Source organism: Polypterus senegalus, chromosome 9, assembly GCF_016835505.1.
Source record: "Polypterus senegalus isolate Bchr_013 chromosome 9, ASM1683550v1, whole genome shotgun sequence".
NCBI lineage: Eukaryota > Metazoa > Chordata > Cladistia > Polypteriformes > Polypteridae > Polypterus > Polypterus senegalus.
In genome coordinates this window covers 118,868,711-119,012,889 of record NC_053162.1, presented here as the reverse complement: position 1 = coordinate 119,012,889, position 144,179 = coordinate 118,868,711, and the positions used below count along the sequence as shown (strand labels likewise).

At 37.6% G+C, this 144,179-nt stretch overlaps 1 protein-coding gene across 1 annotated transcript; it reads right to left on the bottom strand.

Annotated features, from left to right (window-relative positions):
* Positions 1 to 28,552: 28,552 nt before the first annotated feature.
* On the bottom strand, positions 28,553 to 100,122 carry LOC120534903 (killer cell lectin-like receptor subfamily B member 1B allele B). Its single transcript, XM_039762409.1, has 6 exons — positions 100,003 to 100,122; positions 60,813 to 60,923; positions 52,955 to 53,170; positions 44,666 to 44,817; positions 36,372 to 36,487; positions 28,553 to 28,679 (listed from the first exon to the last, which is right to left on the bottom strand). Exons 1-6 carry the CDS (start codon positions 100,097 to 100,099, stop codon positions 28,553 to 28,555), a joined length of 819 nt encoding a protein of 272 aa, XP_039618343.1. The 5' UTR covers positions 100,100 to 100,122.
* Positions 100,123 to 144,179: the final 44,057 nt, after the last annotated feature.

The window sequence follows — 144,179 nt, the reverse complement described above, 5'->3', positions numbered from 1 at the left end:
TTTTATGTCTGGTGTCCACAGTACTACTTAATGATAAAATAAATCACAGTAGTTTAGTAAGTTTACTTTCAGTTTTAAATTAGCTGCAAAGATAAATGCAAATATTCTAAGACCAACCTTGAGTATTTCTATTTATTTCATGGTTCATGGTTGATAGTTGTTGAAAAATATGAAGGAACAATGCACCACCACGAACCACTAAAGCACAATAGACCTTTTCAGTGCTGAGTTTTCTCTCAATCCATTCTCTCTCTCTCTTGATTTTACTATTGTTCTATTTATGCTTTGTTTTTTTTTTTTTGTTTTTTTTGCATGTTTGATTTCACTCTAACATCTCATGTTTCTTACAACTAATCCAATCAGCTGAGAGGATTATAAAATACAGCAGTTACCACAGTCTTGTTTCTGTAGTATTAGCTACCTTTGACTGCTCTGGGCTTTTGCACCACTTTTGTCTTTGAAATTTGGAAGATTGTTTTATTTTACTCTTGATTATTCGAGTCATTTGTATTTTTATTGTATAGTGTGTGTTATGGTTTGCTTTCATTATAATTTTGTGTACAGCTTTGTTTTCCATTTTCTTGTACTTTTTAGTTCATTTAAGTCTTTTAAATGCTGCTTAAACTTAAACATATTTATTTAAATATGTTAAATATTTAAGGACTTGCACAACAACATTTTGTTTTTCACAAAATACCAGCATTTTGAATAGTTTTATTGTAGCAGCTGCTATTGCATTGTCACAGGTAATGTCTGGGGTCATGCTGCATGTGTCATTATGGGTTAAGGGTGTAAGGTTCAGTTCCATACACTTCCAGTATTACAAGTTATGACAGAAGCCTTGATTGATTGCTACTAGTGCATTATTGTTTATTATTTTTCCTGCTTTAAGACCATTTTCTCTAATTATTATATCATCAGGCGTATCATTCCATGATCTGCTTCTCGCAACTGAAAGAGGGCCCCGTGGCAGATGTTTGCCGAATTGCAGACCAACCACCCAAACATTAAGGTCGGGACTCAGACTACGAATGTAATGAATGTAATTACTCCGATCTACAGGCTGTCAAATAAATAAACTACACACCGTAGCGCAGCGTAAAGGGACTTCGTCTTTGACACTGACGTCCGAGGTTCAATTCCTGCAAGGGGAGCAGTGAGTGTGTGCGCCTGATGAGCCCCAAATAAGGGCAAAATATGTGTTGCATACTCTTTGCATTATTTGACAGTAAACTATGCAATATATATATATATATATATATATATATATATATATATAAACACTGTATATATATCTAATAAATAAAGCAGAGTCGATGTATGTGTGTATGTATGTTTGTTTGTCCCCCATACAAATCTGCACCAGGTGTCCGATCGCCACCAAACAGGGCATGGGGATCCTTTGTGACCAGGAGAAGGTCATGGGGTATATTTGGTTCGTAATAATGTTCGTGGTGAACCGCTGGGCACCTTTTCACCGACACAACGTTCGGCACACATCTCCTTACTTAAGATGGCTGCATGTTGCAACAGAAGTTCACCGCAGCGCCATCTAGTGGCAGCTTTGGTCTCTGTGCGTCGCTCTTTACCCATGTTGCTTTAAATTGCCAAGAGATGGCGGAGATGTCCAAGTATGAGAAGGCCGGCCATAGACATAGAATTACTAAACACTGCATGACCAGCACCATCGTATGTCAACATCGCCCCACATTGCGAGTAGTACTGCTGTGGGGTGAAGTAATGGATAAAGATGCCTCACGCATGTGCTGCTTGGGATTGTACAAACCGCTGTACGCTCCAAACCAGATCCCAGGGGCTTACATTTCATAGGTGAGGCTGAATAATTGTTTTGGTTATATTTGGCCATTAGAAAAATCCATTTTATAATTTTAGCACTCAAAGTCACTTTACAATAAAATTAAACGACATTAGTAAAATTAAAACAAGAGAATGATAAATCAAACATCAATAATTAGCAAACAAACAAACAAACAGATAACTGCCAGTAACAGTGCAAAATTCACAACTGGTATGCCAGTTTGAAAAGAAAAGTTTTGAGGGCAGTTTTAAAATGTGTTATTGAATCAAGCTGACACATACAGTGGGGCAAAAAAGTATTTATTCAGCCACCAATTGTGCAAGTTCTCCCACTTAAAAAGATGAGAGAGGCCTGTAATTTTCATCATAGGTATACCTCAACTATGAGGGACAAAATGAGAGAAAAAAAAGATTTTTAAAGAATTTATTTGCAAATTATGGTGGAAAATAAGTATTTGGTCACCTACAAACAAGCAGGATTTCTGGCTCTCACAGACTTGTAACTTCTTCTGTAAAAGGCTCCTCTGTCCTCCACTCGTTGCCTGTATTATTGGCACCTGTTTGAACTCGTTATCAATATAAAAGACACCTGTCCACAACCTCAAACAGTCACACTCCAAACTCCACCATGGCCAAGACCAAAGAGCTGTCAAAGGACACCAGAAACAAAATTGTAGAACTGCACCAGGCTGGGAAGACTGAATCTGCAATAGGTAAGCAGCTTGGTGTGAAGAAATCAACAGTGGGAGCAGTTATTAGAAAATGGAAGACATACAAGACCACTGATAATCTCCCTCGATCTGAGGCTCCACGGAAGATCTCACCCCGTGGAGTCAAAATGATCACAAGAACGGTGAGTAAAAATCCCACAACCACACGGCGAGTGAGGAGTGCAAGTCTGTAGGAGATCAGCAAGGTTGTGGAGAGCTTTAAATGTTCAGAACAGTATTTAGTATTGTATTCTGTGGTTAAAAGGGAGCCAGTGCAGTTGAGAGAGAATTGGTGTAATATGTTTAATGGATTTAGAACAGCAGGTTATTATCCTGGCAGCAGAATTTTGAAGAAGTTGTAAGCGATGGATACGTTTTTGTGGGAGATAGAATAGCATTACAGTAATCTATACGTGAGGTGACTAGGACATTAACCAATACTACAGTACTGTGTTGCGTAAGAACAGGACGATGTCTAGAAATATTTCAGAGATGGAAAAAGGCAGTCTGAGATGTTACTTATGTGGGAGGAATTATTTAATAATAATAAAAATAATAATAATTATTATATTTATTATTATATATTAATTGCCATTATTAGTGTATAAATTGATAAATAATTACATTTAAACGATTCACCAAAATCTGTTGTATGTAAACTATACCGTTTTAAACGTTATTGTTTTTTAATTAGAAAACCCGGTTTCCACGTCTACCTGTATTAGTTTATATGACACTTTTACCACTAGCAATAGGGTGGACGCGCTGACGTATCTTATCGACTGGGCAACACAGTGAATGCGGCGTCTATCTAAATATGTCTATGATCTGTTCGCTTTCCGACATATTACAAATAAGGTACATTCATCTCACTGTGGTGTGTATTCTGTACGTAATACCATGTAACACATTATAATTCTCCTGCTTTTCGCGAATATACCCATACCACTGAAAAAAAGACGTACAATTCCATGGTCCACTTCAGATGCCACAGAAAAGTCTATTTCAAGGGCACCTCAAACGCCACTGCAGACACAATCCAAACTGGTGGAACTTATAATAAAATGTGAATCAGAAAACTTTGTTCTATTTCAATGTTCTATTTCTTTAAATTTGGAAATTCACCGGTTATAGATTCCTGGGCCACGCCGGGTACTCCTACTAGTATATATATATAATATATATAGTCACGCACGTGCGAGTAGGAGGACAAAGGTTATTCCACGCCACGTGCACTAAACCTTCTCCTGTTGTCTCTGCAGACCAGCTACGGGCAAACCTATCTTAGTCAACATTAAAGATATCACTTCTGTTTCTGGCCCCTATGATGACTTCAGAAGAAGGTCTCTTCCAGTTACCCTACGTAATTTCTGGGTCAATCATTTAAAACCGCCATCTTTTCAAACTTTAGGCAGTTCATGTCTGGACTCCAAACCAGTAACTTGTCTGGAAAATATAACCCATTGCAGCCAGGGATAATATATGCGTGGCTACCCCAAACCTTTTTAAGTGTGTCGGGTTTGATAATTTTAAATTAGTAAATATATATATATATATATATAGTGGCAGTAGGGGGGCGCTTGTGCTCCCTTGAACCCTCAGGTACCACGCTAGACACCAGGTAAAAGTCCCAGTCTCTTATTTCATTTGTAACAATGTGCACAAAGCACTCTCCACACTCCTCACACAAATCACAAACAATACTCTTCCTCCTCGCCCAGACACTTCGCCCTCCTACCTCCCAGCTCAGCTCAGTGTCTGGACTGGCCCATAGTCCTTTTATACACCCTAACCAGGAGGTGTTCCTGCCCAATCAGACCACAGTTCCTTATTCCTTCCGGGTCAGGGTAAACAGTCCTTTTCTTCACCCCAGGAGCACGTTGTTCCTTCCTGTCACGTGACCGTGACATACTCCCGGGTTATAGGGCACACAAGAGCCCACAAGCCCCCCTACAGTGACTCCCGGTGGCCCCAAGGTATCCAGCAGGGCTGTGTATAAATACTACATAGTCCATGAGGCCCTGCTGGAACTCGGGGCACGATCCTGCTGTCGGGAGAGCTCCTCCTGGCGGCCTGGGGGTGAGGGCCGGAGCACGAAACCGGCAGTCCTCCACAATTCCCCCTCCTCAGCGACGACAACTGGGCTGGACCCTGGCTGCATTTTCCATGTCTCCCAGCGATCCTTGGGGGAACGGTGTATCCTTTATCCGCCCGCTCCCCTGTCCTCCAGGAACAGTTTCGCCACTCATGGCCTGGCCGACGGCAGTTGTAACACCGACGATGTCCTCCTGGTTGTCTCCCTCTGCGACACCAGAAACACCTCGGGAATTCCGTCAGCATCACCTCCGCACCTCAGCAACTGGCTACCTGCATGTTCTTGTGTGCACTGAATAAGTGACTAATACACAGTCTGACTAAGAGAATCAGACTGAAAAAAAGCAAACATTTAGAAATCCCATACTTTTACAGCTGATCGGACGCTGTTCGCTTTCAAATTGCATTTCTCTCTATGCTGTGGTTTCTATTACACACCTGAAAGAAAGAGACAATATATGTGAAAACATCATCGCACAAATTCAATATTATTTGAAAACGAACAGCGTTAATTATTTGGCACGGACATGCTCAAAAAATACATGTGTAATACCACAAAAAGTGCATGCAGACATGTCCGTGCCAAATAAATAACATTCGACGTTTTGAAGAATTAATTTTATGACACGGTTTACCTTTATTTATTTACTTACTTCCTAAAGCCTAAAGTCACAAGTAGTGTGCAGAGGGCATGCGCAAAAACTGTGTGTAATGCCACGAAAAGTGCCTGCTGACACTTTAGTATGCAAGCAATGGTATGTGCATTCTTGCTCCGATGTAGAAGGGAGCTGAGTTTACCTCTGTTACAGCGCGTCTATGTGAAAACAGCAGTATCAGATGTGGGGGTGGGGTGTGTTTGGGCTCGTGAATGCGGCCGAGATAATAAAACTGACTAAAAAAAAACAAAAACAAAGCTAACCTTTACGAGTATCATAAATTACACTGGCTGTTACAGACTGAAATCAAATGTATGTTTTTATTCCAAAATAGTAAGACTAAGAGCAGTTTACTTCTCAAAACGGAGAGGTGCAGGATCAAACTCGCGACCTTTTGATTCCCAGTCGGCAGCTGAGTCAATTGCGCCACGGAGGAAGTCATAATAAACAATTGTCAAAGTCGCATGTTAAGGCGGCTTTTAGTTTCTGCAGTTATATTTTTAAATAAAAGCGCAATTGTTGTGTTAGATTTGTATCTTCTGTGAAAATATTTCTTTTGATATTTGGACTTCAGGCTTCATACATTATATAGTTTATGCCTACATTTTGTCATCTACTTCTAGAATATAAAAAACATTTCTGTTTTAACAATGTGTTTACACAGATTACTGTAGAAACGGAACAGACATGAAATGCGTGTGTTCCAAACAACGATCTATTATTTTGACTCTAAAACTCCACTTCACTCCCAGAAAATCAATCAAGGCATGAGCTGGGAGAAGTTTGTGCATGTTCTAAGTCAGTGGGGGGATGGAATAGCCGGCTGCTTGCAGCCTGATTTTTATCAGCACATTTAGATGACAAAAGACACTGGTGGAGAGGTGAGAACGGTTTTAAGAAGCAATTTAAGGTGGGACGGATTTATGAGTTTTTTTGTATGCTCTGGTAATTCTAGTGTTAATTGCATTAAATTAACTCTTTTATGATCGCCCCACAATTTCATTTTAAGTCACATATGACCAACAAAATCTTAGTACAAAAAATAAATGTATTTTTACTTATTAGATAATTTTTGAATAAAATCATGGCACTTAAAAAACGTTTGTTTATATATTATATATATATATTATAAAAAAAATCCTGGAAAGAAACAGTAGGGCGGCGAGACATGATCTTCATGTTAAGATCACGGAAGACACTTAAAAGACCAGCGAGACTAAAGAGATTGGCCACAGAGCATCTTGCAGTGACCTTAAACATGAGACTTTGTGCCAAGAGGTTGACCCAGGACCGTCTTGCAATGACGTAGAACACGAGATTCTTGCAAGACACACCCTACTTACAACCAAATAAGAGCACAGGCAGCAACACACTCAGTCGTGTTTTGGCTTTGAGCACACACAGATCAAGGGCTCTTAGCGCATATAAAGCATATAAGGACAATACGTTCTAAATGAAACGTAGACAACGAAGTGAAGAAGAAAGTAGAGTGGAGAAAGACTCAAAAGCGTTGGAGAGATAAAAAAGAAAAAGAATAATCTAGGTGCAAATTCAGAAAATAAGGGAAGAAATTATCAGCCCGGAACAAGTGGAATTGAAAAAAAAGCACGTCCAATCCGAACATTGGCGCTATACACATGTAGAGCAGGTTAGAGATTATGAAAGCAGTGGAACTCGAAAGGCTCCAAAAATTTAAAAACAGTTGGCACGATAAACATGCTCATACACACACTCAAAAAAGGGAAAGTAATCACCACGGACCAGGTGTCATTGAAACAAAAGCAGGATAAAGCAAGGTCAGAAATAAAAGACAGAGTAGACAACAAAGTAAAACGTCATAAAGAGGTTAAAAAACAAGGGGGCCAAACACATGCAGAGCAGGCTAGAGATAATGAAAACTAGAATTCAAAAGACTCAAAAAAAAATTAGACGCGAAACACATACACAGCAAGATACATAATATGAAAGCAGAAAAAAATATGACAGTGTCAAAACAAAGACAGTAAACATTGCATTAGTGCAAAGAAAGAGAAATTATTACTCGGACAAATAACGAAAAGGCGAATAGAGATTAAATATATGGACATAGGTGATATGTAAGAAGTATGTAAATATTGTAAGGCTTTGAAGTTTAAGTCAAGAGAATTTCAAAAACGGAGTTTACCTCACTTTCATTTATTGGTTACTTTGCAAAAAATTTTATTAACTGCTGATGATGTATATCGTTTTGTCTGTGCTGAAATTCCAAACAGAGAAACCTATCCTGAATTATGGTACAAAGTCTTTAAACACATGTCTCACTGACCTCTTTTAAAAGATTCAGCACATTGCGACTCGAAAGATTCTGAAAGTTCTGAAATAAAAGTGAAACTAATGAAATAGCAACAATTCAAAGAAAAAAAATCTTAAAAGTGTGTATCCGGAAAAACAAAAATGGGGGTTGGCAAGCGAAGTGAGCAGTGAGCAAAGCCCCCTAGTGTGTGTGTATATATATATATATATATATATATATATATACTGTGTGTATATATATACAAACCGGATTCCAAAAAAGTTGGGACACTAAACAAATTGTGAATAAAAACTGAATGCAATGATGTGGAGATGGCAAATGTCAATATTTTATTTGTAATAGAACGTAGATGACAGATCAAACATTTAATCAGAGTAAATGTATCATTTTAAAGGAAAAATATGTTGATTCAAAATTTCACGGTGTCAACAAATCCCAAAAAAGTTGGGACAAGTAGCAAGAAGAGGCTGGAAAAACTAAATTTGAGCATAACGAAGAGCTGGAAGACCAATAAACACTAATTAGGTCAATTGGCAACATGATTGGGTATAAAAAGAGCTTCTCAGAGTGGCAGTGTCTCTCAGAAGCCAAGATGGGTAGAGGATCACCAATTCCCACAATGTTGCGCAGAAAGATAGTGGAGCAATATCAGAAAGGTGTTACCTAGCGAAAAATTGCAAAGACTTTGCATCTATCATCATCAACTGTGCATAACATCATCCGAAGATTCAGAGAATCTGGAACAATCTCTGTGCGTAAGGGTCAAGGCGGTAAAACCATACTGGATGCCCGTGATCTCCGGGCCCTTAAACGACACTGCACCACAAACAGGAATGCTACTGTAAAGGAAATCACAGAATGGGCTCAGGAATACTTCCAGAAACCATTGTCAGTGAACACAATCCACCGTGCCATCCGCCGTTGCCAGCTGAAACTCTACAGTGCAAAGAAGAAGCCATTTCTAAGCAAGATCCACAAGCTCAGGCGTTGTCACTGGGCCAGGGATCATTTAAAATGGAGTGTGGCAAAATGGAAGACTGTTCTGTGGTCAGACGAGTCACGATTCAAAGTTCTTTTTGGAAATCTGGGACACCATGTCATCCGGACCAAAGAGGACAAGGACAACCCAAGTTGTTATCAACGCTCAGTTCAGAAGCCTGCATCTCTGATGGTATGGGGTTGCATGAGTGCATGTGGCATGGGCAGCTTGCATGTCTGGAAAGGCACCATCAATGCAGAAAAATATATTCAGGTTCTAGAACAACATATGCTCCCATCCAGACGTCATCTCTTTCAGGGAAGACCCTGCATTTTTCAACAAGATAATGCCAGACCACATTCTGCATCAATCACAACATCATGGCTGCGTAGGAAAAGGATCCGGGTACGGAAATGGCCAGTCTGCAGTCCAGATCTTTCACCTATAGAGAACATTTGGCGTATCATAAAGAGGAAGGTGCGACAAAGAAGGCCCAAGACGATTGAACAGTTAGAGGCCTGTATTAGACAAGAATGGGAGAGCAGTCCTATTTCTAAACTTGAGAAACTTGTCTCCTCAGTCCCCAGACGTCTGTTGAGTGTTGTAAGAAGAAGGGAGATGCCACACAGTGGTGAAAATGGCCTTGTCCCAACTTTTTTGGGATTTGTTGACACCATGAAATTCTGAATCAACATATTTTTCCCTTAAAATGATACATTTTCTCAGTTTAAACTTTTGTTCCGTGATTCAAGTTCTATTCTGAATAAAATATTAGAAGTTGGCACCTCCACATCATTGCATTCAGTTTTTATTCACGATTTGTATAGTGTCCCAACTTTTTTGGAATCCAGTTTGTGTATATATATATATATATATATATATATATATATATATATTTATCCTCCCTAATGCCACACAATCCTTGGCACATTATAAAAAACTTGATTTGGGTGGGTAATTTGACAGAAATGAAATTAGCGACAGAATGGAATCGAACCTACTATCTTAAAGTGAAACATAACATTCATTCATGTTCATTTCTCAGTCTAGAAAATTCTATCGACGGTGTAACGAGTGAAGCACTAAAAATGTATCTTAGTTTATTGGTGAACTGAACCTTCAATCTTTCTTAGAAAAGCCCAAAACTTTATCCAGTGAGCCAATGTCACCAAATCACTGTAAAGAGTATCTCACCAAATTTCTATATAAATGATGAAAAACTGGTAAAATGTTTAAAAAAGTTTGTTTGTGTACATTGGTCTTGAACTTTTGACCATTTGATTGAACGTCCAACACACTAACCACTTGACCAATGCTGCTCAATTGTCATATTGAAATAATTTGACAATTAATCAAAATTATTATTTTTTTAATTAATTTGTCTACATTGGTCTTGAAACTTTAACCATTTGAGGAAAAGTCCAAAACGCTAACCACTTGGCCAACACCACTAATTTTACATATTTTTATGTGTTGGCTAAAGCACAATACATATATGTGTAATTGTTAAAAGTATACTATAAAGAAATGAGAAATTTTTAAATTCAACGTAATCAACATACAGATTCCTGGTCAAAACTTATAAAATATTGTATTGTCACTAGAGATCATTAGCATGCAAAGTTGGAAGGAAATCAGTTTGGTAATAATGAGTAAAAAATTGATTACAAAATTTGACCCCGACAAACAGAGACGGAAAGTTGAATACATCATATAAAAACGTCACACTTAAAGTCACTTACAGACTTTCAGTAATTGTGATGAAGATAATTAAATTTAAAATTACTATGAACCTCAGTGAAGAACTACCTCATCATATTATTTGCTTGAGTAAATGTCTACCAACAAGAAAAGTTACCAGTTGCTCAGTAATCAATTGCTCAGTTGCTCCTTTATTTCCATATCCTCACTAACAGCGGTTCAGCATACTCAATAAACTTAGAAAGCTGGAGTGTGGCACTTCAATCTATTTGTACTGTGGTTGTGCTCTTTTATATAATCCTTCTTTTTTCATTTCCTCTGTTATTTTTTTATTGTGCGTGTACATGACATGCCACAAAAAGTGTGTTAAGCTGAGCATTGATTGGCACTGTGACATGTGTCAAAACACAGGTGGACATGACTCTTTAAAAATCTTGGGCTATGATGAAAAATGTAATGTAGCATAATTATTTTGCTTTGGATTTATTGATATGTGTATAAAATACAGTGAAACTCTTACTTGCATGCTTCACCAACACACACCATGCTACCACTTGCTGTGAGTCTCACTCCCTCACTATACTCACTCACTATATAAAATATAACAACACAGAATATAATAGGTGAGAAGGAGCTCCTGCCACAAACACTCTACCCTGTAAAGTCAGGAATTCAGCTACTTTAAGAAAACTCATATGTAAAAACGTCTAGAATAGCATTACCAAGTTTTTAACAAAAAATAGAGAAATAGGTACACACCTTGTACTAATTTCAGTTTGTTTAGAAGACAGCACAGAGTTGAAGGAATGAGCAGTCCAGAGTGGAAGTAGGACGCCATGAGAGAACAGTACAATGCTGGAAGGTGGTATGTTCACAACAAACAATTCAGGAAAACGTGACAATTAATACTTAGTTTTCTTTATTTGAAGCTGAAATGCAAGAATAAATGTATATGTGGTTCCATTTAGGGAAATAATTAATCATTTGAGTGTGTTTCTGTTATCAAACCACTGTGTCTGTATGTTGTTCACTATGTCTGCAAGCATTACATGTAAAAAAATAAGATATGAGTGCACATGTCACCAGAAAATAATGATTTGAATATGTATGTACATCTGGAGCTAGTGCATGTTTTGAATTAAGTACAGTAACAATAATTTGATGACCAGCATGGCAATAATGACTTTATAAACCTATGATATATATTATTACATAAAAACTAATAAGATAATGAAGAATATTATTAACAAAAGACCGCAATACTGCTGATACTTTTGCTAATCCATATGAGTAGATACTCACAATGTCCTAATAAAGTGGTAAATGCAGTTTTCCATTCACTCCCCCTTCCTGATTCTGATAAGATTACAGGCAGTGTATTGAGGTAGTGAAGGTGGTGTTATTGGTGAATTGATTTAATAAATGTGAGATAAATGGATAAAGACAGTTGTTGTTAATAGTAATTTAATGTTTTTTTCTTGGTAATCAATGCATTGACTTAAAGGGCTTATCCTTCTTATCTACAAAAAAGGAACCAGATTCCAGAGGATATTTGGAAGACCTGATAAAGCCATTGGACTGCTATTCTTGGATATATATATCGCAATTACTTTACTATCTGGATTTGATGATGCATTTAGTTTGCTTTTCAGGAGTGTTTAAGTAGTAGCTTGATTGTGGAAGGAAGCCATGGACATCAAACTCAGTTTTATTGGGGACCAAAAATAACACTATATGTACCCAATGCAGGCCAGAATATTTCAAGAAACATCCCCGCCACATTTTTTTTACAATCAAGACACCCAGGTACATCTCTGTTCATCACAATCATATACTTTGCCTCACATCTGCCTTGAAACTTTTCTCTTTATCAGCTTTTGTTTTCTTGGACACTGCAGTAAGTTAGGAATGATATCAGCTGCAATGGAACCAAAATCACATTGAGTGGAAAAAAGTCTGTTAGATTCAGGGTCAGTTCTAGCATTTTTGCTGCCCTAGGCAAAGCTGTAAACGCCCCCATCTCTTCCTCTCCCCAATAATGCCAAATAAAACTAGCTGTTTATTACAGATAAATTAGGTAATTAAGTAATTTAATACATTTGACTTATCATTTTAGCAAATGAGCATATTTTATTTACAAAACTTGCATATATAAATATAACAATATATTATGATGGGTAGGTTAACTTATTGATGGTAACTCCATTTTACAAACAGAAAACCAAGTGTAAGGAGTAAAAAATAATGTTTAATTAAAAAGGAAAACTCATCAAGCCTACATTGTAAGATCAGAGATTTTGTATAATTTTCACTATTTTCATAAACTGTTCATATTATTATTATTATTGTAATAACAATAATAACATAAACTAGACACACACACACACACGTTAAATATGAAATTAAAAAATGCAAAGGTTGGAAAGTTTATGCTGACTAGTTTCTGTCATGGAGTATTTTCATTCTTCATATTTTAAGGATTTATAACAGGTACAAAAGCGATGGCAGTCCACTATGCTTAAAAATTAAAGGAGAAATGGAAAGAAAAATCTATGCACTGTATGTATCCACACAATGAGGAAATAAGGGTGAAAGGGAAGGTAAAGGGCACAGTAATAAAACATAAATAAAACTACAAACTTTTACCTGGAGAAACTAAAGAAAGAAGAACCTTCAGCCAAAGAGTGTGTCTGTGATGCCTAGTACGTTGCACCTTGGGATTTGGAAGACCACATGTAAAGGGTGTCCTGGTCAGCACTTAAAGCTGAGAGAAAGTGGCAGTTACTAGAGCAAAGTACATGTGTTTATACTGGCATTATTTTTTGCATCACTATCAATGGGACCTAACCTTGTTAAAAAATGGATATACTGTAAATGCTGCTGTGATGGAACACACAGACCACTTTTGGAGCTGGTAAGAAACAATTGTGATCACATTTAACACAATTGGAAACGCAAATACATTTTCTACCCATATATAACATTCAAGTAAAGGAAAGGACAAAAAAGAATTAAATAGTGCCGCAGCAGTTGTCAAGTAAGCAGCAGAAGGACGAGTAGCCAGCATTGACTTCTGTGCAGCTCAAAAATATGAATGCAGTGTATGTGTGGAATCAGGCTGGCATTTCCTTCTTGAGACAGTCACATCTTTGCATGTTGTTATTGTCATTTTTTTTTTGTAGCAGTGTAATGTCTCACCTCCTATTCACTTTTCTTGATGGGTCATTATGAGCAGACCATCTTCATTCTAACTTCAGGTAGTGGCTGTGGTGTGTTGTGCTATACATAAATGCAATGACCACTAGAGAGTGTCAGTTTGAATTATGAATAGAATCTATATGTGACACACATACTAAAGGTGTTTTTTGAGAAAACTAACAGTCATCATGATTCTGTATGTAGCATCTTTTGAATGGGTCTTAAGTTTTACACCCATGGTATAAGCATAATAATGATTTAGAAGTAATCTGATAGTTTTACTTTATTAAAGTTATCGGAGTAACCTGAAAATTGTACGGGAATGTTGAATGTAGAATGACCCAAACATCCATCATCCAAACTGTTATATCCAAACACAGGTCATGGGGGTCTGCTGGAGCCATTCCCAACCAACACATGGCGCAAGGCAGGAAAAAAAAACCTGGGCAGGGCGCCAGCCCACCACTGGGCACATACACACTAGGGACAATTTAGAATCGCCAATGCACCTAACCTGCATGTCTTTGGACTATGGGAGGAAACACACACAGACATGGGGAGAACCCAGGAAGCAAACCCGGGTCTCCTAACTGCGAGGTAGCAGCGCTACCCACTGCAGGACAAAAATGAAAAACAAAATATAGCAGCTGCTTCTGAATCAATGAACACGTGAGTCCTAAATTATTCTATAAACAGGTAGGAATACATAATGAGTTTCATTTATGTGGTGGAAGACATACTGACCTGTAGAACCCCTTATCCAGCTGAACTTATTAGTTTAGCTACAACTCTGGGATAATTAACTTGGGTGTGCCCATTGTGGAAGAATAATTTTAGGGTAACACAGCATTCATCTTTTAGAGATAGCATAAAGGGTTAGTAAACAAGATAAAGATCAAGTGAACAACAAAATGTACACTGAAATATAAGAATTAGAAATCAGCAGAATGGACAGTTGTTATATACACAGAAATTTCAAGGGTGGAGGCTCATCTTTAATTTTATATAAATCATTTGGGTGTAAACCAATGATCCAACCAGAGTAAAATGTATGCATTGATTGACGGTGTATATAAATTCAGCAGTTTATAAAATGAACCTCTATCCTTTGTTTCTCTGAACATTCTGATCATGCTTTAACAGACTGCTTTTGAAGAATGCTCCCTCCAAGGCATTTTGCTGAGGAGTCATTAAAAGAGACAATGAACAGCTTTTCTCCTGCCTGATTACTGAATTGTCCTGTTAGAGGATGTTTCTTTCTTTAATAAGATGTTTAAATAAGATGTTAAATTTTGACCACACTATTACCACCACAATAAAAACACAAGCCTTCTTGAAGATATATCTTTAATGCTTACACAGGTTTAAAACAAACTTTTCAAGATTCATTACTGTTTTTGGAGCCTTTAGATTCTGCTGATGCTGAGGGCGTTGGTAAAATTATCATTATATCTCATTATATCTCTACCTTCCTTTCTTCTACTAGAAATAATTGCTCAGGAGTTCAAGGATCCCAGCTCCACTATCAACAGAGTTGACTGTCTACGAAGGTAGCATCTGCTGCCAATCTTAACCTTCTTAAAAAGCCCCTGGGATGCCATTACCTGATTCCAAATGACAGTACACCCAACTTACTCCTTTTACCAAGCATGCCTTTTTGTAGCCGGTTCTACACGTTTTTACCCCAGAAGAAAGCCTAGATATCTGTGCCCACACTTGCACAAATTGCCATAGATCTTCCAACTACTGATACTTGCCAGCAAGTAATCACTTTCATGTTTCTAGTGCCCTTTCCTCATAATAAAATGACTTTTCATATTTTTCCTCCACAACTCAGAACCTTGTGCCAGGATGCCTCAAAATGTCCTAAAATGGGTCAAGTCTAGTAGAGCTCCCTCACTCACACCCGTAGCTCCACCATGACTGTGTGCACTCGTGCATTTGCCTCACTGCTTCTCACTCTACTGGGGTTATCATGACATCCTCTTCTAATGCTCAAGGTAAGTGTCGCACTATAAACTATTTCCACCAACCTATGAATCTAGAAAAAGCTACAAACACACTGCACACATGGCTAAACACCGCTGCCACAGAAAGACTTACCCCAGGCCTGCTCTGACTCTTATTCTAGAATAATGGATGGCTACAAAAATAATCCTCATACACTCTTCAGAACAATGTAGCTAGTCTAATACATGGGAATTCTGAACTGCAATGTAAAATACCTGCAGAAATTAGTATTGCAGATTTAATGAGCTTGTTTAATGATAAAATTGATATAAGATCTAAGATTTCAGTTCACAAACTAAATGTTGCAGTGTCAAACCTATCACTTTTTGCACATACCACTTATTAACAAAACAGTGTAGAGGGTTAAAGACGTAAAACAGATGCATTAAATGCATTAAAAATGAGGAAGAGATTAAATTAGGCTAGCACCTCAGCCCTAATGTATCTTTCCACCCCACCATCCAAATAACAATATAGCTATGCCAGAAAAATACTGAAATAAACTGAAATTATTACAAACCACCAAAATATATGCAGCTATTAACAAACACATCAATAAGACATGGTGTTGTAATGTGACATTTTACATATAACTTGATAAATATTTTGTATGTCTTTATTTGTAACTTAAGCAAAGCAATGTAATATTAGTGTTACATTATTGATAATAACAGCAATGATTTGATGGTTTAAGAACCCCTTCCCCCTTTTTCGACTGAGTCTCTTTGTAATTTTACAATAGGGTTGGTGGTAGGTGCCTAAAACCAGTTTGGCAAGTGTTTCTCTGCTAAAGTCTTTCAACCCCCATAGGAAAGCCAGGCTGCCTAACTGCCAAGCTTTACCTTAACATATGGTTTTGGGGGATGGCAGATGTTAAGATGTTCTATTCCCCCATTGGTCTGAAGTATGGCTGTTTGAAACTGGCTTGTATCAGAAGTCTTTAAGTATCATGACGTCCTATTGGCTCTAGGAGCCGGACAGAATGTCTATAAATTTGTTCACTCCCTTACTCACTCTCTATCTTACTAATATCTGATGAAGGAGCATCTGTCTCTCTCTTACCAAACTGATTCATGAACTGAAAGGACAACACAATGGAGAGCACAGCTCAACAGCCATATTGAAACAGGCATTTGTGGTCAGCTTTCTTCAGAACCGTGAAGAATATAAAAATATTCAAAGTATATTTAAATATTGGCAACTACACAACCTGATAAATGGTGATGTGTAGTTTCAGGCGGCACACAGACTTGTTAGTTACTTAAAAATGTAGAGACATTTTTAAGTAACTAACAAGTTCTAAGACAAACCCATGAAATCTCACCCAGACAATATATACAGTCCTGACATCTTCACTGAAAATTATGAAAAATTTATATTTTTTTGATGTTAATGATATAACTGATTGCCCTTTGGAAAACTTGTGATAATAATTAACAAAACAGTCCTTCTGTGGTAAACCTGATCCATAAAGAGCACCGTATACAGATATGGAACAATCATTCATCACCAGCCTCCTATCTTTGTTGGTATTGCTTATTTTATGGCTGGAAATCTAAGTTTACCTTTAGCAGTTGATGTTTGTAAGATAGTTAGAAATTCAAAAATCCCATTACATCCTGTAATTTCCATGTATATATTTACAGTAGGGCGGTGCAATAGCACAGTGGTAGTGCTGCTGCCTCGCAGTAAGGAGACCTGGGTTCACTTCCTGGGTCCTTTCTGCGTGGAGTTTGCATGTTCTTCCTGTGTCTGTGTGGGTTTTCTCTGGGTGCTCCGGTTTCCTCCGACAGTCCAAAGACATGCAGGTTAGGTGCATTGGCGATCCTAAATTGCCCCTAGTGGGCGTGGGTGTGTGTGTATGTGCCCTGTGATGGGCTGGCACCCTGCCCATGTTTGTTCCTGCCTTGCACCCTGTGTTGGCTGGGATTTGTTTCAGCAGATCCCCGTGACCCTGTGTTAGGATATAGCAGGTTGATGGATGGATGGATGGATAGTCTTATGCAAGATTAGATTTAATCTAGCTTCTGACTTGTCACTGATAGTAGCCACTAAAAATTGGAAAAATGAATTTTAAATGCATTTTAAAATTACCGATGAACTGCAACACATGTAAACCCAGCTGCCGGCTCGTCTTGACTGCAGTTCAAACAGATTGTGAATTTGAATGGAGTTGCAAAGTGGACCCGAAGGCTTCCTTATGTCTGCGACACCAGAAAACACAAGAGACACAAAGTAAAAGTGGGGTGTAATTAAATACTCCTGTAATCAGCTACTTTTGCTATTATTGCAAATGCCTCAGCAACTCAGTTTCACTGTAATGCATTTTTGTTTTTTAGAAGATGGAGAGGGCAAGGTGAAAAGGTTTTAGTACTGGTCTACCATCCATTGTAACAGGAAATGTTCGCTGTCAAAGAAGATGGATGAAATGTCTGCTTTTACAGTGGGTCATGGTACATACAAGTACAGTTGCATTTTGTGTTTTATGGAGAGCTATCTTAAACCCAATGTGCCTGACACTGTTTTAATGCTAATCATTTCATGCTATTCAAACAGTCAGAGACCCAGTATGGTGTGGAAAAAGGACAGGTGGGGGGATGTTCATCTATGTGATTGAGGAAAGGTGTAAAAGGGAGCATATTACTGTTAAAACTACAGTTTGTAATTCAGACGGTGAAATTCTGGCTGTTGGAATTCATATGTATTATTTGCCCAGGGAGATAAATTATATCATTCCTATCAATGTTTAAATTCCTCTCTCAGCAGTTTGGGACTCAGCAACAGAAATGATTTACTCAGTCACCAACACTTTAATAATGACTCTTTCTGATGCTGCACTTAAAGTCATACGAAAACGTTTGGGAACCCCTCTCAGCCTGCATAATAATTTACTCTGCTTTCAACAAAAAATATAACAGTGGTATGTCTTTTACAGTATTTCCTAGGAACATCTGAGTACTGGGGTGTTTTCTGAACAAAGATTTTTAGTAAAGCTGTATTTAGTTCAAAAATCTAAATTAAAAATGTGAAAAACTGGCTGCGCAAAAATTTGAGTACCCTTGTAATTTTGCTGATTTGAATGCACGTAACTGCTCAGTACTGATTACTTGCAACACCAAATTGATTAGATTAGCTCGTTAAGCCTTGAACTTCATAGACAGGTGTGTCCAATCATGAGAAAATGTATTTAAGGTGGTCAATTGCAAGTTGTGCTTCCCTTTGACTCTCCTCTGAAAAGTGACAGCATGGGATCTTTAAAGCAACTCTAAAAAGCTCTGAAAACAAAGATTGTTCAGTATCATGGTTTAGGGGAAGGCTACAAAAAGCTATCTCAGAAGTTTAAACTGTCAGTTTCAACTGTAAGGAATGTAATCAGGAAATGAAAGGCCACAGGCACAGTTGCTGTTAAACCCAGATCTGGTAGGCCAAAAAAAATACAGGAGTGGTATATGCACAGGATTGTGAGAATGGTTACGGACAACACACAGATCACCTCCAAAGACCTGCAAGAACATCTTGCTGCAGATGGTGTATCTGAAAATCGTTCTACAATTCACTGCAATTTGCACAAAGAACATCTGTATGGTAGGGTGATGAGAAAGAAGCCCTTTCTGTACTCATGTCACAAACAGAGTTGCTTGTTGTATGCAAATGCTCATTTAGACAAGCCAGATTCATTTTGGAACAAAGTTCTTTGGACTGATAAGACAAAAATTGAGTTATTTGGTCATAACAAAAAGTGCTTTGCATAGCAGAAGAAGAACACTGCATTCCAAGAAAAACACTTGCTACCTACTGTGAAATTTGGTGGAATTTCCATAATGCTGTGTGGCTAGTTCAGGGACTGGGGCCCTTGTTAAAGTCAAGGGTCCGATGAATTCAACCCAATATCTACAAATTCTTCAGGATAATGTTCAAACGTCAGTCACAAAGTTGAGTTACGCAGGGGTTGGATATTCCAACAAGACAATGACCCAGAACACTGTTCGAAATCTACAAAGGAATTAATGCAGAGGGAGAAGTACAATGTTCTGGAATGGCCGTCACAGCCACCTGACTTGAGTATCATCGAAAATCTATGGGATGATTTGAAGCAGGCTGTCCATGCTTGGCAGCCATCAAATTTAACTGAACTGGAGATTTTGTATGGAAGAATGGTCAAAAATACCTCCATCCAGAATCCAGACACTCATCAAAGGCTATAGGAGGCATCTAGGGGCTGTTATATTTGCAAAAGGAGGCTCAACTAAGTATTGATGTAATATCTCTGTTGGGGTGCCCAAATTTGTCTAATTTTGTTATGATGCATATTGCATATTTTCTGTTAATCCAATAAACTTGTCACAATGTCACTGCTGAAATACTACTGTTTCCATAAGGCATGTCATATATTAAAAGGAGGTTGCTACTTTAAAAGCTCAGCCAATGATAAACAAAAATCCAAATTAAGAGGGGTTCCCAAACTTTTTCATATGACTGTATGTGGTGACCTCTACTGTGTGACTTTGAAAAGAGAAAGTTTGGGAGCATGCACTGATAGTATGTTGCTTCACCTACTACATGATGAACCACCTACATTGGAACCCGAGTGCGGCAGGTGATACCTCAGCACCACACTGGAACAGTGTGAAGCTTTTTACAGCTGCCAATCCTGCCACTAACTCCCAGGTTTTGCCTGTAAGTTGGAGGACCTGTTTACAGGGCTGGATGCAGATTAACGTCTTACCCAGGACAAAGTTATCGCTGGTTAAGGGCCATGCTGAATGGTCCAACAGAGCAGAGTCACTTCTGGCTTTTACGGGATCCGAACCAGCAACCTTCTGATTGCCAGTGCAGGTCCCTAGCCTCAGAGCCACCACTCTTAAAAGAAACAATGACAAAAGGAATTATTCCATTTGCTCTATTCAAATCTTTTATAAATAGATGCTCACAATATAGTCTAAACACACACCAGAATGAATAAAAAGGAAGAAAATTAAAAAGAAAGAAAAATGTTTGACTTGGCTGTCCCAGTCACAATGAGGCATTATGCAGGTGTACTGTTGTTGGTATAAAGGAGCCCCAGTAGCATTTCTTGAGACACAAGCTAAATAATGAGTTGGCTAAAAGACTTAAATGTTAATGTGTCAGACAGAGGATGTGCATCTTATTCATAATGTTGTCATTCTCACCTTTGTTACTACCTGCAGGGGGTCCTCGGTGCATTCCTTAACTGAGCATGCCCTTTTAATTAGCTTTGTTGATTCAGTGGGCCTTTCTGCTCAGCATTCCACACCCCAGCATAGAAAATTGCACATTGCCAACATCGACGGTTAGTGTGAAGGACGACACTACTCATGTTAAAGAAACAGTCTGAGAAAAAAGCCTGCTCTTACCTTTCTTATATACTTACTCTGGGTACTAAGACCAGTTCAACCTGTGATTGACGTGGATTCCCAAGTAGTTGTAGGAGTGCACCACCTGTACATGTAGTTCCTGAATAATGACCAACCATAGAGACTCTGGTGCCTTGAAAATCAGTAATCGGTTCCTTAGTATTTCTGATGTTAAGTTGCAGCAACTTCTTTCTGTACCAAGAAACACATTTCTCCAGCTGATTCCTATACTCTTTCTCATTCCCCTTATCAATATACCCCTCAAGTGCAGAATTATCAGTTTCTTCAAGTGACATTACTTGGTGTTATATTTATAGTCTCAGATGCACAGAGTAAAGAGAAAAGGAAACAGGGCTGTTCCTTGTGGTGCTGCAGTGTTGCTCACATCACTAACAGAAACACAGTCCTTTAGTCTCACACAATGTCGTCTGCACAACAGACAGTCCATTATCCTGGACACCATAGACTCATCCACCTGCATATCTCTGAGTTTACCACTCAACAGAGATGGATGGGCAGTATTGAAGGCACTGGAGAAATTAAAAACATAATCCTCACATTATTGCTAGCTTTGTTTAGGTGAGAATAATCCTTGCAAAGCAGATGGATAAATGCACCCTCCGCTCCAATCTTTGTCCAATAGGCAAACTGCAGTGGGACTAGGTGGTCTACCACAAGGGTGTAGGCATGTGCCACTACTCTGTAGTCATTAGGTGAAGAGGCATCTGCCTTATTTGGAACAAACACAATGCAGGATGTTTTCTACAGCAGCAGCACATTCTGGAGCCTTAGGGACAGACTGAACAGGTGTCAGAGGATACCACAAAGTTGGTCAGCACAGGCCTTAAGAACTCGAGGGCTGACTCCATCTGGCCCCACAGCTTTTCCTGTGTGTAGCTTCAGCAGTTGTCACCTCAATTGTTTTTTTTAATTATGGATAGATCATATTGATGATCAGAAGGCCGTTCTATTTGATTTGTAAAGAGTTGTTAAAGTAGTAGGAATGGAGTGGGGAGACTGGCCATTGGAAGAAGGTGGCAGTGGGAGGGACACTCTATTAAAAATTCTTTCATGGTGTTAACTGTGTCCACATCCCCCTTTAGTACCTGTGCCCTGGTTTTCTTGAGACCAGTAATTATACCCAGACAACCTTCACATTAGTTTGAGTGAGTCTGTTTTCTGTTTCAGCTTTGTAAGTTCACTCAGATATTTTTTAGTGCTCACAATGCATCCTTCATAGCCTCTTTGTCACCAAATTGGAATGCTCTCTTATTCTTATTTAGGAGACCTTTTAGCTCCTTAGTAATCCAGGGCTTATTGTTTCGAAAGAAAAGTACTGTTCTTGTGGGTATCACAGTGTCAACATAAAAGTTAATCTAGTCTGTGATGCACTGACTGAGTTCTTCATTATCATCCATATGTGACTCGCAGATCATTTCCTAGTCTGTCATTTGGAAGCAGTCATTCAGAGCCATTTCAGCCTACAGGCTCCACTTCCTCACTACTCCAGTGGTAACAGGTTTCCATCTAATAACAGGCTTGCTGCTGGGAATAAGATGAATCCAGTTGTGGTCAGATCTGCCTAAAGGTGCCAGGAATTTACATGTAAAGGAACACATGCAGAATGAGATGCAGAATATAGTAAGATTGTAAGAAACATGCATTATTTTTTATTTGTTTAGTTTTGTCCATTAAAAGGTAATATTGGTGTTTTTCAAGTTATTTCTTTACAATCAGGGTATATATTAATTTTCCACATATAGTTGCATTCTAAAGTGAAGTATACTTAATACATTTTTAAAAATAACTAGCCAGGGCTGGCATTTTATAATGGACCTGGGATACTATTGTGAAGAAAAGATTTAAAACATGCTGAATGTGATTGTTTCTCAAGCCAAAAATGTATATCGTTGAGTATAGTGATGTCTTCAGATTGCAAGATATTATCTCACGTGGAACGCCAAAGTCTTATACAGTTTGGAGGTGACCACCACAAAGAGATTCCGGTATACTGAAGGAAGTGTACTGGATAGTTAAGAGGTTCAAGAGTGAGTGAGAAAATGATAACCTTTTATTCTGGGATAGTACATGTGAAGACTTGGAAACATTGTGAGGTATTTTATTTTTTAAATAGACAAAACTGAGTGGATTTTGTGGGATATTTTGGGTTAAATTTTTTTCCTGTTATTTGTATACTGTATGTGTTGGAAACGGGGGTGGATGTTTTTGGAATCAGAACTCTGAGTATGTGTGATTTGTATATAATTGATTTATTACATTTTGATTATCTGAACTGTTTCTCTGGCTCATTTTTTGCATTAACAAATGTTATTATTTTATGTAATCTTCCGGCACTTCAGGAAGAGGTCTGAAGGCAGTTTGGGGTTGATGTGCAATCGGGTTAGGGCACCTTCAGGGTGTGGCTAACTTCTGTGGTAGAGAGCACTCTATCCCGTGAGGATGCTATCAGGACCCACATAAATGAAATGCATGAACAAAGGAAAATGTGGAAGACATAAGAATAGAACTAGAGTGAGATATCGTGCAGTGTTTGGAAAGGTGAGATCAGCTATGGAAGGAGCACATCTGTGGTAACATATGCAATAGTTTTTGGTCATTTGGTACTGTTCAAGCACATTCAGCCCTGCAGGAGGGGTCATGTATTTGTCCTAGCGTCATGCCCCCCTCTGCGCCAATAAATCAAACAGAGTTTCCTAAGCTTGGTGAGTCCTATACTACAGAGGACACAACCAACTTCATAGAGCTAGCCGAAGTGTTTCTGTCTGTCACTCCCCTGTGCATGGAAGAACTGTTCGGGGTGATTAACTCAGTGCTAAAGTGACCCACAAAAAGCTGGTGGCAGACAGACAATCGGGGATTGGGACAGCTTTAAAACAGCATTCCTTGAAGCATTTTTGCCGGAGGATTACCAGACAGAATTGGAGAATAAACTCCTGTCCTTGGTGCAACAGCCCAGTCAATCCATCTGGGACTTTGCTTATGACTATCAGGCTCAGCGTTTGAAGTGACAGCCAGAGATACAGGGAGAAAAGATACTGTGCCACTTGCTGAATTCGAGGAATCCCTGCCTAGTGGAGTGGTGACTACTGTTGAGGGGCTGGTAAAGGTGGGCTCATTTGTGAAGTGGGACTGGACTTCCTCCAAGGATTTACAAAGTACATTCTAGTAAAAGAGAGACTCTATCTTCCAAATCCACTAAAATAAGGAGCAGCTAGGCAGATGCTGGACTCGCTGTTTTTCCTCCTCAACACCCCTATTGGTCATTCTTTACAGGTAAGGGGTTGGATACTGGATGCTGTGGTGGGCACAGGAAGCCAATAAATCTTGATAGAGAAGAGCTGGTGGAATAAATTCGCCCAGCCACATGAAAAGCTGCAGTTGGCCTTGGGTGTCATTTCATTTTAGCGGATGGAGCAAAGTTCAGTGGGAGCTCCAGCTACATCCATCAACCTGGAAGACAGAGATCTATGTCAAGGAAGATGTGTGCCTGACCATTCCAGTCCTCTTGGGGCTGGATTCAGCCACAGCTGTCAATATGGTTGTATATTTTCAACCTCAGAGGTATGTGGTGCATGGGGGTGGGATGCATTCCTTTTTGTCAATGGCCCATGAAGAGCTTTGAGGGGCTTATCTGGGGTTTTACACAGAAATTAAGGACCAGCAAGTATTCTGGAGCAATCTGAGGTGGTAAGATCTTTGCTATGAATGGAAAGCCTGGGGCAGACCTCTGTAATACTTCACAACATCCAGATTGTTGATGAAACGCCTGTCAGACATCCCACATACTGTGCTGGAGGAATTATTGAGCCTTTGGTGTCTTCTTGGGATAGTAAAAAAAAAACACCTGGCAAATCTTTCCAGTTTTATGTGGACTTCAGAGGGGTGAATGCAAAAACCCACTTGTTGCTTATCTGATGCCTCAGGTGCATGATATACTGGATTCCTTGCATGGTGCTACCATTTTCAGCAACTTTGGATATGCATAACAGATATTGGCAGGTAAAAATGGGAGAAAACAGCAAGCACAAGACCGCAGTTATGACGCTTGAAGGGCTTATTCCAATTCCAGGTCACGCCCTACGGCCTGAAAAATACTAGGGCCACTTTCCAGTGCTTTAAGGAACAAGTTCAGAGGGGTTTGATACGAGAACTCTGTTTTGTGAATATAAAAGATATAATTGTTTACTCCCCCACTCTGGAAAAGCACCTAAAGGATTTGTACACCATCTTCCAGAGGCTCCAACAGGCTTGGCTTACACTAATTGTAAATGAATATCGCCTTGATCAACCTCACATCTATTTCTTGGGCCACATCAGAAAAGGAGTTGAAGTGGACCCAGAAAAGACCAGTGCTATACAGGACTAACCCAGAACTTTGCCTATGTCTACCTCAAGCATCTGCAATGGTTACTTGGATTGATGAGGTGGTATCACAAGTTAATTCCACACCTAGCTGCCCCTCTTAACCATCTAAAGAAAAAAGATGTGCCCTGGAAATGGTCAACTGAATGTCAGGCTGTGGACAACCAAATTAAGGTGGCTCTTCAATCTCCACCTACCCTGGCTCAACCAGACCATATGCTGCCCTTCAAGTCCAAACTGATGCCTTGGTGCTGTTCTGTCTCAGAAGAACGATGGCCTGGAGAGAGTGATTGCTTTTGCATCACAAAGTATGTATGAGGCACAAGTAAACTATTCCACATCTGAGAAAAAGATTTTTGGCGTTTCACCTTCAAGGTGTTCTACTAGAAAGAATTTGGCAACATGATCACCAACTCACGGATCCATGAGTCATCTGGTATGATATGTATTGCTATGGTCCAAAGGCAGTGGACTCATTTGCACCTGAGCTAAAGCACAACATGTGTGTTGGGTGTGTGAAAAGTGTAGAGAGGACTCTAGTAAACAAGGGCCTGACCGCCATTAACTGCAGGGTTCACTATATCGATCTGTGCCAGCAACATTTGGGGGGTCTAAACTCTAGCTTGTGGTCCCTGACGAGCATGTCCCTGTGTTCCTCCAAAATTATCATAATAGTCTTTTTGGTAGACACCTTGGTACGCTGAAAACACTGTTAAAAGTATTGGAAGTGGAATAGTGGCCTTCTGTGCAGAAGGACGTGTGGAACCATGTGAAGAGATGTCAGACATGCTAGATGATGAAAACCCCACCTGGAAAATCAACCGGAGAGTTAAAGTCAACCATGGTGTCTGAACCAGGAGAGATGTTGGGAGTTGATTTGATGGGACCCTTACCTTCTACTTCCACCAAGAAGACAGTCTTGATGGTCGTTGTAGATTATTTTTCAAAGTGGGTGGAGCTGTTTGCCCTAACAGACACCAAAGTTCAGAATAGCTGCACAAACCCTGAAAAAAGGAAATATTTACCCACTCTGGGGTGACAAAGTATGTAGGAGTGAACTAATGGAAAGCTGTGTATTGCCTGGGGTATAAAGTAGAAACTGACCCCAGCCTATCATCCACAGACTAATCTGACAGAGAAAGTAAACCAGACCTTAAAGACTATGCTGGCCTCCTATGTGGGTGACCGCCATCAAGACTGGGACAAGTGGATCCCAGCGCTGCGATTTGCCATCAATACGGTGAGGCATGAGGCTACTTACGTGAAACCTGCCTTGGTAATGTTTGGGCGACAGTTAAAGGGCCACTTGATCATGTAATAACAACAGCTCCCTTACCTGACACTCCCCAATACCATACAATCACCACCCTGGATTGAATGTTCAGAAGAGACAGGTGAGGATAACAGCCAGACATGGCAGATACTACAATGCCCGCTATAGTACATTGCACTACTCAGTGGATGATCTGGTCTAGATTAGGGCTCACCATCTCTTTGATGCAACTAAAAGGTATTCCTCCAAGCTTGCACCTAACATGACAGGACCAGCTTTAATTTTAAAGCAAATCAGGTCAAACAGTTACTACATAAAAAAAGGGTAAGGAAAAAGATATAGAAATAGATACAGTAAATGTGGTCAGCCCTACTTTGACCACAAAGTAGCCCTACCTTGTTAAGGCTACTAAGCAAAGCCCTACTTTGGACCCCCTTTGAGAGAGGCTGGGATTGAGGAGTTATGTAGCACTGCCACATAATTTTAATCCTTTGTCATTCTATTGCGTTATTGTCAATGTGAACCCTGTCTCAGCCTGAGAATATATAGAATACAGTGTAAGATGGGAGGATTGAATATATGTCAATAGGGAGGGCCTTTGTGAGGTATGAGTGAACATTGTGGGATATTTTGGGTTCTTGATTTTTCATGTTATTTGTATACTGTGTGTGTTGGAAAAGGGTGTGGGCAGTTTCAGAATCGGAAAATATTTGTTAAAATTTTTGTGATTTGTATGTAGTTGATTTATTATATTTTGATTCCCTGCACCATTTCTTTGGGTCATTTTTTTGTGTAACTTAATTTTATTGTTTGATATAATCTTTCGGCACTGCAGGAAAGGGTCCAAAGGCAGTTTGGGGTTGACATGCAGTCTAGAATTAACACATCACTATTAATTTGGTGTGCTTCAATCCACTCTATCGCACACCCTGCCTTTTTCATTTTCTGAGCATTTTTTTATTGATTTGTCAGAAAGTGGAAGGTGCAGGTGGCCTGGCTGTCCAGGAGCTGGCTTTTATTAAGAGTACAATGCAGTGTGATCAATTCATTTCAAATGTATCGCTATGTGTACTTATATGCTTTTTTTTCAACACACTGCCCCTCATTGACCCCATGAAGCAAGCAAGAAACATATCCTTAGCTTAAGAAAATACTACCAGGAATCTATGATGAAATACATTTTTTCCAGTGCTTTGTTGTTACAAAGATGCCTCAGAAATGCAAAAGTCATGTTTTCTTACATCTAAACATTTGCTACTTCAAAATTTCTTCACAATGAGACCCCAAAACCAATTCATTCCATTAAGAAATGCAAGATAGGGATACATTTTTAAATTTTATAAAAAATGTTTATTTTAGAATGCATTTTCACATGCAAACTAATATATACAATGAAAAAGAAATAACTTTGACTTGAAAGATACAGACCTTATTCTTTAATTGCCAAAAACAGCAGTGAATAAAAACACTTTTTATGATTTACGATATTCTTCATTTTTAAATGTAAGATCTGAATAATTCATAAAGATGTCTACAGTTATTTTTTTAAAGAAAAGTTAAAGGTTGTTGCACCGATGTAGAAGGCAAACTATATTTGAATAATTTTATATACAAGTTTAAATTCCTGCCAACATTATTTTCTGCTGTTTGTGATGTCATACTAATATAGTAACTACAGTCATTTTATTTTAAAAAAATCTACTATTTTAAAAATGTATCTAAGTGTGTGGCTCCAGACATAATAAATCTAAATGTACATGCTTCATGGAGGAATATAAAAATTGAAGTACTGTATATTTGTAAAAGACAAAAGGATTTTTATTTTCTCTAAAAACTAGTTTACTTAACAGATTATTTGGACATAACTTTTTTCACATAAGAGTCAGTCAACTGTGGAAATAGCTCTATACAATAAAATTACAAAAGAAAGTACAAATCAAATCAATTACATTGTTAAACTGAAATACTCTGTTGGTTATTCTTTTAAAAAGACACAATTTGCTTTTAAGTAATCCAACTTTTAGTAATCCTGAATTACTTTTGTATTTTCTGTTAGAAACAGCTACACAGGCACAGCCTCTCTCTCGCAGATCCACATTCGTTTACTGGTTGGCATTCCTGTATCAATGCGTTTCTTTGTTATGACAGCATGTCTATTGCCTAAGGTAGGAATATCTTTAAATGCAGAACTGAAAAAGAGAAAAAAGGAAAAAGGTGTTATTTGGCAATGCTGAATATTAAAATACAGAGGTAAACATAAAACATGTAAGTCATATGTACTTCATATCAAAATAAAGTATACTTATATAACTTATATGCTGTGGAATCCAAGCATGTTCAGAATGGCAGGCAAATACAATTTTCACATGTACCATGTACTGTAAAACATACCTCAAGTACAGCCAAGTGTATCCACTCTTTGCTTGCATACACTGCAAGAGCAGAGCATTGAAGAAAAGACGGCATTACTCAATTAGTTTCTCTTAGGTGTAGTATAATGCCTAATTTAATGCAAAACCCTGTATGTTTTCACACAAACAGATGGTATGTATAGTATAGTTCATTATTCAGTTTTGGTAAAATTAGTATTTTTGATTAACTTTTCAGATCTGAATGTTTTAGTAGCGTATAAAAGCACTATTTTATTGTATTCCTCTTCAAGAGACATAAGAAATAAGGATAAAACAATAAAGTAATTTTTTTATATCTGTTGAAGGCAGTACAGAAGCATTATGTTTAGTGCTGATATTCTACAATTCAAATAATCTGATTCAGTAGTTAGTTGATGGATTTCCTCAGTGTATACTAATTTCCCTGCACATTTCAAAGATGTCCATAGGCTGATGATAGATTTACTAGAAACACTTTATTGTCATTGCATGAGTGTAGGTGTAGGAGTCAGTGTTGGTGTGTGTGTGCTGTGTGATGGATTGGCATTCCTTACTGGTCAAGCTTTTTTTTGTACACGATGCCTCTGGAATAAGTTCTGACCCGTTAATGGAAGAAATAGGGTTCACAAAATGAACAAATGGGTGTTTAATAAGATGTAAAATGTCAGAATTACAAAATTTGCAATTGATTAAATGTCTTTAAAACCATACATAATTTTACTATTGAGGATAATGGCTTTTTATGATATCTACAATACATGAATATAAATAAAATTGGGACTACTGTGCATCCAGAGGGCATCTTTTGATGTTATTTGGCTTTCTTTATTGTTATTTAGGTATCTTGCAATCTAAGGGCCTCGACTTACCTTTCAGATTTCATCCTATCTGTTTATCCATTTGCAAATTCACCAATCATGCAAAAATAGCTGAACCGATTTTCACAAAATTTTGCATGTAGGTTGCCATTGAAATATAGGCTATATTGTGTTTCAATACTTTTATCATGTAACAGGGGCAAATCAAAAGCTTCATATAATTTCAAAATGGTAGATCTTAATGAAATTGTACGTGAACAACTTACAATCCATGCTACATGGAGTCTTGAATATTTCTTCGGGAAGGGTGGTTTTAATAGGGCCAATAAAAAAAAATGAAGATCACTCCTAAACAGCTAAATCAAAGTCCATGAAATTTTGCCTGCATATTTTCTTTATACAACTTAAACTTATATCATTATGAAGTTATGTGGCAGATACAATTTTTATGGCACCACTCAGCTGTCATGGGGAAGATGGAGAATAACAAATTAATTATTATTTTTTTCTCTTTTATAGTTTTCTTCATTCCTTAATACTCCATTCACAATGACTAATTCAAGACATGAAAAATACTACTGACAGAAACTCAAAATAGGCAGAGCTAAAAACAGCTATATGGATTCAATGATAAATGCTACTTCATTTCAAATGTGCTAAGAACGAGCCCCCCGACCCCTCAACCTGTTTCAATAAGCTGTCTGGGCATAAATGTTCCATCTCAGGATTCACATTCACATTTCATAACTATTTTTGCATTTCTTTTTTACTTGAGTGTTTTTAGTTTATTGTTGTGTATTCTTGTCTATTGTTGGACGACTCGCACAAAAAGATTTTCATTGTACTAAGAACGTATGAACGTATATAAAGTTTTATACTATAGTAGACAATTGCATTATAATCAATCAAATTATTTTCCTAACACATTACTGACAGATATTTACAGTATTACATATTTTGTGAAAAATATGCTTGCAACCTTGGAAACGAATGAAAACACCATTGCTTGGATCAGACACACCTTAGTCCTCACAGGAGCATCTTTGTTTCTAAACACTTTGGAGAAGTTTTTCTCTGCACATTTTCTCAATGCAATACCCTCTGATTTCTTCACTGCTACTTCCATGGGCATTAACAAGTAAGAGGAAGTCCTTGACCATCTCAATCTTCTCTCTGTCTATCACTGCTGGTCCAGTTGTGAGGATATTTGTCTTTAAGATGTTTTCCATACTAAATATGGATCTCTTACAGTTAGTTGGAAAAGCAATTGTTCTCCAGATTTCTTGGCATAGATGAGTAAGTGCTTCCAGGGCTACATCCGTTTGTTGGAGCATTTCAGTTGGTATTCCATTGATTCCTGGAATCTTGTTTTTCGGCAAAATCTTCAGTGTGGCTTGAACCTTATCTTTCAGTGCCATCGGCTCGTAATCATATTCCATCTCCTGAAATGGTTGAACTTCAGCCAATTCTTTTTGATATAATGACTCCAAATATTATTTCCATCTTCTTTTGATACCTTCTACATCATTTATTATTTCACTCATGGAATCCTTTACTATTGCAACTCAAGGTTTGAATTTCTTCTTCAGTTCTTTCAGCTTGAGAAATGATGAGTGTGTTCTTCCTTTCTGGTCTTCTAATTACAAATCTTTATACATTTCATGTAATATCTTGCTTTACCTTCACTTTGAAATCCTTTGTTCAGATTTTTAACTTTATATTTTCTTCCTTCTATTTTAGCCTCTTTACGTTCAGAAGGAATTTTTAAGATCTCCTCTGACATCCAGTTTGCTATTTTCTTTCTTTCCTTTCTTTTTAATGACTTTTTGCTTTCTTCGTGTATGATGTCCTTGATGTCATTCCATAACTTTTCTGGTCTATGATTGTTTGTGCACAACACATCAAATCTATTTTTAAGGTTATCTCTGAATTCAGGTGGTATATGCTCAAGATCATACTTTGACTCTCATGGATTTGTTTTATTTTTCTTCAATTTTAAATTGAACTTGCATATGAGCAATTGATGGTCTATTCCACAATAGCCACCTGGCCTTGTTCTGACTTTTGATATTGAGGTTCTCCATAGTTTCTTTCCACACATGTAATCAATCTGATTTTTTTGCCCCCCACCTACTGAAATCCATGTCTTTAGTCACTGTTTATGCTATTGAAAAAAGGAGTTTGCATTGAATAAATTGTTCGTTTTACAAAATTCTATCATGTAATATCTGGCATCATTTCTTTCTGCAACTACTGATTCTTTCTACTTTGCCTCCAACTTTTGCATTCCAATCACTAGTAATTATCAATACATCCTGACTGCAAGTTTGATCAATTTCCATCTGGAGATCTTGATAGAAATCTTCAATTTCCTCATCTTTGGCTTTACTGGTTGGTGCATAGATTTATTATTAGTCATGTTAACTGGTCTTCCTTGTAGACGTATGGATATAATCTTGTCATCGACTGCCTTCAGGATTGATCTTGAGATGTTCTTTTTGATGATAAATGCTACACAATTCCTCTTCAATTCCCCAGTCCCAGCATAGCAGATCATATGATTATCAGATTCAAAATGCGCAAAACCAGTCTATCTCAGCTCACTTATGCCTAGAATGTCAATCTTTGTGTTCCATTTCATGTTTGACAGCTGCCAGTTTACTCAAATATATGCTTTTTACATTCCGAGTTCCAGTTATTACATCATGTTTGCAGCTGTTTCTTTCATTTTGAGTCATGTCACATCAGGAAATGATGGTCCTAAAGTATCAGGTTATACTCCACTCCTGTCATTATGGTTGACTCTACTTTGAGAAGGCAGCTCTTTCCAAGTTGTGCCTTGAGTGCCTTCCAACCTAAGGTTGTTTCTGCCACTATATCAGACATTATCTCACCATTGCTCATAGGGTTTTCAGTGTCTTATGTTTCGGAAGTGGATTGCCACATCTTTCTTCCTAGTCTGGAAACTCCACTGGAACCTATCCACCATTGGTGACTCTGATGGTATTTACAATACCGATGACATAGCTTTCAATATCATATAAGCCACCACATTACGACAAACTGCAAATAAAAAAACAAGTTTTGAATATTTTTTTGTATAAAATTACCAAGTTTCAATCTAATCTGTCAAGACATTTTTGAGATTTTGATGTATTTAGTTTTTCTAAATATTGCTATATCAAAATCTAATCTACTGTATTTGCAGATACCTACTGACTTGGATGTACCAGTCTGACAAATTTTAGCTTTTTAATTAAATGAGAAATAGTGTTTTTGTTGGTGAGTTAGTAAGTGAATAAATAAGTCTGTCAACTGCGGTATATCCATCCATTATCCAACCAGCCATATCCTAACTACAGGGTCACGGGAGTCTGCTGAAGCCAATCCCAGCCAACAAAGGGCACAAGGCAGGAAACAAACCCTGAGCAGGGCACCAGCCCACCGCAGAGTTGAAAACATCAATTTACAATATCCCGTAGAATATCTACAACCGTTAACACTGTCCGGTCTTCCACCTGCTGAATTACTGTTGAAAGAAGGATGTATAGTAATGTTATTGCGTAATTTATTCATGATTGAAGGGCTATGCAATAGTACAAGATTAGCTGTATTCAAAATTGGTTGAACAATTCTGACATGTAAAATTTTAATAGGCGACATGAAAGGTAATGTAGTATATCTTCCGTGGAAAACATTAGACACCAAAGGAGATCTTGATATACCATTCGTTTTAAAATGTTTACAGTTAGAATAGCTTTTGCTATGACAATTAACAAATAACAGGGACAAACATTTGAAAAAGTTGGTTTCTTTATTAGAGAGAAACAAACGATATTCACTCACGGGCAGTTTATACATTGTGTTGTCATGATGTAATTCCAAACATGGAAACAAAATTCAAAGCGATATTGACAAACAGTTAATTACAAATATTGTTTTTACTGAAGTTTTATAGTAAAAGTGTAAGTTTAAAAAGTATTTGCATGTTAATTTCTAAGCCAAACAGAATTAAAACGTATAATGCAATTTATACCTCTAAGGCAACATGAAACAATTTTCTTTCAATATATTACATTTTACTATTTTTTTACTATGGGTAATTACTCACTGTAATGTACAATAGTTAGGTCTATTATGCATATGTAACAATCTGTTTAAATTGTACATCTGTTTTTCCATACGCGAGTGGCAGAGCCGTGAAGTGGCTAGCACATAGCACCTGCACGGGGATTGGCAAGAAAAGAGAGTGGGGGGCAGAACCCCCCTAGTTCTGCTATAAAAGAATACAAAGAATACCTTTAGTTACACACAGCCAAATACATGTGATATGGAGGAGATGCGAACTTCATACAGACAATGACCAGGTTAGCAGTCAAACCTGAACTCCTGAAACCTTGTAATTCTACTACTACTACTACTACTAATAATAATAATAATAAAAATAATACATTTAATTTATATATCACCTTTCTAAAGGTCAAACCTCTTCACAATAGTTAAAGAATACAATAGAAATAAAGGCAAAAATAACATTAATAACACAGGATACAAACTAATCTAAAACATGTATGTACAAATCACGTGTGCATTGGAGGCACCTAAAGAGCTTAAGAGAAGGTCATTCCAGGTCAGACCAGTGGGTGGCAGAGTTCACTAATCCTTTTTTTATCTCCCTGCAGAAGAAATGCAGGAAATTCTGCCTGGCTCTCATGATGTCACTTCAGGTTAAGCCCCAGAAGACGTCACTTCAGATTACACATCAGAAGACATCATTTCCAGAGCAGCAGATGTAATTTCCACATCCCAACAAGTCATAGCCCGATGACCTAATTTCCAGTTCTGGTCCCAAGATCCCTTCTTTTCTATTTTTCAAATATATATCCGCCATGTTTCCTAACCTATTCAGTTCTGTCATGGAGTCTTGTCTGTAAAGACCATTTTATCAAACTTTTTCTTGTATCAGCAACCAATTCTCAATTATATGGGAGGCTACCCCAAACCTTTTTATTGTGTCAAGGCTTGATTATTACCACAATATTTAAAAGTCAAGTTCTGAATTAGGTTAAGAAAGAAGTAGAAAAAAATGTATAACACCGATTTGGTACACTTACATGTAGGGATATAAATGTAGACGTTGCAATTACCCACAGAAGTTCTTAAGCTTTACTGCTGATGTGCCATTTGTAATATAAGACAAGGAAAGTTCGCTGCACACAGATCAAATGTGCCAATGTCATTATTTCAGTAGAGCAGTAGTAGTTTATCTCTCTAGAAACGCGTTTTTGTATATTTTGGAACTATTAGTCTTTTTGAACTTTTAAGCCAGCTTCCCATTTTGTTGCCTGCTAGTCACTAAATAAGTATTTAGCAGTTGGAGTAAGCTCAATTGAGATGCTGTTATAAAATGAAGCTTCCTCGAAGCTGAAATGACTGAGGCATCCAAAACAAAAAATAGAACAGGCCAGAATCTTACCTGGTCGACCCAGCAGTAGTTCACCAAATTTTAGCCAGACTTCTAAAGTACCTGCTGGCTTTTGCTGGAGCAAGTTGGAGAAAATCCTGACCCGCATTTTAAGGAGCATTTTGGAGTTCTCACACCCTTTTTTCAGGTCTAGTACTCCTAATCACAACAACTTTCTAAGTTAAAATTTACTAAGAATAAACCAAGCTAAAGAGTAGAGGGTTGAAAAGTATGACCAATAGACTATTCTGGTGGTGTGTTTCAGCCAGGGTTTTTTTTCCTGGGTTTTATTTATTTTTTTGTTTTGTTATTTTTTCATAGTTTTGTTCATATTTTTTTCATTTCTATAGTGTTTGTCTATGATTTAGTAATTATGTCCCTTTAAAGGTGCCTCCATTGCTTGTGTTTTGTGTTTGGTACCCCAAGAGGCGTGGTCAACCTGACATCACTGTTACTACTTTTGTAAATAAACTCTTAATTTAAACAGATACTTTATTTGAACTTGTTTCTGTAAGCTAGAGTGTGATGGTTCTTTCCATTTTGAGACATTTATGAGTTATATTTTGGGTAATTTCTTTATATTTTTTACTTTTAAAGCCAGCTTCACTTTTTGGGCTTGTGTAGGCCACAGGTAGTAGTTGGAGATTGGCTTAGTCATTATGAGCCTCTTCTGGTCTGGTCAGTAAGGGTCCTGGCCTGTTTTATGTGTCTTTTGGAGGCCTCGCACACCATTTTGTCACATAATAAACAGTAATAACTGTAAAGTCTTGCTTATCCAACCTTCACATTCTAGCTAGTATTTAAGATATTCAATTAAATATACATGAACACTTCAACCATTTTCCAAACTCATCTTTCCTAAGCAGCATCATACAGAGCAAGTCTGTCCTTGCAGCAAAGAACACAACACCTTGATTCCCTAACATAAGGACAATTCAATGTTACAAAACACCATATGTTTGACATGAGGGAGATAAATGTAGTATTCTTTGACAGAAATGCTTATAAGCATAAATAAAATATGTAAATTTACTACAAAAGACATCCCATTGTAGGATCAAACTGGGGATGAAGAGCTGTATAACAGTATTACCAACTTAATCATTCTATTGTTTTAGTTAACCATAATAACATAATTACCTCATAAATAAATATAATGTTTAGATAAACATAAAACATAATAAGTATGAGCCAGAAGAAAATTCTTACTTCTGAGTATCCAGTGGTGTGCCATCAAACCATCTCCAAACATCATAAGTATATTGTTGCCACAATCCAATCCAGTAAGTGTATTCTGCCTCTACCATTTTGTTTCTGAGAAACTCCTACAGACACATATCCAGACAGGATAAATTGATTTGAACAAAGGTGTACAGTTTATAAAATTTTAATTAAACCCTATCAGTATAAATCTTAGGCCAATTAAAAAATTCTAAACAATATTTAGATTTTAATAGACTTTTATTTCTCCACAAGTAATACATTCTGCAAAAATTTTGTATTTTCATTTTAAAATGCTAAAATATGACAAAAACTGTACTGCTATATAAAAGTATTAATATTTAAACAATTTGGTACAAGTGTAGAGTTTACATGTTTTCCCCATGTTTGTGTGGGTTTCCTCTAGGTGCTCCACTTTCCTTCCACAATCCATGCAGGTGAGGCGAACTGACAATGCTAAATTGGCCATAGCATGTGGTTGGGGTGTGTGTGTGTTTGTGTTTGCCCTGTGATGGACTGGCACCCTGTCCATGGTTTGTTTATGCCTTGCTCCTATATGTTAGCTGTGATAGGCTCCAGAATCCCACATGACCCTGTTCAGGATTTACCATTTTGGAAGATGATTGACCGACTTGTATAATAAGCATTTCACTGCATACACCTGAAAAAAACCTTAACCAATTTGTTGTATATGATCTTATTTATACTGATGAAAAATCTTTGATATGCAGTCTTCTTAAGGGGACTATCTTGATATACTTGATATACTGTGGCAAATTAAATTTAACAAGTTGAGGAGGTGCTTCCATTTTAGAAGTGCTAATCGAGGTGATAGTCTTGCTGAATGAAGTCCTCATTAAGAGTGTGATTCTGAAAGTTGAAATCCCACTACCAAAAGTTGACACCTTTAGAAGATTAGTCAATTCATTCACAGTGTAAGCTAAACCTGGACACATCACTTACTATATAATTATAACTATAGAAAATTATATTACCATCTGCCATTATGGTTTACAGCTTACTCAATTATAAAATGACATGCATATAAATATGGAGGACTATTTCGAACAAAATTAAATAAATAAATAAATGCTCAAATAAATAAAAGTATTGTGAAATGTGAGCATAAATAAATAAATGTATCATGAAATGAAGCCTTAATAAATAAATGTATCATGAAATGAGAGCATAAATAAATAAATGTGTCACGAAATATGTTTTTCGTTGCTTATTTATTTATTTCATTTTGTCCGTAACATTCCTGCAAACCATCATGAAATACGACTTTAAATAAAACTGTAACACACCCTCTAGTTACTGATTGGTGAATCGATAGCACAAGAATTAATTAGAAAAATGCTTACTACTGCCGATGAAATTGATTCTGCCGAAGATATTACGTATTTCAGAGAGAGAATTGAAGATTTATCGGAAGAAATTACAATGTTGGTGGCCCTTTTAGACTCCGATATAGACAAAACTATTTTTGAAGTTATCGAAGAACAGGTGGAACGGACTCTACTACACTCCATTTCAGGTGATGCAGTACCCTGCTCTGGACGTCCATCCTTTGACATTCCAGCTGAGTCAATAGAACACCTTCTGTTATGCGGTTTAAAAGTACAACAGATTGCAGATCTATAAGATGTATCGGAGAAGACGATCACAAGGCGAATGAGCCAGTCTGATATACGGTAAGCTGCAACGGCTGTATTAGTTTAGGTACTTTGACATGGAATGCCCAAAGCAGCTCCAACTAATATTTTGAACTGAACAACGGATCACTGATCAGAACTGTAGAGTTGTTTGAAAAAGTAGCTGCGAATATGCACCTGACTTTATACTTGTAAAACAAGGGTCAAATACTCAGTTCAAAATATTATTTGGAGCAGGCCCGGTCTTAGGTATTATGGGACCCTAGGCGAAAGGGGGTTCCAGGGGCCTCCGGAGGGGGCTGGAAGCTCTGCGAAATGCGTGAAAATTAGACCAAGGAGACGTTTTCTTGTAAAGTAACGAGGTCATCACCCTGTGTCCCTTTTTCGCCCGGAGTAGTTAGCTGCTACAATTTAGCCAGTTTGAACTGTTTCCATTGGGCACCACGGGGCGGTACTATATGTAGCTAAGCCCAGCTTAGTGTTTTTTTTAATTTTTTTGTCCTTTTTTATTTTTTGGGATATTTGAAACTTTTGGAATGTTTGAGAAGTTATAATTTTCTGGGTTAATACTTAATTCTTATTTTATTTTACTGAAGTAATTATGAGTCTCGGGATATATTTCAAACTTTCTGTTTCTGGAACACTTTATGACGAATGAAGCAACAATAAGATTCGTATTTACGCTTCGAGGACATACTGACAGACAGGGGTTTTGTTCATTCTTGCAACTCAGATTGCGGTTCTGCATTCCCGCTCCCATGCCACCTGCTGCCACTGATGAGGTGGAAGGATTCTTGAGATCTTGACTTCTTTGACGAATGATGATGAGGGCTGATTCACTGATGTGAACGTTTGACCCATAGAGATCTTCACTCAAACCGCTCCGCTTTTATAGACAGCCACCCACACGGACACGCCCACGCGGACACGCCCCCGCTGGCCCACGTGATTTAAACATGCGAGGGGAGGGGCAGGCCGGGGGCCTGGCTGCCGTCGATCCAGGGCCCCCTGGACGCCAGGGCCCTAGGCGGTCGCCTATTTCGTCTATGCCTAAGGCCGGGGCCTGGTTGGAGCTGCTTTGGGCATTCCATGTCAAAGTACCTAAACTAATACAGCCGTTGCAGCTTACCGTATATCCAACTAGCTCATTCGCCTTGTGATCGTCTTCTCCGATACACCATATAGATCTGCAATCTGTCATACTTTTAAACTGCATAACAGAAGGTGTTCTATTGACTCAGCTGGAATGTCAAAGGATGGACGTCCAGAGCAGGCTACTGCATCACCTGAACTGGAGTGTAGTAGAGTCCGTTCCACCTGTTCTTCGATAATTTCAAGAATAGTTTCATCTATATCGGAATCTAAAAGGGCCGCCAACATTGTAATTTCTTCCGATAAATCTTCAACTCTCTCTCTGAAATATGTAATATCTTCGGCAGAATCCATTTCATCGGAAATAGTAAGCATTTTTCTAATTAATTCTTGTGCTATCGATCCACCAATCAGTAACTAGAGGGCGTGTTAGAGCCCACCCTCTCAACTTTGATTAGTGAAAGTGACACTTTTATTTCAAGTCGTATTTCATGACGGTTTGCAGGAATGTTACGGACAAAATAAAATAAATAAATAAGCAACAAAAAACATTTCGTGACACATTTATTTATTTATGCTCTCATTTCATGACATATTTATTTATTTAGGCTCTCATTTCATGACACATTTATTTATTTATGCTCACATTTCACAGTACTTTTATTTATTTACGCATTTATTTATTTACTAGCAGAATACCCGCGCTTCGCAGCAGAGAAGTAGTGTGTTAAAGAAGGTATGAAAAAGAAAAGGAAAAATTTTAAAAATAACGTAACATGATTGTTAATGTAATTGTTTTGTCTTTGATATGAGTGTTGTTCTCATATCTATATATATATATCTATATCTATATATATATATATATATCTATATCTATACATATATATATACACATACATATCTTCATTTCTATATACATATCTACATATCTATATACATATCTACATATACACATACAGTGGTGTGAAAAACTATTTGCCCCCTTCCTGATTTCTTATTCTTTTGCATGTTTGTCACACAAAATGTTTCTGATCATCAGACACATTAAACCATTAGTCAAATATAACACAAGTAAACACAAAATGCAGTTTTTAAATGATGTTTTTTTATTATTTTGGGAGAAAAAAAAATCAAACCTACATGGCCCTGTGCGAAAAAGTAATTGCCCCTGAACCTAATAACTGGTTGGGCCACCCTTAGCAGCAATAACTGCAATCAAGCGTTTGCGATAACTTGCAATGAGTCTTTTACAGCTCTGGAGGAATTTTGGCCCACTCATCTTTGCAGAATTGTTGTAATTCAGCTTTATTTGAGGGTTTTCTAGCATGAACCGCCTTTTTAAGGTCATGCCATAGCATCTCAATTGGATTCAGGTCAGGACTTTGACTAGGCCACTCCAAAGTCTTCATTTTGTTTTTCTTCAGCCATTCAGAGGTGGATTTGCTGGTGTGTTTTGGGTCATTGTCCTGTTGCAGCACCCAAGATCGCTTCAGCTTGAGTTGACGAACAGATGGCCGGATATTCTCCTTCAGGATTTTTTGCTAGACAGTAGAATTCATGGTTCCATCTATCACAGCAAGCCTTCTAGGTCCTGAAGCAGCAAAACAACCCCAGATCATCACACTACCACCACCATATTTTACTGTTGTTATGATGTTCTTTTTCTGAAATGCTGTGTTCCTTTTACGCCAGATGTAATGGGACATTTGCCTTCCAAAAAGTTGAACTTTTGTCTCATCAGTCCACAAGGTATTTTCCCAAAAGTCTTGGCAATCATTGAGATGTTTCTTAGCAAAATTGAGACGAGCCCTAATGTTCTTTTGCTTAACAGTGGTTTGCGTCTTGGAAATCTGCCATGCAGGCCGTTTTTGCCCAGTCTCTTTCTTATGGTGGAGTCGTGAACACTGACCTTAATTGACGCAAGTGAGGCCTGCAGTTCTTTAGACGTTGTCCTGGGGTCTTTTGTGACCTCTCGGATGAGTTGTCTCTGCGCTCTTGGGGTAATTTTGGTCGGTCGGCCACTCCTGGGAAGGTTCACCACTGTTCCATGTTTTTGCCATTTGTGGCTAATGGCTCTCACTGTGGTTCGCTGGAGTCCCAAAGCTTTAGAAATGGCTTTATAACCTTTACCAGACTGATAGATCTCAATTACTTCTGTTCTCATTTGTTCCTGAATTTCTTTGGATCTTGGCATGATGTCTAGCTTTTGAGGTGCTTTTGGTCTACTTCTCTGTGTCAGGCAGCTCCTATTTAAGGAATTTCTTGATTGAAACAGGTGTGGCAGTAATCAGGCCTGGGGGTGGCTACGGAATTGAACTCAGGTGTGATACACCACAGTTAGGTTATTTTTTAACAAGGGGGCAATTACTTTTTCACACAGGGCCATGTAGGTTTGGATTTTTTCTCCCTAAATAATAAAAACCATCATTTAAAAACTGCATTTTGTGTTGACTAATGGTTAAATGTGTTTGATGATCAGAAACATTTTGTGTGACAAACATGCAAAAGAATAAGAAATCAGGAGGGGGCAAATAGTTTTTCACACCACTGTATATATATATATATATATATATATACATATCTATCTACATCATATATAGCTTTGGTCACTGAGTGCAAGGGAAAAATAATAAAATATAGTCTATAAGTTATTAAACAGTAAAACATTAACGTTTTAAGAAGTATAGGTACATTGAGCACTACTGGAGTGGTTGCGGGTAAACTACATTTTAAAGACTGTGTAACACAACAAGTAAGTAGTACTAACAGCAGCTAAAATGTATATGGATCATCTCTCGGTAGTAGATCCCTTTTGAAAGGCACTACACGACGGCTGTGGTATAGAAATTACATTTTCTATGTGAATGTCCAAATTTCTGCCTCTGGCAATGTGCCTTACCGGCATTACCAGCAATTAAAGAAAATTAGTTTTGTGTCCTCTGCAGTGTTAAGAGAGAAAGGCTTTGGTTTGGGATAAAAGGAAAAAAGGTGTAAAAAAGGAAAGTTGCCTTTTTCTTTTATATAGTATAGAGAGATGTGTTTGCTGACGATATGATCGCCTTTTGGGGACAGTTGTGGTGGGTCTTGTGTAGACTGGTGAGACGTCCCTGCCATTAATCGGCTGTGATGGCACTGTCAGTCCTCCACTCCTGTGCGTGTCTTCATAATCCGATCTGACAACCTCATAATCGTATACGTGCAAAAGAAAGTTCGAATCGCCTTAATATTAGTTTGCCGCGGTGTAGAAAAGGGGTCCCGTGTTTGCACTTGCCTGGGCTATAGCTCAGGGGGAGGATGAAAAAAATCAAAAGTGCTCACTTTGACTTAAGGCAGAAGCACAGTCAGCGTCTCAAAGGCCGGCACAGCTATGCGTGCGCGCCGGCTGCTCGACTTTTGCTGGGCAGCTAGACCCCAGTTTTTGCAGACACGTTCACGATATCAAAAGTCTCAGCGCTCTTTGGAGGTCATTCATAAATATATATATATATATATATATATATATATATATATATATATATATGTCACGCACGCGGGAGTAGGAGACCGCGGACGGATTCGAAAGCATCTGGGAAAACATTCGCCGGCAGGGAATGGCGGGGTATTAACTTTCTCCCTCTGCTTCCTTGTAGGAAAAAAGACCTCCCTCCTCCGTAGCCGGGTTTGACCGCAGTGCGGCACTTCCGCCCTTCCTCCGCCATCTTGCCCTGACGTCATCCTTCCCATCCTCCCTCACGGACCTTCCCAGCATTCCTCCACTTCCGGCTCCTCCCCAATAAAATGGCCGCGACGCCAGGACTCGGCGTCGCATTATGAACTGCTAAGAGTTTATGATTTTGACCTGTGTTTTTTTTGTTGTAGAATATACGGGGCCGGAAACCCCAACACTTCATGCTGTCTCTGTTCGTCCTTTTACAATATATATATATATATAGCAAAATACCCGCGCCTCGCAGCGGAGAAGTAGTGTGTTAAAGAAGTAATGAAAAAGAAAAGGAAACATTTTAATAATAACGTAACATGAATGACATTGTCATGAGTGTTGCTGTCATATATATGCCTGCCTAAATAAGTCACCCTTGCTTCGCTCTTACTTTTTTACCGTTCATTTAATCATGGCTAGTGGCGGAAAAATTATTAAATGGAAGGAGGATTACACTGAGTATGGCTTTACCAAAACAATTATTGATGGCGAATCGATTATTCATAAAGCTTAAATTGGTGATCTGTTTTTCTGAGTTAACCTCATATTTTTTCATACTTCATCTCAAACCAAGGGGGTGCAAGGGTAAAATGAATCGGGATGCACTGATCAATGTAATCGGTGTACCAGGATATCATGCATTGACAAAAGTTCCCCTTTGCTTGTAATGCAAAGTGTGATTAAATGCATTATTTTTTAACACGTTATGGAGCACATGCATCGAAGCTTCTCAGCTGTGCTTGTGCTAAGAAAAGGAAAGATTTTAAAAATAAAGTAACACGATTGTCAATGTAACCTTTTGTAAGTAGTGCCTGGAGAATTCAGTGTGGAGAAACTCTAGAGACAGCGTGTGTATTAACTTGTGGATTTTTCTGGGAGTATTTGGTGGCAGTGTGACGAAGTTGCTTCGAAATACGGCATTAGCCGCGGAGCTCAGCTCAGACCGAAATGAGGTAAATGGGAGGGGAGATGATGACGTGACTCCCCCACACGCCTTAAGTGTCAATCCCCCACAAACACAGTCTCTCGGAATTTGCATAAGCACACTCCTTCACCTGCAATTTTAACTTAGTTACAAAGTGATCAAAACTCTCGTTTATATCCTGCATCCTCTCATTAAACTTGCATCCTGCATTACCCGTGGGCATGAGAAACGCCAGCGGCAGCCTGTCTATGAACTTAATTTAAAGTTTAGGTTTACACCTTGCTTTCTTTCCGAAGTAGCAGCACTCATGAATATGGTAGTTTATGTCACTCGCTCGCTTCTTGGGGGCTTTTTGGAGGTCTTCCTGGTTTTCTACACACTGCGTTGACAGTCAGTTCACTTGATTACGTGGAAGGCATGATGATGTCACACGAAACTCCGCCCCCACGGCTTTCGAGCTCAACTCCATTACAGTAAATGGAGAAAAATACCTTCCAGTTATGACCATTACACGTAGAATTTCGAAATGAAACCTGCTCAACTTTTGTAAGTAACCTGTAAGGAATGAGCCTGCCAAATTTCAGCCTTCTACCTACACGGGAAGTTGGAGAATTAGTGATGAGTCAGTCAGTGAGTAAGTGAGTGAGTGAGTGAGTGAGTCAGTGAGGGCTTTGCCTTTTATTAGTATAGATTTAATTTTGTCCGAAATATTCCTCCGTATATAAAATGTTACTTTAACTGAAATAAAACATATTTTGTTCAAGTGAAATGAATCCAGCAATATGAGCGGTTTATTTAAGTACATGAAACCCTCTGTTGCACCCAGTGGTGGCAACAAGATTGCTCAATAAGAAATGGTTTAAAAGTTTTAAACACATATGCTCTACATTGTACTGTATTTCTATCTTACCAGTTCATCGTTGTCCTCAATTTTAACAAGGTGAGCCAGAAATGAGTTGCAGAATTGTATGCTGTTAAGCCATGTTTTATTTTCCTTAGAAATGAAATAACACTTATTCAAATGTTGTAGCCACTCAACAGGACAGACAGTGCAATTTGTACCTGTAACAGATATGTAATTGAAAGGAACAAAAATTTTAATCGTCCATCAATTTACTTCCAGAACTACTTATTCATCATCAAATCAGTATAGTCTATTTAAACTTGTGGGATAGAGCCTATCCTGGTAACATCAAACTAAACCCAGATGACATTCCACTCAGTACATTGCAGGAAGCAGTACTCATGGACATGATAAGAGTACCCAGTTAACATAAATTGGACATCTTTGAGATATATAAAGAAAATTAGAATATATTGATAATAATAATCAATAAGATACATAGAGAGCAAATGCACACTTCTCAAACTGATGCAGTATTTAAATCTAGACTCCTTGAGATGTGAGATAACAATGTTAAGTATTACACCATTCTACCCAATGCTATTTTATTTTTTTTTTTCAGAATATAATAGTTTCTCTTTTCAAGGCAGTATATCCTAATAAAACCATTATTCAATGTATACACTATATGTAAAAACAGTGAACATATACTATATATAGTGGCCATTGGGCTACACTTTCTGTTTTTACAGCTGATTCAATTACAGACAAAACACGTAGACAGTTTGACAGTGTGGGATCAGGTGCAGTTCCATGCAGGTCTCATATCTCGTGATAACAGAATCTTTAAAGTCAATGGATTTACTATGCTTCCTGGTCACTACCTGGTCAAACATTCACAATGCACAATTGGGCTGACAGAGATGCATGTTAATTATTTTAATTTCCAGGAACATAGCCAAACAAGCAAAGAAGTTTATTGTGGCTGCAATGATCCTTTGAATGTCCCTAATACTGTTCTTTGAAGAACAGGAATAAAGGGTGGTTAAAAAGATATTCCTCAGTTTTTGTCAGTGTGCCTGAAACATGACTATATATATATATATATATATATATATATATATATATATATATATATATATATATATATATATATATATATATAAAGATCAGCAAAACTGTACAACATTTTCATGCAACGCTCATTTTTCAACCGCATATCATATAGTATACATCTATATATAATTTTATTTATCTTCATTGAGATAATACAAAAATGATACTCTCATATCAATATAACCAATTTAATGTGCATACATCCAACAAAATACCTTATACACATCCACTTTGCTAAGAGCAATAGCAGTTCAGTTGTGTGTTAGCAGTCAACAAATAAAGCCTATGTAAAACTACATAAACATTAAATTGCCAGCAAAATCATGACTGGTGATCATACAGGAGAAGGAGTATTCCTTCCCCGTATTAAGTTAGATACTGGTGATACATCAGTAGATTACCATTCATCTGGCATAGACGATAATTTCCAATAGTTTTAGCATTTAGAATAATTATAAATAAAATAAATAAAGGCAGAGGTTTGACCATGTGGAGGGGAGGGCGGGCTCCAATAGTATATATTTTGTAACATTTCTAAACTCTTTTGGGACTCCCCCCAGCGGCATGACACGGCAAAAAACGTCCCAAAGCACTATCACCACGTCTGTGGAAGACGCAGGCTCCCAGCACTGTAGCAGCTCACAGCAAAAGCAAATCTGAGTTGATCATGTTCACACTATAAGCCTGTCATCGATGGGTGATGCAAGGAACAATATAAACTTATTACTTGGCCACGACCCTGCCTGATTGCTGTGTCTGTGTATATTAGAGTGGTAGATCCCGCTACAATAAATAACAGTGCTGTTCCTGTTTTTAAGTGGAATAAAGTTGGTTTTGCTAAAGTACAGAGCCTTAGCTTCGTGTTTTGGGGTGCAAAATAGGGACTCACATGTCACATGGTACAAAGTGGGGACCTTGCACCAATGGATGCCCAAGAAGTACAGCAAAATCCAGAGGAAGATGAGGCTCTGGCAGCTGCTCCTGCCTTGGTGCGGCCACAAGATGTGCTGCTGAAGATGGCTCCCTCAGATGACCTAGAGTGTTTCCTATTCTTCTTTGTATGGCAACATTAATGCGCCAGGACAGTGGAGCCTGGGCAGCTATTTTGGCCCCATTTTTAACTGGAGAAGCCCTTCAAGCTGTACGGAATCTCCCTCTCAAAAGGCTTGATGATTATGACTACCTTAAGCAACAGATCCTCCTCGACATGGCTGTATGCCCGGTGGTCAAGGGCTGCCGTTTCCACTGTGGCATATTGATCCGGATCGCCTTGTACGAGGACAGATTCAAGGCTTTGTGGACCTGATTCAAAGCTGACTCCATGGAGACCGTTTTAAGCATATTGTCGAGAAGCTCGCTATTGATGCAGTCCTGTCAGAGATAGATGAGAGCCTTTGTGATGAAATGCTACGGAATGACGTCCACTTGCTGCTGGATCTGACCCGCAGATTAGAGGGTTCACAAGCCACCTAGAAACAACGGGGCTACTTAGGCTTGACCCCAATTTCGAGCCAGTCAGCAGGGTTGGCAGCATCACGGGTAGAAGACAACAGAGTGTGAACACAATGGTGTGGACTAAATGCAGCTGTTTTCGCTGTGATCAACTGGAACATCTGGTGTAGAAGTTTCATCTCCCACCAGCACAAACTATGGCTTTCGTTCTGGCTCAGGTATGTGGTTCAAAAGTTTCCCCCAAGGTGTTAAAGGAGGACAATTTTAAGGTCGGACGGGAACTCTCAGCACTGCCGGACTCAGGTAGCGACCTCTGTGTAGTCCGCCATGACTTGCTCCAGTGGACCCCCTTATAAGACCACATATAAAGTGAACATCTGCTGTGTCCATGGGGACATTAAAACATACAAGACTATATTACTCCCTCTGAAATTTAAAGGGAAGAACTTTAAGGTTTGGACTGCCATATCAGACACCTCAAGCTGGCCACTCCTAGTAGGAAAAAGGAATGTCCTCTTCCCATGGGTCTTGCCCACCTGCAGAGCACCTACACCCGTAGTGGATAGAGAGGGGCTCACCGCAGACAATGTCAGTCAGGGAAAAGGGCTTGAAATTGAACCAGAGTTGTTCAACGAGCTCGGGGATGAATCCTCAAGTGAATACCCAAGACAGTGGGCAAACGTTTTCACACCATTGCATGCATCAACAGCCTCCCAAGACTGGACACTCAATACAGACCCGGACGAAAATAAAATAGCAGTGAGAGGTTAGTGCGATGCTGCATCAGACACAGTAGCAGTTGGAGGTGAGCATGATTCTGCATCAAACACGGAGGAAGCAGAGACTGTCATCCAGGCAGAGTTTGCTTGCCTACAGTCAGCCAATAAAAATTTTGCATTCAGATAAGCCCACGTCGCAAATGACCCTTACTCTCTGAAGAGAGTGGACCCGAAATTTTAAAACACCACATTTTTTACTTAAGAATGATTTTTTGTATCGGGTGATTTCTGATTGTATGGGTGACGGATGTATCGATCAATTGGTAGTACCAAGTGAGCATATGGAGAAGGGTTTAAAAATTGCTCATAGTCATGTTTTGGGGGGCCACCTCGGCATGGAAAAAATGAGGGAACATATTTCAAAATGCTTTTATTAAGTGAATATGGACTAGGATGTAGAGCAATTTTGTAAGGCCTGTCCCGACTGTCAAATAGTTTCCACTCAAAGACCCACCAAGGCACCCCTTGTATGATGCCTATTTTAGACGTCCCCTTTGAGAAGGTGGGATTAGATACTGTTGGCTCGCTTCCCAGAAGTAAAAGTGACTTTCAGTATATGCTCGTGTTAATCAATTGCGCCACAAGATACCGAGAAGGAGCAGTGTTGCAATAAGTGGATGCCCAAACTATTGCAAAAGCATTCTTGGATATTTTCACACATATTGGTATCCCTTGCGAGATTCTCACCAATCAGTGCACACACTTTGTCTTGCTTCATGAAGCAGCTATGTGAAAATTTCGGAATTAAGCTACACTCCACAGTTTATCATTTGCAGACAAATGGCCTGACTGAACGATTTAATAAAACCTTAAAACAGATGATTTAGAGGGTAGCCCATAACAATCCAACTTCCTGGGATACTTTAGTACGTTTCCTCCTGTTTGCTGTCTGGGAAGCACCGCAAGTAACAATTGGGATGAGCCCTTTTGAACTATTATTTGGCTGGTGAACACATGGGGTGTTGGGTCATTTCTTGGGAAGAATGGATGGGGACTCGCGAGACAACCCCTGGGGGCAGGTTTGTTGACTGAGTCGTTTCGCTACAAGAGCAGATTGCCAGAATGTCCTCTATTGCAGTGGAAAATCGGCAGTGCAAGCAGGAGGCACAGAAATGTAATTACAACAGGCCGAGCAAACTCCACGAGTTTAAAAATGGGGACTACATGCTGGTGTTGATCCCGTCCAATCCACATTAATTTTTTGGGCAAAATGGCAAGGGCCAGCAGTGAGAGAAGGTTGCCGGTTCGAATCCCATAAATGCCAATAGGAACTCTTTTCTGTTGGGCCCTTGAGCAAGGCCCTTAACCTGCAATTGCTGAGCACTTTGAGTAGTGAGAAAAGCGATATAAAAATGCAAAGAATTATTATAGAAGAGCATGTGTCCCCAGTGAATTATAAAATCAGAATTCTCAGGCAGCGGAAACCCCTACAAAGTTTGCATATTAATCTTTTAAAGGAGTGGCACGACCATCATGAAGTCCTGGGGCCTCATGTATAAACGGTGCGTATGCACAGAAATGTTGCGTAAGAACTTTTCCACATTCAAGTCGCGATGTATAAAACCTACACTTGGCATAAAGCCACCCATTTTTCCACGGTACCTCATACCTTGTCATACGCAAGTTCTCCGCTCGGTTTTGCAGACTGGCGGTACCCAGTGTCAAAGCAATGCTACTGTTCCTGTGATTACACCTTATTTTCCTGACGCGGCTTTATAAATACACTGAAACTAACCGCATATTGTTTATTAGTGGAATGGATCTGATTGTAATTAACTTGTAACAATATAATGGTCCAGGGAATAGCCATAGTATTCCAAATACCATAACTGCTTTAGCATTGTTACTCTCACTGCACCTTCTTCTTCTTTCAGCTGCTCCCATTAGGGGATACCACAGCGAATCATCTTTTTCCATATTACTCTCACTGCACCAGTCGGAGTATTCATATCACTGTATCTGAGTGTGAATCACAGCAGCAGCTGATCGGAAAGGGAATTATCGGTATACAGCTTCAAGCACACACTGTCTCAGCCACGGCAAAACGTTTCATGAGCACGAGGCGGCTATGCAGTGTCCGCAACGGACGTGGTCATCCACCGTGCATAAGCTACCTTACTGACAGTGGCGGGCGAAGGAGCCACCGATTCTTCCTCTGCCCAGGGCCTCCACAAGCCTAGAGCCTCCCCGAGTATTGCAGAAATAAATTATTTTGTCGAAGGTTGCAAACAATCACTACGCCGTGAAACCCATGTTTAATAAGGTGCTTTAACTCCTATCATCATGAAAATGATATCACGTATACATCTCAGTATTTTAGTTATTCAGAGAGCTGTAATATCAAGAATGTAATGGATTCTGTGTCCAGTTGGAGAAAGAGAGCCGATTTAAGAAGCAAATAGTGATTCACACACATAGAGCACATTGAAGATCACATACAAAACAAAGCATTTAACGTGCTACTTTAATTACGATGTGATTTCAGAAACTGGTTAATTAAACGATTTAAAGATGAAGTTTATGATGTTCTACTTTAATGACAAAATAAACTACATGATTAAAGTGGAAATTTCAAGATTGAAGTTGACATTTCGTGCTTTTTCCCCACTGTGTGCCTTTTTTTTCTCTGTACCCTAATAAGCTTTCATATGACACTCAGACAGTGGGCTACAACTCGCCTTTTCACGACGACTTTGATATGTGACTTCTTTTTTATTTCTGGCACTGTATGATTTTGTGAACGTGAGCTTTCAAGTTACTCCAACACGCTATGTCACTCGATCAACTTCCTTTTATTGATTATACTACGGTTTAATTATACGAATAGTATACCTACACTTGATATTCACTGAAATTCTTATATTTTTCCCAGTGCTTTTCCCATTGACATTCCCAAGGGCGATTTATGTTGATTTGCATATGCAAAGAGGATGGGAGGAGTTGGGGCATTACATAAAGCGCGTGCACGAGCGTTACTTTTCACGCTGATAAGGATTTATGTAGCGGAAGAACGTGGAAGTTGAAGTACGCACAGATTCCTGCATCTGGATTTTTCTGTGCGTAAGCACATTTTGGCTTTTGTGTTTGTGCCATGTTATAGTGCAAGTTCTATGCACGGCGTTATACATGAGGCCCCAGGTCACGGCTGTAGCAGTCCCCCAGACTGAGGTCGCTATTGGGGATGATTTAACTGACACCCAGGAAGCGGAATTGTTATTGCTGATAGAAGGGAACTCAGACATCTTTTCGGCAACACCTGGCCAGCCAACAACTGCAGTACACAATATTGGCACTCCACCTGGTGTTACCGAATAGGTGCTCCTGTATCACCTACCAGAGTCAACAAGTAAAGTGATACAAGAGGACGTCCAACAGATGCTCCAATTAGGCTTTATTTGGCCTAGCAAAACCAACTGGCGAAGTCCAATTCTACTTGTCTCAAAGTCCTAGGGTTCGGTTATATATTTATTTTAGGCGTTTGATGCATACCGATGCCATGTGTTGACGAGCTGTTGGAAAAGCTTAAGCAGGCTTCATATATCTCCACCCTTGACCTCACGAATGGGGTTATTGGCAGGTCCCCTTGCAGGAGTCTAGTTGTGAGAAGACTGCGTTTGCTAATCTGGACGGGTTGTTTGAATTTACGGCAGTCCCTTTTGGTCTCCATGTTGCAATGGTGACCTTTCAGCGAATGATGGATCAGATCCTGTGTCTTCATTCTGTGTTCATGGGTGCCTATCTTGATGATGTGGTCATTTTCAGTAATGACTGGGAATCTCATCTTGTCCACCTTTGGGTGGTGCTTGACAGTTTACGGCTAGCAGGGTTGATGGCCAATCCTAAGAAGTGCAAGTTGGGTATGTCGAAGACCCATTATCTGGGATATTCCATTGGGAAGGGTTTGCTCAAGCCTCAAATGGACAAGGTTCGAGAGGTGCTTGCATATCAACTCCCGAAACTCAAAAACAGGTTCGTGCCTTCCTTGGGTTCGAGGGGTATTACAGGGGGTTCATTCCCAATTTTGCACATCGGGCCGGCCCCCTCAGTGACCTGACAAAGGGCAGAAAGAATCGTACTGTTGTCTGGACCAACGCCTGTGAAAGATCTTTCGCAGACCTAAAAGCTGCTTTATTATCATTCCCAGTTCTGCTTAATCCGGACTTTTTCGAAGTAATTTATTCTGCAAATGGATGCTTACGCTTTTGGTTTAGGAACGTTGCTCTTACAATGTTTGGGAATAGTACCGCATCACATTTCTCAGCAGGAAGCTACTACCCAGGGAGCATAATTATTTAACTTTGGAAAAAGAGTGCTTGGTGATTGAATGGGTGGTGGAGGCCCTCAGTTACTATATCTGGGAACAACAGTTTACCCTGGTGACTGACTACACCCTGCTGCAATGGGTGTACAAACAAAAGGATATGAATGCCCGGCTTACTCGGTGGTCTATTAGCTTGCAACCTTTTGCTTTTGATGTTCGCCACCATCTCAGGGCTGCACACACCAATGCTGACATTCTCTCCCGCCTAGCCGAGTCGAGCCGAGGGGGGAGATGTAAGGTTTCTAAACTCTTTGAGGACTCCCCCCAACTAGATGACATACTGAAGAGCGTACCGAAACACGATATACACTAGCCATCCCCCACGGCTTCACAAGGAGGGCCCTACCTGGCTCCCTATTCCTGACGTCACGCTTCCCCCTCTCCAAGGCCTGCAGTCTCTGTCTTGGATTAGCGTAAATATAACGCTCCTGCAAGCGAACTACGATAGCGTGATGACAGAAGTCACAAAATCAACCAGAATGTTCAAGCAAATTCTAGAAAAAAGCCTGATCAGCGTCTGTTAAGTAGTTCTCTCATTTGCTAGCTAAGCAAAAATGGTTTTAAGTAACTAATTTTATCCCAGTTTACAATAAACTTCAGAAAAAAATGTATTTGAATAATTCTTCTAAAATCCAAATATCCTTTTTCATAACTATTGAGTATTTCTTTAATATGTGAGTTGCTTACCTGCAATTTTCCCTTCACTGATACAGATGTTTTTAAGATGTTCCATGAAGACTAACAATTCCACCTGTTTGTCACACGGATAACTCGGACATGTTTTACTGAAGTTGTGAAACAGATTGTTGTCATTGCTGGTAACCTCATCAGTTTTTTTGCTATTATTGCAGACGCCATCTTGACTTGCTTGAGGTATGTTTTTGTGCACTGTATTCCAAACAACTGAGCAAAAACAAAATAGACTCATGTAAGAATTAATTAAAAAAGTATGTTTATTGCATAGATATTGCTGATAACTTGAATATTAATCATACACTGATCTAGTCTGCAGAGGTAATATCTTTAGCAAGTGTTAAAAACAATTTCCTATTAGAACATTTCTCACAATGAAGAGGCACAAATACCGTAGATCCCGTTATATAAGCTGAGAATTTCGCCCTAGATTTTTGGCTTGGAGTTTGGGGGTCGGTTTATACAACGAGTATTGTTTCAGATTCAAGATTTCCAGCGCAGTGCCGGTTTTGCCGATGAATACGGAAGTAAATAATGACGAAACCACAGAGCCATCTTTCAGATGAAGAAGTAACTTTGCATGCCGGTACTTTAAGTTAAATAAAGAATTTATTCAAAAAAGTGTTTTAGTTGTTGATTTTATTAATAAAATTTATAATAAATTATCGGGAAGTTTAAAATGAAATTTTTTGTTTTGATTTACGATCAACATCTTGCGTTACGAAACAGATGCAGTCACGTGTATCCGCTTGCGATTGTAAACAAACAACCGAGAGCGTTAGTAGCGTCAGTCGGAGCCCAGATACATGTGTTTGTGGATGTAATTTCCGTCATTGCAGTGATTTACCTATATATATAATTCATTAAGACCATGCAAGCAAGACACATAATTGCTGAGGAAGGAAGAGAAGGTAAAAGTAAGCGATCGCAATCGAAACGAAGATGGACATTGTGTGGAAATATCTCCTCCCTTACTGCAGCCCAAAGATGTCAAATTAAATGGTGAGTACAGTATGAAATTGTTTCTAGAATAGAATGCCTTTTATTGTCACTATACGCATCTACAATGAGATTAAAAGCAGCTCCTTCAGTGCAGAAAAAAGTTCTGTATAGGGTTTGTATGGTTGTTTTTTAGCTTTAGCATAACGCCGGATCTGCGGCCCCGCTTCTGCTTTCTTTCCCTCCTCCGTCTGTGTTGTCTCCTAGACCCAACAACAATCCACGGAGAGCCCGCTGGTCTCGCTATGTTGTCTGGGATGTTGTGCGTGTTATGAAAAACACTCGAAACAGATGTCTGGCTCTGGACACCGATGTCTATAAGGTTCTGAATGTTGTAGCGGATGTTCGCCAAACCGATCGTGCACAAACAAGGACAAACAAGTACAAAACAACAAAAAGTGCACTGAAAAGGAGAGCCCTGAGCCGCTGCGACCATGTGTGCCGCCATGCTCCTAGCTTAATCGAAGTAGGCTTGGCACTTTTTATAACTTTTTGGTTAGTACATTAGAAAAATGATTGGTGTTTTGGTAAATTATGCACATTATATTATATATCAAAAATTCCGGCAGTCTCAAATTCTCGCCGATAAACATTATAAATATACCTGAAGAGACACTTTTAAAGAAATTTAGAAAGTTTTGCTTGGAGAAGGGGGTCGGCTTAAATACCGGTCATCGGCAAATACATGTAATTTAGTAGGTAGAGAAGGGGTTCGGCTAATATAGCGGGTTGGCCTGTATTCCAGGATCTATGGTACTGGAATTCCCTGGATTTTTCCATCTTCCTATCTGGATGCCAAAGAAAGAAGAGGTAAAGTTAGTTCAAAAAGTATTAAACAAATTTTCCAAACTTCAGTGTTCCCCTGAGAGAGCTTTTTTTTTTATTATAAATATCCCTGTCCTGCGAGGAAGTATAAAGAACTACTGACACTACTGTACGTCCTGCATATATTACAATTTAAGTTTAACTTTGGTGACTCACTAATAATAGGCAAGGATTCATAGACTTTGACTCTGGATATATTTACATATTAAAGTGACACTTTATTTATAATGTCAAAGCTTTAAACAGTAGGCTTTTAATATTGTACATTTTATATTTATTCATGGTTATAGTAAACAAAAAAATTGTATTCTGAAAAATAATGAGATGTAAAAGGTTTTTAAATGTTATGCTATCGATAATAATTGTTCTTTAAAATCATATTTTCTACGTGTTTGCTTTTGATACAAAAATAACCTGCAAAGAAAATAAAGCATGAAGAACAAATAGATCTATTCAAATGTTACAGGAAAGGAGAGAGAAAGATACTGGGAAAACAGTGTGTGTTTAACAACCTGATATAAGGGTGAGGGGTGTGTTGGACTGTTTGGGGATCAAAATGGACTATTCAAGGGCATTCTTTTCATTACTCTCTAGCCAATCTAATATTGTTTTACCCTCATACTTGGGATCATTGTCTTTCTGAAAGGTGAATGTTCTCTAAAGCTTTTTGTATTACAGCAAATTGAAGCAGCCTACCTTGCAATATTTTTTGTACTTTATCCTGACTATTTTCCTTTAACTGTATCAAAGTGCCAACATTTTACTGACAAGAAACATTCTTGCAAATAGGCTGAACGGTCTGAGGTTAATTCAAATATGCCCAAATTATCTAAATAAATTGCATCAATCACATTTTCAGTTTACCCTAAAGTTGTTACACCTGCCATGTTGATTCTTGGGATACTTTGGACAGCTCAATACTAGACCAATGCAGTGTTCTCCCTAGCGTCTTTTAGCCGGTCGTTCCGCCCGGCTAATTTAGTTGAGCGCCTGGTTGTCATCTCGCATGACATTGTGAGGTGACAGCCGCAGATCTACAGGCACAGGCAGATCTAATGATCTGCAGAGATGGCAAGGGACGAGCGGGCGGGTGGGCACATATTGCTAAAGCTAATAGCTTGGACGAGGCGGAGCAGAGTTCACAGGCAAAGAGTATGGGGAGGTGGGGTTTTGAGAGCGGCCTGTACATGGTAATAGTGGGGGTGTAGCAGCTTAATACAACAGCAAGGAGTATGGAGAGGTGGGCGGGCGAGAGGGGGCTGTACATGCTAATAGCGGGAGCGGAGCAGCAGTTCACAAGCAAAGGATGTGGAGGTTGGCGGGCAAGAGGAGGGCTGATAAAATAAAAAAAAGTCTAGTTGAACCAGCCTGTCAGATATCAGAAAAAAGGTGTCAGGAAGTGATATCTCTGTTCTCATCGTCAGCACAGTCTGTATAGTGCGGCTGAGCATACAGCACCTTTCTTGTTGTATAGTACATAGCAAACCAATATATATATAGGGTGGGCCATTTATATGGATACACCTTAATAAAATGGGAATGGTTGGTGATATTAACTTCCTGTTTGTGGCACATTAGTATATGTGAGGGGGAAAACTTTTCTAGATGGGTGGTGACCATGGTGGCCATTTGAAGTCGGCCATTTTGGATCCAACTTATGTTTTTTCAATAGGAAGAGGGTCATGTGACACATCAAACTTATTGGGAATTTCACAAGAAAAACAATGGTGTGCTTGGTTTTAACGTAACTGTATTCTTTCATGAGTTATTTTTACAAGTTTCTCTTTGTTTACAGCCATTGACATGTCGCAGAGGTTAACACGTGAGGAGCGGATAGAAATTGTGTTGATGTCTGGTGAACGCAGTAACTGGGTCATTGCAGCAGATTTCAATGCAAGACACCCTACGAGACCACCCATCTCCCATGCTACAGTTAGCAAACTGCTTGCTAAGTTTCGTGAAACTGGTTCAGTGTTGGATTTGCCAAAATGTGGACGCATGAAAACTGTCACTAATGAAGAAACATCAGTGGCTGTCCTAGCTTCATTCAGCAAGAGCCCACAGCGTAGCACTCGCCGCATGTCACTGGAGAGTGGCATTAGTCGAACATCCCTTCGGCGGATATTAGCTACTCACAAATGGCACCCTTACAAACTCCAGCTACTGCAGCATCTCAACGAGGATGACCCAGATCGGGCACTGAATTTGCAGAATGGGCAAAACAAAATTGGAACAGGACCCTCAGTTTACGCAGAAGATTTTGTTCAGTGATGAGGCAAACTTTTATGTGAATGGTGAAGTTAACAAACAAAACCACCGCTATTGGTCTGACCCTAACCCACATTGGATAGATCCCTCCAAGACTGTTGGAACAAAAAATTGATGGTATGGTGTGGTATATGGGGTACAAAGATAGTGGGGCCATTCTTCATCAATGGAAACCTCAAGGCCACTGGATATGCGAAATTGCTACATGATGATGTGTTTCCCTCTTTATGCACTGAAGCTGGCACGTTCCCTGAGTTTTTCCAGCAAGATGGTGCACCACCACATTATGGGTGTCAGGTCCGAGCATTCCTAGATGAACAGTTTCTTGGAAAGTGGATTGGTCGTGGGCCAGTTGAATGGCCCCAAGGTCTCCGATCTGACCCCTTAGACTTTTATCTTTGGGGTCATCTGAAGGCGATTGTCTATGCTGTGAAGATACGAGATGTGCAGCACCTGAAACTACGGATACTGGAAGCCTGTGCTAGCATTTCTCCTGCGGTGTTGCTATCAGTGTGTGAAGAGTGGGAGAAGAGGGTTGCATTGACAATCCAACACAATGGGTAGCACATTGAACACATTTTAAAAGTGGTCAGAAACTTGTAAATAACTCATGAAAGAATAAAGTTACGTTAAAACCAAGCACACCATTGTTTTTCTTGTGAAATTCCCAATAAGTTTGATGTGTCACATGACCCTCTTCCTATTGAAAAAAAAAGTTGGATCCAAAATGGCCGACTTCAAATGGCCACCATGGTCACCACCCATCTTGAAAAGTTTTCCCCCTCACATATACTAATGTGCCACAAACAGGAAGTTAATATCACCAACCATTCCCATTTTATTAAGGTGTATCCATATAAATGGCCCACCCTATATATATATATTGGTTTGCTATGTACTGTACAACAAGAAAGGTGCTGTATACTCAGCCGCACTATACAGACTGTGCTGACAATGAGAACAGAGATATCACTTCCTGACGCCTTTTTTCTGATATCTGACAGGCTGGTTCAACTAGACTTTTTTTTATTTTATCAGCCCTCCTCTTGCCCGCCAACCTCCACATCCTCTTTGCTTGTGAACTGCTGCTCCGCTCCCGCTATTAGCATGTACATCCCCCTCTCGCCCGCCCACCTCTCCATACTCCCATTTTATTAAGGTGTATCCATATAAATGGCACACCCTGGATATATATATATATATACAGTTGTTTAAGCATTAGATGTGTTCTGTGTGCAAAAATCCTTGTAGCACTCACTGTGATTCCTGTTAAAGTGACCCCATATGCCGTTCTTATATTTGCTGATATTTGGACCTGCGTCCATATTGCAAAAAGTGTGCAGAAACCCTTGCAGCACACACTGTGTCCTGAGCAAAAGTTTTGCCACTGAATTGCTGAGGGTTTTGTACGAAAGCGTATTAGGGACACGTTGAAGAAAAAAAATACGGACAAAGTGAAGATAAAAAACTATATGTCGAGAATAAAGTGGAGATGTTGACTTTATTCTCGACATTTCCACTTTAATCTTGACGCTTATGACGAGAATAAAGTCAACATGTTGCTACATAACTTATGACAGGGTTTGAGAATTTAAACATTCATTTTAAGATGAAGTTTAGTTTAGTTTACGATGTTCTACTTTAATGACAAACTACGAGAATAAAGTCAACATGTCGAATTTAATCTCGAGATATACAGCGAGAATAAAGTAGAAATGTCGAGAATGCGTACCTGCCGTAGTGCAAGTGTGAATTGAATATCCAACAGGCTCTCCCTTTCCCACTCAAGTTTTATTCATAGGTACTTTAAATTTTTTTCAAACGTGTTACCAACATGAGCAAAAGAAGTGTTCAGAAAACAACTGCTCAGTTATTTCAGAAAAGAGACGTCACAAACTAATGAAGGTGCGGCGTCAACTCCTCATGTGGCAATTTCAGACAAAGACATTGCAGGGGCTGGTCCATCAGGAGAAGTCTCTTCCACACACACTCTGCCAATTGATAAATCTAAATACCGCTTATCCAGCATAAACAAACAATGGTTTAAAGATTTTGATTGGCTAATGGTCAAAGAAAACGTTATGTGGTGCTCATTGTGCATGAAATATTCAAACAAACACCCCCCAAGAAGGGGTTACTTTGGGTAAATGTGCTATGCACAAGAATTCGAAAAGAAAGCTTGCTGTACTATGAAAAAAGTAAAAAGCACATTGAGTCTTCTGCAGACCTTTTAGGAAAGCGTGTACTAGAGCAAACTGGAATCGATCAAATTGAAAGATTTGTATCTGTGTTAAATAACTTACAGAGAGATGCCTTTGTGGGAGTTTTAAGATCCATGCATTGTTTGGCAAAAAATGAGTTGCCACATACAATGTTGTTTGAAAAGCTGTTGGAACACTGTAAATAAATAGGTTGTTCCTTTTTACAACATCTCAGTATTGGTAAAAATGCACATTACACCTCTGAAACAATAATGCAAGAGCTGCTGGATGTCTTAGCATCAGAAATAAAATCTAACATACTGAAAAATATATACACAGAAACATTTTTTCAGTATTTTGTGTGATGAAACCACAGACATCTCAAATGTAAAACAATTAATTATTTACATTAAATGTTTGCCAGGTCACTAAAGAGGTCAGAATTAGTTTCCGCAATATGATTGATGGCTAAGCAGAGACTATAACCAACACACTGAGTGAGACTAGGCTTGAAAACTGCTAATCTGGTTGGACTAGGGTCAGATGAAGCAGTTGTTATGATTGGGAAACAGAAAGGTGTGGCAAAACTGCTTAGAGATAAAACATCTGGACTCTTGGTCAGCTGTCACTGTGTAAATCACCGATTGGCCCTTGCAAGTGCCTAAGCAGCAGCTGCTGTACCTTATTTAACAAAACTGAACATCTTAAGGCAGATGATCTATTTCTTCCAAAATTCTTCAATTAGGATGCCTGGTTTAACAGAAATTCAAAATATTCTTGTGACTCTTGGTTTATGTCATAACAATTATTATTTAAGAATATTTCTTAGGGTTGCAGTATCCTGAATTAGATACTTCTTAAATTTAATTAAAATATTCTGCCACAAGAGTCAAACCTTAAAAAAGGAAGTCATATTGAGCTTTGGAAAATAATTAATAATAATTAACTGATAAAAATTGTGCACATTTTATTTTCCCCACCACCAAATTTCCCTGTCCCTTCCCAACCGGCTACTTTTTCTTGCCACCCGGCTTGAAAAAATGTCTGGGGAGAACACTGCCAATGATATCCCCCATCTGCTCTTGTCCGGTGATTTATGCAAAAACAGCTGCGTTGTTTCATGCTGTGATTTTTTACAAAGCTCCTACATGAAACAGTACTTTTTGCTATTATAAGATAGTAAAAATGTGACCGTTCTCCTTTAATTTCTATACTATGATATACCTTTACATTTCTCAACTTTTCAATTTCATTCAAAATGACTTACAGATCAAATATGTAATGTAATCTCCAACAGCAGTTTAAGCATCTAAGTTGTAAGTAAGATTTAATATTAGTTATGTAATGCCATTTGTTGCTAAACAAAATTAAAACATATTACTATTTAGAGGTGTAGTGACTTTTCCCAAATTATGGGAAACAAGACATGCTTCAAGTACTGTAATAATCGGTGATATATTTAGAGAACAGAAAAAGATCATTTTAAACATTTCATAACAGGGGTGTTTGAGTTATGTTTTATGTTAATATGTTGTATGTAAATCAAAAATAAATCTTACCTATTATGATCAGGATGATAACTAAAAGTAATAAAAAAATCATCATGGTACATACAAGAGTAGAACATCTGGAGGAGGACTTTGTTATTTTTGGTGAAGCTGAAGAATTACCTAAAATTGCAATAATTAAAAGTAAGTTAAAAAATTAATAAAATTAAACTGAAAATTAAACATAATGCAAAAAAGTTATTACTCACAGAAAACATACATTTGGTATATTAGCATAAGCCTGCCTTTGAGCTTCATCTTCAAGTTCTGTTCTCAATCATACTCTTTAGCTTTCCTTTTCTCTTTTTTTCACACATGAACTGCTTTACGGGTATATAGTGTTTTGAAATTTGTTCCCTTAAATATTGTGCTGTTGATGAGTTACATCAGTGGTTTGTTTAATCTATATCTGTCTCCCCTGGGAGCTGATGGCCTACTTACTAAGGACAGCATCTTACTTAAAAGTCCCTCCTCCAGAAACCAAGGTGATTTCTCTTTTAATCTGTAAGCTCATGCACAATCTCAGATCTGACTGTATATTTATTATGCCCGCACCTCTCATAGTACTCAAGACATTGTAATGATAGATAGAGGTTACATTTTCCTATTAAACTATTGTCTTAATAAATTTGATAAATATTAAAAGGACATAAAGAAGCCAAGAGTAAAATAGATGTCCACATTCAGAAGATGACATAGAGCCTGTTCTTACTCTCCTCTGCTTGGATCAGCCCTTGCTTGCTAGCTGACTATTTTTTGGGCATAATTTTAATCCAGTTAATTTCTGTGTTGTTGTAATATCATTTCAAGATCCTTTGGACATGCTTTTTTTCATCCAAACAATCATTACAATTCCCCATTGATTACGAAGCACGTCCAGGATTCTTCCTTTTAGCATAATACTCTTTGTTCCTGTTAAATTAGATTTTCCTTACATGAATAAACATCTAGAAAAAAAGACCAGAGTTTATATATGTTGAGCCAGTGAACTGTTGTCTTGTGTAAAAGCAATGCACTTTGCTTTTTGAATGTTGGTCTCGTCCATTATGGGAGATGGACGTCTGAAGCGGAACTCTGTTAGCGGCGGTGTTATTTTTTCTCTATTTTTTAACATCCCGAGGTATCCTGTATTTACTCAACCCCAGGAGGTTGAATTACAGTATATGCAAGCATATATAAACATGAGTTGCAGAAAAAGAGCTCAGAAAGAAACGGAAAAGACAGCTAAAGCCTCATCCAAACCTAAACAGGCATCAAGTTCAAGGTCAAGGTATGGCCTGCCAGAGACAGACCTGGAACAGATAGGCAAAAGCACAGATTTCCTGGGACCTGACGCTGCTGCATCCTCTCCAGCCAAGAGCAAAAGTGGCAGCAAATGTGCAATCGAGTTGGTCCAAGAGATCTCGTTGATTCCAGAAGATTCTTTGAAACTGAAAATGGCCTTACCATCTGCGTTGTCAACTACTCCCTGCAAGTTTGTAACATCGATTCCAACTGGACCTGCCACTTTACCCGCGGAGCATGGAGAAGAACAAAACGATCTGTCTGAATTGAAGGTAATGATTGCTACAATAGCCATCGATCAAGACATAAAGGAACTCAATAATGATATAAAGAAAGATATAAAGAAAGAAATGATATAAGGAAAAAAATAAAGGATATACACAAGACAAACGAGAAGTTGTTTCAGGATATTAAAGACCAGGAAAAATGTTTATGTAATCGCTTTGAGGCAACCTTTGAGGTATGCTAGAAAAAACTGAAACAAAATACAGGAAAATGCGTCTAAGTTTGAGAATAAACTTAGAGCACTTGGAAGATGTTAGGCAAACGTTCACGACTCGCATTGAAATAGCTGAACAACTGGAATCTACCACTGACAGAAAAGCAAATTCTGAATGTAAAGTACTAGGAGACAGACTAGCAGCACTGGAAGATGGATGCAGAAGGAATAATATTAGAATTAAAGGTCTCCATGAGAATTTTGAAAGTCCAAACCCATTGAAATTCGTAGCTGAACTGTTCTCTAAAATAATCGGAGACTTCAAATCAGACACAGCTTACAGCATACATGGATAAAATACCTCAAAACCTAGGACTTTACTTTTGATAAATTACAATTTAAATTGAATATATATTTGAAAATAACCACATTCTTATTTTCCCTGATTTCTCACCCTCAACAGCTGCTAAACATGCTGTATGTGTAAAAAGTTGTTTTTAGGGGACTGTTTAACATCATACCTTTGGTTTATTGTATTAGGGCTTACTATGCTTATCCAGGGCTACTGTTCAACATCATCCCCTGGGTTTACTCTCTCAAGACTGTTTAAGATTATATTTTATGCTTGCAGCATTTGGACTGTATTGTCAATAGATATCTCTATTTTAATCCTTACACGCCACTGCTGGGGGGCTTGTTTTGTTTTGGACGTGCTCTGTCTCTGACTGGGACTTTGTGAAGTGCAGTCTAGCCTCACGTAGGGAGGTAAAATGGGGGGGCAGGGGGACTAGTGGGGGAGAGAAAGAGAGCAAGCTATTCCTAATCTATCCCTTTAATCCTTATGCCAATGAAACAATAGGCTTCATGGTAATAATTCTTGGGAAAATTGGAATTTAAGGTCAAAGCTGTCTTATCTTAAACTAGCAAAATTCCTCTCGCTTCGCAGCGGAGAAGTAGTGTGTTAAAGAAGTTATGAAGAAGAAAAGGAAACATTTTAAAAATAACATAACATAATTATCAATGTAATTGTTTTATCACTATTATGAGTGTTGCTGTCATCAAGGATTTGATTATCATTATTTCTTTCAATCAGGTTCATATTTGGAGTACGTGTTGTGTTAAAGTTACTTTCCGCGTTTGTCAACTGTTGTAAAGATACAACAGGTTTCATTGATAACATTGTGTCCACATTGAAACTTTCATATACATCGAACAGTCATTCCCGGTTGTCCAAAGGTGTAAAATATTTCCCCATTTCTATACACATGAAAACAACAAGAATTCCGTGGCAGCAATCAGTTTACATGCAGAACCATAGGTTGAGAGTTTAAGCATTTTACTGCTGTAGTGGTCCTGTGTAGTATAATAGTCTCCTGTACCATCATCAGTCCACACCTTGAACCTGTCCCAGTCATTCAATACATAAGACACAATGGCTCTGCGGATATAAAGGCTGAGACTGATATGGCTATGCAATAACTAACAGAGAGAATGGAAGAGGTAGGCACAATCTCGGGACATGGAAACCAGTGGGTACAGGTCAGTGAAATTATGATTGACAGTGATCACCAGAATAGACATGTTATTCGGGCTAAACTTGCACCCATTGAGAAAGTATGAAAGAAGGCGAAGAACGGTGGAGCAGGAAATGAAAAGCAGAGGTCAGCACCAGGAAGATGTGCGTGAGGAAGTAAGGAAACCCAACAATGTCAGCCTTGAAGCAGTGGAGTAAATGAAAAGGCAGGAGTCTCCAGCAGGAAGACATGAAGCAAGGCCAACAATAACAAGCTTCTAGCGGTGGAGTAAAGAAGAAGGGAGCAGTGAGCACGACGAATAGCTGAGGAAAGTAAGTAACCAAGTGAGGAGGCACATGAGCGTGGCATGTCGTTCATTTACATAGGCAGGGAGCCAACCACATAGTAGGTGCGCATACAGCGGCCGTACGGAAAAAGGAAAGGGGACTGGGGCGGCCCTTGTGCATCTCTGCTGTGAAATAAATTGTCTGTTAATGGAAATAAGGAATGAAACTGCCAAAAATAGAGGTCAGTTCCAAAAGTTCCTTACAGCATAATGGTGAGAACTGCCAAAAAGATGTTATTTTCAAGACTTCTTTACAGGGCACGGCACGAAATGAAACATACTTAACGTTTGTAAGTACAGTGTAAAGGATGAGCATGGGAAACTTGAGCTTCCTACGTATATTGGAAGTAGCAGAAATAGTAAGGGGTTCTCCTATCTATATACAGTATACAGTTTAAGGGTTACACCCATTTCCCCCCTTAGCTGTTGCAATAGGACAAGAAACATACCTAACTTTTGTAAGTACACTGCAAGGAATGAACACGTGAAATTTCAGCTTGCCACCTATATGGAAAGTGGGAGAATTAGTGATGAGTCAGTGAGGGCTTTGCCTTTTATATATACAGACTAGCAAAATACCCGCGCTTCGCAGTGGAGAAGTAATGTGTTAAGGAAGTTATGAAAAAGAAAAGGAAACATTTTAAAAATAACGTAACATGATTGTCAATGTAATTGTTTTGTGTTATGAGTGTTGTTGTCATCAAGGATTTGATTATCATTATTTCTTTCAATCAGGTTCGTATTTGGAGGATGAGTTGTGTTCAGGTTACATTCCGTGTTTGTCTAGTCTATCCCTGACCATCTCACCTTTGTTGTCAACCATTGTAAAGATAACAGGTTTCATTCATCGAAGTGATCACCACCGAAATCGATACTCGTGAATCTAAGATGTTTAACAGGCATTCCCGGTATTAAGTTGAGGATTTGCCTGCGAATATTTAGCGGCAGCGTGTCTATGAACGTAATTTAAACTTAAGCTTTACACCTTGCTTTCCTATTGATATGTCTACAAAGGCTTGTTCAGCATCAGAGGTTGTTCCTGTACTACTGCATTAATAAACAGCTCGTCTTCCTCTTTATCTGAGACATCACACACTGCATGCACGGGTTTACCTTTGCCAGTCCTGCAAACTTTAGCGAAGTGCTTCAATTTACCACATTTTTTACACTCTTCCTTTTGCGGAACATTGACTTTTTCCACCGTGTGTTTTGTTTCCGCAGTAGGTGAACTTATGAATATGTGTGTATGTGTCAGTCGCTTCATATTCTATTGCTGCCTTCTCAATTGTGTAATGCATTTTTTGTTCAATGCTCTTTGGAGCTCTCGCTTGTTCTCTACGTACTGCGTTCACAGTCAGTTCATGTGAGCCGCTCAGAGTACATGCATTGAAGGTTTTCAGTTGTGCTTGTGCTATCTTGTGCGATCTTGTGATATCCACGGCTTTATTTAATGTTAGCTAAGTACCCGGCACTTAAAAGTTTCTCTCGCACTTTCGCTGAGATTGTGCCAAACACTAGTCTATCCCTGACCATCTCATCTTTGTTTGCATAAGCACAGTCCTTCACCCCCGAATATTTAGCGGCAGCGTGTCTATTGGATTGCGCTGATGGATGGCCTTATATGGGCAGGCAGTCAATTACGTAGGAGGCGTGCTGATGGAGGACACAACTCCGCCTCACACGGCAACCGAGCTGCAGGCTATGGCCATATATATGTACGTAAGTAGGTTCCTGTTATGACTGTTACGTGTAGAATTTCGAAATGACACCTGCCTAACTTTTGTAAGTAAGCTGTAAGGAACGAGCCTGCCAAATTTCAGCCTTCTACCTACACGGGAAGTTGGAGAATTAATGATGAGTCAGTCAGTCAGTGAGGGCTTTGCCTTTTATTAGTATAGATTATAAGAATACAAGATGACAACAAAAGTTCAGAAGCAATGAATCTATGACCAAACAGTTAACATTGTGAGCTGGAATGTTAAAGGTCTAAATCACGAATTAAAGAGAAAGAAAATATTCTCTTATCTAACAGGTCTTAATGCTAAAATATTATTTTTACAGGACACCCACTTATTAAGCAAGGATCAGTTTTGGCTACATAGAGACTTGACTGGCCAAATATTCCACTCCAGTTTTACAAAGAAAAATAGAGGTCTGGGAATCCTTATACATGGAACAATTTCATTTGTAGTATCAGATGTAGTATCTGATCCTGAAGGAAGAAATGTGATCGTCATGGGCAATTTTTTAACCGTAAAGCGATTTTGATAAATATCTACGTGCCCAATGTGGATGATAGGAACTTCATCCAAAACATATTTACATCTATTCCCAATGTGAACACTCATAAAATTATAATGGCCGAGGACTTTAATTGTATTTTAAATCCAGATCTAGGTAGGTCTCCTGCCACAGGGGTGATGCAATCTAGCATTGCAAAAACAATTACACAGTTCGTAACTTATCAGAACTCTGGAGATTTCCAAACCCAAACTCAAGAGCATATTCCTTCTGCTCACCAGTGCATCACTGCTACTCAAGAATTGATTATTTCTTTATAGAAAACAATTTTCTGCTCATGATAAATCTTGTAAGTACTACGCTATTGTTATCTCCGACCACGCCCCTTTGATCATGGAACTTAAATCATTATGCTCCACATCTAAACCCACTTTTACTAGCAGACTTGAACTGTACAGAATTTGTATCCAAACGAATCGATTTTTTTAGGGACAAATACAGCCTCAGAGACCTCTGCAGGAATACCGCTGGAAACTCTGAAGGCTTTAGTAGGTGGACTGATTATTTCATATCTTTCCCACAAAAATAAATTGGAAACTAAGAAGGTATCAGAGCTAATCAGTGAAAATACCAGAATAGATCAAGAACATGCCAGGTGTCCAAATGAGACACTTCATAGGAAAAGACAGGCTCTGCATTCAGAGCTCAACCTCTCGACAACATTTTTAAATCAAGACATCATTGCTATGAACGCAGAAAGCTAATAAGATCTTAGCTTAACAAATCCACAAGCAAGAAGGTCGCAATGCAGTCCCAGTAATCGCCAGCACAAATGGAGACAAAATCATTGACCATAAAAGTATAATGCACACATTTAGAGACTACTATAAATCCTTATATTCTACTCAGATTAAAGAACACAAGACACAATCTAATGCATTTTTGGATGCATTACAGATACCACAACTAGATACTCTCAGCGCTGAGGAATTGGATAACCTCTGGCACTACCAGAATTACTAGATGCTATAAACTCACTTCAGAGTGGGAAAGCAGCTGGCCCTGATGACTACCCTGCCGAAATTTATAAAAAAATTCTCAACTAAGTTAGCTCCCCTCTTCTTCTTCCTCTTTTGGCTGCTCCCGCTAGGGGTTGCTACAGCAGATCATCTTCTTCCATATCTTTCTGTCCTATGCATCTTGTTCTGTTACACCCATCACCTGCATGTCCTCTCTCACCACATCCATAAACCTTTGCTTAGGTCTTCTTCTTTTCCTCTTCCCTGGCAGCTCTATCCTTAGCATCCTTCTCCCAATACACCCAGCATCTATCCTCTGCACATGTCCAAACCAACGCAATCTTGCCTCTCTGACTTTGTCTCCCAACCGTCCAAATTGTGCTGACCCTCTAATATACTTATTTCTATTCCTATCCATCCTTGTCACACCAGGGCAAATCTTAGCATCTTTAACTCTGCTACCTCCAGCTATGTCTCATGCTTTTTGGTCGGTACCACCGTCTCCAACCCATATAACATCGCTGGTCTCACTACCGTCCTGTAGACCTATACTTTCACTGTCACAAATTACTCCTGACACTCTTCTTCACTCATTCCACCCTGCCTGCACTCTTTTTTCACCTTTCTTCCACAATCCCCATTACTCTGTACTGTTGACCCCAAGTATTTAAACTCATCCACCTTCGCCAACTCTACTTCCTGCATCCTCACCATTCTACTGACCTCCCTCTCAATTACATGTATTTTGTCTTGTTCCTACTGACCTTTATTCCTCTCCTCTCTACAGCATATCTCCACCTCTCCAGGGTCTCCTCAACCTGCTCCCTGCTATCACTACAAATCACAGTGTCATCAGAAAACATCATAGTCCATGGCCACTCCTGCCTAATCTCATCTGTCAACCTGTTCATCTCCATTGTAAATAAGAAAGGGCCCAAAGCTGATCCCTAATGTAATCCCACCTTCATGTTAAATGCATCCGTCGCTCATACCGCAGACCTCACCACTGTCACACTTCCCTTGTACATATCCTGTACAACTCTTAAGTACTTCAATGACACTCCCGACTTCCTCATACAATAAAGTTAGCTCCCCTCTTATTAGCAACATTTACAGAAGCTAGAGACAATAAAATTCTACCCCAAACTTTTTGCCAAGCATTAATTACCCTCTTGCCTAAGAAAACTAAGGACTTAATACAGTGTGCATCATACAGTCCAGTCTCACTTCTGAAAAAGATAATCTCCAAAGTCCTAGCTAGAATGATTGAGAAAGTGCTTCCTTCAGTAATATCACAAGACCAAACTGGATTTATTAAAGGTAGACACTTAGATTCCAATCCTCGACTCCTGTTTAATGTAATATTTTCACAAACAAGGTTTAACACCCCAGAGATATTATTATCATTGGATGCAGAAAGAGCATTTGACATGGTTGAATGGAACTACCTTTTCACTACATTGGAGAAATTTGAGATTGGTCCGAAAATTTGTGCATTGATGAAACTACTGCATACCAATCCAGAAGCTTCAATTTGTATTAACAACATTAATTCCTAGTAATTTAAACTAGAACGTGGTACCAGACAAGGATGCCCCTTGTCACCACTGCTTTTTGCAATTGCCATTGAGCCACTGGCAGTTCACTGTCGAAATGCTTATGAGAGATTATCAGAGAAGGACTTGAACAGAAAATTTCACTATATGCAGAGGATATGGTACTATTGTTATGGTTTATAAAATCTGTACATTTTGGTTTCCATTATATTTTGTTCAAGACAAGACAACAGATGAACTAAAACAAATTAAAGCAGGTTTTCTTCCCTTACACCTTACTTTTTGTTCATAGCTTAGTGCTAATTTGGTTTACAGCCTGGGAAAGAATGCTGAGCTGATACCTCAGGCTACTGATTACTTTGTGGATGGACATCTTGAACAACAGTTTGGTTTACAGCCTGGGACAGGAAGAACTACTGATACCTCAGAGTACATCAAAGGTTTTGTTGTGAGGGAAAACGGACAGTGAATTAATTCATCAATCATTTTGACAGCCAGCCAATCAGGTGCATATGTTGTGAAACCAAGGCATGACATTTCATAATAAGTATGCCTTGGTTTGAAAAGTAAGGTAGAGAGAAGCAAAGGGAGAAGAAGAGAAGAAGAGGAACGGACAAAGACGGCCCTGGTCGTCAGAAAGGCATCATGAACACCGATTGCTAAATCAAATGCCTCCCTGGGACATTCATCCTTGTCATCTGTAACTTTTTCGTAAGCTTTTTCTAAAGACTATATATATTCAGACTTTCCTATCAGTACCTATTTTCTAGTATTCTTTGTTCTTGTGGTATTATTATTATTCTTGTAATAAATACCATGCTGCTTTTAACTTTCAATGCTTTGTCTTAATGTCTAGAGTGATTGAAGTAATAAGTTAGATTTCTTTGAGCACCTGGTGACAGCCGGATTTCTGCCATTATTTCTGTACTGTGAGGTTTATAAGGCTGAGAGTGAGAGCGCTACTCAACAGAAGGAACAGAAGTAGGTATTCTTGGCTGATGAATGGCCTATAGTCAAGAGTGCTGAGTCTTTGTATGTTTAAATTTATTCTTGTAGACCAAAAGTAATATTTAGGCCTGAGATATCACTAAAACATTGTATTGTTGTTCGTGCCGAAAATAAGTCTCTTGAAGTGCTGAACGACAGGCTGTTATACCTATAGCACTTGTGTGGTTTAAAGTGCTAAGGGTTAATCAGCGTGTATGTGTCATTCATGGGGCACTGTTGTGGTTAGGGTCTGTGTGTGTGTTTATCTATGTGTGTGTGTGTGTGTGTGTGTGTGTGTGTGTGTGTTTATCTTAAGGTGCAACAGTAGACCAACCCGATAACGAACTTGACGAGAACACTTACCCTTGAGGAAACAGGTAAAAGGGCAAGTTGTGGGAAATACCACGATAACTACAGTATATATATATATATATATATATCAGATCTACTGTGCCTGCAGTACTAACAGCACTAACAGAATTTAAAAATTTCAGGGCTCAGAATTAATTTGAATAAAAGTGTGCTCTTTTCAGTGAACTCTCAAGCACACAATATTAGATTGGACACCTTACCTTTTATCATTGCAGATCAGTTTAAATATCTAAGGGTAAACATCACAAGTAAACATAAAGCACTTTATGGACAAAGTTTTGCTGTCCGTATGGAAAAAATTAAGCAAGACTTACATAGATGGTCTAAACTCCATTTCACTTTAGCTGAAAGAATTAACAATTTCAAGATGAATATCCTTCCTAAGCTACTTTTGCTATTTTAAAGACATTCCAATATACATCAAAAAATCATTTTTTAAGACGTTAGATTCAATCATAATTCAAAACATCCACGTATCCAAAGGGTGACCTTACAAAAACCAGAAGGTGGCATGGCTTTACCTAACTTTCAATTTTATTACTGGGCAGCAAATATACAAGCTATAAAATCCTGGGGGCTCATGTATAAATGGTGTGTACGCACAAAAATGTTGCGTATGAATGTTTCCTTGCTGAAATCGCAATGTATAAAACCTAAACTTGGCGTAAAGCCAAGCACATTTCCGCAGTACCTCATACCCTGGTGTACGCAAGTTCTCCGCTCGGTTTTGCAGACTGGCGGCACCCAACGTCAAAGCAGTGCTACTGTTCCTGTTTGGTTACCCTTTCTTTTTCAGATCCACATCCCTGACGCGGCTTTATATATACTGTACACTGAAATTAACAGCATATTGTTTATTAATTTAATGCATCCGATTGTAATTAACCAGTAACAATATAATGGTCCATGGAATGGCCAAACTATTCTAAATACAATAGCTGCTTTAGCATTGTTACTCTCACTACACCTTTTTCTTCTTCTTCTTTCAGTTGCTCTCATTAGCGGTTGCCACAGTGGATCATCTTTTTCCATATTACTCTCACTGCACCACTCTGAGTATTTATATCACTATATCGGAGTGGGGAATCAAAGATCTATAGAAGCTGAGGAAGAAAGTTATCGGTATACAGCATCAAGAACACGCTGCCTCATCCATGCTGTCTATTGAACCGCTCTCACACGGAAAACGTTTAAAAGCCTTTCCTGTACGGACCTCGCATTTCAGAAACAGTTTCATCCCAAGAACTCTGAACACACTCAATCAGTCCATCAAGTGCTCCTTGTAGAAAGCTTTGTACTTATAAGTACAGTTACCTCACTGTAAACTTGCGATACAGTTATAATATTGCACAACCAAAGCCATTTTATAAAGCATGTATTTAAATATGATTACAATATCATTTTAAGATGAAAAGCAGCAAAATGTTTTTATTATATTATACAGATAAAACTTCATTTAAATAATCTATATTGTTAATAATTAAACATGCCCGGACACGGTGCAGCGCTGGCTAGGAGCTTGCGCTCCATTCACGGATTGTTCCTGCCTCCCGCTTTATTCTTGCTTGTGCTGGCATGACATTGGAAGGATAGATAGATAGAATAATTAATCATGTACTACGAAGATATTTCAATGTTCCTTAAAAGTTTTGAAGAATTGGCGTGATAAGCTTACAGATGGCTTAACGTCTATTACAGAGCTGATTGTGTGGCGATTCGGTATTTGGAGAAAGAAAAGTAAGGACGGGAATAAGGGGTTAGTACGTTTGAAAGAGACAGTACTGCTACAATAAAGTATTTCATCGAAGGTCGCGCATGGCACAGCAAGCATCTTGTGTGAGACATGAACAATCACTGTGCCACGTGTTCCCATGTTTAATAAAATGATTTAACTCCTATCATCATGAAAATGATATCACGTATACATCTCAGTATTCTAATTATCCAGAGAGCTGTAATATCACGAATGTACTGGATTCTATGTCCTGCCGGAGGAAGAGAAAGCCCGGAAGCATGTAGTGATTCACACACATAGAGCACATAGAAGATCAAATACAAAACAAAGCATTTAACGTGCTACTTTAGTTACGATGGGATTTGAGAAACTAGTGGATTTACTGATTTTAAGATAAAGTTTATGATGTTCTACTTTAATGACAAAATAAACTACGAGATTAAAGTTGGCATTTCGTGCTTTTTTCCCCACTGTGTGCCTATTTTTTTTTTGTCTGTACCCTAAGAAGCTTTCATATGACACTCAGACTTTGGGCTATGACTCATCTTTTCACAGTGACTTTGATATCTGACAACTTTTTTTTTATTTCGGGCACTGTGCGACTTTGTGAACTTGAGCTTTCGAGTGTCTCCGACACACTGTCACTAGATCACCTTCCTTTTGTTGATTTATATCACTGTTTAAACAAATAGTATGTTTTTCCTTGCCTCCACTTGTTATTAGCTGAAATTCTTATATTTTCCCCCATGCTTTTCCCATTGTCTTTTCACAGAAGGCTGAGCTTAAGGGCTATTTATATTGATTTTGCATATTCAAAGAGGTATAATTCTGGGAGGAGTTGGGGTGGGATAGCAAGAGTATAAACTTGCGTTACTTTTCACGCTGACCAGGATTTATGTAGCGGAAGAATGTGGAAGTTTGCGTACGCACAGATTTATGCATCTGGATTTTTCTGTGCGTACGCACATTCCCTCTTTTGCGCTTACGCCATGTTATAGTGTGAATTCTATGCACAGCATTATACATGAGGCCCCTGGACATTGACAGAAATAAATCAACATACATAGGCTTGGTCCGCAATAGAAATAAAATCCTGCAGCACTTCTTTATATTCTTTGCTTTGTACCCCAATTGGTAGAAGTTATCACCAATATACTAACAACCCAATTGAGCTTCATTCATTCAGAATATGGAACCAATTTAGGAAGTACTTCAAGATAGAGAAGCTTTTATCTGTGGCACCTCTGCACGGGAATCCCCTTTTTACACCCTCTCAAACATACATAGTTTTTAATGTCTGGAAAATGTTGGGGACTAAATCATTTAGAGATCTGTACATTGACATCATCTTTGCATCCTAAGAAAAGTTACACTCCAAATTTAACTTTCCAGCAACGCATTTCTTTCACTACCTCCAAATTAAAAATTTTATTAAATAAAACCTGCCCAATTTTCCTCACCGCCCACCTACTTCTATTCCGGAAAATATATTGCTGTGTTTGTTGTACTTCTAGGTGGGCTTAAAGTGGAGAAGGAAAAAAAACTTTATCTTGCTCAACTGGAAGAATTCTAATTCACCTCTTTTAAGTCAGTGGATAACTGATGTTATATACTATCTGAAATTGGAAAAAAATAAATTGTGACTTAGAGGATTTGTACAGGACTTCTTAAAAACCTGGCAGCATCTAATCAATAACATTTTAGAATAAGCAATTAAATTGAGGAAGCAGATTCTCTTCACTGTTTTTATTCTATTTATTTATTTTATTTTCTATTAACGTTTTATTCTGTTGGCCTATCTCTCTTTCTTAGGGGTGGAGGTTGATTTGTTTCAAACCTAGTTTTGTAAAACTTCACTTGCTTGTATGGAATGTTATGTGATTTTAATAAATTCAATTAAATGTTAAAATAAATAAATAAAAATAATAAAGCAATGTACTTTGGAAAAAATTGTACAGTATGCAATTTGATGCAGTACTAAGGAAATTAAAGAAATCACTTATATTTTACATTTTTATTTTATTCAAATTACATTAAATTTCTTCTCAAAAATGTATTGTAAATCTTCCATCAGTATATTTATTGGAAGGTCTCATAAAACTTTTTTTATCAGGACCCAATAAAGTATGAAATCTCCAGTCATAAGATAAATAGTACTGTCATGCTAGCGATATTGCAAAAGATGGCAGTAAAATGTGCATATTGAATTATATGGATTTTAACTGAACAAAAAAAAAACAAAACTGAGTGTTGTGCTTTATTAAGAAAGTGTTGTGAAAAATAGGAGTGTGGCTTTTTGTGACATGGAGAATCAAATAAAATAACCAAAGAAAATTATAATTCAAACCATAGCGTACACAAGTTTTCAGCTTATTTTTGCAAACTGGCGGCACCCAGCGTCAAAGCAGTGCTACTGATCCTGGATGGCTTCCCTTTATTTTTTAGATTCACATCCCTAATGTGGGATGACACTGCAAATTGGAGACAACTGAAGAGCCTGAATAGTTTTAATTCCATGCCTAACCAGGGGGCAGCGAAGAGCACTGATTGTCTCTCTCAATCTCTTACAGACCCTTCCCGGGAAATCCTACCTGGTTCCAGTGCTGCCGATGATGTCACTTCCGGTTCTAGTGCTGCAGATAACATCACTTCTGGTTCCAGTCCTGATGACATCACATCTTCCACTTGGCTTTAAAGCTGACATCTTAAGGCAGTAGTTCAGTTCAGTCGTGGACTCTGATCTAGAAATATATCTTTTGTACTTTTTCAACAATTTGCTGCCAGGACATAACATATGGGTGGCTGCCCCAAACCTTCATGATGTCTGAGAGTGTTTATTGTCACTCTGCATATCATTTTTTAGTTTAAGGCATCTGATTCTAATCAACCTGTTACCATATAATGGTGCACAGAATGGCCTAACTATTCCAAATACTACAGCTGCTTTAGTATTGTTACTCTTAGTGCACCACTAAGTATTTTAACCCAATGCATCTGAGTGTGGAATCACAGTTCTACAGCAGCTGATCAGAAATCTTTACGGCATGTTGTGTCAAGAGTGGACAGAATTCTGAGGGTATAGCTTCTACCACACGCTGCCTCAGCCATGCACAGTCTATTTGAACTTCTACCTGCACGAACCTCGCAGTTCAGAAACAGTTTCATCATAAGAGATATAAATGCACTCAATCAGTCCATCAATTGCTCCCAGTAGAACTGATTGTAATTATAAGTACAATTACCTCACTGTAAACTTGCATTACAGTTGTAATATTGCACAATCTGAGACACATGCTTTCATAGTGTATATTTTTTTTTATTGTTTTATTATTATTGTTTTTGTTGTTGTTTTACCATATTATAGGAAAATACGTTTATGGAGGATCTGTATATTGAATCTTATTGCAAAATAAAACAATAAAGGAATTCAATTCTATTTAATAGAAGAGAGCGTGTATTTACAGATGATGACGACTTTCTTCTGTCGATTTAGATTTCCAGGTGTCATCTTCTTGGAGCTCTTGATATCATTTTTTGCAGATGCAATGCAGTACAGTATATATATTACATTATAAAGATACACTTTTAACTTCATTTAAACAATGTATACTGTTATTAAACGTGTGGACACGGTGGGCAGCGGTAGCAATGAACTGGCACCCCATTCAGAGATTGTTCCTGCCTTACGCTGTATGCTTTCTGGGACTGGCATAACCCTGGATGGATAGACGGATGTAATAATTAAACATGTACTATGAATATATTTCAATGTTCCTTAAAAGTTTTGAAGAATCTACATTCTAAGCTTACAGACTGCTTGACATTTATTAAAAAGGTGATTGTGTGGCAATTGGTTACTTGAAAAAAGAAAAGGATGGACATGAAATGGTACATTTGAAAGAGACAGTACAGCTGCAATAAATTATTTCATGGAGGGTCGCGCATGGCACATCAAGCATTTTGCAGGAGGCAGGAACAATCTCTGGACGGGGTGCAAGCTTGTTGCTACCATTGTAGCCTCATGTTTAATACATGATTTAATTCATTTCATCATGAAAATGATATCAAGTATACTACATCTTTTTATTTAAATTGTTTAGAGAGTTGTAATATCATGAATGTAATGTATTCTGTGTCCTGTTGGCATAAGAGATAGCCAATTTAAGAAGCAAGTAGTGATTCACACACATGGAGCACATGGAACACAGAGAATATGAAGCATTTAATGTGCTACCTTAGTTATTTTAGGATTTGAGGAGCTATTCACTTAAAAGATTTTAAAATTAATTTTATGACATTCAACTTTAATGACAAAATAAGTTATGTGATCAAAGTGGAAATTTCGAGAATAAAGTTGACATTTCAAAGCTTTTTTTTCCTCCACTATGTCACTATTTTTTTTCTTTTCTCTGTACCCTAATAAGCTTCCATGTGACAGTCAGACGGTGGGCTACAACTCATCTTTCCACGGCGACTTTGATATCTGACAACTTCTTTTTTATTTTGGGCACTGTGCGACTTTCAGAAACTTGAACTTTCGATCAGCTTCCGTTTGTTGTTTATACAGCTGCTTAAACCAACAAATAGTACATTTTCCTTGCCTCCACTTGGCATTAGCTGATATTCTTCTTTTTTCCCCAGTGCTTTTGCCATTGTTTTTTCACAGAACGCTGAACTGGGAATATTTACATTGATTTGCATATTCAAAGAGACGTTATTCTGCGAGGAGTCTGGGAGGGGCGGCAGGCATGTGCACGAGCATTACATTTCACACAGACGGGAATTATGTAGTGTAAGTGTGTGGAAGCTGGCTTACGCACTGTTTCCTGCATCTTAATTTTTTTGTTTGGACGCATATTTTGACTTTTATTTATACACCATGTTTTAGTGTGTATTCTACGCACTGTGCATGAGGCCCCTGGTGACTGTCCCAAAGGGTATTGTAAGTATTTTTTTCAACCTCAGCTAATAAGTACTGCTTGTATTTCCTGACATTTTATACTAGGCTTACTATAAGAAGTTGCTATTTGATATTCTGTTATTAGGGACTAAACTTGTAAAACTGAAATATCTGAAATTCCTGAATCCACTAATACCCTATTATGATGTTTTTACTAAGACAAATGGGAAGTAAAATACATTAGATTTTTTGGAATTGGGAGAAAGTACTCATCCACAGAACTTTGTCCCTAAACCAGGTGTCTTGTTACCCTGTAACACATTTTATTTTATTCTAAGACTACAATAAAAACACAAACCTTCTATTTTATGCCAACAGCATTAATTTAGACTGAGTACTGACTTTCCTAATTTCACATGCATGTTAGACTTTTTGGTTTCAGACAAACTCAAAGGTCTAGGAAGAAGCATTATTGTTCATTCATTGTTTCAATAATTAATATTCTACATATATTAATAGCTAAACTAATTACTTCATCTAAAGTATAACTTATAACATGGCTTGCCATCCCATCTTTCATTACTTCAGAGAAAACATTTATAAACTGGGATTTTAGAAGTCTTCCAGCCCAGGACTACTGAAATTGTTTATAAATTGACAGCATAATCTACATTTATTTATTTGCCTTGTTTTAAGGTTAACAAATGTTGGTTTGCAACTGTCTTTCAATTGGGGATATTGGACACCAAGAGAAAGTTGCTAGGTTAGCTCTTCATTTGAATCCAGCAAAGGTTCCCTCAATCAAGAATTGCAGTAGCCCATTCTGACTAATGTGTCAAAGATAAATTATATTAAATGTAAATTAAAAATGAAAATGCACTATTTTGGAAACACATATACAATTATCACAGAGACAGACAGGAACAAATATTTGAAATTTGTGAATCATGTGAATTCCCTTTAAAGTGGTAGCTCCAAGTTGAACAATATGAAGAAAACACAGCAATCTGATTAGTGATGCAATGCTGATCTGTCTCCTCAGTCATTAACAAACAATAAAAAACAATAACATAATTAGCCAGAAATTACATTTTTGTGTTTGTATTTGGAGCAATGCAATACACTTTTAATGCATTAGTTTGCTCTTTACCTTCACAAAAGAAAATAGAGCCAAGGCTACCTGCATGTCATCTCTAAGGTCACAAAGACTATCAGCACTCAGTATTATGCACTTTATGTGTGGTGTCATGTGCATTCATGATACAAATGGAAAAATAAAAAGGGCAGATAATGTGATATCATAAAACCACAAACAAACAGAATTAAGCACCACAAACCAATTATTTAATTTTATGTGCATGCTGAGTATTATAATAATGATTTAAAAAAAAGAAAAAGAAGGAAAAATTTTGAGTGAGTAAAAATTTAGAAACATTCACTGTTTCTTCTCAGCATTTATCCAAATTCATAATAATAATAATAAATTTCCAAATGCATTCAAATTGGGCTAAATTATGACTCTAAACTGTCTTGGTTGATGGGATGTTTCCTTTGATTAATTGATATCCTCTCTTGGGTAGGTTTGGATTCTTGAGTATTATGTGAGCTATTTTCTATCAAATTAACTCAAAATCATTCTTAAGCAATATGTATATAATTTTATGTCATGTTTCACTTGTTACACATTATTTAATTTGCATATTTATGTTAAAAATTGTTTCTATTAAACTTCAAATAAATTAATCTCTTATTTTGGAAATATAATACAATGTGGAAAATAATAATTATAAAACTTTTTAAAGCTATCTTTTATCAGTTAAAAATACCCCATATTAAGTAAATGCTCAATTAAAACCATATTTCATATTCCACCTCTGAATCTCAAACTTTATCCATCTGCAGGCAAAATCAGATGTATGATGGGAAGCAACCTTTAAAATAGTGTTAGTCTATCAGTGACTACACACTTGCATACATCCACACTAATACCAGGGGAACCAATTAAAAATCTCCTAACCATAATGAACATCCTCCTTTTTGGAGACTTGGAAGGTAAACCAGACTACCTGGAAAAAAACTCATGCAAGAATATGCAGATTAGAACTGGAACTGAAACTCAGAACCCCCTGGCTATGAGGCGGTTCACGGTACTGTGAATGGTAAAGGCAGAACTCAAATTCACTTTAAATTGTAAAAAGATAAGTGTAGTATTTTTCAAGTCAAAGTTATTTCTTTACAATCATTCATTACACATTAATTGTCACTGGAAAATTTGTTCTAAAGCAAATTATAAATTTTAAAAGTTCCTTGTCTGTTCTTGCAATTTGCAATGGGGCTATAGGGTCGCAGGGTACAAAGGTGAAAAAAAAGCCTTAAAATTTAACAAAAACATCAATGTTTAAGTAGAATCCTTGTAATGACAAAAGGAAACTATAAATGATTACTATAGCACAGATTCTTGGTACTATTTTCTCGATGTAAGGATATGTTTCTTGCTTATTTGTCTGCTTGCAGTTATGACAAATGAACTCCAAACCCTTTTCCCTTCAGCCTATTACATTTTGTGTTATTATTTTACATAGCAGTGAGATGCACACCAAGTGGCAGTGCAGTGAAAAGAGCACACATCAGTTTCATTTACCTTATTGCATAAAAATAAATCTGGATTAAACTGATTACTTTGAACTGTATTCTTAATAAAAGCCTCAGATTTTTGAAAGAGCTAAGTCACCTTTTTAGTGTAGAAAAGAAGGGATTGAAGCTCCACTAACCAATTATCGATTTTTTTAATGCATGATGAGTTGCTCTTGATGAGGATACAGCAATGAAAGAACTAAAGACAATACTTTTGAGTAAGTAAACTCAGTAACACTCTCTGATATCAATCAATCCATAAATACATGGGGAGAACATGCAGACTCCATGTAAAACCTGGCGCTGTGAGGCAGGAATGGCAGCTCTGTTCTACATTTCTACATTAAAACATCCGTACTAAACTCACACCTTTTTAAATTTATATAAATTGTCATTGATTAAGTGAGCCTAGGGTGTGTGTGTGCCTATGTGTTTGTCCTACAATGAACTGTCACCCCATCCATGTGGTGTTCCTGCAACGTGCCCAATGGTTTCTGTGACAGGCTCCAACTGCCCTGCCGCCCTGCTTTGGATTAGCAGGTTAGGAAAATGGATGGACTATTATTATTTCTCTATTATAGTGAAGAAAAATATACAAATAAATTAATTTATAGAAGATTGTATGGGCAGCAAGTAGTAATATTATAGGGTTGCAATGTGGTGAAACTTGGATTTGCTTCTGCATGTTGTTTGCATGTTCTTGCTGGATGCTTTAGTTTCCTCCCATATTCGAAACACATGTACGTTAGATAAACTGGTATTGCTAAAGTGGCCTGTGTTTGTTTGCATGTTTCCATGTGTGTATGTTGCCAAGCGATGAACTGGTGCTCTGTCGGGGGATTATTTCTGCCTTGCATTTGATGTTTTCTTAGAGATTTTCTAACTGCCCTGCAACCCCTTATCCAGGGCAAGTGGGTTAGGAAGATGGATAAATGGATGCTCTGTTTTGTTTAGCTCCGTGGCTGACTCATCGTGGTGGGGGCATTGCCACTGTTTTTAAAAGTAGTGTCAGAGCCTTACAAAGGGTCAGTTTAGTAGCTTCGAACTGCAACTTTTCAAAGTGTGCAGCTCCCCTTCCTTGTTGTTTGTTGTGGTTTATAGAATTCCTGTAATTAATGATATCTTCATTTCTGAATTCTCTGATCTCATGGCTGATATTACCCTCTCCCATGACAATATACAGTGGTGTGAAAAACTATTTGCCCCCTTCCTGATTTCTTATTCTTTTGCATGTTTGTCACACAAAATGTTTCTGATCATCAAACATATTTAACCATAAGTCAAATATAACAGAAGTAAACACAAAATGCAGTTTTTAAATGATGGTTTTTATTATTTAGGGAGAAAAATATTTAACTAATGGTTAAATGTGTTTGATGATCAGAAACATTTTGTGTGACAAACATGCAAAAGAAGAATAAGAATAAGAAATCAGGAAGGGGGCAAATAGTTTTTCACACCACTGTATTTATTGTTGGTGATTTTAACATTCACGTTTGTTGCCAATCGAAATCTTTGGTTAATGACTTTTATCAGTATTGGACTCATTTGAGTTTATCCAGCATATTAATACGCCAACTCACTCTCGGTCACACCCTTGATCTCGTTCTTACACATGATATTTCAGTTAGTAATATTGATTTATGGGATGTTTCTTTCACTGATCACTTTTCTATAATGATGGATTTGAATATTACTGTTGATGTCCCGACTACTAGTTGTCCCCCACACTGCTCTCACTTTCTAAATTCTTCTATTATATCCAATTTTAAAACCATATTCTCTAGTTTTGATGTGCATGTCCAAAATGATGGTACCGATGATTCTGTCTTAAAATTTATTTCTTCTTATAAAATGGTTTTAGACTCAATTGCTCCACTCAAGATACGCTTGTAATAGGGGAAGACCTGCTCCCTGGCTAAATGAAACTACGCGATCGCTGTGCCGCGCCTGTCGAACTGCGGAACGACATTGGAAAAAAGATGGTCTGATTGTTTGAAACAGATTTTTAGGACTTCTCTATTCAACTTCCAGGCTGCCGTTAAGAAAACTAAACTAGATTTCTTTGCTGATTTAATATCCCATCATTCTAAGAATCCTAAGGTCTTGTTTAATTAAATTAATACGGCCATTTACCCTCACTCTGTGATGGGATTAAATAGCACCGTTCATTCATGTGAGCAGTTTCTACCATTCTTTGTCAGCAAAAATACTATCTACAGTGGCATTGCTCAAACTGGCTGTGAACTTCCTGCTGTTAAACAGTGCATTGTCTTGGAATCTTTTGATCTTTTCTCACTTTCACAGTTAAAAAGAACCAGTGACACCCTTAAACCAGCTCTTTGTCCTCTTGATATTGTACCAGCACACCTCATAGTGGAGGCCTTTGATGGTTTAGGTCCATCTTTACTAGCCATTATCAATGATTCTGTTAGTGAGGGATCTGTGCCCTCATTTTTTAAACATGCTGCAGTGTGTCCCTGTCTAAAAAAGGCAGAATTAAATCCTGGAGTTTTAGCCAATTTTCGCCCGCTAAAATTTTAGAAAGAATTATTTATAATCAATTGGTTGATGATGTTAATTCTATTAATTTATCTGAGATCTACCAATCTGGCTTTAGGCATTACCATGGTGTTGAGACGGCCCTCCTAAAAGTATTCAATGACTTCTCTATTATTACTGACTCAGGTGGTGCTGTAGTCCTTGTCCTCCTTGACCTGTCTGCTGCCTTTGACACTATTGACCATGATATATTGCTGTAGCGGCTTGAACATCTTGGGCTTAAAGTGGCTGCTCTTAACTCGTTCAGGTCATATTTAACTGGTAGACACTTTTCAGTGACTTTAAATTCCTCTTTTTTGTCTACTGCTCCTCATAAATATGGTGTTCCTCAGGGATCCAATTTGGGTCCTATTTTATTCTCTATATACCTTCACCCTATTGGAGCTATTTTTAGGAAATTTAACATTTCTTTTCACTGCTATGCTGATGATACTCAGGTTTATTTTCCTATCTGCAACTCTGCAATAAATCAACCGCACAACTGTCTTTCTGAACTAAGATCCTGGATGGTTAATAATTTTCTTGATCTGAATCAAAATAAAACAGAGGTGCTTATAGTGGGTCCATCAGCTAAAGCCCAAATTGGTCTTGGATTTCTCGGTTCTTTCTCTGTGTTTTGCAAACCTCAAGTCCACAATCTTGGTGTTATCTTTGACAGTAACCTCGCTTTTGAGAAACAGGTTAATTCTGTAGACAAGAGTTGCTTTTTCCAGCTTTGTCTATTAGGTAAGATCAAGCCTTTTTTATCTTCTAGGGATCTTGAGAAAGCTACTTATGCTTTTATCTTTTCTCGCCTTGATTACTGCAACTCACTGTATTCTGGGATTAGCAAATCCCTGATACGCAGGTTACAGTTGGTCCAGAATGCTGCCGCTCGCTTCCTGGTTGGGGCAATAAAGTATGATTCTGTTTCACCAATATTAGCTTCTTTACACTGGCTTCTTTACACCCGTCAGTTTTCAAATTGATTTTTAAATCTTGTTGCTTATTAGAGGTACAGTGATTGAGAAATTATTTTTCTTATTCATTCCTGTTACATGTCATGACATAAGTAACCATGATTATCTCTTCTAAGTGTTTCTATATCTTCTTAATTTTAAACCAGTATGTAACATGGCCTCATAAATTCTGTATGTCTTTCTTACTACCTTCTTGTAATACCAGGGCAATGATTCTCTTGCATTGATTTAAAATACTTATCAGGAAAATTAAAGTTAAGTTGATGCTCAATACAATGAGTGAGCATAACCACATAATGTATCTAAGATGCAGGAGCATATTAACAGATTATTGACACTTGTGCACCCCAGCACTTTCTACGCCTTTAAACATGTGGACATGCATTCTGGAACACTTTCTCTTATTCCTTTCACCAACTTTTCTGTTTTTTTCTATAACAACATTAAAGTAGCTGGTGGTTACCTTCAGGTGTTTAATGAATGTTGTAGTATGGAAGGTACTTATTAAATTAACTGCAATGCTCTTGGTTGCCTTTTACAGTGATGTCTACATCAAAACACCTTGCATAAATGTTACTATGCAAATAAAATATGTTTTATTTAAGTTGGATTAAAAGAACTCCCTCAGTTTAACAAAGTAAATGATAGAAAATTTTGCAATGCTTTTATAATATATTTTACAATATAATTATACTGAAAATTGTTTTGAGAAATCCTAGTTATTAACAAATCCAGTTTAAGTTTATTCTCCCTTTATATTCCACCCATGGAAATATGTCCATTAGCCCTTATTATCACCTCTGTTCCTTGAACAGACCAGGCACATTTATGCATATTTTTTGAGAATGCTATTCTATTCTCCCTATTAATAGTTCTTTGCTTAGATAGATAGATAGATAGATAGATAGATAGATAGATAGATAGATAGATAGATAGATAGATAGATAGATAGATAGATAGATAGATAGATAGATAGATAGATACTTTATTAATCCCAAGGGGAAATTCACATAATCCAGCAGCAGTATACTGATACAAAGAAACAATATTAAATTAAATATTAATAAAAATGAAAAGAATTAAAATAAAATTAATGTTCGCATTTACTCCCCCGGGTGGAATTGAAGAGTCGCATAGTGTGGGGGAGGAACGATCTCCTCAGTCTGTCAGTGGAACAGGACAGTGACAAAAGTCTGTCACTGAAGCTACTCCTCTGCCTGGAGATGATACTGTTAAGTGGATGCAGTGGATTCTTCATAATTGACAGGAGTTTGCTTAGTGCCCGTCGCTCTGCCACAGATGTTAAACTGTCCAACTTTAATCCTACAATGGAGCTTCTCATATGTTTCTATTTCTAGACTGGTCTCCATTACTTTCATTTGTTATAAGGTAGAGGTCATTTGTTTTACTGGCATTTGCAGCAAAAGTTACCATTGCCTCCCACTGGAAAATGCCAGATTCCTTTTCTCGTTTCATTTGAAAATCTTCCTTTTATAATTTGAACCTTTTGGAACTCTCTGTGGTAAGGTTTAATGAGGTATTTGGCTTTCACATTGAGAAATGGTCTGATGTATTACAATTAATTTTTCTCTTATTTTTATTATCCCGAGGTATCCTGTATTTACCCAACTTGAGGAGGTTCTATTACAGTATATGCAAGTATATATAAACATGAGCGGTAAGAAAGGGGCTTAGAAAGAAACGGAAAAGAAACCCAAAGCTACACCCAAGCCTAGACAGGCATCAAGTCCAAGTTCAATCTCACGGTATGGCCTTACAGAGACTGACCCAGAACAGATGGACGAAAGCACAGATTTCCCGGGACCCACTTCATCCAGTTGGAAGCAAAAGTGGGACCGAATGTGCAAGTGATGCAGGTCACAATAGCTCGTTGTTTCCAGAAGATTCATTGAAAGCAGAAATGGCCTTGCCCTCCGCGTTTTCATCTATTTCTCACAAGCTGGGAGCATCGACTGTAACAGGGCTTGTCCCTTCGCCTGCGGAACACGAAGGCTGAAACGATCTGTCCGAACTGAAGATAATGATCAGTTCAATGGTCACTGCTCAAGACATAAAGGAGCTCAAGAATGATATAAAGAAATAAATAAATGATATGCTCAAGAAAAACAAGAAGCTGCAGCAGGATAATAAAGACATGGAGAAACTTGTATATAATACATTTTGAGGCAACCTTTAAAGGTATGCTGGAAAAAATTGAGGAACACAGTCAGGAAAATGCGTCTATGTTTGAGGAAATACTGAGTGCACTTGGCGATCAGTTGGAAGACGTTAAGCAAACATTCGCGATTTGAATTGAATCAGCCGAACATCTGGCATCTAATGTGGACGGGAAAGCAACATCTGCAAATTCCGAATGCAAAAAACTCGGAGACTGACTTGCTGCACTTGAAGAAATTATAAATGCCAACATAACAATAACCTTCAGGGCAATAACTACTGGGAAAATTGGAAATTAAGGTCAAATCTGTCTTATTTTCAGTTAAGACTTAAAAATGACAATAATAGCTCAGAAGCAATGTCTCAAAGACCGGAAAGTTAACTTTGTGAGCAGGAATGTTAAATGCCTGAATCATGAATTAATGAAAAAGAAAATAACCTAACAGGTCTAAATGCTAAAATATTATTTTTACAGAAGACCCACTTATTAATCAAGGATCAGTTTCAGCTGCATAAAGACTGGACTGGCCAAATATTCCATTCTAGCTTTACAAAGAAAACTAGAGGTGTGGGAATTCTTATACATATAACAGTCTCATTTGTAGTATCAGATGTAGTATCTGATCCTGAGGAGATATGTGATTGTCATAGGTAATTTATTTAACTGTAAAGTGATTTTAATAAATATTGATGCACCCAATGTCGATGATAGGGAATTCATGCAAAATGCATTTGCATCCATTCCTGATGTGAACACTCATAAAATTATGATGGCTGGGGACTTTGTGTTTTAAATCCAGAACTAGATAGGTCTCCTGCCACAGGGGCCATGACATCTAATACTGCAAAGACAGTTAACACAGTTTTTAACTGATCACAACTTATCAGACCCCTGGAGATTTCTAAACCCAAACTCAAGAGCATATTTCTTCTACTCACTAGTGCATCATTGCTACTCAAGAATTGATTATTTCTTTGTAGATAACAACTTCTTGTCTATGATTAAATCTTGCAGCACAATGCTATTGTTATTTCTGACCATGCTCCTTTGATTTTAGAAAAAATCACTATGCCCCACATACTCATTTTGCAGATGGCGTCTTAATCAACTTTTATTAGCAGTCGAAAACTGCACAGAATTTATATCCAAGAAAATTTATTTTTTAGAGATAAATACACCCTCAGAGGTTTCTGCAGGAACACTCTGGGAAATCCTGAAGGCTTTCTTAAGAGAACAGATTATCTGATATCTTTTCCAAAAAAATAAACTGGAAACCAAGAAGGTATCAGAACTAATCAACGAAATTACTAGAATAGATCAAGAACATGCCAGGGGCCTCATGTATAACGCCGTGCGTAGAACTCGCACTATAACATGGCGTAAGCACAAAAGCCGAAATGTGCTTACGCACAGAAAAATCCAGATGCAGGAATCTGTGCGTACTCCAACTTCCACGTTCTTCCGCTACATTAATCCCGATCAGCGTGAAAACTAATGCTCGTGCACGCGCATTATGTAACGCCCCAAATCCTCCCAGAATTAATCCTATTTGAATATGCAAATCAATATAAATCGCCCTTAAGCGCAGCCTTCTCTGAAAAGACTGGGAAAAGCACGGGGAAAATATAAGAATTTCAGCGAATACCAAGTGGAGGCAAAGGAAAAACATACTATTTGTTCAAATAAACCGTGGTATAATCAACAAAAGGAAGTTTTTCGAGTGACATAGCGTGTTGGAGAAACTTGAAAGCTCACGTTCACAAAATCGCACAGTGCCGGAAATAAAAAAGAAGTCACATATCAAAGTCGCCGTGAAAAGCCGAGTTGTAGCCCACTGTCTGATTGTCATATGAAAGCTTATTAGGGTACAGAGAAAAAAGGCACACGGTGGGGAAAAAGCACGAAATGTCAACTTCAATCTCGACATTTCCACTTTAATCACGTAGTTTATTTTGTCATTAAAGTAGAACAACATATACTTCATCTTAAAATCGTTTAATTAACCAGTTTCTCAAATCACATCGTAATTAAAGTAGCACGTTAAATGCTTTGTTTTGTATTTGATCTTCTATGTGCTCTATGTGTGTGAATCACTACTTGCTTCTTAAACCGGCTCTCTTCCTCCAACTGGACACAGAGTCCATTACATTCGTGATATTACAGCTCTCTGAATAACTAAAATACTGAGATGTATACGTGATATCATTTTCATGATGATAGGAGCTAAAGCACATTATTAAACATGGGTTTCATGAGCCTCGTGCTCATGACAAGCATTATCTTTTGTCGAAATTTGTCGCTGCGTTTTTAGCTGTGTTGTTATTTTCTCTTTCTGTTTTATATTCAATATATATTGGCGTGGCCGCCCCAAGTGTCCTTGCTTTTCTTTCCCCAAGTAACCAATCGCCATACAATCAGCTCTGTAATAGACGTTAAGCCATCTGTAAGCTTAGCGCCGATTCTTCAAAACGTTTAAAGAACATTGAAATATCTTCGTAGTACATGTTTAATTATTCTACCCTTCACGACACTCCCAGTGAAGAATATAGATTATTTAAATGAAGTTAAAGTTTTATGTGTATAATTTAACAAACCTATTTTGCTGCATTTCACCTTAAAAATGATATCGTCATCATATGTAAATACGCGCTTTATAAAGTGACTCAGGTTGTGTAATATTATAACTGTAGTGCAAGTTTACAGTGGGGTGATTGTACTTATAAGTCCTAACAGTTCTACAAGGTGCAATTGATTGAGTGCGTTTAAAGTTCTTGGGATGAAACTGTTTCTGAACTGCGAGGTCCGTACAGGAAAGGCTTTGAAACGTTTTGCCGTGGCAGAGACAGCGTGTGCTAATGCGGTATACCGATAATTCTTTTTCCGATCAGCTGCTGCTGTGATTCACACTCAGATACAGTGATATAAATACTCCGAGTCGTGCAGTGAGAGTAATATGGAAAAAGATGATCCGCTGTGGCAACTCCTAACGGGAGGAGCTGAAAGAAGAAGAAGAAGAAGAAGAAGTGAGAGTAACAACGCTAAAGCAGGTATGGTATTTGGAATACTATGGCTATTCCCTGGACCATTATATTGTTACGAGTTAATTACAATCAGATGCATTACACTAATAAACAATATGCGGTTAGTTTCTGTGTATTTATAAAGCCGCGTCATGAAAATAATGAGTAATCACACAAGAACAGTACCATTGCTTTGACGCTGGGTGCCGCCAGTTTGCAAAACCGAGCGGAGAACTTGCGTATGTCAAGGTATGAGGTACCGTGGAAAAGTGCGTGGCTTTACGCCAAGTGTAGGTTTTATACATCGCGATTTGAACGTGGAAAAGTTCTTACGCAACATTTCTGTGCGTACGCACCGTTTATACATGAGGCCCCAGGTGTCCAAGTGAAACACTTCATAGGAAAAGACAGGCACTACATTCAGAGCTCAACCTCTTAACAACAAAAGAAACTGAACAACTCATACTTAAATCAAGACATCATTATTATGAACATGGAGAGAAAGCTAATAAGATCTGAGCTCAACAAATCCACAAGCAAGAAGGTCGCAATGCAATCCCAGCAATCACCAGCACAAATGGAGACAAAATCATTAACCATAAAAATATAATGCACACATTTAGAGACTACTATAAATCCTTATACTCTACTGAGATTAAAGAAGCCAAGACACAATCTAAGGCATTTCACGACGCATTACAGATACCACAAATAGATACTTTTAGGGCAGAGGAATTGGATAAACTTCTGGCACTGTCAAAATTACTAGATGCTATAAACTCACTGCAGAATGGGAAAGCAGCAGGCCCTGATGGCTACCCTGCCAGATTTTATAAGAATTTCTCAATTCAGCTAGCTCCTCTTCTATTAGCAACATTTACAGAAGTTAGAGAAAATAAAATTCTACCTCAAACTTTTTGCCAAGCATTTATTACTGTCTTTTGTAAACAAAATAAGGACTTATTAAAACGTGCATCATACAGACCAATCTCACATCTGAATAATGATGTTAAGATACTCCTCAAAGTCCTAGCTAGAAGGATGGAGAAGGTGCTGCCTTCAGTAATATCACAAGACAAAACTGGATTTATTAAAGGCAGACACTTAGCTTCCAATCTTCGACGCATGTTTAATGTAATATATTCACCAACAAAGTCAAAAACTCCGGAGATATTATTATCATTGGATGCAGAAAAAGCATTTGACATGGCTGAATGGAACTACTTTTTCACTGCATTGGAGAAATTTGGGTTTGGCCCGAACATTTGTGCATGGATTAAATTACTGTATACCAATTCCAAAAGCTTCAGTTTGTATTAACAACATCAATTCCTAGTACTTTAAACTAGAAAGTGGTACCAGACAAGGATGCCCCTTGTCACCACTGGTATTTGCAATCACCATTGAGCCACTGGCAATTCACTGTCAAAATGCTATTGAGATAAAGGGGATTATCAGAGAAAGACTGGAACAGGATGTTTCTCTATATGCAGATGATATGGTACTGTATATATCAGACCCACAAAATACTGTGCCTGCAGTCCTAAAAGCACTAACAGAATTTCAAAAGTTTTCTGGTCTCAAGCATACAATATTAGATTTGACACCTTCCCTTTTATCATCACAGATCAGTTTAATCATAAGTCATAAGTAAATATAAAGCTCTTTATCAACAAACGTTTGCAGTCTGTATAGAAAAAATTAAGCAAGACTTGCATAGATGGTCAACCCTTCATCTCACTTTAGCGGGAAGAATTAACATTGTTAAGATGAATATCCCTGTGGTGGGTTGGCACCCTGCCCAGGATTGGTTCCTGCCTTGTGTCCTGTGTTGGCTGGGATTGGCTCCAGCACACCCCCGTGACCCTGTATTCGGATTCAGCGGGTTGGAAAATGGATGGATGGAAGATGAATATCCTCCCTAAGCTTCTGTTTTTATTTCAAAACATTCCAATATACATCAATAGACCGTTTTTTAAGAAATTAGACTCAACTATAACCTAATTTATTTGGAATTCAAAACATCCACGTATCCAAAGGGTGACCCTACAAAGACCTAAGGCAGAAGGTGGCATGGCTCTACCTAACTTTCAAATTTAATACTGGGCAGCAAACATACAAGCTGTAATAACCTGTACATGGACAAAAATAGATGAACAGACACAGGCTTGGTCCACAATAGTAATAAAATCCTACAGTACTTCTTTATATTCCTTGATTTGCACCCCAATAAATGGAAGTTATTGCCTATATACTAACAAACCAATTGTGCTTCACTCACTCAGAATATGAAATATAGGAAATATTTTAAGTTAGAGAAGCTTTTATCGGTGGCACCTCCACACTAAAACTACCTTTTCCCACCCTCTCAAACGTACGCAGATCCAGGATTAAATTACTTAGAGATCTGTATATACCAGCATCACATTTCTTTCACTACCTTCAAATTCAAAACTTTGTTAAACAGAACCTCTAAAATTTTCCTCACCTCCAACCTACCTCTATACCGGAAAAAATATTTCTCAGTCTTGAGGACTCAGACAGCATTTCTGTAATATATAAAACTATTTTACAGTTCCTCCCTTTCAAAGATTCAAGAGAACAGTGGGAATAGGATCTCTTACTCAATATTTCAGAAAAGGAGTGGAAAGTAGCAATGCACAGAAGCATAGAATTATCCATCCATCCATTTTCTAACCCGCTGAATCCGAATAGGGTCACGGGGGTCTGCTGGAGCCAATCCCAGCCAACACAGGGCACAAGGCAGGAACCAATCCTGGGCAGGGTGCCAACCCACCGCAGAGCATAGAATTATTCAGCTTAAAATTAAATATCAAGCGCATCTCTCTCATTTAAAATTGTTCAAAATGTTTCCAGGGCAAGATCCAACCTGCGAATGCTGCAATCAAGCTCCAGCCTCACTGAATCACATTTTGGGCCTGCACCAAGTTAACATTATTTTGGACCAAAATCTTTAAATGCTTTTCAGACAGATTGTATGTCACAGTCCCTTCTAATCCACTAACAGCTGTGTTTGGTGTACGTCACGTCCAGTCGGGCTTAAAGTGGAGAAGGACAAACAAACTGTAATTGCCTTTACTACACTATTGGCACATAAACTTATCTTACTCAACTAGAAGAATCCTAACTTACCTATTCTAAGTCAGTGGGTAACTGATGTTATATACTATTTGAAACTGTAAAAAATCAAATTTTCACTTAGAGGATCTATATAAAACTTTTTCAAAACCTGGCAGGATTTAATCAATAACATTTAAAATTAAGCATTTAAATTGAGGGAGCAATTTCTCTCCCCCCTTTTACTCCATTTATCTTTATTCATTTATTATTTTAACTATTCATTTGTCTTTACTAATATAACATTTTAAACTACTGGCCTAGCTCTCTTTTTCAGAGGTGGGGGTTGATTTGTTTCGACCATTTTTCTTTTTTTTTTCTTTTTGTAAAATTCGAGTTGTGTATGGAATGTTATTTGATTTTAATAAATGTAATAAAATTTAAATAATAATAATAATAGTAGGAGGGTCCTAAAGCTGTGGAATGGTCTGTCTGCTGCTATAAATATTGTCCATTCAGTCTCAGCTTTTAAATCCAGGTGGATAATTCACTACTTCAGTTTAGCATACATTAAGTAGACCTGCAAATTAGCTGTTCATACTGCATCTATGTTGTTAACAATTAAGTATATGATATTTATAAATTGCTACTACCCTCCTCTGTTCTCTTTCTCTTCTCGGTTTCCTCATTTGGCACTTGGTGCCACTGCTGTACTGCCAGGTTTTTTGCTTGCCTATGGAAAATTCACCTCATAAAACATTTTATTACATAGTGCTGTTGACTGATGAAACAAAATTGAAACTTTTGGTCCACTAGCTCAACAGGAAAAAACAAACAAATAATTTAAAGAAAACAACACCTCAGAGATCCTTAAACATGGTGGTCCTTTTTTACTTTGTGGTTTTGTAGTAGCTAAAAAGGCGCAGGGTGTGCTTTGTGGGGGAAAAAAGTGATGCATTTAACTATCAGCAAAGGTGAGAAGTCAATGCCTCAATAGAAGTAAAGAAATAGAAAGTGAAGAGAGTGTGTATTTCAGTAAGACTGCAATTTAAAACTCATGTAAAAAATAACCATAAAATTAGTTTCTTTGGCTTCTTGGCCAATTCTCAGAATTCAATCCTATTCAAAAATTGTTGGAGAAATCTCTAAATTGCAGTGCATACATGGACTACTCCTATAGAATTTCTGAGGTAGAAGAGTTCTACAAGAACAAATTAAAAAAAATCGCCAAGCATGAATAGAAAAACTTTTAGCTGACCTCAAGAAAGGTTTAGAGGCCCAAGATATGTAAAAAAACCCAAATTAATCTAAGAAATGAAGTTGGAGTGTTCAGTCACTTGCATATGACACATTCTTCTTTTTATCTTTTAACAACAAGCTTTCAATAAGTCAACAGTCCAAAACATACATTCAAACATGAGGTTCATTTAATGATTAATTTTTGTGCTTCCAGAAAATTAAAGTATATGTATTGATTACTTTTGTCTTAAGCTCTGAAGAAAAAAAGTGTTCATTAATTGTGGATCAGTGATTACTAGTCTTAAGAGTCTGATTACAAGTGTGCTTCCCGTTCACAGATACAGTCACTATTGTGAATGGTCAAAGAAAAAATAACTTTATATTGGAATACATGGATGTTAATGACATACGCAGAATTATGTAGTGCTTTTCTGTCCAGTGCATTGCTTATGTGCTTCATCAAATGTCATGTCTGTAAAGGGCAAAACAAATATCTTTGGTTCAAAACCTGTACATTTTTATCATGTCTTCAGGGATTTTTCTCAGGGCATTCTAGTCTTCTACATTACAAAAATGTGTGAATTAATGGCCACTCTGATGGACTGGTGTCTGGATCAGGTTTGGTCTGTGACTTGTGCTTAATGATATCAAAGATAGCTCTGAAGCCTTGTGACCATGAATTATAATAAACAGATATAAGAATTTTGTTGTGTTTTTTTGTTGCTGTTTTTTTCTTCATAACTACAGATAACCTGTGCAAAAACATTAAATGACACTATAAAAGAATTAGTATACACATGTATCACATTGATTAAATGCACAGAATTAATTTTATACACAAATATATACAGTATTTGCACATACAGTGGTGTGAAAAACTATTTGCCCCCTTCCTGATTTCTTATTCTTTTGCATGTTTGTCACACAAGATGTTTCTGATCATCAAACACATTTAACCATTAGTCAAATATAACACAAGTAAACACAAAATGCAGTTTTTAAATGATGGTTTTTATTATTTAGGGAGAAAAAAATCCAAACCTACATGGCCCTGTGTGAAAAAGTAATTGCCCCTTGTTAAAAATAACCTAACTGTGGTGTATCACACCTGAGTTCAATTTCCGTAGCCACCCCCAGGCCTGATTACTGCCACACCTGTTTCAATTAAGAAATCACTTAAATAGGAGCTGCCTGACACAGAGAAGTAGACCAAAAGCACCTCAAAAGCTAGACATCATGCCAAGATCCAAAGAAATTCAGGAACAAATGAGAACAGAAGTAACTGAGATCTATCAGTCTGGTAAAGGTTATAAAGCCATTTCTAAAGCTTTGGGACTCCAGCGAACCACAGTGAGAGCCATTAGCCACAAATGGCAAAAACATGGAACAGTGGTGAACCTTCCCAGGAGTGGCCGACCGACCAAAATTACCCCAAGAGCGCAGAGACAACTCATCCGAGAGGTCACAAAAGACCCCAGGACAAATTCTAAAGAACTGCAGGCCTCACTTGCCTCAATTAAGGTAAGTGTTCACGACTCCACCATAAGAAAGAGACTGGGCAAAACAGCCTGCATGGCAGATTTCCAAGACGCAAACCACTGTTAAGCAAAAGAACATTAGGGCTCGTCTCAATTTTGCTAAGAAACATCTCAATGATTGCCAAGACTTTTGGGAAAATACCTTGTGGACTGATGAGACAAAAGTTGAACTTTTTGGAAGGCAAATGTCCCGTTACATCTGGTGTAAAAGGAACACAGCATTTCAGAAAAAGAACATCATACCAACACTAAAATATGGTGGTGGTAGTGTGATGGTCTGGGGTTGTTTTGCTGCTTCAGGACCTGGAAGGCTTGCTGTGATAGATGGAACCATGAATTCTACTGTCTACCAAAAAATCCTGAAGGAGAATTTCCGGCCATCTGTTCGTCAACTCAAGCTGAAGCGATCTTGGGTGCTGCAACAGGACAATGACCCAAAACACACCATCAAATCCACCTCTGAATGGCTGAAGAAAAACAAAATGAAGACTTTGGAGTGGCCTAGTCAAAGTCCTGACCTGAATCCAATTGAGATGCTATGGCATGACCTTAAAAAGGCGGTTCATGCTAGAAAACCCTCAAATAAAGCTTAATTACTACAATTCTGCAAAGATGAGTGGGCCAAAATTCCTCCAGAGCGCTGTAAAAAACTCATTGCAAGTTATCGCAAACGCTTGATTGCAGTTATTGCTGCTAAGGGTGGCCTAACCAGTTATTAAGTTCAGGGGGCAATTACTTTTTCACACAGGACCATGTAGGTTTTGATTTTTTTTTTCTCCCTAAATAATAAAAACCATCATTTAAAAACTGCATTTTGTGTTTACTTGTGTTATATGTGACTAATGGTTAAATGTGTTTGATGATCAGAAACATTTTGTGTGACAAACATGCAAAAGAATAAGAAATCAGGAAGGGGGCAAATAGTTTTTCACACCACTGTAGTACAGGATGGTGATGAAAAGATTACTATTTCTTTTCTCACATATTTTTCATATTCCTGTGTCTCACAGAGATACCTGATTAGTTAATTGTCAGATTTTATTCCCTGTTTGTGTGAATGTAGGTGTGTGCATTTGTGAGTGTGTGCCAAGTAACGGACTGGTATGCTCTTTAGGGTTTCTAATGTCCATTGTTATCTAGAAAAATGCTTGTATTCCATTACCCACTTTTGGATTAAGAAGAAAATGAATGGATGGCGATACTGCGGTGGGTTGGCACCCTGCCCAGGATTGGTTCCTGCCTTGTGCCCTGTGTTGCCTGGGATTGGCTCCAGCAGACCCCCGTGACCCTGTGTTCGGATTCAGCAGGTTGGAGAATGGATGGATGGAGATATGGTTGTAATTTGCATTGTTTAATTTGTACCAAAGATTGTGCAACAATTCTCTAATGTGCTTGATTTGAATTGTTGTAAAAATTATTTGTATTGTTTGCTTTCATCAGAAATATTAAATTAAATGATTACACACTGTACAAGGGCATCCTTGAAAAAAATGAAAAAATCACTAGATTAATATTTGCGTCGTCACAATACAGAATCCTTAAATTCATAACAGCATTGCCAGAGCAACTTCTGAAAATTATTTTCAGGGTGTTTTAGGGTTAGGATTAGTGTATAAATGATATTTTAAACCTGACTTGAATCAGTGGACCAATTACTACAAAATCATTACAAAATTGACTCAATGACAGGGAGTGTGACTTTTTCCTAGAGAAGCTTACAGTCAGCATTTAATCAACAGTCCTAACTTATTTAAAGCCCTTGAAAATCTGATGTCCTAGCTATAAATTGTCTTTGAGTTAAGAGCTGTATAGTGCAATGAGGATGATGCATTATGCAACAAGCATTTACTCAGCAGCATAGCCTCCATGTATTAAGGATTCAAAATTAAAAGTAAACAAAAGTCCATGTTGGCCATATTTTGAAAGACAGAAAAACTGCCAAATTTCTGGAACTTATATTGAAGGGTTTTCTGAGTTTAGAAAGGACCAGCTCCTTTTCTTAATCATTGTTGTCTGTAGTGTTAACATTACAATGTTTCTCTCTCCATTTCTAATTGTTAATTACTTGTAATCTGTTTCTGTCATATGCATGCTTTGTTAAGAAAAAAGCTTCAAGATTTTAAAACCACAAACATCCCTGCTTTACTAGATTAATTCTAAACAAAATCAGCTTAGTACTAGCAATACTTTGAGTGAAACAATGTTTAGCAAGCCAGGTCCTCTCAAAGCAAATATAATTAAAGTGGAAAGGGACACAAGCCTTGTTTAATATTAGAATGTTGAAATTTGGAGCAAAAACAAAGTATTAAATAGAAAGTCTTCTACCTTGCTTACTTGTGGGTATTCCAGTTAATTGGAGGAAAAGTATTAATGCAAAAGTTTTACATAGAAAATAGTTCAAATAAAAAAAGATGGAATGACATTTGCAAAACCACTTAATTCAATTTAGGCCACAAAGGGTCAGAGCCCATCTCAGCAGCACGGGGTACAAGGCAGGATCCAAACATCAAAGACGCCAGTCAAACACGTATCCACATGAGGCCAATTTAGAACTGGTAATTAACTCAACTTGCATCTCTTTGGAATGTGAGAGGAAAACAGAGTTAGTTGGTGCAAAATCGGCACAGATTGGGAAGAACATGCAAGTTCTTCCAATACATTCATGATACAGAACAGCTAACCACTTTGCCACCAAACTGCCCAGATGTATGACCTTATAATTCAAGAACTTAGCATACAAAAAATATCTGGACATATCTTTCAGTACAATGTAAAATATTTGTATTTCAAATGAATATTTTAAGGCTATATCTGAAATATAATATAATATAATATACATTTCACTCAATATATTAAAACAAACATACTTACAATTATATTGTGTCTAATATATGTAACATAATGTGTATCCAGACTCGTGTTTCTGATAGATCACTGATTTATTTGGTTATTTTTTTTTTATGGAAAAAAATAAACAGTTTTCACAATGAATACAAATTATTTTGAACTTGCTGTAACCCACTAAAAATAATTCACATAAGTAGCTGCTTAATCATATAGGCTGCAACTTATTCAATGCTGAAATAATTCTCTTTGCTTTCTTTGACTTTAAGAAAACTGTTTATTTATTCCTTTGCTCGCTATACTATATATACTATATATACTATACTTTGTAAATACAAAGAGGACTGTTTGACTTATGTTAGGTAGATTGCCCAGAGGGGACTGGGCGGTCTCTTGGTCTGGAACCCCTACAGATTTTATTTTTTTCTCCAGCCTTTGGAGTTTTTTGTTTTTTCTGTCCACCCTGGCCATCGGACCTTACTCTTATTCTATTTTAATTAATGTTGACTTATGTTTATCTTTTATTGTGTCTTCTATTTCTCTATTCATTTTGTAAAGCACTTTGAGCTACATTTTTTTTGTATGAATATGTGCTATATAAATAAATGTTGATTGATTGATTGATTGATATATGTACTCACATTAGAACAATTGACATTGTAAATGAACGCATGGTGAGCTGTTATGGAATTTACTATACAAGTAAACATGTACTTCCCAGCAAGAATGTTTTAATGGATGGTTGGATAAAATATGTTAATATTTCATTCTTACTTCAGGTTCTTCATTGATGTCTGTACTTTGAACATGTATGTTTGCAGTGATTCCTGGCGTTGCCAGGGAGCTCAGGTACTTGCTAGGGTTTTACAGAGTGGACTGAAAGTACTTCTTTGGAGAAACTGAGTGACATTGGAAATGTACCCAGTCAGGCTGTTAATGCCTTCTGCTAGGTCTGGAGTTATGGGTAACATAGAGACAACTGCTTATTAGATGTAATGGAGGGGAAAGAGGCCACTGTTTTGGAAGCAGGTATCTGGAGGTAGGAAGGATTGCAACTGGACTGAATAGTGCATTAGTTATTTTAGCCTCAGATAGGAACAAAAACGTATAGGTAGGCCCAATGTGGCAACAGTTTTAGTATTTTGAATATGTGCTTGCCTTACTCCTTCTGTTGTGAATATCTTTCTGCTAAAAAACATAGCATTTATCTTTATTTTGGACTCATCTAGTCTTATTTTTGGATCTACTGTACCCCTAAAAGTCACATCTTCTATTTGATTATGTCATTTGCATAAATCTGTATACACTTTATAAATTTGTTTATGTTGTTGTTGTCGGGAAATTAGTTAAATGTATATTTCTTAGTTTTTGCATGTACCGTAAATAAATCTCCTGTCAGGCTAACAATTATAACTATAAATAAGTCTGGAATATTAGACCATTGGTTCTTAAGCAAATGTACAGTATATTAATTAAAAGTTATACATTCTCATGTAGGATATCAAGCTACAAAGTAAAAAATTATGATAAAAAGACGATTTACTATGTCAACAGCAAAAATGCTAAACATTTGAAAAGGTCTTTTAGGCACAGTTTATTTGAAATCACCATATTTTAGTAGCATATTTCCAACCAAGTTTTGTAGTGAAGACTGAACCTTTCAGGCTATAAGGTTAATTTGGGATTAATAATTAGTGATGTGTCAAAATGTGATTTGGTCTAGGATATGCTTCAATATAAAATACTATTGAATTATATTTTCAATACCAGGTTAATATATTTGAAAATATTTACTACAATAAAAACGTACATTATGTATTAAAAACTGCGGTGGGCTGGCGCCCTGCCCGGAGTTTGTTTTCTGCCTTGTGCCCTGTGTTGGCTGGGATTGGCTCCAGCAGACCCCCGTGACCCTGTAGTTAGGATATAGCGGGTTGGATAATGGATGGATGGAAGGATTAAAAAATGTAGAAATATAGTCAGGTCTAAAAGTATTTGGACAGTGACATAATTTTCATAATTTTGGTTCTCTGTGCTACCACAGTAGATTTGGAATTAAGCAATCATTATGTGATTGGAGTATAGACGTTCAGCTTTTATATATGTAATAAAATGTAAAGTGTACTGTCATTTCTTCATGAACTGTTACATACGTATGTAAAGTGGTTAAAATGAAATATGTTCACACCATGTATGCTGAAAATGAAATATTTCACAAGAATGAGATAATTAAAATTATATATAACAGCCAGTTGTATATATTATATGAGTATATAATGTTTTTAAAAAAGCATTTGACTTATCTGAAAGTGGAGGTATAGATGAATTTTGTGCATGCTGCAGAGATTGCAAAACCACAAATTTTATCTATTTTGGCTGTAATAGACATCATTATTTTATACTTTACACAATAGTTGGATCTTGCTTAGCTGACTAAATTAAGAAATGTTTCAACCTCGGAAAACTTACATAAATTACAGTATATGCTACAAGCATATAATTCATTTTCATCTTAAACCACTTAAGTCTGAATAAAGAGGTTTTAGCTTGTTGGTATTAGACATTATTAGTTTTAATGTTCAGTTAAAATAAAGTCCTAATTTTAAGCAAACTTTTTAAATTTAATATTTAAATTATAGTTTTTAGCATAGCAATGCAGTGATTAGTGCTACTCACTTTAAAGACCTATTTTTCATTATCAGCCATAAAATATACCCATACAGATTTAAAAAAAAAGCACAAAAATAAAAATGTACCTGTCTTTCTCTCTACAGACATAAATCCTTGTGTTTTCTCCCTCTCCTTCCCATCTCTTTTTACGTTTACTTCTGCATAGGTGATCTGCCCAGACATCTTTATCCTCTTCTGTGTATAGCACAAAATCAGCAACTAAACAAATAAGAGTAAAGGAGTATGACGCAAAGAGAGCGAGCGAGCCAAGAGAGAGAGAGGTTAAAGGTTTTGGAAGGATGTGCAGGCTGAGTCACATTTAAACTGAAAAATTACATAAACATACATTTTTATCGGCAGTGTGTTTTTTAATAGCAGTTAAATTAATATAAATTAACCAAAAAGCTTTTTTGAAATAGCAGGCCTCTTTATTATCAAAAATCTGTGACTTAAGTACTATATTCAGAGCAATTATTAATTATAGGCCTATTGATTCTTTAAAAATGTTATCTGTACTATCCTTTGCCTATCACAGTCAAAAAGCACAGAGAACGCTTGAAAGACAAATCATTATTAACCAATGTAATGTGAAGCATTCCGTAATAACTAGTTTCATAAAATATATAAAACATGTATTAGACACTTTATGAAAATACATGTTATAAAAATCATAACGACAATATAGTGATATTAAAAAATATAGGTCTTCTCTAGAAAATTGAAAAATTATATTTTAACTTCTGGAAATGTTATTTTTTTCCAACTAAGGTTAATTTCAGTCAGTCAGTCATTATCCAAACTGCTATATCCTAACACAGGGTCATGAGGATCTAATGGAGCCAATCCCTGTCAATTTCAAATTATCTCTTTATTTGAGTGTGTATGAGTGAACCCTTACATTGACTAATGCCCTTTCCAGGTTTATCCATCCATTTTCCAACCCGCTGAATCCGAACACAGGGTCACTGGGGTCTGCTGGAGCCAATCCCAGCCAACACAGGGCACAAGGCAGGAACCAGTCCCGGGCAGGGCGCCAACCCACCGTAGTTTTCCAGGTTTATTTCCTGCTTTATTACTAAGGCTGCCTGGAAAGGCACTAGACCCCAACCCCATCCCCTATATGCCCTTGAAAAAAAATAAGCAAGTCTGAAAATGTTATATTTTTTAGCAAAAACTCTAAAGTTTTAAAGACAATTTTCATAGATCAGCATTACTTAGAAGTATCATTGTGACCTTATTCATCCAGCTTGAATATTTGTTTTATTTAAATGTATTGCCATATATCTTCAGTTTCTTAATTTTTTACCAAATTCAGCCATTTTTAAAAACCTTTTTATTACAGTATCAAGTTGTGAGCTGTGGCCTATTCTGGAAGCATTAAACACAGAGCAGGAATTAGCCTTTGACAGGGACACCAGTTTATCTTAAAGCATACTTGTAAATAACAAACATAATAACATTTACATCTATAGCACATTTTCATACACAAGATGTAGCTCAAAGTGTTTTACAGTATCTCCAAAGGAAAACTTACAAGAAAACCAAACTGAATTAGTTAAGAATAATAATGAATAAATAACAAAACATAAATCAATTCGGGCTTACATAAAATAGATACAGTATATAATTAGTAGAAAGGCAGAGTTCTTATATATATTGTTGTATAAGTCTCTAAAGATGAATAGGATGATATGGTGAGATAGCCAGGAGGACAGGAGAAAAAAAAAAACTCCGGGTAAGGGTTCCAAGGCCAAAAGACTGCGCACCTCCCACTAGGCAATCTACCTAACATAAATGTCCTGTCATTCCTCATTGTTTCCAGGCTTCATACCAGAAGAATCGATGCAGTGGGTCTCATGAACAGCTGGTACATCCAAATTCATTCGAGCAAAGCAGGTGGAGGCACAGCACCCTAAACATGTGTAAGTGGTGCAAAATGCCACCATAGGAAACAGAAAGCAGAGAAAAGTAGAGATTAATAGTGATTGTGAATCCATGAATAATATGATCATTTCTATACATGTGTAGTGTATTAGGAGTACAAATAAAATTTAGCTGTGAAAAAGCCAAATTAAAAGAGTGTGTTTGTATGAGTTTTTTTTTTTTTTAATAACCCACAGTGTTAGCCCTGTGTATCTCTGTTGATAAATTATCACCAGATTTTTGGTGTATAACAGGAAAATGCCACCTCACCACTTCTTTTATGCTTAGCTCTAGGAATAATAAGAAGGGGTCAGAAATTCCAAAATATAGGAAGGAACCAGATTACAGTAATCCCTCCTCGATCGCGGGGGTTGCGTTCTAGAACCCACCACGATAGATGAAAATCCGTAAAGTAGAAACCATATGTTTGTTTGGTTATTTTTATATATTTTAAGCCCTTATAAACTCTCCCACACTGTTAAGGTTATTAGAGCCCTCTAGACATAAAATAACACCCTTTAGTCAAAAGTTTAAACTGTGGACCATGACAAGACAGAGATGACAGTTCTTTCTCACAATTAAAAGAATGCAAAAATATCTTCCTCTTCAAAGAATGTATGCCAGGAGCACAGAATGTCAGAGAGAGAGAGAGAGATAAAAGCAAACAATCAAAAAATCAATACATGCTTTTGGGCTTTTAAGTATGCTGAAGCACCGCGATAAAGCAGCATTTTTTAGAGGAGCATCCGTATCCTCTAAGCAAACAGCCTCTGTGCAAACAGCCCCTCTGCTCACACCCTCGCCATCAGGCACAGAGAATGTCAGAGAGGGTGAGAGAGAGAGAAAAGCAAACAATCAAGTACTGCGCGGGAAGCATATCATTGAGGAGTTTTAGTTAATATGTAATACATGCTCTGATTGGGTAGCTTCTAAGCCATCTGCAAATAGCGTCCCTTGTATGAAATCAACTGGGCAAACAAACTGAGGAAGCATGTACCATAAATTAAAAGACCCATTCTCCGCAGAAAGCCGTGAACCAGCGAAAAATCTGTGATATATATTTAGATATGCTTACATTTAAAATCTGCGATAGAGTGAAGCTGCGAAAGTCGAAGCACGATATGGCAAGGGATCACTGTATTTAAAGCTTTATATACCATTTAGTAGTACCTGTACAGTGGTGTGAAAAACTATTTGCCCCCTTCCTGATTTCTTATTCTTTTGCATGTTTGTCACACAAAATGTTTCTGATCATCAAATACATTTAACCATTAGTCAAATATAACACAAGTAAACACAAAATGCAGTTTTTAAATGATGGTTTTTATTATTTAGGGAGAAAAAAAAATCCAAACCTACATGGCCCTGTGTGAAAAGTAATTGCCCCTTGTTAAAAAATAACCTAACTGTGGTGTATCACACCTGAGTTCAATTTCCGTAGCCACCCCCAGGCCTGATTACTGCCACACCTGTTTCAATCAAGAAATCACTTAAATAGAAGCTGCCTGACACAGAGAAGTAGACCAAAAGCACCTCAAAAGCAAAAAGCACAGTGAGAGCCATTATCCACAAATGGCAAAAACATGGAACAGTGGTGAACCTTCCCAGGAGTGGCCAGCCGACCAAAATTACCCCAAGAGCGCAGAGACGACTCATCCGAGAGGTCACAAAAGACCCCAGGACAACGTCTAAAGAACTGCAGGCCTCACTTGCCTCAATTAAGGTAAGTGTTCACGATTCCACCATACGAAAGAGACTGGGCAAAAACGGCCTGCATGGCAGATTTCCAAGACGCAAACCACTGTTAAGCAAAAAGAACATTAGGGCTCGTCTCAATTTTGCTAAGAAACATCTCAATGATTGCCAAGACTTTTGGGAAAATACCTTGTGGACTGATGAGACAAAAGTTGAACTTTTTGGAAGGCAAATGTCCCGTTACATCTGGCGTAAAAGGAACACAGCATTTCAGAAAAGAACATCATACCAACAGTAAAATATGGTGGTGGTACTGTGATGGTCTGGGGTTGTTTTGCTGCTTCAGGACCTGGAAGGCTTGCTGTGATTGATGGAACCATGAATTCTACTGTCTACCAAAAAATCCTGAAGGAGAATGTCTGGCCATCTGTTCGTCAACTCGAGCTGAAGCGATCTTGGGTGCTGCAACAGGACAATGACCCAAAACACACCAGCAAATCCACCTCTGAATGGCTGAAGAAAAACAAAATGAAGACTTTGGAGTGGCCTAGTCAAAGTCCTGACCTGAATTCAATTGAGAAGCTATGGCATGACCTTAAAAAGGCGGTTCATGCTAGAAAACCCTCAAATAAAGCTGAATTACAACAATTCTGCAAAGATGAGTGGGCCAAAATTCCTCCAGAGCGCTGTAAAAGACTCATTGCAAGTTATCAAACGCTTGATTGCAGTTATTGCTGCTAAGGGTGGCCCAACCAGTTATTAGGTTCAGGGGGCAATTACTTTTTCACACAGGGCCATGTAGGTTTGGATTTTTTTCCTAAATAATAAAACCATCATTTAAAACTGCATTTTGTGTTTACTTGTGTTATATTTGACTAATGGTTAAATGTGTTTGATGATCAGAAACATTTTGTGTGACAAACATGCAAAAGAATAAGAAATCAGGAAGGGGGCAAATAGTTTTTCAAACCACTGTATTTTAAAGTCAATTCTAAAGTAAAATTGTTAATTATATATTAGGGAAAATGAAAGAAAACATTGTGTGAAGATAAATGACTTTAAACCCAAGTATTCATCTCATTAGATGTAATATTAATTTTATTCAAAGTATTTTTTTCCCCTAATATTTAATTCTCTGCCACATTAAAGGCTCACTTCAATGCACCAAAAAAGCTAATAAAGAATTAGACCTGTAGGTAAATATAAATATAAATATAAAAAAAGATTTAACTAAAAACAAATGGTTGACTAGCTTGAGAGGCTTAGTCAATAGAATTTACCCTCAATTATTAAGAAAATAATATAACCTGTGTGAAGGGTTAAATAAGAAAAGTGTGAAATTAAACAAGTGTAACAATTCCAACATATATGGATGTCCCTCTTTCTTCTTGCCCATATTTTTCTTGTGTATGTTGCTATTAGCACTGAATTTATTTAGATTAGATTAGATTGGGATAGGGCGGCATGGTGGCGCAGTGGGTAGCGCTGCTGCCTTGCATTTAGGAGACCTGGGTTTGCTTCCTGCGTGGAGTTTGCATGTTCTCCCTGTGTTTGCGTGGGTTTCCTCCGGGTGGTCCGGCTTCCTCCCACAGTCCAAAAATATGCAGGTTAGATGCATTGGCAATTCTAAATTGTCCCTAGTGTGTGCTTGGTGTGTGTGTGTGTGTGCACCCTGTGGTGGGCTGGCACCCTGTTCGGGTCTTGTTTTCTGCCTTGTGCCCTGTGTTGGCTGGGATCGGCTCCAGCAGACCCCCATGACCCTGTAGTTAGGATATAGCGGGTTGGATAATGGATGGATGGATGGATAAATAGATAAATACAGAGTCTTTAAGAACACAGTTTCAGACAGATGTACTGGTGAGTGATACCAGTGGCAGCCATTTCTTGTCTTCTAATAAAGGTGCTGTTACCTGTGTAAAGTATATAGAGCTTTTTGACTGATCACTATGGTGCATTCTTTACTGTTATTGCATATCAACAATTGTTACCATGAACAGGACTGTGTGATACACAAATAAAACAATTTTGACTTAATCAACATTGAATCAGATTTACCAGTCTTGTTTAATTACTGCATACTTAGGTTGTCTTATCTGTCCAAACAATGAAGATAAGTGAGTGGGTGCCACATGTCAAAAGAAATTAAAGAGTTTCCCAAATGTATGTGTCAATGAAAGTAGTACAGTAGACTAAGCTGTTCTGTTAGCTGCATTTGACTTCTTCAAGAAAACTTAAAATAGTATTCATATTAAAACCTGATATATTGGACATCCCAGGTGAGTGGGGCATCAGAAAGTAAGGGGAAATAATGATTGCTGCAAATAATATTGTCAGAGCTCCTAGGTTATATGAGGCCTGCAAGCAAAAAGTAAAAAAGGCTGTGAATATATAATTTTGACATTTCTTAGAGAACATGAAAAATCTGTTATAAAGGACTAGATTAGAAGAGTCTAAAGTTGTTAACAGTATAAGGGCAAAATAACCTCTAGTCTTTATAAGTGTGCATTTGTAAACTGGATTTAGCTAGACTGTATCAAATGCCACCTAAATGTGTGTTGATTTAGCCACAGAAAGGTACTGTATAGTTTCTATATCAGTAAAGCTGTGAAGATATATTGTGTTATGTCTGCAATATGTACATTTTACGACAGTGTGTTCTTGTTGGCCGTAAAGTGTTTGGGGTTAGAGGTTGAGTGTCTGGCGGGATTGGGGGTTCAGAAATAAACGCCTTTCTGAGAAAAACTGCACCTGTACGCTCTTGTATCGTATGCAACATTTTGGCGACAAGGATGGCTGAATTTTCACTTCCACCACCATCTCCCTTTCTTTCCCTGCCTGGAGAGCCTCCAGTGCCTTGGTCCCGATGGCTGGAGTCTTTTGAAACTTACCTCCTGGCTCTTGACTTGCAAAATGTAAGTGATGCGCGCAAAAGAGCTTTGCTCCTACACTGTCTGGGAACGGAGGGACAGCGTGTGTTTAAGACTTTGGGGAACGCAGCCACATACTCAGCTGCTGTGACTCTCCTGAAGACGCACTTCTCCTGCTCGCAAAGTGTTATTCTCCGCCGAATTCTTTTTCGTAAACGACGACAGCAGGCAGGCGAATCGGTTCACCAATACGTGGCCAACTTAAGGGGTTTAGCCAGTTTATGCAAGTTCGGAGACATGCAAGATGAATTTATTAGGGATCAATTGGCTGAGAACACGAACAATCCAAAAGTCCGCGAAAAGCTCTTGCTAGAATCAGATGATTTAAGTCTATCACGGGCAATCCACATTGCATTTCAGATCGAGTCTGCCGCGGAGTTCGCCGCCAAACTCGACACATCTCCTGCATCCTCAGCAGTGACAGGAGACGCGGCTCAAGCACTGCAATGCACAGAAGACTCGGACAACTGAAACGAGGATCCCAGTGTGCAGCTTACACGACAGCTTCCTCCAAGACCCCAGCATTTTTGCGGAAATTGTGGCTCTAAATCACACTCCACGAGAGCGCAGAGCTGCCCTGCCAGGGGTCAGATATGCCAGCGCTGCAATAAGGCCACATCGAGAACATAAGCTGAAATCTTTTTAGTCTTCTCCTTTACAAGTAATAAGCCAACTAGGACCTGCCACATTTTGTCTGGCTGATGGTTCCCGATGGCATGCAAGCCGCCTCCGCAAGGTACCTGCACCACCAGTGCCAAGCTGTGACTCTTCAGGTTTTACACCAGAGTGTCTCGATTCAACTGCAGGATCATTGGTCCCTATGCAGAATGTGGATCCTGAGGTGTTGCAACCTCTAACTGAAACCATCTCCAGACCTGAACGCGTCAGAACTCGGCCAGCCAGATTCAAAGATTTCCTTACTGATTTTCATAGTTAAGCAGACTTTAGAATGACCTTTGGGTTTTGGAAGAAGCGCACAAAAAGAAAAAAAAATACTTCTGTACAATTTCAATTACTTCTGAAAGTTCGAGCCTTATGTTATGTTTTTCTGGGAGTCACTGTATTTGGTGGGGGAGGGGGGAAATGTTATGTCTGCAATATGTACATTTTACGACAGTGTGTTCTTGTTGGCCGTAAAGTGTTTGGGGTTAGAGGTTGAGTGTCTGGCGGGATTGGGGGTTCGGAAATAAACGCCTTTCTGAGAAAAACTGCACCTGTACGCTCTCGTATCGTATGCAACATATTGCTTACACAACAGGCAATGTTCAGCAATGTGTAAATAATGATGCGATTATAGAAAGGACGAAATTTACTTCTTCAACTACATTAAAATATTTGATGTGTTTCCTGGCATAAGAGCTATTTTCTTTAAGTAAGAAAGAAACAAAGTAACAAAAAGGGTAATATCATTATAAATGTAAAGTGCACATTAAGGTACAAGTGCTACATTGGTTTAATGCTTCTGTGTCCAGCTTTGATAAGATTCTTATTTGGCCGTTAAACCAAAAATGCATAAACTATGTAAGTTAATTTATGCTGTGTTTTATATTATCGTACATATTTCCATATTTTTTAAACTTAATACTATAAAGCCTTTTAAAGCTATCACAAAAAACTTTAATTCTGAAAATCATTTTACTCATTATTTACAAATGATTGTTGCACATTACTAGATTTTCAAATTGAGCCCCATATGAATAAAATGAAATATAATATTATTATTATGTCAGTAATAAATTAGTGTATATTTTTATGAGTTAAGCTTTTTAAAAAAAAAAATTCAAGAATAGAACCAAGAATTAGCCTTTCATATTAAGGTGGAGAAAGCTACCTAACCTTAATTTAACAGACTAAGACAAGCTCAACTTTCCCCCAATACATTTAGATACTTTGTTCTGGCTCATATCTAAATCCACATCTACACAATTTTCATAAAGGGGAACTTTGTTGGTATATTCGACTTTATGCATACGTACTGATAGGGAACATGTATAATAGATGCTTAAATAAACAAAATGCATGTAAGTATTAATAAATGTCTTAACTTGATTAAGCTGTTTCATAGTGTGCCTAGATATATTCAATTCATTTCCCATTTGACAAAAAAAGGCTTATATTAGACTTGTATTAACCTGGAGACCAATATGTTTTACATAAAAATGCATTACTCATTTGTACAATTGTGTAGTTGAGACAGGTATGCTTTAAAATGCATATATGTTAGTGAGGGATAATATTGATTTTAGTTAAAATGTTGTTGATCCACATTATAATTATTATCATCTTTATTCCACTTTTTTCTCACGAGGGCTGCAGCAGCAATGCCCTGAGCTGAGGTAAGCACTGTTGCCTCACAGCTCCAGAATCGTACCCCAAGTCCTATGTGAAGTTTGCATGTCTAGATATTTCTGCGGGTACTTAGTTTTTGTTATACTACAGTTCCAAAGATATGTGGATTAAATGAATTGGCCACTGTAACATGCAAATGTGTGAGTGGTTGTACACATGAGTATGTCCTGTGATAGTGGAGTGTCTCATTCTGGGTTGGTTCCTGGCACGTGCCTGGTGCTACTAGGAAAGACTCTGGCCCCATTACCCTGAACTGGATTAAGCATATTACATAATGCATACATTATAGAACTAAGTAAAGGTATTTTTAAAGCACTTTTTTAATTAAAAAAGGATGAAATATTTTTTTAAAATGTCACTTCATGAACAACAAGTGTTAAAATCAGTCATTTTTTATGTTAATTATTATTACTAGTAATTTTTTTTTCTGTATGTGTTAAGCATGCAGCTGTTCAAAGTTGTTCGCAAATTTACAGATTGTGTCATAAGGGGAACACAAAGAGAAAACAGGGTAATTCTACATAGAAAGTTACTGGGCTCACCAAGTGAAACAAAAAAGCACTATGTCACTTTGCTTTTCAATATTAAATCTGTCCAAAGAGAGCCCATATGATGGATCTATGCACAAACCTGTGAGCTGCACTCATTATCTTGTTTTCTCATTTATATTATTTATGTGTTTATTTCTTTTTTCCGTTGTTGTCACCTAAACCATCTACTTTAAGATGGCCGAAGTCGTCACCTTTATTGTTAGCAGATAATTCCAGCATCTTTTAGACTCCTGAAACACAAGAAGCTACCTATTTACTTGCACTCTTTAATATCTGATACCTGTTGGAGGTTCTGTATAATTTGACTTTGAAAGTTTTATTGAAATTTCTTAACTTCTGAGTTCATACAAGTACAACTTTGGGAGCATTAGATAAAAGCTGGTGTTTTACTGATGTCTAATGTTCTGTAGGTTATACAGACTTTTGTCTCAAAAACCTGCGTGCAACACAGAATATACAAAATATTTAATCAGCTATTACCTAAATATTATTTAAAACCAGTCACAAACCAAGGTCTTTGACTTACTTTCAAACCTCTGCTCATCATTGCATGCCTGTTTAACTAAGATGGGTCCAGTAATAGAAGAATGGATGCTTTAGCTTATTTACAACAGGTGGTGCAAAGGGCATTCTTCAAGATAAGACTGGCAAGTATTTCTGAGATGAAAATCTTGCAAAATAAAAATGCTACAATGCAATGATTTTAAAGCATGGTATTTAACAACATGGGGAACAAAGACAAAAAAAGTCCTCTTCCTTGTTCTGACTAATATATTGTCACCTTGTAGATACAGTCACTTTTTCTTAAATTATGATTCAGTCTGAGCTGTAAGGGGCATTTTTAAGATGACACTTTTATAAATGGGCAATATTTATATAGATCTTGTAAGTTATTACAAATGTTTGCCAATATAGAAAACAACTGTTCCATCTGTTTTCAATCACAAGTTAAGAGAGTTACAACCTTGAGTATGTTAAACCTTTGTGTATAAATGTAGTTGTTAGCATTCAAGTTTTAGTGCATCAGAAAGAATTTAAGGGTAATTTTAAAGGCCTTTTCAGTGTGGCCCAATGATAGAACTCCTTTCTAAGCATATTGGTCTTGATTCTGAACACTTGGTGTAAAATATAAGAAAGAGAACCAGGTCTGAAATGATTCTAAAATGGTAAAAAGTATACCAGCACAGTAGTTGCTATGATCACATGGCTGAAATTTACGAAAAATAAATCATTTTAAGAGCACACTTTAAAATCTTGTAACTGTGTTAATAATTAACATGGCAAATATTATGCAGAACCAGGCAGTGATGAGCCATTTACAGAGAGCAAGTTGAGAGTCAATTCCCTCATATTTTCACATCAACTCAAAACATTTCAGTTTAGCTAGTCAGTCTAACCTACAAGTATATGGGATACAAATTTAAAATGGACATACACTGACAATACAAGGCCATGATTTGGTTTGACTCATGAGTCTGTTTTCAGGAAATATTGTTTTACTGCTGTTCATTGTGAGACAAAATGTGCTGGCAATGACTGAAGTCTAGGGAGTGGTGTAGCATATCCATAAAAGGAGCCCCAATGTCAGATGTATAGGAGTACTAAAATGAGAGCACCTTGAAGAGATGCCAGCGTACTAAATGTTCTTCAGGTATCAAGTTGGTAGTCTGGGTTTTTAACCTGGAACGACAAAAACCTTTGTCAGGAGGCAAAAATGTGGCACCACATAGTCACCATCTAGGTTAAAGGGCATTGTGTTTCCTGTCTAACAGAGCACATAAAACTGTACCAAGCCCTCAGAGGTCAAGAGGGCAGAGAAACATGAACTACTATAGAGTTCTAAACTGTATTTTTAACTTGGGAAAGATTGAATTGTTGCCAAGGCATGGCCAGAAAGTGAAGCTGGGATGGGGTTTAAAGATGACTATAGCTAGAGTGTCTTTATGATCGGAACTTTTAGAAGAGTAATGGATCAAAGGCTATAGTCTGATAACTGTAGATCAAAGTAATGAAAAAGGAAGATATTATAGGGAAATGCGATTAGTGGAACCTGGAAATGAACAAGTGCCACTCTGATTAGAATGGGCTTCAACCTTGTAACTATCTAGGACATATGTATACATTTGCTTTCCTATGTTATTTTAATGTCTTTCTTTTTTATCAGCTTGTTGTATATGTTTGCACTGGATATTTTCCAGATTGTGTTGTTTTTAGAATTGTTCATGGCAGCAGAATAGTGCAGTGGTAGCACTACTTCCTCACAACAAGAAGTCTAGGGTTTATGCCCTGGGTGCTCCCTGTGTGGAGTTTGCATGTTGTCTCCGTGTCTATGTGGATTTTAACTCAAAATCCGAAGACATACAGGTTAGTGAATGGGTGTTGTGAAACTGGCCTTTCTGTGTGTGTGTCTGTGTCTGTGTGTGCACTCAACCTGTAATGGACTGGCACCCTGTCCATGTTTTGTCCATGCCTTGTACCCGGAGATTGCTGGGATGGGATCCATGACCTGCGACCCCACCCTAGATAAGTGGGTTAGGAAGAGAGATGGATGGAAATGCCCACAATATCAATATATAGATTTCAGCAATATTGGGATGGCATTGCATGCTTAATATACCATAAGTAGCTAGTGAACAAACTGGCTTTGTAACATGGAGGCAGCTATTTTTCAGTGTGTACATGAGGAGAAAGAGACATATTAAAGATACCTCAAAGGAGCCCAAGCTATTTGTTTAGGAGATATGAAGTTATGCTTATTTGGATGGGAAACAGGTGTTTTTTTCTCTTACACCTTATTATGCAAATTCCCAGAACACCAAAACACCCAATATCTCCAAACAGAAATATGGCATCTGAAAAATCTATACTAATAAAAGGCAAAGCCCTCACTCACTCACTGACTCACTCACTGACTCATCACTAATTCTCCAACTTCCCGTGTGGGTGGAAGGCTGAAATTTGGCAGGTTCATTCCTTACAGCTTCCTTACAAAAGTTGGGCAGGTTTTATATCGAAATTCTACGCGTAATGGTCATAACTGGAAGCAGTTTTTCTCCATTTACTGTAATGGAGATGAGCTTCAACGCCGTGGGGAGTTTCGTGTGACATCATCACGCCTCCCACGTAATCACGCAGTACATAGAAAACCAGGAAGAGCTCAAAAAAGCGCTTAAGAAAACATGCATTATATAATTGAGAAGGCAGCGAAACAATAAGAAGCGAGCGAGTGACATATACAACCATATTCATGAGTTCTGCTACTTCGGAAACAAAGCACGATGTAAACCTACACTTTAAATTAAGTTCATAGACAGGCTGCCGCTGGCGTTTGTAATTTAGTGCCTGCCCATATAAGGCCGTCCGTCAGCGGCAATCCAATAGCAAACTGCCACGGGTAAATATTCACGGGTGAAGGACTGTGCTTATGGAGAGGAAGATGAGATGGTCAGGGTGGTGTTTGACACAAACTCAGCGAAACTGCGAGAGAAAGTTTTAAGTGCCAGGACTAAGGTAACATTAAATACAGCTGTGGACATAGCACGAGATGGCACCAGCACAGCTGGGAACCTTTGATGCAAGTACACCGAGTGGCTCACGTGAACTGACGCAGTGCACAGATAAAAGCAACAGTTCCAAAGAGCTGAACAAAACCGAATTACACAATTGAAATGGCAGCAAAAATATGAAGCGTCTGATAAGCATATTCATAAATGCAGCTACTGTGGAAACAAAGCACACGGTGGAAAAAGTCAATGTCCCGCTAAAGGAAGACAGTGTAAAAAAAACCCGTGCATGCAGTGTGTCAGGTCTCAGATAAAGAAGAAGACGAGCTGTTTATTGATGCAGTAAGAAATGAATCGATGAATGAAACCTGTCATCTTTACAACGATTGACAAACACAGAATGTAACTTGAACACAACACATCCTACAAATACGAACCTGATTGAAAGAAATAATGATAATCAAATCCTTGATGACAGCAACACTCAGTAACACTCACAAAACAAATACTGTATATTGACAGTCATGTTACGTTATTTTTAAAATGTTCCCTTTTCTTTTCTACCTTTTTTAACACACTACTTCTCCGCTGCGATACGCGGGTATATATGTATATATATATATCCCGCTCTACATACTCGAATAATGGATACTTTATTCGCCATCAATGATTGTTTTGGTAAAGCCATACTCAGTGTATTCATTAGATGAACGGTAAAAAAGTAAGAGCGAGGGGAGAATGACTCATTGAGGCATGCAGGCTGTAGTGCACGTCAACTCTATCTGAATTGCGCGATCACATTTGAAAAACATATCTTTTCAAGTTCTATTTAGTCCATATGTGTCAAACTCAAGGGCGCGGGCCACATCCGCCCAGCGTAATTATATCCGGCCCACGAGATCATTTTATATACTGTATTATTGTTATTAAAGCCCGGGTATATGAAGCGCTGGTAACACAATAAACTACAGATCCCATAATGCAGCGCTTCAGCTGCCTTGCATCAGGGTAACCTGAATGCAATTCAGAAGATACAGAAAACAGCATAATTAAATAAGAATCTGACACTTCAGCGGACGTTTTAACCCGTGCACAATCACAAAGTGATTTCAAGTGAAGCTGCTTTTATGGGAGACACAAATGCACCAGTTCACCTTGCCCCACTTTCCCTGTTGCCAAGTACTGTTAAACCAAGTCGTCACTACGGTGTTCCCAAATACGCACTTTGCTGATAAACTGAGCACACTGCGCACTGAGTTTGCACGGCACTTTGGTGACTTTGATGAACAAAAAAAGTCCGTCTACATGCGGCTCGAACCTTGTGCATGTTTGGTAGCACATATCTGTGTGAGAAGCTCTTCTCAGTGATAAAGACTAACAAAACAGCACACAGGAGTCGCCTCACTGATGAGCACCTGCAATCCATCCTGAGAATCTCCACAACACAGAACCTCACACCAAACAGAAACGAACTTGTGGCCAAAAAGATGCCAGGCATCCAGCTCTAAAATGACATATGAGCAAAGACAACTGAATGATTTGATTTGTTATTGCACGTAAGAGCGGGAGTCAACCGTTTTAACAAACAGCGTATTGCACTGATACGAAATAGCTGTGTGTGTATATATGTAGATATGTATGTATATGTATGTATATGTGTGTATATATGTGTGTGTATATATGTAGATATATATGTATGTATATATGTGTATATGTATAGATATGTATATATATATGTTTATGTGTGTGTGTGTAAATATATATATATATATATGACAACAACACTCATCACTCACAACAGTGACAAAACAATTACATTGACAATCAGGTTACGTTATTTTCAAAATGTTTCCTTTTCTTTTCATTGCTTCTTTAACACACTACTTCTCCGCTGCGAAGCGCGGGTATTTTGCTAGTACTCTATAAATGGTTAAAAGGTTAAGAAGTCTGAAAGTAAAGTGTCAACTTATAAAATTCCCAATAAACAAGCTGTTTCACTGACCACTTCTGTTTTGCAGTCATCACTTGCAAAGTAACTCTGGAGTTTAATGCGTACAGACCAAAAAAAAACCGTTGGCGTTATTACAGAAAATGGCAGATAAAAAAAAAAAAAAAATCAAGCAAACAAAAGAAAAATGACTAGAAAAATCTTACATGGCTCCTGAAAATTTCTCTTCTCTGGTGTCTGCACAACTCTTCATTTCAGGAACTCGTCAAAAGGTATTGGCACTACTATCAAAAACATTTTATTCATCAATAGAAAATTATTATTGTCTGTGCATCCAAAACAAATCTATAATATAGTTGTGTTTTTTATTGTAAACTAACAAATATTTTTTCTGCTATATTGGAACCATGATGAACTATAAAATAACTAATTTGCAAAGGAATTTACATAACTCTTAAGGTAATTTAACTAACTAAAGGACACAGGCAATATACATTGAAAGCATCATCCTCTCAAAATACATTTGTACATTCCTTCTAAATTGTGCAAGTAATTTATATTGTCAGGGATGCCAGGGGCGATGAACCGGCCAGGATATTCTGAAGGACTGGAAGAGGGTCTACGCCCGCCCTGGATCAAGTGGGGGCCACCACCCTGGTTGATTTGGGGGCCCGTGGTCACCGCCAGGGGGCGCCCAAATGCCTTGGGAACCCTGGACCTCAGCACTTCTGCCACTCCATGTGTACAAGTACAAGTACCATGTTTAATGAAATGCTTGCTTGCATGTGCCGCTGTAGACAGTGAACATAGACAAAAAAAAAAAACACATACAGAATAAATAAATGAATATAAGTAAGTAAATAAATGAAACTAGATTCCTAGGAATAATAGAGACAGTGGCAGAAATATATGTGCAGGTAGCAGTGGAGGTGACACAAGGTTACTGATTGTTCATGAGTCTGATTGCAGTTGGGTAGAGACTGTTCCTGATCCTGGTGGTGTACATCCAAGTGGACTTTATTCGCTTCCCAGATGGGAGGAAGGTGAAAAGTGACAGTGCAGAGTGGCTGGGGTCCCACCTGATATGGTTCACTTTCCTGAGACAGCGTATAGTGTGGATGTCATGGATCGCAGGGAGCTGTGTGCCCGTGATCTGCTATACTGTCTTCACCATACGCTGCAGAGCTCTGCAGTCCTGAACTGAGCAGTTGCTGTACCAGGATGTGATGCATCCTGTCAGGATGTATTTCACAGTACACCTGTAGAATCTGCACAGGGCTGTGGGGGACATCCGGGCTTTACTCAGTCTCCTGAAGAAGTAGAGGCGTTGTTAATCTACTTTTTAGATTAACAATAAAAAGAATGGAGACAGTAAAAGATTGTACAGATACATACAGGAACTAACCTTTGGGCAGAGTCATCCATCACCATGACATTTATGTAATGTCACATGTCCTGGAACACCACGTGTGATTATAACATAAATAATGGCCATTTGACAATGGGAGGCGACGACAGAAGAAGTGACATCAGAGAACGAGGTGTGTCAGAAAGACAGAGAGAGAGTAACCATTTCATCTGGATATCAGAGTACATAAGTTATGCATCATGCAGATTGCTGAATCAAAAAAGCTGCCCAGAACAATATCCATGACTGACATTGCTTTTTATGACTATATATAATGTATTCAGACTTTGATATTTATTTTATTTTCTATTATACTATCTTCTATTGTTATATTAAAATTTATTGAACATCACATTGCTTTTATATTTCTGTTACTTTTCTTTATATCTAGAGTGACTTAAGTAATAAAGCAAGCATTGTGGCACCATGTGCTGAGAAAGATTTGCATTTGCTCAACCCTGCAGGGTGATCAAAGCTGAGAGGTCGCATCTCAATAGGAAGACGAAGTGCAGAAGAAGTAAGACACCATTGGGTGGTATATGCATCTAACCAAAAGGTGTATGAGCCTTTCAAGTGTCTCAGGTAAACCTGTACGTTGCTAGCACCAGAGATAGCGAGTCCTTATGTGAAGTACTGAGGAGTGACAAGGCATTGTAGGCAGGGCCGATCCTGGGTAGACGGCTGCCTTTGTGCGAATGTGGTTTCGCTGCCCTACCCTACGTACCTATTTTGTATTATGATATGACGGATATTACTATTACATATACTACTTCAAACAGGATTAAGACGGTGTTAGGGTTAGAGTCGGGATGTATAAATAAAATTTAATTTCAAACGATTAGTTTTTATAAAAACTAAATAAAGAATCACAAAAATAAAAAATCACATACATACATTAATTTATTAGTTAAACATCAAAGAATGATTCTCCTAGCTTTAACAGTAGCAAATTCATCTATTATGTTTGAATGATCCAGTTTTTCACAAATTTCAGATTTTATAGACAGAAGCGCAACATCACTCAATCGTTGTTGCCCGATAGTGGAACGGAGATAATTTTTAATTATCTTGAGTTTTGAGAAGCTCCTTTCAGATTCTGCCACTGATACAGGCAACGTGAGAAAAATGCGTAATGCAATGCAGAGATTCGGAAAACAAGACGTCATCTGGACTTCAACTATTTTTTTCATAATAGTTATTGGATTTTTTGTTGCCGCTACATCTGAAAATATTTCTTTAAACATAACAGCTTCGTGGTACAGCCCTTCCCCGTCCACATCTCGCTGTATCTCCTCATTTCGGACAATTCTCAGTTTTAAGTCGAGATCCATGGTGCATTTTTTCAATTCATGAGGCTGCATATTGTAAAAATCATAACTACATATAAACAATGACACTACTTCATTCAGTGATTCAAATCTTTCTTCAATGGACATTAGAATTCGATCTAAAATTGTGAAATAAAACAAGATTTTGTATGATTCCTTAGCATTTCGAACAGATTCGTCTTCGTTTTCATACTCAAAATGTCTAGTTCATTTACGGAATCTTTTCACTGGAAATTCTGGAATTATGTTTGATTTTTCAGATTCATTGGTTGCTTCCGAGATGAATCTATCAAATGACTCGTCATCTCTTTTATGTTCTATAGAGGTTTTCGAATGTTTAAGGGCAATAACAGATTCCGATAGACTCACATCAGGACTCTGAAGCATTTTGCTCACAACATCAATTTTACTTAGCAAGTCGTGCCAAATAATTATTGAACATAAGAATTTAAACGTCGAAATCTTTTTTTCAAGGGATTGGGCCGAGAGCCTAGTTTTCTCGTCTCTCTTCTGATCGTTCCCCAATTCTTTCAAGCTGTCAATGATGTTCGAAAGTTGATATCGCAATGGTTTAATTGCTTTAATTCTCGATTCCCACCTAGTAGCACTAACGCCTTTAAGCGTTAAGTCATTTATATGACTTTTCAATGATTCCCAGCGATGTGCAGATGAGGAATAAAAGTTTTATAATTCTTGTACAATGTCGAAGAAGTCGGAGATTTCTCCGCTGCATTGCGCTCCATCATTCAAAACTAGATTCAAAGAATCCGCATTACATGGAATCAACAGTGCTCTAGAATTTATGTTTAAAATACGTTTTTGAAGTCCTGCATTTTTTCCACGCATGTTTGAACCGTTGTCATACCCTTGGCCCCTGATGTTTTGGATATCTAAGTCATACATCTCTAATTTTTCAATCACAAAATTGTACAGACCCTCGCCAGTCGTATCGCTAACAGCGAAAAAATCTAGGAAAAATTTGTTAACCTTCATGTGTTTATCCTCAGCGCATACATCGACACAGCGCACTACAACAGAAATTTGTTCGGTGTGACTGACGTCGGGAGTGCAATCGAGGATGATAGCAAAATATTTCGAGGCTTTTACAATTTTCATCATTTCTTTTCGGATATTACTTGCTAGTAGATGAATGATTTCATTTTGAAAATGTTGACCCAGGTAATGGGGCATGTGATTTTTTAACTGTTTCGATTTTTCGACATTTTTAAGATATTCGGACATAACGCTATCGAATTTTGCAATCATTTCCACTGCTTTCAAAAAGTTTCCATTGTTGCGATCATAGAGTTCGTAGCTGGTACCTCTAAAAGCTAAACATTGGCCTGCTAGAAACTGCACGATAGCGATCATTCTCTTAATTATAGCTCGCCAGCGTTCCTTCTCCATTTCGTACAGACGTTGTTGATCTTTGTCAATTGTGCATTTTTTTTCAATTCTCAACTTCAGTTCGTACCATTTTTTTGTACACTTAATATGTTCAATGCTTGTTTCATGATTTTTGAAATAATCTGAGCAATGGCGCCAATCATTGTATCCACTACCCGTCAGTTTGATGTTATGACTGCTAAATAGTTTGCAAGGAAAACAGAATATGCAATCTGCATGAATGGAGTACACTAACCAATTACGATGCACTATTTCTCCATTTTCCATCTTTCTTGTGAAATATAAAACATTACATTTTCTTCCGGTTTTGTCGTACACAGGAAATTTGAACGATGCTTGAGGTTGTACGGGGCCTATTTCAATAAGTGAGTCGACGATTTTGGTTGTCAATGAATTGGGCCACTTGCCTGGATCTCTCAAATATTCTAAGCTGCATCCTGGCACCACTTCTCTCTCTGTGTTGTCACATCCATGTTCTTCTGTTGCTTCCTCCTGTTCCTCGTGACTTTCATGAGTTGTTGATTCTTTGGAGGTGTTCGGGGTTGGATCTGGTAGACGGTTACCCTGCTGTACTTCATAATCAGCCGCAGGTCGTCCGAAGTGTGATAAGCTCGTACTAGGAAGTTCAGAAGTTTTTGGATGAAAAATATATTTGTCTAGAGCTCCCTGTAGACTCCTACAGACTCCTCTCTTCTAGCTTCTTTTCTCTATTTTGCTTGTAGTACCACCCGCTTTCACGTTTTGTCTTTCTCTTGGACATTCTACAAAATAGGTAGAATAAAGGGCTAATTCAAATATAATAATAATTTTGTAATAATCTTGGGCCTAATTCACACAAGTGACATATACACAATACACAATAATGTCATGTCAGTGTGCATTGGGCAATAAGTAAACATGTAAAAGTTTGTAATTTTTCTGAAATATTTCATTAACACTTTGAGCCCCACGTGCGCCACCGATGGTCATTTTAAATGTAAAAATACATTGCCGGTGAAACGTGGGCTCAAAGTGTTAAAAAAATCTGTACATACTTTCTCAATGAAACAGCATATCATAATCATAACGTACGTTTTAGCGTCGACGGCTGCTGCACGTCTCCTCAACGGCCGCCTTTGAGTTTGGCCGCCCATGTGCGGGGCACGTTTTTGCCCGTCGCCAGGATCAGCCCTGATTGTAGGCATCACTTATATGTACTTATGTGGCTAAGATCCTATGTGAAATAGTACAGAGTGACTGGCAGTTGAGCACCACTCATAAATAACTGTGGGAATTGGATCTGTGTGTGGCGGTATATATGTGTGTGTAATGCATGCATCTCTATTTCTGGTCTAATCTTGCACCTTACGATTAGCAATCTAGTAGTAAATGCCTCAATGATACATGTGCCAATCACCAGTTCCTATCCTTTCCACTACTTCCTTCCTGCTTCTCACAATAACCAGTTGCAATAATGACTGCAATCACAAAACACAGATTTTTCAGCACTTATAAAGAACATGGAAATGTTATTAAAAAAGCAATGGCACACATATATATATATATATATATAAAAAGTCAATGTGTGTATGTATGTTCCTGCATCACATCCTAACAGCTGGAGCAATTTTCATGGAACTTGGTACACATGTTCCTCATTGGTCGACTAAAAATACTGTAGGGTGAAATCAGCCATAACCCATCCCTTTCTTGGTAGAGTGGGGGGTGATCTTGCCATCTTGTATACATGTTATCATCCAGTTGACACTTAGAATGACCACCAGAGGGTGAACTGGACATGACTGCCAGCATTCTTTATATTTGAACCCCATCACGCCCCTGTTGCTTTTGAAATTAAATAAAGTTCTACGTGTGGAAATGTGTGTGTTTATTTGGCCCGGAAGTGAGACGTAGAGTCGGAGTGAGGGCTCCAGCTCCAAGGATACGCAAGTGAGGCCAGTACACTGGCAAAAGGAAACCTCCTAAGAAAGACAGTCGCTTAGCTGCTAATGCACAAACGATGCAAGCACTTCGACAACATGAATCCTTCTAGCAGAGAGATGCCAAGAGTAGTTCTGACGATTTAAATCTTTCTAGGATCTTAGTATATACCAGGCAACTGCCAGCATTCTTTATTTTTGAGCAGCAATGTGCCCCTGTTGGCCGGTTCCGAGCGTCAGCTATATGATAACATACATACAAGACTGCAAGACAAAGACATTAGTGACTCTTTGTTTCTTAATTTGTTTTTATTTTTAACGTTGTGTTTTTTTTAATTATGTTTTTCTCAAACAATTAAAAAAAAAACACGAGGACAAACTGGTTTGACAGCCAGCAATCTTTATGTTTGAGCACCACCGCGCCCCTGTTGCTTTTCAAATTAAATACAGTTGGCCGAGTGTCAACTGGATGATAACATACATACAACACCGCAAGGCAGGAAACAAACCCCAGGCAGGGCGCCAGCCCACCACAGAAAACCCTCGCAGACAAGGGGAGAACATGCAAACTCCACGCAGGGAGGACCCGGGAAGCGAACCCTGGTTTATTGTTTGTTAATTTCTTTTTTATTTTTTAAGTTGTGTTTTTTTTAATTATGTTTTTCTCAAACAATTAAAAAAAAACTTTATTTTTCTCCCGGGCAACGCTGGGTATTTCAGCTAGTATAACTTCATATATTGTGTGCACTTAAGTATGCAACTAAAAGTCTCTTACATTTGATGCCATCAATGTTCTAGTAACACATTCAGTACAATTTTTCTCAGTAATGAAAACACATTTGGAAGAAAACCATAAGCCTCGTCACAGTTCCTTGTGGTTCCTAGTTTGAGGCAAATGACTTGAGAGCAAATCCTTTACAAAATAAGTTTTGCAAACTCTGGATTTTTTTTTTCATGAGATTCTGCCTGTGTCAGTAAAGAAACCACTATCATTAAACAACAATTTCATTTTTCGTTTTTTCAAGCAAATGGAAATACTGTACTTCTATCAAAAAACGTTCTTTACTGAAAAGCTGATTTCTTTACAACCAGACTGATCTTTAAAAGAAAGACAAGATGTGTGTAAAGACTTAGAATGTACTGCAGTAGAGAAAAACAAAATGATAACATAGAAGAAGCTATTAAATGAAAATTTACCATCCAGGATTTCAGTGTTAAAATTTGAACTTCTAAGCATAAAAAGCTCTGGAAAAAAGTGAAAGTACAAAAGGGAAAGATTAATTTCTCAGGAATATGCTGCTGTTATTTATTGATCAGGTATTCTAATTTTTATGGCTTCTGTCACAATCCATCTGACTGAATACATTTAAATGAAAAACATTTTTTTTGCCCAATGTATTTTGGGATTCTTTTGACATAGGTGGTAGGGCGCCACTCATATGTAATTATGCAAAGTGGCAGAAAAAATTTTGTTTGAAAACAAAGTAAAGAAAATAACTTCTCACAGAATAATATTATCTAGAAGTAGATCAACTAAAACTGATTCCAGGAAAGTACATGTCAAAATAATAAGTACAACCAAAACCAAAGCTGTCTTAAAAGTCAAGAATTTCTTTCCATCACCTATAACAGCAGCTGGCTGGCTACAGTAACAAAACAGGAAAAACATATATCTGTGAAGGTGTTAATCTTGTGGACAGACAGTAGGCAGCAAATACTCAAAATGACTTGGTTGTTTTCACAGGAAGAGGACAGCTACCGCTTAGCATGAGACAGCAGACTTAATAATAAAAAAAAAAAACACTGGACTATTTTCAGTGGCCAACTCAAATACCTAAAGGTCGCTACAATAATAAACAACATACTTAAAAAGTTTTAAAAAAAAGAATAAAAACAAAAGCCATTGTCTACTGAGCACCAGTCATAGTAATAACACCATGGATAATGAGTGTGACAACAATGACCACAAAATGGCAATACAACATTAGAAGCATGGCCAACGTTTTTATTGCAAAATAAAAAAAAAGAGAAACCAAGTCAAAATCAGCACAAATGTGACCTAAAATCACTAATACAATGAGAAATGTTCCCCAATATGTGATCTTTAATCCTATCAAAACCAAACAATAAAATAAATAAAAGGCAAAATAGTAGCAGGCTTCCTTCATGGATTTATGACCTTCCTGGACTACAGCAACGCCAGTGTGCCTTTATTCTAACAACAGCCTAGTGAGATTCAATTAATCTACTTATCAGCAAACGCAAGGGTTCATGAAACACAGTAACTGAAAAAAGAAATTAAAAAAATTAAAGAAATTAAACTTTCATAAAAAAGTGGATAACAACCAAAACTTTGTCCTGCAGCCATTATCAGTTGCAGTAAATTGCCAGCTTCTCTAATTTTCCTTCCTGAACTTCTTGATTATCATTGCACGAAGGGGACAAGGTGGCTACAAACGCAGGAAGGTGGAGAATGACATGCATTTCCAATAGTATTTAAAATCTTTGTCTTTCTGACATTTCATGTGAATAAGGTAATAACATAACTACAAATTTTCTGATCCATCTAATTTAATTTATAATCACATATCTTGGTAGCAATGGACAAAGTGCTGTAAATAGTCACCAGGTCCTTCACAGTGCCCACTCTTGCAAACATGTAGCCTCTTGCAAATTGTAGCCTCTTTTTCCTATTTGTAGTGGAGATGAGTGGTACCCGGTGGGGTCTTCTGCTGTTGTATCCCATCCGCCTCAAGGTTGTGCGTGTTGTGGCTTCACAAATGCTTTGCTGCATACCTCGGGTGTAACGAGTGGTTATTTCAGTCAAAGTTGCTCTTCTATCAGCTTGAATCAGTCGGCCCATTCTCCTCTGACCTCTAGCATCAACAAGGCATTTTCGCCCACAGGACTGCCGCATATTGGATGTTTTTCCCTTTTCACACCATTCTTTGTAAACCCTAGAAATGGTTGTGCGTGAAAATCCCAGTAACTGAGCAGATTGTGAAATACTCAGACCAAGCTCAAAATTGCTTAAATCACCTTTGTTTCCCATTCTGATATTCAGTTTGGAGTTCAGGAGATTGTCTTGACCAGGACCACACCCCTAAATGCATTGAAGCAACTGCCATGTGATTGGTTGATTAGATAATTGCATTAATGAGAAATTGAACAGGTGTTCCTAATAATCCTTTAGGTGAGTGTATTTATAAGCTGTTTGAATACATTTTTATACTTGCGCTAATCTGGATCCTGAGTTGGTTTTCGTGTGGTGGGTGCGGCAAAGCACAGTATCAGTGTGTGCTCCTAACCTAACTATAGTAAACACACTGTGTCATGGACTGTGTTTACAATACACTAAATAACAGTTCAGTTTTCTCAGTGCTGTTTTAATCTTCTTTGTTTGTTTCAGTTCAGCTCAACCTCCACCTCCTTTCCAAATGAACAGAGAAAATAGCTGACCTTTACTTTTATATACTTGAGGTTGAGGTTTGTAGTAAATACGATAATTCTGAAAGGTCATCTGACATTTTAGCCACTGTTCCATGAGTAACTTTCTCCATCGCTTTTAGAATACTACATCATGGTTTTAAAAATTAGAAAAAGATTACATTTTTAAAGTCACAAAATAAGTAAAAAATTACATACTAAGAGCAGATGGTTACTGTGCATACTTTAGTCTTTACACACACTTGCAGAATATCTTGCCTGCTACTGTCTAATAAACTGGACAGTGTATTTTTGAACATAACACTACTAAGGAGGTTTCTATTTTACAACATAAAAAATATGTATACCTTTGGATTATGATAAAAGGTATCTATCAGGGCACACTGAGATGGTACATGGATTTACTAAACTGATCAAATGTTTTCTAATATTAACCTCTTTGAGAAGGTAGGCCTTAATAAATATAGGCTTTCATTTCAAATTACTGTATCCCAAAAATGTTGACAGTGGGGCAACATTTTGGCACAGAAAATGTCTTTTGGGATTTAAAACTAGTTTTGAGTTTTGCTGCTATGCTTTCTGCAAAAGAGTGTGGAAGTGTGGATAATTTGTTGTTCTCGGCCAAGTGAGAACAGGACTCAAAAGAAATTCTGGGGTGTAAGCAGGGACGGCCAGTTTACTTGCAAAGAAAAATAACTGAAAAAACAGTCCCTTAATTGGGTGAACGGTTAACAAACAAGGTTTAGCCTTTTTCTTCAAAACACAGGCACTAAAAAGTTGGTCCTGTCACAGGGTTGGAGCTCCATGACACAGGTAACTCATCTCCTGAATACGATGACATTTTTTGGGAGTGCCTCGCTTTAATAGCTCTCGGAGGTGTGGTTAATTGCCTTCAGTGTATATAATTAAAGAATAACTATAAAACAGGCTGATGGCTATACACAAATATGTACTACTATTACTACTACTACTACTAATAATAATGCTGTTTATTAAATACTATTTATGCAGACTAACAAGAGCATGTAATAGTATCCAAATAGCACAAGAAAGGATTTTAATTTAGAAAAAGAAAAAGAAGAAGAAAAATTAAAGAAAAATCACAAACCCTCCAAAAACAAAAGAGATGTTTTGGAAAAATACACACAAATAACAATGTCTTTGATTTTAATTCCATGCCCAGTCATTAGTTGTGTATAGTTTGCATGATCTTCTCATTTCTGTGGATTGTCTTTAGTTAATTGGGTTTTCCCCTGAGCTGAGCAGGAGTGAAGTGCATGCTGGGAAGTGGGAACATAATACAGGACTTCAAAGTGTCAGGTTGTTTATGTCCCAGGGAACTTATATTGAGCTGAATGTAAGATGACCTTGTTGCTTATTAACTTGATTGATCATGATATTTTCTAACATTTTTTTGTTTTACTTTTTCATATAGTTTCAATGTGTTTTGAGAAAGTATAAAATATTACTGTGCATAGCTAGTAGAGATGAGAACCGGTTACTAAGTAAGTCAGGGTGTCTCATTTTATGAGCTCATTGGTCAAGAAGGGAGGGGGTTATTGTTACATTGGGCTATATTCCTACATTATGTGCACTGGTTCTGTTTACTGATCTTTTGTCTCAGTTAATCATTACTCCAGAGCCCCATGTGGACCTTTCAACACTGTCAAATGCATGTTTAACTAATGTTGTCTACACAGTTGAGGTGCCTGTGTGAAAAGGACAAAAAACTACAGAGGCACAAAGAGAGGTTCAAGATCTAGTGCGGGATGGAGTTTTCTTACAGCAATCTAACATTCAGTAGATCAAATGCCTTATAAGAATGGAAAGTGGATTAAAAAGTACTTAAAGAGCATTGTTCAACAAATAATTATTTAGTAGGAATGGACATTATAGGAAAATTGACCCTGGATGTTCTGCCTCCACCCCTTTTATCCATCTGTACAGTGAAGCTTTAGAACTGGCAGTTAACAGCAGTGTGGGGGAGGCTGATTGTGAATTTCCCAGCACACTGAGTTGAAACAAACTCACGCTGAACAACTGCTAGGGAACATCTAGAAGAGCTGCTTTTTTATTGTGTAAAACAAGCTATAGTCCTGATATCCTTGGGATTAATACTGTAAAGTATCTATCTATCTATCTCCTATATAATCATTAATTAATGTGAAAATTTGCAGATGAATTAATTGTTTAAGACAGGTGACACTGACATAGATTTCATTTTGTTGTTTTGGATTTACATGTAGGTAAATCACTCTATGAGCACTTGCTGGTTCAAGTGGCTGTATTATCTTTCATTGTGCAATTTGGAAATTCAATAAAGGGGAGAAACATTTACTTCAAATTTACTGCGCTTACAGTATTTCCATCAAATTGTTTTAATAATAAGTACCTAGATGTTAAAATTTGTATTTTTCATTCTTATATCTCATACAAAATGCCAAACTATAGAAGAAAAAAGAATTAATAAACAAGCTAATTCAAAAATATTATTACCCATCAGTATCAAAGTGCCATATTGTAGTATATGAAGCATTCAATCTAATAGATCTGATTTGATCACAAGATGATTAATCTTTCCTATGATGATACATAACAGAGTAAAATATTTATCTTCTGTGATTTTTGAGGAGCCCTATATAGGCGTAGAGTACCCCAAAATCACAGAAGTGTGCTTTGTTGCATTACAATCCTGCATGTTATTTTGCTATCTTTTTTACAGCTACTGGTTTTGTGGCAAATATAAACCTTTTTGTACACAGCTTCAGTTATCTATTTTAGGACAAATTGTGAATATATCATATAAAGACTCTGAAATAAGGTTTGAGTATCTATGTCATTTCTATCCACCATATAATAATGTTAATGAAAGCTTTTATACTTATTTAGTTAAATAGTTTCTTCAGCAGGGAGAATGTTCTGAACATTACACAGTTCTACTGCACATATGTTTATGAGACACATCGAGATACTATAAAAATAAGTAAAAAAAAAGATGCCACCACAAGCATTGTATGTCTTTTACAAAAATTATTGTTAAATGAAGACACAGTATTTACTTATAAATTACAGCTTGAAACATACTTCTCTGGCAAAGAAATATTCTCTAGTTAACCCATTTCACTTTAATGTAATGTAATGTTAGAGGTATATACTGTAAATAAGGGGGTTAAATTCTAAGTATAAATTATTATTTAGTTCAACTCTTACAATTTTAAGTATATTATTTCCCTTCTTTACTTAGCTGTGTGTTTGTGAACAGATGTGGTTCAAATCATTTTGCCACTCTCCAGGTTCTCAAACACAAACACATTTCACACAGGAAACACAAGCTCACAGCAGATATTGAATTGCATCTCTCATTTGCATCAATTATTAAAAGTGAAAACCTGCAAAAGAACAAAAAAAAAAAAATCAACAAAACCATACGCTAATGATAACAGTAGATATTCTTTTGAATTTTAAAAATAATTTTCTACTGCATTTTGCAGCAAAAGTGTCATGTTGCTGTCTAAACTGAAAATATTGGTAATATGTTGCTGTTCATTCAGGTTTTGATTTTCAGTTATTAGCTGTCCTGAACTGAATTTCCTAGAAGAGGAATCTTTAGATATCCTTAAAATAATATAATCTAAACAAATAACCCTTTAATAAAAATGCAGCAGTAACATTTGTACAGTCATTACAGTTCATCTTATATGTGCAAGTGTCTTGTATGTGATGGGGTTAGTCAGTGACATTTAAACATATAGATACCCAAAGGATCTCATTTACACAGATCAGGGTACTAAAGATGGAGAATTAACTGTTTGACAAACAGAGCTTTTTTAATTAAAAAGAAAGTCTGAATTAGCACCAGCCATCCAAATTCAGTACAGTACATTCATAAGAAATGTAATGATTTATTTCATGACATAGTACATGTACATAGTATATAGTACAAATAAATAATAAACAAGAATGCCTGTGTCAGATATTTCAAATATTAAAATGTGTGCTTCAATTTAAATGTTTGAAGTCTTAATATTCTTGATTGTAACAGAAAAAAAATCAAAAATAACATAATATTTGTAAACACTGACCCTGAATCAGTCTATACAATTCCTTGCATGCTTATGTGTCATTGTTAACCTCTGGGAGAAGCTCTTAGAGGGCTAGGGTCACCAGTAAAGACTGAAATATCAAAAGTATCATATTCATGATCATCAACTGTGAAATAGCATAAAATGACATGACACATGCCTATATTTCTCATATCCCCCATTAAGGTGTGAACCCCTGGGGTCAGTTGATGTGACATGCACCACCTCAATTCCTTGTGGTCATTTTTGCTGATGACACCTATTGGTCTACTCTTTATCATAAGGTGTAACTTCCTACACAAAATATGGTCCTAAAAATGATGGTTATTTTTTTGAGTCTAGAAAGAAAAAAAGGGAGGAACCCTAAAAGCTTGATGTCTTGCGTAACTAGCCATCAAAACAAGTCAAAAAGTATATATTATGTGGGGATTTCCTGGACACATGAGTCAGGAGGTGCTAAAGTGATTTCAAAGTGTTCACAACCCTTAGTGTATTCTTCAAAACCTACTACTACAAAGGTGTCAAACTCGTTGCTGGAGGACTACAGTCTATGCTGGTTTTGACTCCAAAAAAAATTTACATATATGTCAATTCACACTGTTGCTTGAATAACTGTTATTTAATCATGGTATGTTAGTTACTTTTTTTCTTGTTATTATGATGTGGCGTTGCTGCTCTTCTCTTCCTTATCAAACTGCAAGTCCTGACCATTGAACAAGATGCCATATTGGTTATTTGGCTAGTGTGATAATTACTATCAGTGTGATTACATAATGGATGTAAAGGTGTTCTTCATAAAACAACAGCTAAACAGAAAAAATAAATGAGCAAAATAATATGGAAAGACAACAGTCAATTAACATGATTGACTAAGCAAAAGGCAGCGAGATTATTATTGCTTACACGAAATTTTAAATGTGCCAGATGTCAGATGGGACATAAGCAGACAGGAGATGAGAAAATCAGAAGGAATAAGACACACAGTCAGATAAATGCAAAAGGTCTAAATACCAGTAAAAGGCAAACAACAGTAAACATAAGAGCCTTTAAATTGCAAAAGAAAAATCTAAATAAAAAAAATGATGAAAGCAGGGCTACTAAAATAAGATCTCCAAAAAGTGACTTTTAGCTTTTACTAGCACTGATGAGAAAACAATGAGCTTGTTTTCAGGGAAGAATCCAAAGCTATGACATCCATTAAAATAGTGCTGCTGCCTTTGCTATTAATCATGTAAATGACATCAGGCCATACAATGCCAGACATTCAAGAGACCAATTTAGCCATGACCAAATCAAATAGGTACTAAAATTCTAGTATCTACATATCACAAATAGACTTAAAATGGTAGTAAAATGACATCACTGTGATAATGATTAGAATACTTGAGATCCAGAAATACAAATAAAAAAGTGAAAACTGAGCTTATACATCAAAAAGCTTAGATTCAAGACATTTACTTTTCACATAAGGAGGGTCATGTGCTTAAAATAAAGAAAAATAAAACAACATATTATTAATAATTATTTAAGAGTAATATCCATTTTTATATAAAAATTTAAGCTCATGAAGCATTATGGAGCATGTAATAAAAGTGCACTGAAATTCTATTGTAAAATTATATTAATTCAAAATATGACACTAACTGTAAAATACTGAAACCAAGAACTGTTTTACAATCCATGCCTCATTCTCAGGGATCAAACCACAATCCACAGGGCCAGTTTATACTTCACGCTCAGAACACGTACGTGCAAGTATCATGGCTGTCATGCATTCCCAGAATTCATTTGATGCATCCTCTGAGCATGTCCTCAGAATTTAATGCAATATGTGTGGTAGTTGTGGTACCAGCAAGAAATCGGGAGTGCAGTGTGCTACAGTTTGAACGTGATGTCAGAGTCTTTGTTTACTATCAACATGTGAGAGTAAGCCACTTTGGAGATCCTATAGGATCAATCTTGCGTGCCTCAATGTTTGATGAATGATTTGATGTGGTGAAGCAAATCATGAAACTTAAATGTTGACATACAAATGTATTCATGGTGCTTCTCTTCATCTATTTATTGCATAGGCAATACAGGCATCACACATTCCCTTTCCTGATGATGGGATGCATTTTAAAGGTTTTGCATCTTAATAACAGCATTAGTATATAAGGAAGCGTATTTGAGCCATAGAGATGAAAACAATTTAGGACAAATTGAAGACAAAAGGGTCTATTTTGACTTTCTTATCGTAGTTTATTTTGTCATTAAAATAGAACGCCATAAACTTCATATTAAAACTGACCCACTTGTTAATTGCTATGTGCTTCTGGGGCTTTCTTCTGCGCTTACAGCTGTGACAGGCAGCGATTGACACACAGAACACATTAAATTTATGATATTCCAATACTATTAATATTTACACATGGCTTGCTGCACAGTGGCAGAGAGAGATACCATTGCTACTTCACAGGGAGTCATATCCCAGGTGTTCCCTGCCTGAAGTTTGCAAAATTTTCTGGTTGCTATCCATAGTGTGCACTTTCTTCCAAGGACATGTAGGTTTGGGGATTTGGTAATACTAAAATGATGCTAATGTGTGTGTTTGTGTGTGTGTCTACTTGTATTCATTCACCTTGCAATCAGCTGATGCCCCGTCCAGGGAATGTTCCTGCCGATCGCCTCATGTTTGCCGGAATGGGCGTGTCCCTGGATTTTATGGATGTAATCGTTAAAAATTCATCCTTTTCAGAGATATTATGACAAGGTGTTCTAGGAATTTAATGTTTTGGGCAATGCACAACACAGCAAATCAGAATTTTTTTCCACACCATCATTATATCTCACACTGCCACCGGTGGAATCCTCGAGATTTACATAAAGTATGCACACAATACACAGCGTGTGTAGCAGTAGTGACTACAGGAGCAAGCGTCACTTCACATTAAGTATAAACCCAGCCATACACAGTTGATCTAACTGGTTTCAGCAAAACAAGATCATCTGTAGTTTGTAATGGAGCAAGTGTGCAGACTAAACATAGATACAACACAGAAGCAAATGATATATAAAGAAGATTCAACCCATCTACAACTCCCATGCCAAGTAAACTAGCTACACCACAGTAATAGTAGTGTAGCAAAATAAATAATTTGTATGTTTCCTATTGTAACACCATAAACAAAGTTTTGTTTTTTTTAATAAATTCTGTCTTTCTTGGTTTCTTGGCCTTACTCTAGGTAGAAAAATTACATGCATTTTAATTTTCTCAGGTTGTACTGTACATATATGGCCTTTTTGATGCCGGTCAATAATAAATAGTCACAATACATCTGGTGAAATTAGTTTTCGTAGAAAAAGTATCTTAAATATCTACCACCATATATTTAATATATTTAATGTTTATAGTCTTCTTCTTATTCAAAGGTGTCTGAAAAGACAGGTTTCATTTAAATTCTAGGTAAATTTTAATGTTAATATAAACCAGAGGCCCCAAACCGCTCAATATAAAATAGCTATGTGGTTTTTTCCTTTGAAGTGTTCTTTTGCAGTTTACCAGACTGAATGCAGATATTCTATTTTTTCTTTCCCTTTCTCATCTTTTTTCTGTCCTGCATAATTTTGAAGTCTAACAGAAGAGAATGGGTCAACCTTTTAACAATGATGATTCAAATGATAAAAAAGCAGTAAAAGCAGCAGAAAGAATCGGCTACAAAATCTTCACTGATATCAGCATTGCAATGGAGAGGTCACCTGCGAGCCAATTAATGCTAACAGCTTTGTGTAACAAGAGCTGTAAACCTGTTCAGAATTTTGTATTTAATACAATTATTTAATTTCCACTTGTATGTACAAATTTACATCCAAATCATAACCAATTTAAATAATGAAAATTTCAATTTCTTAAAATTTTACTCTTTGTATTTGTTAATAGGCTAGTCACAATATTACATGAGTTACTGTATATTACGTGAGTTACTGTATCACACTGCTTATCTCCATGGCATTGACAGTATTTATAGAACATAATCTAAATACTCTTTTATGCAGTTCTTATGTTTTAATAAGTCAAACTAGTTCTCAGTTTTGCATGGTACATCAGTCAAAATAAAAGTTTATCACAAGCTACATACACAATTAATCTCGTCTATAGACATCTGAAAGGAATACCGTGCTTCACTAACACCAGTTATTTGGCATTTCTTTGAAAATCAGTATTTTATCTTTTGGAAAGCATGTTAATTTTGTTAGATTTACAAAAAAACATACCTTTTATTTCATTCAATATAAAACTATTATTGATAGTTAAATAATATATTGGTTAAAATGAAGTATTTAATTTTCAGTATACATACATCTGATAAAGTAAAACATCAAATTTAACATATGCTGTACTGACTTATTGCAGTTATGTTTTATATGGATATAAATGAGTGATTAATTTTTAAGTCATGGATAATGTTTGAGAATAAATAAAAAAGCATTGAGAGCAGCAGATAAGTTGAATGCTTTTCTTGGACATTAATTATTTTGAGAAATTTCTTTTTTAAAACTGACTTTTCAAAAAAGGCCACTCGGATCTCATGCAGTCTTGTAGTTTCTACACCAGAACAATGAATGTGCAGATCCACTTTTATGCCATCACTTTGTATTTGAAACTATGCTTTAAAATAAAACTATGTTAACTTGTTAAGAAGGAGAATACACTTGGAGAAAATCTTGAGTGACCCCTTGCATTGCCTTTTCCAGATAAAATAAAACTATTTAGTTGTAGGTAGATGATGTTGGATCCCTGACACCTCCAACATCCGTCTATCATACATGATCCCTCTTTGATGAACATGTTGAAAAAATATCGATAGTGGTGACATACTATTTCATTTAAAGACATACATTTTGTGTTTGACAGATTTTGAATCAGTTAATAGTTTTTTTAAGTTAGTTTTTAAAATCCATGAACTACCACAAAAAGAAAAAAAGTGAAGCCTGTCTCTGAACATAGTAAGCATGTAGCTGCGTTCATTTTCAACACTTTTATTTATGTCACAACACTAACAAGCACTGAACAAGTGCAGACAGATTTTCAGATTTCATGATAGTTAATCAAGTCTAAAGGCAAACTCTTCAGCTCTTCACATTCAAAAAACAGCAACAATAAAATCATTCAAAAATTAAAAGTGGTATGCAAGTGAGACAAACATGCAGTGTCTGCAGAAAAAATTCAAATGCAACTCATACCTTATCTGAAGGAAGTTACAAATATATGCAAATATTTACAATGACTTTATGCAGTATTTGTAAACCATCTGAATGGATTAAAAAAAAATCAACAAACCACAATACATCCACTTTAGACTCAAATGTTTAACTTTTTAAATTGAATGTGTTTTTCAACTAAAAACTATGTCAACAGAATGATTATATATACTATCGTATTTTTTTTACTGAAAATATTAAACAATGACATTAAGAACTAGTTATGAAAAGTGACATACATATGCATTACAGTATATTATCAAAACTACTATTCCTTTAAAATAGTGCAACATCATTTAATTGTATTACAAACATTCTTTTAAAAATTTTATACTAAACATTCAGAGTGATAGCAAATTAAAAATGTTCTAAGAAATTTTCCAAATGTCTAAAAAGTTGCAATGATTTGACTGCTTGTTATGAGGCAATGGTTTTTACTTCAATATTTTCCCAGGTAACATTATTTTGTAAAAGTTATCAAACACTGAGATTAGTTCTCCCATCTTCATAACCAGCATCATGGGGGCTCATCCATCCCAGCACTCATTGGGTACAGACCAGGAAAAACACGTGGACAGGGTGCCAGTCTAATCATTGGATGAACACAGACACACACACAGATGCACACACACACATGCACACAAGTGCCAATTTAGCAATGACAATCCAGCTAACCTGCATACCTTTGGACTGTGGGAGGAAACCAGAGCAACTGCAGGAAACCCACGCAGACTCTAAAGAGCAAACTAAGGTTTCCTTATCAGCAGTGCATTCACCGCACCAGTGTGCCTCTCTAAATTACAATAAATATTATAAATAACAAACTTTCCATTTCCAATTTTTTTATGACTAAAGTAATGCAAAATAAAAAGATACTAAATTATGATTGTATTATGTATCTGAGTCTTTTTACAGAAAACATTGACTTTTGTCATGTAGTTTATTAATTTTCTGTGTTTTCATAAAGTGTTGTTCATGTTATAATAAATTTAAACAAAATTGTAACATATTAAAAGTAACGATATCATTCATTTGAAATGTATTTGTCCCAAACACCACCACAGAAAAACGGAGAAAAAAACAGCAGAGAAAAGCAGAGTTAGGCATAACTGCATCAGTCTGCTGCCCTTAATTTTTTTCTATCTGTGGATACATTACTGAAAGTAGTCAATTCAATTGATTGTTCCTGAGGTTGCAGTCTCTGCACCCTCACCTCAAATTAGGGAACTAGGGGCTAGTCCATCACAGTGTATGCTCATGCACATACCAACACACTCACTCACATGGCACAAATTTACAGTCAGCAATTAACTTAACATGCTTACTTTTGAAGTTTTGAAAGGAAAACTGGAGTATCTGGAGAACAATACCCAAGCAGAGATGTGGAGAATATGAAAATGCCACTCAAGGTGCTGGTAAAGGTTCAAACTCAGGACTCTCAAGCCTCTTGTTGTATTGTCTAAAACTTTTATTTTAAAATATTAAATACTATTGAGAAACAAATAATATTACTAAAAATGTAGCTTTAAATTAGTTAGGTTTGAATGTACAATAAAGATTAGACAATTATTATAATCAATCTCAACAAAAAGGGTTTTGTATCTGCTCTCTGCTTGTTTTCTCCCCTTCTTCTCCATCTGTGAAGTGCTTGGAAGTTTTTTAAGTAGTGAATGAATACACAATTTCAGAAGAACTGTTAACCAGAGGTACAGTATATAAATCTACCTCAGATATTAATAATTGGACTTATGGAGGAAACACATCTGTTTTCATGCCTGATTATTAATTGAAATTATTGGTTTCAAATGGGAGGACATGCTGGGGAGAAAAAGAAAGAAAGTCAGTCAAAGAATCAAAGAATCTTTCAGTATTATGTATAATATAGGTTTTATATGGAAACCCATAACTATTTTTTAAAATAAATTTGTGTTAATTTCTTTACATAATTGTGTTGCATTACCAATATACTATAGTTTTACATAATTCTAAATAAAAAAGCACCAAAAAAAGTAACCATTAATTTCCTTTTGTAATCCAGCGAAACAATTGAAATGTGAAACAATAAACTCCTTGCAACACAAATCTGCTTAACGGCTTCTCTTGCATAAAGTATTAGATATACAGTGTAAAATCAGTTGGACTGCAAAAGAGCAAAGACAAATTACTAACAAAAAGTCAAATGTCACATCTGAAACAAATTCATTACAGAATGTCGTTAAAAATATCCTCAGCTAATAAGTAAGTGCTAGGACAGAAGAAGTTTTAGGAACAGACCAGTAAAAACATTCTTGTCATTATTATTATGCGTACTGAGTAAAGTGAAAGTTATAGTTAAATGTGGTTATCAACATGCAACATGTCACCACTTTCCATCTCCATGATTAGTGAACATAAATGCCTTACCTTGAAACTTCAGCCTTCCACATCTGAAGAATACAGAGTATACATGTCATTAATGGATGAACAATCAATAAATTCTGGTAACAACCTATATGTGGAATATAAAAATAGGGAACAATATTAATCCATGCTTTGTATATATGTATTAAAATTCCACACACTTCAATAAAAAAATGACAATTAAATACAGTGGCTGAGTCAATTGTGTTAAGGATTCTAAGTTTACTAGGTGAATTTTACAAGATGTTTGGGTTTAAAAATATTTGTTTGAAAGTGTGCTTTTTTCAGTTATATCTAGGACACCATAGTATATTTCAGGCCTATTGAAATTTCCATAGACATAGAATTACTAGATACCTCATGACCAGCAGTATCGTACATCAATGTCATATTGCGAGTGGCACTGCTGTGGAATGAAGTACTGGATAAAGATGCCTCACTCATGTGCTGCTTGGGATTGTACAAACCGCTGTACACTCCAAACCAGATCCCAGGGGATTATATTTCATAGGTGAGGCTGAACAATTATTTTGGTTATATTTGGCCATTAGAAAATTCCGTTTTAAAATCTTAACTTTAGCTACGCCAGGCTAAGCTAGCAAAGCTATGCATTCATTTGCTCAAGTGAGCCTCCAAAGAATGTTTTGGCTAAACATATTTAGTCACTAACTATGTAGATTGTTGTTAGCTGTTAACATTTCTCAAACTTTGAAGGTTTCCCAAACAAATCCACCTAAGGAATCAGCGGGAGGTAGCCCTTAGAGGGGATTTTGAGAAAGCTGTCCTGTGATGTGTGCCGTGCTAGTTTGGTAACAAATGCTGTACCGGCATCATATGATCAAAGCTACCATTTGCTCACATTAAAAAACAATGGAGGTTTGATGATTCCTTCTGAGGGTACAGTCAAGGTGGTCAAAGTAGCTGAGCGTGTTATCCAACAGTCGACTTTAAGGCAAGCTGTCAGCGTATCTTTGATCAATCAGTTTGTTTGGGCTGAGATTGGTTCAGATGATGTGTTTTTTGTCATAGAGCTCATTGAGGTAACACAGTTTGAATTTGACAACCATCATTTCATGCTCATGTCTTTAGTTGTGTCTGTCTTCCACAAACTAAGGCTGCACCATATTGCCAGACTGAGTACTCTCAAATTAGAGTGGCAACACACGGAAAAAGCTATGTGAGACAGTTCTGTTTCAAGGATTTTAGATCCTATCCTGTATATATTTAAGTAGCCACATTGTGTGTGTGTGTGTGTGTGTGTGTGTGTGTGTGTGCGTATGTGCATGTGAGACAGAGATTGAGAGAGGAATGAGTGAAAAGTTTTCAGAAATAATTAAGCCAATTTGTGTACAATAAAATTGTTTATTTTTTTCATTGAGTGTATCTTTTCACTGTTAAAAGAAAGACCAGACTGCCAGTTGCAGTCTTACTATTTTGACTTTTAGACATCAAGGCCAGTTTTCGTCTCAATAATTACCATTATTAGTGTAAAAATGGATACAAATAATTGAAGAAAAACAAAATAAAGACTTTGGAGTGGCATAGTCAAAGTCCTGACCTGAATCCAACTGAGATGCTATGGCATGACCTTAAAAAGGCGGTTCATGCTAGAAAACCCTCAAATAAAGCTGAATGACAACAATTCTGCAAAGATGAGTGGGCCAAAATTCCTCCAGAGCGCTGTAAAAGACTCATTGTAAGTTATCGCAAACGCTTGATTGCAGTTATTGCTGCTAAGGATGGCCCAACCAGTTATTAGGTTCAGGGGGCAATTACTTTTTCACACAGGGCCATGTAGGTTTGGATTTTTTCTCCCTAAATAATAAAAACCATCATTTAAAAACTGCATTTTGTGTTTACTTGTGTTATATTTGACTAATGGTTAAATGTGTTTGATGATCAGAAACATTTTATGCGACAAACATGCAAAAGAATAAGAAATCAGGAAGGGGGCAAATAGTTTTTCACACCACTGTATGTTCTGTTACCAATAAATTCTTCAGCTGGTGGTCATCATCAAAGAAATATGGAAAATAAGATTTAGTAAAAAATAATATTATAATTAATAATAAGCTAAACTTAAAAGAAGTGGTGAGGCAGCCTTCTGCTGTTATGCACCTAAAATCTGGAATAGCTTACCAATAGGAATTTGCCAGGCTAATACAGTGGAGCACTTTAGAAAACTGTTAAAAACACATTACTTTAACATGGTTTTCTCATCTTAGTTAAATTCTGATGCTCTGTATATTCAATTAATTATCAATTAAATTAAATTAATTATCATTATTATTCATGGTGGAAAAGCGATAGATAGATAGATAGATAGATAGATAGATAGATAGATAGATAGATAGATAGATAGATAGATAGATACTTTATTATTCCTCAAGGGGAAATTCACATACTCCAGCAGCAGCATGCTGATATGTATAGTGTTAACATTTACCCCCACAGGTAGAATCCCAGTTCGTAGTTCAATAGTGTGGGGGAGGAACAATCTCCTCAGTCTGTCAATGGAGCAGGACAGTAACAGCAGTCTGTTGCAGAAGCTGCTCCTCAGTCTGGAGATGATACTGTTAAGTGGATGCAGTGGATTCTCTATGATTGACAGGAGCCTGCTCCGCACCCATCACTCTGCCACAGATGTCAAACTGTTCAGCTCAGTGCCTACAATAGAGCCTGCCTTCCTCACCAGTTTGTCCAGGCGTGAGGCATCCCTCTTCTTATGCTGCCTCCCCAGCACACCACCTCATAGAAGAGGCCGCTCGCCACAACCATCTGATAGAACATTTGCAGCATCTTATTGCAGATGTTAAAGGACGCCAGTCTTCTAAGGAAGTATAGTCGGCTCTGTCCTCTTTTACACAGAGCATCAGTATTGGCAGTCCAGTCCAATTTATCATCCACCTGCACTCAAAGGTATTTATAGGTCTGCACTTTCTGAACACAGTCACCTCTGATGATCACAGGGTCCAAGAGGGGCTTGGGCCTCCTAAAATCCACCACCAGCTCCTTGGTTTTGCTGGTGTTCAGTTGTAGGTGGTTTGAGTCGCACCATTTAACAAAGTTCTTGATTAGGTTCCTATACTCCTCCTCCTGCCCACTCCTGCTGCAGCCCACGATATCAGTGTCGTCAGCGAACTTTTGCGCGTGGCAGGACTCCAAGTTATATTAGAAGTCCGATATATATAGGCTGAACAGGACTGGAGAAAGCACAGTCCCCTGTGGGGCTCCGGTGCTGCTGACCACAATGTCAGACCTGCAGCTCCTGAGACACACATACTGAGGTCTGTCTGTAAGATAGTTTACGATCCATGCCACCAGGTATGAATCTACTCCCATCTCTGTCAGCTTGTCCCTAAGGAGCAGAGGTTGGATGGTGTTGAAGGTGCTAGAGAAGTCCAGAGACATAATTCTTACTGCACCACTGCCTCTGTCCAAGTGGAAGAGGGATCGGTGTAGTATATAGATGATGGCATCCTCCTCTCCCACCTTCTCCTGGTATGCGAACTGTAGAGGGTCGATGGCGTGGCGGGCCTGTAGTCTCAGGTGGTGAAGCAGCAGCTTCTCCATGGTCTTCATCACATGTGATGTCAGTGTGACAGGCCTGAAGTCATTCAGCTCACCAGGACGTGATACCTTTGGGACTATTGTGATGCAAGATGTTTTCCAAAGCCTCGGGACTCAGGTTGAGGATGCGCTGTAGAGGACTCCCCAACTCCAACACACAGGCCTTCAACAGTCGTGGCGATACTCCATCTGGACCTACTGCTTTTCTGGCACGAAGTCTCCTCAGCTCTCTGCTTACCTGGGCTGTTGTAATTGTGGGTGGGGGGAAACTCTCTCCTATGCTGGTATCAACAGAAGGATGGGTGGAGGATGTAGTACTCTGAGGTAAGAGTGGGTTAGGGTGGTCAAACCTGTTAAAGAAGCCGTTCATCAGGTTTGCTCTCTCCATGTCTCTCTCGATGGTGGCACCCCGCTTCGAGCTGCAGCCAGTGATGATCTTCATCCCATCCCACACTTCCTTCATGCTGTTATTCTGCAACTTTCTGCCCCATGTTTCTCCTGTACTGCTGGACTCGGAGTTCCTTCTGCACGCGCTTGAGCTCATGCTAATCCCCGCCTTTAAAAGCTCTTTTATTCTGGTTCAAAAGGCCCTTGATATCACTTGTAATCCACGGCTTGTTGTTAGCATAGCAGCGTACTGTTCTTACTGGAACTACAATGTCCATACAGAACTTGATGTAGTCAGTAGTGCAGTCAACAACCTCCTCAATGTTCTCACTATGTAACCCCTGTAGGATATCCCAGTTCGTAGTTCCAAAGCAGTCTCTCAGAGCCTGCTCTTCCTCAGGGGACCACTTCCTGAATGAGCGTGTGGTTGTAGTTACTGTAGCTCCCTCACTTTTGGTTTGTAGTGAGGCTGATGCAGAATCAGGTTATGATCTGCTTTCCCATTCGCAGGCAGCAGGGTGGCACTGTATGCGTCTTTAACATTTGCATACAATAGGTCAATGGTCCTATTTCCTCAGGTGTTACAATCGACATACTGGGAGAAGGCAGGTAATGTTTTGTCCAGCGTCACATGGTTAAAATTTCCAGAGATTAGCAGAAGCCCCTCGGGGTGTTGTGTTTCTAGTTTAGCAACAGCAGAGTGGATGATGTCACACGCTATCTCCACGTCCGCGCGAGGAGGGATGTAAAGAATAACAATGACATGTCCAAACTCTCTGGGCAAGTAGTATGGACGCAGACTTACGGCCAACAGTTTGATGTCCTCTCAGAAAATGGAGATTTTAACGTTTACATGTCCATAGATGTGTGCTTAAAGTATTGCATAAGAAATGTGTCCTTTATTAACACGTTATTTTTTTAACAAAATGTGTCAGAATTGTGTCAAAGAAAAGAAAAAAAAAACCTGTCAATTGGTGTAATATGACAGTATGATATTTTCCCACCTACCTTTGGGAGACTCAGTGTGTGCTTCTGCAAAGTGCAGGCTTGAATAATATTTTTTCCCTCCATGTCCTGGTAGTTTTGTATTGTTTTTTCTTTCATTTTTTAGAGTAGGTCTTCACAATGTTAATGGCCATACATAGGCCTTTAAAATTATTTTATACCCCTCTCCTGAACTTTGCAATTTAACAATATTTCATAGATATTTTGTTAGCCTTAATGGATGATGGTTATCTTTATACTCTGCAACCAACAAAATAAAAACAATCCAAATGTCAAAACATGGTGCAATCCTCAGAAAAAAGCTAGACCTTCACTGCTACAGAAGTCTGGTCCAAAAGATCTGGGCACACATGTAGAGACCTCACCTCACTTGGAAAGCAGCCCAAAAACTCAGGTTGCAGGCTTACGGCATACATAGGCACAAAATGAGGCAAACATTTACATTTTTTTTAAAAATCACATAATGGGGAAAGAGGGAAAATCGTAAAATCACAGGCCCACGAAAAAAGGCAAAGATTACTTAATATTGAAGGATTTATTCAGGATTCCAAAAAGAGAACAAAGAAAGCAAAGGCAGGAATAGCCAACAAAGGGAAGGAATGATAAACCTATAAAGGAAAATCTTAAAAGTTAACAAACCAATCTTATACCAAAGCCAGCAAACAAACAAAAAAATCCTAGTGTAGGTACTGCAAAATGCATCTATTACTCATTTCCTCTTATGTTTCAAGACCTTCGTAACACTTATAAAACATCAGTAGATAGGCATTTAATTTCTGTGCTGAGATGAATAAACTTTATTGATGCCATGTAAGTGTTGTGAAGGGCAAAAAAAGTGTATTTTAAAATTAGTTACCTAACAGTAAACGAGTGATAGATTAATTTTTGCAGTTCCTAAACTAAAGTGTTAACAAAACAGGAAATCCAATTAGAAATGCAAAAAATCAAAGACCAAATCCCAGTAGAAAAAAATGCTAATAAAAAAACACAGCATAGAAGATTGGTCATTAAGAGTTTTCCTAGGGTGGAAGCTACTGATTAACTTTACTTGTCATCTCCAAAGTACTCTTATTTCTGCTGAAGTAGAGATGAGTGGTCTCCTATATTTTGTCTGGCAAGACCCTCTTGCAATGGGATAACACAAAATTATTTTTTGGTAAAAGTTTATGTAGTGGAAAAATGCATCTATTGCTCATTTACTCTTATGTTACAAGTCCTTAACGTATACTTCTTTGAGTCTTCATAACACTTATAAAGCAGCAGTAAAGTGTTTCTTCATCTCTGCAAAGTGACCTACAGACAAAACTTCACTTTGGAACAGTCTGAGGTGGCTTAACTGAGACTCATTGTTTTGGATATTACATACTGTATTAAGTATAAGACCAGTGAATCCTTCATAATAGCACATAATTTTAAAATCATATGGATATGGCAGATTGCACAGAGATGAATAAGCCATCTATTGATGTTTTATAAGTGTTATGAATATACCCAACACCCCAGAGATCTTATTATCTTTAGATGCAGAAAAAGCATTTGATATGGTAGAAAGGGACTATCTATTCGCCACATTGCACAAATTTGGTTTCGGCCCAAACATATGTGCATGAATCGAACTACTTTAAACTAGTCCAGAAGGTTCAGTTCCTATTAACAACATTATTTCAGATAATTCCAAACTAGAACGTGGTACTCAATAGGGATGCCCCTTATCACCTTTGCTCTCTGCAATTGCCATTGAACCATTGGCTGTATACTTTCAAAACGCATCAGAGATAAAGGGGATTTTCAGGACTTATAAAGAAAATATCACTATATACAGATATGATACTTTGTATATCGGACCCACAATGCTAAAAGCATTAACAGATGTTCAAAAGATATCTGGACTTAATATCAATTTTAATAAAAGTGTGCTTTTTCCAATGAATTCTCTAGCATGTAATATCGGACTGGAAACCTTCCCATTTATCTTAGCAGATCAGTTTAAATATCTAAGGGTAAATATTACAAATAAATATAAAGCTCCTTTTCAACAAAATTTTGCAGTCTGCATGCAAAAAAAATAAACAAAACGTGAATAAATGGTCTGCCCTCCATCTTACATTAGCAGGGAGAATTGACATTGTTAAGATGACCATCCTTCTTAAGCTGTTCTTCCTATTTCAAAGCATCCCCATATAAATTAACAAATCATTTTTATAACAAATTAGACTCAATCATAACTTAATTTATTTTGGAGTTCAAAACATCCATGCATCCAAAGGGCAACTCTACAATGAAAAAAGCAGAAGTGGGGAATGGGTGGCAAATATGCAAGCTATAAAGCCCTGGACATTGACACAAATTGCTGAATATCAACAAGCCTAGTTTGCAATAGAAATAAAATCTTGCAGTACTTCTTTATATTCCCTGCTCTGTGCCCTGGTTAATACAAACTACTATGATCTCACTTAAAAGTATCTGTTCAAAACTTTTTTTTTAAATATGGCAGGATCTAATCAATAACATTTTAGAATAAGCTTCCATTTTGGGGAAAAGGATACCCTTCTTTTCTTGCTCCTTTTATAGAGTAGCTTCAATTACTGGCTCCTCTCTCTTTCTTTTGGGTGGGGGTTGAATTTTGCATTGATCTGTTAAATTTGTCTTAACTGTATGGAATGTTAACTGTTTCTAATTAAAATCAATAAAAAAAGTGTTATGAACACTAAAAGAAGCTTCTGTTAAGATATTGTTACATAAGAGTAAATTAATAATAGATATATTTTTGCAGTACTTAAACTAAAATGTTACCTATTTTTTTATGTTTTTATCCAAAATAAAATTTTACTTTCTCTGTTGCCAGTGAGATTTTCACATGTTCTATGTATTGTGATCTTATATGCATGTGATTAGCTCCATTATTTTTATGCCATGCGATTATATCAACAATATGCATTTAAAAACAAAAACTGCCATTGTTATTGGAATGGACAGACTGTGTCTCTAGCCGAAGACATGGCAGGAAAAGTTTATATCAGTAATACACTTTGCCATAAGAAGCATGCTTCTGCATAAGTTTTAATATTTAAAAAAATGTTTTTTAAATGTCTTGATGTATAGTATCTTTTAATGTTTTCCAGGATTAGTTACATGTATAAAATATTGTAAGCATGCACACTGTTATAGCCGTA

Coding starts and splice junctions, on each gene's coding strand:
- LOC120534903 (XM_039762409.1), bottom strand. CDS start 100,099: ATGTCTGGGCAGATCACCTATGCAGAAGTAAACGTAAAAAGAGATGGG. Junction 53,171..60,812: donor TATCATCCTGATCATAATAG/GTAAGATTTATT, acceptor GTTTTTGCTCAG/TTGTTTGGAATACAGTGCAC. Junction 36,488..44,665: donor TTGAGGACAACGATGAACTG/GTAAGATAGAAA, acceptor ATGTGTCTGTAG/GAGTTTCTCAGAAACAAAAT.